We start from the raw sequence: 135,744 nt of genomic DNA, 5'->3' as shown, positions 1-135,744 counted from the left end.
CTTGGGATTAAATGAGATCAAGGGCTTAGCACAGGGCTTAGGCGCATGGTAAGCACCCCATAAACGTTAGTTATTATCATGAATGTCTCTTTATCTTCAGGGACTTTTAGGGAGGGGGCTTCCAAGCCCTCTGCGCCCACCGCCATCCTTCCAGATGGTTATATCTTAGTGGGCCTTTCTCTACTTTGTCTGTCCTTGTCCTTCACAGACCTCACCCTTTGCCTAGTAGATGCCCTTCCTCTCTTACCCCCATGGAGGCAAAAAGAGCAGATGGGTCATTTGGCCACCGATTTCCCAAATCGGTCAACTAGAGAAGGAACACAATGCCCCGCCCCCCAGGTAGCTGGAGTCAAGGCCACTTGACCTTCCATCGAAGCCCTCAGCGGCCTCTGCCCCATCCAGCCCTGCTGCCCCCAGACTGGGGTGGGGGTGGGGGGCCGCGGCGAGGTACGCAGGCCTGTACGTGGCTCTCCCCAGCCCCTCAGCAAGCTGCTTTTCGGGGACTGAAACACCAGTCCAAGCTGCCTTAGGCCCAAGCTTGCCATGACAGCAGGAGCTGCCTGAGAAGAGACGCTGAGATAATGAAGGATCCTTCAGACCCGTCAGCGTGGGCCAGACAGAAACCAGGTGCGAGGCAGTGAGCCTTCATCTCTTGTAAACAACCTTCCATCGCCCACTGCAGCCGCCTGAGCCCGAGACGGGGATTAGAGAGCACAGCTTCTGCAGGCCTGGGGCCTCTCAGCTGGACAGCAAGTTAAAGGGCTCACAAGATAACTCGCTGCTGGGAAAGATGCTTGAGGAAACACAGCCATTCGTCAACAGGGGGTTTGCTTGACCTGGCAGGAGAGAATCTGATATCTAAACAGTTCCCCGCATCCCCAAAGCTCTGAAAGGTCTCCAGCTAAATATTTGATATCACACCGGATAACAGCCCAAGGCTCTTCCCACTAGTGCGAGAAGGCTCGACTTGAGAGAGGCCGCGCCAGCCCTGAATTTGGCTGAAATCAGGCAGGTCTCAAGGTGGACGCGTCCCAACTAGGATGGTTTTGATGTCCTTTAACCCGGGCCGGTCCAATCAGGGGACAAAGGGCGGTCTCCTGTGAATCCGCGAAGAGACATGGAACCTGGAATCTCTTCCAAAGACAGTCGTCCCCTTCCCGCCCCGGACCACTTGCTTCCCCACGTCTTTGGTAGAAGGTTCCGCTTGCAGGAACTGAAAAGCTAACCGTGACCCCTGTGCTCAGCTTCATCCACCTGAGATTACAAAGCAAAGTTAAGCGCTTGAACCCCCTACGGGAGGTGAGGACAGACAGGCCTGGCCAAATGAAAGAGTGCTTCTGTTTCCAAGTCCTATGTCTCCAGCATCGGGGCTAAGACAGTCTCCAGTCCATGTTCAGAGTTTCTCATCAGGGGAGGAGAATGAAAGCGCATTTCAAATAGTACTGCCTCCAAGAGGGTGCTCCACTGATGATGGTGTGACTCTTGATCTCAGGGTCGTGAGTTCGAGCCCCACGTTGGGTGTAGAGTTTACTTAAAAACAAAATCTTAAAAAGACACAAAAAAGGTGGGGCACCTGGGTGGCTCAGTTGGTTAAGCATCTGATTCTTTTTTTTTTTTTTTTCAACGTTTATTTATTTTTGGGACAGAGAGAGACAGAGCATGAACGGGGGAGGGGCAGAGAGAGAGGGAGACACAGAATCGGAAACAGGCTCCAGGCTCTGAGCCATCAGCCCAGAGCCTGACGCGGGGCTCAAACTCACGGACCGCGAGATCGTGACCTGGCTGAAGTCGGACGCTTAACCGACTACGCCACCCAGGCGTCCCATAGCATCTGATTCTTTCTTTTTTTTTTTTTAATTTTTTTTGTTCAACGTTTATTTATTTTTGGGACAGAGAGAGACAGAGCATGAACGGGCGAGGGGCAGAGAGAGAGGGAGACACAGAAACGGAAACAGGCTCCAGGCTCTGAGCCATCAGCCCAGAGCCCGACGCGGGGCTCGAACTCATGGACCGCGAGATCGTGACCTGGCTGAAGTCGGACGCTTAACCGACTGCGCCCCCCAGGCGCCCCCCATAGCATCTGATTCTTGATGTGGGTTCAGGTCATGATCTCGTGGTCCTGGCATCAAGCCCCGAAACAGGCTCCACACTGAGCATGGAACCTGCTTGGGATCTCCCTCTCTCCCTCTCTCTCTGCCCCTCCCCTGCTTGCACTCACTCTCTCAAAATAAATAAATAAACATAAAAAAAAAGAATCGGGGCACCTGCGTGGCTGAGTCGGTTGAGTGTCTGACTTCGGCTCAGGTGATATCTCGGGGTTCATGAGTTTGAGCCCCGCATCGGGCTCTCTGCTGTCACCGCAGAGCCGGCTTCGGATCCCCCGTCCCCCTCTCCCTCTGCCCCTCCCCCACCGGCGCGCGTGCTCTCTCTCAAAAATGAACATTAAAAAAAAAAAAAGAATGAAAGATACGGCTCTCAGGCTGGACAGATACAAGTTCAAACCTCAGGTGTGATATTTACTGAAGGTGTGGTCTTGGGCAAGTTCTGTGACCTCGCTAAGCTTCAGTTTCCTCATCTGCAAGATAGGGATAGTAGCACAGTCACAGGGTGGTTGTGAGGTTAAATGGTGAGACATGGAAAGAAAGCACTGACCAGAGTACCTCATACAATAAATACTAGATAAATGGCAGTCATTATCAGCAATGAGATCTCAGGCAATCAAGAAGACTTGGAGAGGGGCGCCTGGGTGGCGCAGTCGGTTGAGCGTCCGACTTCAGCCAGGTCATGATCTCGCGGTCCGTGAGTTCGAGCCCCGCGTCGGGCTCTGGGCTGATGGCTTGGAGCCTGGAGCCTGTTTCCAATTCTGTGTCTCCCTCTCTCTCTGCCCCTCCCCCGTTCGTGCTCTGTCTCTCTCTGTCCCAAAAATAAATAAAAAACGTTGAAAAAAAAATTTAAAAAAAAAGACTTGGAGATAGGAAAGTGAGATTTATCTAAGAAGTGTTTCAAAGGGGTATGATTTGAGCACACAGCACAGGTTTATTCTTTTTTTTAAACTTTTTGAAATATAATTTATTGTTAAATTAGCTAACATACAGTGTATTTAGTGTGCTCTTGGGTTTGGGGGTAGATTCCCATGGTTCATCGCTTACACACAACACCCAGTGTTCATCCCAACGCCCATCACCCATTTTCCCCCTCACCCCCAGCCCCCCATCTACCCTCAGTTTGTTCTCTGTATTTAAGAGTCTCTTATGGTTTGCCTCCCTCTCTGTTTGTAACTATTTTTTTCCCCTTCCCTTCCCCTATGGTCTTCTGTTAAGTTTCACAAGATCCACATAGGAGCGAAAACATATGACACCTGTCTTTCTCTGACTGACTTATTTCACTTAGCGTAATACCTTCCAGTTCCATCCACGTTGCTGTAAATGGCAAGATTTCATTCTTTCTCATTACCAAGTAGTATTCCATTGTGTATATAAACCACATCTTCTTTATCCATTCGTCAATTGATGGACATTTAGGCTCTTTCCATAATTTGGTTATTGTTGAAAGCGCTGCTATAAACATTGGGGTACATGTGCCCCTCTGCATCAGCACTCCTGTATCCCTTGGGTAAATGCCTAGTAGTGCTATAGTTTTTTTTCAAGTAATTTTATATTATTGTTATCACAATAATATTTTTTTATTTACTTATTATTTTTTAAGTAGGCTTCATAATATTTTTTTATTTACTTATTATTTTTTAAGTAGGCTTCATGCCCAGTATGGAACCCCATGCAGGGCTTGGATTCCCAACGCTGAGCTCTACACCTCAGCTTAAATCAAGAGCTGGATGCTCAATCAACTGAGCCACCCAGGTGCCCCTAAAACCTTTCATTATAGAAAATTTCAAACAGATACATAAATGACAGGATATAATGGACTCTCATATGCCCAACAATACCCTGTTTCGACAACTTGATCGATCAAGGCCAATCTTCTAACGTCCTTATCTCCCTAGGCAGTTATAGTCTCTTTCAAGCTAGCTCTCTGGGCCACAAATCTAGGTTGTTCTTTTATAAGGGAGGGAACAGGGGATTTAGAGCGTGAAGACGTGTCCCACTCTTGATTCGCTGTATGACCTTGGGTGGGTCACTTAATTCATTAAATTCTCGGATTCTTCACCTATACAATAATAATGATAATACTTGCCGTAGGTTCGTCACAGAACTCGTGTGGGAATGAGACGTCTTGAAGGGGCCTTGTAAAAGGAAGTGCTATGCAAACACGGGTTAATGCCTCACCTCTCACTGTGTGTGATACCGTTTATGCTGTCAACAAACATTTACTGAGGCTGTTGTGAAGTGCGAGGCCATGCCGAAGAAAAACCTGTTCTTCGATCTTAGGTTGTGCCCCTGAGCCCAGCTGGTCACACTGCAAATGCCGTCACGAAGTCACTTAGGCCAGACAGAAAGGATTCCCCCGGGTGTCTCAGCCCCCACCTCGGGGAAGCCCCTCAGCGTGTCCTGCTGGACCAAGAGAGTCACTTCTCACACCACACGTCCCGGTTCAATGTCAAGGCCTGGAAAATGTCAAACCGCGTCAAGTCTCCAGGGCTGTATCTCCGTTAAGGTTCAGAGTGAGAATCGCGGAGACAGTGGGACCTCAAAGGTTAAAAACCTCAAAATCACATCTTGAAAAAAGAAGCTGTTGAGGACATAACCCAAATCGCCCTTTCAAAAATTATTTGGAGAAAAGCCTTACTCCCAGAATTTAAAGGTGTGAGGGGAAACTAGGAGTGGATGCCTGACCCAAAGGTTGGCCTGGCCTTAAAGCTATTTGGGCGGCAGCTACAGAAGATGCTATTTCTCTCTTGTTTTTCTTCCCTTCAAAAGAAGAGAATTCAGAATTTCATCTTGGCCCCAGTCCCTGCCTCCTGGTGGCCCATGAAAACAATATTTTCCTGCTCAGCGGGGCAAAACCTCTTATTTCCCGCTGTCCTTTACCCATCTCCTAGCTCCACACTGGACTCCTCGCTGCAGACAGATTTCTCTAGCAAGTGATTCTCCCGCCACTGAGCCCTGGCTGTTCAGCATCCCTAGAGCACGTCAGGGCCAGAGCAGAAATGAAAGGACTGAGGCAGTGTCAGCTGCGCTGGGGCCCAGGTCACTGGTGATCAAATTTTTTAATGAACATGGAGGCCAGGGACTTGAAAGGAAGGTTGGGGTTCACCGAAAGGCGAGCACAATATGCTTCTGGGTTATTAAATCCTGAACGTGCAGACATCAATGTCCTTCCAACACCCATTACTCCCAGGAGTCAGTGCTGCACTGAGCAGCCAGGCCCCCAGATCTCCCGGAAGACTTTGACGTCATGCTGTCAGAGAAGTATGAAAGACATTTGACAACAGGGATAGGCCCCAAGAGTCGGTATCTTGAAGCGATGTCTGCACTCCCATGTTCATTGTGCATTACACACAGTAGTCAAGATATGGACACAACTCAAGTGTTCGTTGACAGGTGTGTGACAAAGATGTGGTTTGTACATACAATGGAATATTACCTAGCCATACAAAAGAGTGAGATCCTGCCATTTGTAATAACATGGGTGGATCTTGGGGGTATTATGTTAAGGGAAATAAGTCAGACAGAGAAAAACAGGCCCTGTGTGATTTCACTCCTATGTAGAATCTAAAAAACCAAACCCAGGGGCGCCTGGGTGGCTCAGTCGGTTAGGCGTCCGACTTCGGCTCAGGTCATGATCTCACGGTCCGTGAGTTCGAGCCCCGCGTCGGGCTCTGGGCTGACGGCTCAGAGCCTGGAGCCTGTTTCCGAATCTGTGTCTCCCTCTCTCTCTGACCCTCCCCCGTTCATGCTCTGTCTCTCCCTGTCTCAAAAATAAATAAACATTAAAAAAAAATTTTTTTTTAAATAAAATAAAAAACCAAACCCAAAACAAACCCAGGAACGGAATCATAGATACAAAGAAGAACAAATTGGTAGTTGCCAGAAGGGATGGGAATGGAGAATGGGTAGAATCGGTGAATGCAATTAAAAGGCACAAACTCCCAGGTCTTAAATAAATAAACCGTGGGGATGAAAAGCATAGGAAATATCGTCGGTGATATTGTAATAGCCTTGTATGGTGACAGATGGTAACCACACTTATCATGGTGAGCATAGAATAACGTATAGAGTTGTCAAATCACTAAGCTATACACCTGGAACTAATAGGACATTGTACGTCAACTGTGCTTTAATTTTAAAAATAGTAAAATAATTTTTAAGTTATATATAGATTGCGATGGTATTAAGCCATAAAAAAGAAAGAAAAGAACTGCCATTTGCAGTTCTGGAAGAACCTGGAGGACATTACGCTAAGTGAAATAAGCCAGATACAGGCAGACAGATGTTGTATGATCTCACTGATATGTGGAGACTAAAAAAGTTGAATTCACGGAACCAGAGGGGAGAGTGGAGGTTGTTAGGCACTGAGAGGTAGGGGGCAGGGGGAGACAGTGCTCATAGGATAGTAACCTTCAGATCTAAGACGAATAAGTTCTGGGCAACTAATGTACAGCATAGTGATTATATATAATTAATAATATTGTATTGTATCCTTGAAATTTGCTAAGAGAGTAGATCCTGAGTGTTCTCACCACACGCGTGCACGCGCATGCACTCACGCACACACGCGCGCGCGCGCACACACACACACACACACAATGTGAGGTAATAGATGTGTTAATTAACTTGACTGTGGTAATAATTTCACAACGTATATGTATATGACATCATCACATTGTACACCCTAGAAAATCACGCTGGGCTACCTAAATTCCTACAATCTTTATTCGTCAATCATACATCAATAAAGCTGGGGCGGGCGGAGAGAATGAGATAATATATGCCTACATTATCTGATGATTATAAAACATTGTACACACGCTTTCTAATCATCATCGCTCTCCTTCTTCTTGGTCGACCTCCTCTGGATCGCTTCAGAATATTCGGCTACATTTAATATTTGTTAGTTCAGTCAGAACCTGTGAACCAAACACAGGAAAACGAGGACTAACAAGATGATCCCTGCCTTAGAATTAGATCTCTGGGGCGACTGGGTGGCTCAGTCAGTGGAACGTCCGACTTCAGCTCAGGTCATGGTCTCACGGCCGGAGAGTTCGAACCCCGCATCGGGCTCTGTGCTGACAGCTCGGAGCCTGGAGCCTGCTTCGGGTTCTGTGTCTCCCTCTATCTCTGCCCCTCCCCTGCTCATGCTCTGTCTCTCTCGTCTCAAAAATAAATAAAAACATTAAAAAAATAAATTTAAAAAAAGAATGAGATCTCTCCCATTAGAATGCATTGCACTAAGGGCTATAGGGGAGGCACATGCATAAGGATGTAGGAGAAAAGCTCCTAACTCAGAGTGGAGGAAGTGACAACAGGGCTGAGTCTTAGAGGAGGCATAGGAGTCACACAGACAAAGGAAACTAGGGGGGCTTTCTAGGCAGGGATGAGACCATGCAAAGCCATGAAGTTTAACTAAGATAAAGGTAAGCTACTTTGAATTTAAAAGTCACTGTTGCATCAAAGGACACAATCAGCAAGAGTGATATCATCATATATCTGAGAAGGATTTAATAACCAGAATATATGAAGATCCCCTACAACTCTACCACAAAAAAATGAACAGCCCTGCTAAAAGTGGACAAAGGACTTGAACAGACATTTCCCCAAAGAAGATGTACAAATGACCAATGAGCACAAGAAAAGTTGCTTAACATCACTAATCATTAGGGAAGTATAAATCAAAACCACAGTGAGAGGGGTGCCTGGTTGGTCAGTTGATTAAGCCACCGACTCTGGATTTTGGCTCAGGCCATGATCTCACAGTTCGTGGGTTCGAGACCCTCGTGGGGCTCCACACTGACAATGCAGAGCCTGGCTGGGATTCTCTCTCTCTCTCTTTCTCTCTCCCCCCTGTCTCTGCCCCTCCCCAGCGCATGTGTGTGCTCTCTCTCAAAATAAATAAATAAACTTAAAAACAAAAACCCACAGCAAGATACTATCTCACACCCATTAGGATGGCTACCAGGAAAATAAAAAAAAAGAAAATAACAAGTGTTAGTGAGGATGCAGAGAAATTGGAAAACTTGTACACTGTTGGTGGGAAGGTAAGATGATGTAGCCACTCTGGAAAATAATATGGCAGTTCCTCAAAAGGTTAAAAAGACAGTTATCATATACTCCAGCAATTCTGCTTCTGGGTATATGCCCAAAAGAATTGAAAGCAGGGTCTCAAAGAGAGATTTGTTCATAGTAGCACTATTCGTAATAGCCTAAAGTTGGAAGCAACTCAGGCGTTCATCAGCAAATTAATGGATCAACAAAATGTGATACATACGTGCAATGGTATATTACCCAGCCTTAAAAAGGGAGGAAATTCTACATTTCCCATGCTGCAATATGGATACATCTTGAGGACATTGTGCTAAGTGACATAAGCCAATCATAAAAAGACAAACCCTGTATGATTCCATTTATAGGAGGTACACAGAGTAGTCAAATCCATAGGGACAGAATGTGGTTGTCAGTGGCTGGGGGGGGGGGGGTAGGAAAGTGATTCTTTAATGGGTATAGAGTTTCAGTTTTCCTTTTTTTTTTTTTTTTAATTTTTTTTCAGCGTTTATTTTTATTTTTGGGACAGAGAGAGACAGAGCATGAACGGGGGAGGCGCAGAGAGAGAGGGAGACACAGAATCGGAAGCAGGCTCCAGGCTCTGAGCCATCAGCCCAGAGCCTGACGCGGGGCTCGAACTCACGGACCGTGAGATCGAGACCTGGCTGAAGTCGGACGCTTAATCGACTGCGCCACCCAGGCGCCCCAGAGTTTCAGTTTGTCAAGATGAAAAGAGTTCTGGAGTTGATTGCATATTACCTGAATGTTCTTGACATTAGTGAGCTGTATGCTGAGAAGCGATTACGATGGTATATTTCATGTGTATTTCACCACAATTTTTTTTGAAAGGTATTTTGGGAAAGTTAGAAAAAGTTGATATGCACTGGATATTATCGCTGATTTTTTTTTAGGTATGATAATGGTACCGTGGTTATGTAGAACGCTGTCTTCATTCTTAGGAGATGCACACTGAAAAACGTAAGATCGAAGTACAACCAGTTCTGAAATGCATGGATGGAAGGACGGATGCATAAATAAAGTTCCACAAAGCCAACCTGGCAAAATGAGCACAAGTGAATTCAGGCGGTAGATGTAGTGTTCCTCGTACTACCCTTTCAGTGTTTTCTTAACATGTGAGTGTTTTCATAATAAAAATTTAGAAAAAGAAATGTTACAATCGCTGTATGGACCCAGCTGGAGAAAATACAACCAAGCCACCATATATGCAAAAATAACTAGATTTTTCCATGTGCGTTAACTCTGGTATGACTGCCAAAAAAAAAAAAAAAATCCAACAAAACAAAAAAATAACCATTAGCTGTATTAATAGAAATGGAATATTTGTGGTGTGACCCTGGACAAGTTATTTACCTTTTGTAAGCCTTGGATTCCATAGGATGCAAAATGAGAATTCTTTTAATACCTTTCCTCTTGGGGTTGTGACAAGAATTAGATGACACAATGTATGTAAAAGGCTTGAAGCAAGAGCCAATATTCAATAAAGTCTCCATAAGGGGCTGGTGGGAGCAGAAGAATGAGGAAAATATTACAATCCTAATTGACTGTGTTGGTGGTGACACCATGAAACACAGTGTTCTCACAGGGTTGTCCTCTGGGTCCTTCCTGGGTGATACAGTCACGTCCTACAAGGAGCAGCTGAAGGATAAGGGGGTTGTTTCACCTGGAATTGGGACTGACTTTCTTCTGGGAGTGGAAAAACAGCACTAGGAGCAAAGGGTAAAAGTTTTAGTAAAACAAATCCCATCTTAAATAAGGAAAAGCAAAGTAGTGGTGAACAGAAAAGTAACTATCTTGGGAAGTTGTCAGCTCCCTGTCGTTGGTAATGGGTGGGTGGTAATCAGGCTGAACAACCGCTCAGTGACAAGGAGATTGGGGGGCACCTGGCTGGCTCAGTGGGCGGAGCATGCAACTCTTCATCTTGGGGTTGTGAGTTCGGGCCCCACGTTGGGTGTAGAGAGTTCTTAAATGAAAGGAAGAAGAAAGAAAGAGAAAGAAAGAAGAAAGAAAGAGAAAGGAAGGAAGGAAGAAGAGAGAGGAGAAGAAAGAAAGAAGAAAGAAAGAAAGAAAGAAAGAAAGAAAGAAAGAAGAAAGAAAGAGAAAGGAAGGAAGGAAGAAGAGAGAGGAGAAGAAAGAAAGAAAGAAAGAAAGAAAGAAAGAAAGAAAGAAAGAAAGAAAGAAGAAAGAAAGAGAAAGGAAGGAAGGAAGAAGAGAGAGGAGAAGAAAGAAAGAAAGAAAGAAAGAAAGAAAGAAAGAAAGAAAGAAAGAAAGAAAGAAAAGCAGATGGGGTCAGTCTTTCTGGTCCCTTCCAAGCCAGAAGGTCTAAGAATGCTTTTAAAATATGGCATCTGGGGGGCGCTTGGGTGGCTCAGTTGGCTGAGCAACTGACTTCACCTCAGGTCATGATCTCACGGTTTGTGAGTTTGAGCCCCGTGTCGGGCTCTGTGCTAACAGCTCAGAGCTCAGAGCCCGGAGCCTGCTTCAGATTCTGTGTCTCCCTCTGTCTCTGCCCCTCCCCCACTCATGCTCTGTCTCTGTCTCAGAAATAAATAAACATTAAAAATAAATAAATAAATAAATAAATAAATAAATAAATAAAATAAAATATAGCATCTGGTGGGCACCTGGGTGGCTCAGTCCATTAAGCGTCCAACTTCAGCTCAGGTCCTGATCTCACAGTCCATGAGTTCAAGCCTTGTGTTGGGCTCTGTGCTGACAGCTCGGAGCCTGGAGCCTGCTTCGGATTCTGTGTCTCCCTCTCACTCTGCCCCTCCCCTGCTCGTTCCCTCTCAAAAATAAATAAATGTTAAAAAATTTTTTAAGTATAAAATAATGCAGAGTGCTTGGTTTCTTCCAAGATCACCTCCAATTAAATGAAATTCTTTGGCCTCCATTGCTTTAGTTAACAAGCAACGCTGATAATGGGGGAGATGAAAGTAAGAGTGGAAAGACTCATGAAGCCATCACGGGACCTTATAAAAAGGAGTGCTAACTGCCTCTCCCCCTCCAGACTCCCACTGCTGTCTAATGATTTTTACTGATTCTCAGCAAAAATTGATATTCCCTTTGGCTAGGGGGCTAAGTGCCTATCCGCAAAGTAAGTGAAATATGGTGTCCTTGGAGCCCCTTAGCTCGTGAAATTACCAAGACCCATTATTTCAGCATGGTTGTCTCCAGGCCGGCTCCAACACATGACAAAAGAACCGGTAAGATGCCTGGTTCCTGCCTTCCCAGAAACTCGTTAATGTGTTTGACACCCCTTACTGGGAAAAGCTCAGGTGGAAAAGATTCTGAAGCCGGACGAGGGCTGGGATCTCTAAATATGTTGAAAATGTTATCTGTCTTTTCTCAAATATGTCTCTCTCATTCAGGTATTTGCTCTGTGATAGCCTTTTACCTTGACAGCCGCTGAGTCTCTGTGGCTTGTATTTCAGAACCGATAAGGAAAGGCAAGATCCCCCCCCATACCGCTCGCTGGGAGCACCTGGTGAGGAGAAGCCATATGTGACTGGGGCTGTGTGGCCTCACAGCCAATGCTGACCCACCTCCCCCTTGTCGTGCGTGCCTCACTCATCTAGAAAGAAGGTAACAGGAGAAAATAAATGGACTGTCTCTGAGGGGCTCACACACGCACTCTCTCTAGTGATCTTCTCATCTGCAGACTTGGCAAATTCTTTACAACGTCCGATCAAGAAGGGTTTTTTTTTTATCTGTTTTGTTTTATTTTGTTTCTGCACCTTCTCGATTTACTGCCCTGCTGCTGGGCTATATGTATGACGAGATGCCCCTATCAGGAGCCCCTTCAGAACTCTTCAAAGTCTGCGTCTATTGAAATAAACAGCGAGCCAGTCTCAGAATGTAGCTTCTTTGGGGCTAAAGCAGCATTTGCCTAAAGCGAGAGAGTAGATGCCAGACCCAAGTGATCTACTGCCCCTAATCTGGCTCTGTGTGCCTCATGTACCTCACCCCTCCTCTTCCTGTCTCACCCCAGCCTCCCCATCATTCCATCGTCAGGACCCCTGACAATAGGTCCCCAGGACCTGGGCTGAGTTATAGGATAGGAAGCTGCTTATGGCCTCCAGGTTTCTGCCTTCCATCTGCTTTGTGCCTGGCTCTCCAGACCAGTGCCAGGAGGCTCACAGGTGGAAGGGGTTGGAGATTTGGACTTTTGATCTGCTTATTCCTCAAAGTCTTCAAAGCCCTGACTATATGTCTGCCATGACCAGGATCTCGAACAAGGCCTGGGGGAGGAGGATGGCGGGGAATGGAGAATGTGGAAGAAAGCTGATTCCAATGAGAGTAGGCACCTGGGCAGTGCTATCGTCTCTAACTCCAGGGCTAAAACCCCTACTTCTTGACTATCTGTGTGTTATGACTCCCATCTCCTGTGAAGTCCTAGCACCCACACACCCATCATAAGAATTTGGCAAGATATGTCCTCAAAAAGACGCTTTCCCAAATTCACGTTAAAAGCCCCTTTTCCATTTTCCCCAGGCTTTCTATAATATACCAGACTTGAGCCTTTCAGCTTCAAGATCGGTCATGTTCAAAGTGCCTGCATCTTTCCAAACTGGGAGATCATTCCAAGGGGAGGATCCCTAAAGCCAGACCTCCCATCGTGGCCAAACTCTGGACCATTAGAGGTTTTCACAGAATCTAGGAGTCAACCGATATTTGATTTGGACTCTATTTGCAGAATTCTCCATCTTTAAAGGTTATACAGAGGGAGAGATTCCCTAGTTGAAGCTGGTGATCTTGGATATTTGGGTAGTCTGCTTGATATCTGTTCCTTAAAAGGAAAAAGGCAATGAATGACCTAAGACCTTGAACAATAGCTAGGGGTACAGTTGGGGCAGGTGGAATAAAAGCCATCATCCTAAATGCATTGCATATGCCAAATATGTGGACCAACATATAGATTCTTTAGGGCCAGGGACAGAAAAAGAAAATCACATGTTGCTTTTCATATATGCAATCTTGGGTACCTTACTTCTCTGAGCCTCGGGCTCCCCTGCTGTGAGGATAAGGATCATACTAACCAGGTTTCTGGGTGGCTCAGATGGTCGGGCGTCCGACTTCAGCTTGGGTCATGATCTCGAGGTTCGTGGGTTCAAGCCCCGCGTCAGGCTCTGTGCTGACAGCTCGGAGCCTGGAGCCTGCTTCAGAGTCCGTGTCTCCCTCTCTCTCTCTGACCCTCCCTCACTTGTACTCTGTCTCTCTCTCTCAAAAATAAATATCAAAAAAAAATTTTTTTAAAGGATTATACTAACCTCTCAGGGATGTGATGAAAACTAAAGGCTAACAGCAAAGTGCTGTCTACACGTCAATAACAACAACAATTGATCACAAGAAAGTAACTGCTGCCCTCAAGAAGGGGGGTCAGGGTGAAGCACTGTGAAAGAAGTAGAGTTACCCGGACAGCGAGTGATAAGGACGTGCAGACCCTGAGCAGCTGGCTTAGCCCAGGTCACCTGCGCTTCCTGCCCTTGACATAATAGAGCCTCTCCTTCCCACCTGTCCATGTGGTTTCTCTACTCTAATGCTCCTTTCCCTTCTCACAAATCACACAGACGCCGCTCAGCAAATGTTTGTTCCCCACAAATGACTGCCATTGTGATAGTACTGTCCTGGAGCTTGGGGATCTGTATGGATTACGGTACAGATGCCTGATGCAGCCCTAGAGGTCAAGTAGATGGACACAATTTGCAAGAGGTAAAGAGTTCCTCTAATTTCTCACCAGCCACCAGCCTGCCCTGTTACCCTCTCCTGCCCAAGCCTTGCTGCCTGCATCAACAGAAATATAGTGGCCAGCCCAAGGGTTAAGATAGTCTCACTCAGGGGCGCCTGGGTGGCGCAGTCGGTTAAGCGTCCGACTTCAGCCAGGTCACGATCTCGCGGTCCGTGAGTTCGAGCCCCGCGTCGGGCTCTGGGCTGATGGCTCAGAGCCTGGAGCCTGTTTCTGATTCTGTGTCTCCCTCTCTCTCTGCCCCTCCCCCGTTCATGCTCTGTCTCTCTCTGTCCCAAAAATAAATAAACGTTGAAAAAAAAAATTAAAAAAAAAAAAAAAAAAAAAAAGATAGTCTCACTCTACTTAGAACTGACACAGTCACACTGTGGATTTTCCGGACAGTTCGTTGTATAGAAACTATTTTTTTTTAATTTTTTTTTTAACATTTATTTATTTTTGAGACAGAGAGAGACAGAGCATGAACGGGGGAGGGTCAGAGAGAGAGGGAGACATAGAATCCGAAACAGGCTCCAGGCTCTGAGCCGTCAGCACAGAGCCTGATGCGGGGCTCGAACTCACGGACTGTGAGATCATGACCTGAGCTGAAGTCGGACGCTCAACCAACTGAGCCACCCAGGCGCTCCTCGTTGTATAGAAACTATTAACTAAGGAAAGAGGAGCAGGATGGGGAAAGTTGTGGAAATGAGGTCTTAGGAGAAACAAATGAAGGAATCAGGAATGTGTATCACTCTGGAGAAGGAAAGACCCAGGGGCACACATGAAAGCTGTCTTCAAATATTTGGAGAGGTAGCAAGTGGCAAAGGAATTCAGAGTCATTCTGTTGGCTCCAGAGGCAGCAAAGAAGTAAGGTGAGACCTAAAGAGTCAAATTCCTATTCCATATACAGAAATATTTCCTAGCATTTAGAGCAGTCGAAATTGGAGGAATCTTCCTTTACAAATAGCAATTTCCCTATTGCTAGAGGCGTGGGAGCCCAGCACGCGGTCGTGAAGACTGGGTGAGGGTGTAAAGTCTATACAGTCTTTTCCATCTCCGCGTTTTTCATTGTCCTTTTGCTTTGATTTGCCCCACCCTCATTCGCTAAGGCCATGTCAGGGGGGTACAAAGCGGAGAATTCCCAGCAATTGTCGACTTCAGCACTGTAATGTCCCGGGAAATTCACTCACCGGAAGGAGAAATAAAAGACTCTTGGGCTATGTTGAGGGGGTGCGTGGGGAAAGAGAGAAGGGAACAGAAGAGAGCGAGGCAATGCAGATTCCTCAGTTCTATGAGCTAGGAAGCAGCTAGATGGTCAACCAAAGGCAACATTGATCTGAAAGCCAGAGTAGTATCTCATTTGGGGGCAGGAACTTCTCTTCACATCTGCCAAAGGCCAGGAGAAAAACACTTCTTCCTGTTGCTAGAAGCAGATTTATAAGTAACTTACTCCTCCTCTGTCTCCATTCCCATAAACAACAAAACTCCTCCATTAAGTTTACAGAGTTGGGGAGTGTGTGTGTGTGTGTGTGTGTGTGTGTGTGTGTGTGTATTGGGAGGAAGCGAGAGTCCTTTCTCTCCAGGCACACTTAGTATGGAAACACCTGCTATTCAGACCTTCGGGGACCTGTGAGCTTTTCTCTCTCCTCTCCCAAACAAGGGCTTCAGACTCCACTGGGAACCACACCCTGTAACTCAGGAAACTGCTCCCAGAGTGAAGTGGGAAGGAGGGACTCTGGGGGTGCCGAGTTACATCCTCTGTGACGGCGGGAAAATTCTTGGCATCTTAAACCTTGCCTCAGTTGAAAGGAGAGGTTGGGAGAGGACTCCCCCAGGCTTCAACTGACCTGAGAGAAGAATTTGAGTTATGCCTCGGCAACTGAGCAAACATTTACACTTGTCACCAAAAATAAATTTGAAAACTAAATTTAAAAGATCGGGGGGGGGGGCGGGGAAGAGAGAGAGAATCAGGGCTTCTCTTGTTTTCCAAAGGAAGAAGCTGACATTCAGTTCAGCTCAGCACCTGGCAAATGCAGAGGACAGAAGAGCAAGAGGTTTGTGTACTGATCAAATTAAATTCAAACCTAGGATCCTGTTTTTCCGCTCCGCCTTGGAGATTTGTGAACAAGAGAGCTGGAGGCAGAGAAGGAAAAAGAGCAAAATTTGCTTTAATTTTTTTCCAGTCTCCCGTATTCCTTTGACTTAGAAAATCATAAAGAGGTAAAAGGAAGACCCGTATCTATTGTATGGGTCTTTTCTTATTCAAACAGAGGGATTTTAAAAAAAAAATTTTTTTTTAACGTTTATTTATTTTTGAGACAGAGAGAGACAGAGCATGAACAGGGGAGGGGCAGAGAGAGAGGGAGACACAGAATCCGAAACAGGCTCCAGGCTCTGAGCTGTCAGCACAGAGCCCGACGCGGGGCTCGAACTCATGGACCGTGAGATCATGACCTGAGCCGAAGTCGGACGCTTAACCGACCGAGCCACCCAGGCGCCCCCAAACAGAGGGATTCTTAAAAACGGGGTTTTCTCTAGTGAAATAGAGGGGGTTTTTCATAAAAGCAGGACTTAGGGACACACAGGTTATTTTTGTTAGATTAATATGACTCACATTTGGTTATCTTGATTTTTTTTTTGATGTGATAAGTTTGATTTTTTTTTTTTCCCAAATAGATTAGGATGTTGAAGAACCCGAAACTGGGGTTGGTAATAGGCACTAACCGGATGCTATTTTTCTTGTATTTTTGTATCCGTGCCTTTGTTCTTCACCATTAAATTCTAGGGATAAACACAAGTTCTTGCTCTTTTCCCTGGTCAAGGCAGGAAGACACAGGCAAAGCCTCCTAAACTGTGGGTCCAAAGACCCAAATGAAAACCAAAGGGGAAGAAAATCAGCTTTGCAGATCTTTGGTATTTGATGAAGATATTGTAGGAGATCAGCCATGTTTGGGACTTTTTGTTTGTTTATCTGTTTTGCTTTGTCTTCATTTTTGCTTTCCCTCTGAGCGCTTAGCCACCCATCACCAAACTTGGTGAGCTGATTAATTTCCCACCGATTTCCTCTTCGTTTCCATTCTGGGAGTTCTGTAGAGATAAACTCCACCCAGGGATTTTTCAGCAAAAGGCCCTCTTCCTTCTCACCTGTATGCCTAGAACGCTTCTGTTTTCCACTCACACTTCTCAGAAGTTTTGCTCTGCACCACTTACAGTCAAAGTAGAAACTCAAAGAGTGGGAGAGAAAGAGGACATTTTCAGGCAGGCATCATTGGCTGTCTCCCCGGGAGCCCGCTTTCTCCAGCTTTTGCAGCCATGTCTGCAAAGCCGTGTACTCGGTTTTTGGTCGAGAACACAAGTAACGATGCTTGTTTAAGCGTGAGGGAGGCCAGCGTATCTGTGGGAATGTGTCAAGGTGTGGATTTCAATAGGTTTTGAAATGTTCCCACTGTAGGTGGGGGAGCCTGTGAGCCTGCAGGCACTTTCAAAGGCATCTTCGCAATTCTCCGTTTCCAACGCACCTAAATTGCTGGATTTGAATTGCTGAATCGAGACCCCATGCCGGATTCAGCACCCCACCCCCACCCATCCTCCGGCAAAGCCGTTGCCTTCCTGCCCGCCTCTGGCTCTTGGTAGCTTCAGCCCCGTGGGTCAGATCTCTCCTGCCAAACCCCAAAGGTGGGGATTGAACACTGAGTTCTGGAAAATGACTGAGTGTAAATGGGAGACACCGTGGAATGACTGGAGGTGGTGGAAGGGGCGCGGGGGGGAAGAAGTTGGGAACCGGAGAACAACGTGGGATAGCTCGTCCACCATCTACCGGCCTGTGTTTGCTTACATAGACTCTGAAGGCTTTTCTCCTGAACAGCATGTTGTCCAGATTTTGCCTCTTCAGACTCCCCGTCCTAAAAAACAACAGCAGCTGGCAGAGGCTGTGGCCTGTTTGAAGTGGGGAATCCGAGAACCCTGGCCAAAGGCATTAAAACCATGCCCAGGACCCGTGGCCCTTGACAAATCTGCAGGTTGCTGCTGAGGCATTCTTTCCCCCAACTTTGTTCCTTCTAAGGGACCCCCGATCTAGAAATCTAGCCCCAGGGTGGAACAGAGGGTGCAGGGGACCGTTCCTTTTCCTAGACGGTTTTCCCTTCCCTTTCCCTTTTCTGTTCCAGGGTGGAACAGAGGGTGCAGGTGCCTGTTTCTGTGATCAGGATCCATGTGTGTACCTCGGTGGTAGGAATGAGCAAAAGGATGTCATCAATAGCCAACAATTTCCAATGGTAGCAACTGACCAGGCTAGGCTGGGTGATCTTCCCGAGAGCGGGGAACTTCCAACAGGCGGCCATCTTTGCCCGAGTTCCATTAAGCATTGAAAGTAATGCTTTCCCTTGTTCCCTTTCAGACCCAACAAGCCCATCATCCCCTGCTCTGTGCCTATTGGTCCCAGAAAGGGAAGATATGCCAAGTATTTTTAGAAAAGATAAAAGGAAACCTTAGTCTATCCATGTCTGAGTGACCCTAGACTCTGTGGGGTTGAGTTGGGAGATGGAGAGGGAAAAGAAAGGCTTATTTGCGCCAGGAGTGACTCACTGGGATCTCCTCACCTGGATCTCTCTGCAGAAGGACAACCGTTCCATCCCTTTTCTACCAACGTTTCTACAAATCTAAACACCCAGGGGCCCCTGGCTGGCTCAGTCCCTAAAGCATACTCTTTTTTTTTTTTTAATTTTTTTTTTCAATGTTTATTTATTTTTGGGACAGAGAGAGACAGAGCATGAACGGGGGAGGGGCAGAGAGAGAGGGAGACACAGAATCGGAAACAGGCTCCAGGCTCTGAGCTGTCAGCCCAGAGCCTGACGCGGGGCTGGAACTCGCGGACCGCGAGATCGTGACCTGGCTGAAGTCGGACGCTTAACCGACTGCGCCACCCAGGCGCCCCAAGCATACTCTTGACCTCAGGGTTGTGAGTTTGAGCCCCATGCTGGGAGTAGAGCTTACTTTAAAAAAAATCCAGCTGGGCCTTCAAATCCCTTACATTTCCAAAGTTGAGTCTTTTCTTGAGTTTGCTTAACTGAAGGAAGCCCAAATAAAACCTCTGCGGGTGAACCCTGGGAACAGACTCACCCTGAAGCTACAGAAATCAACTCTCTCTGTCATTTGCCAGAGAAAGACACCTTTAACGTACAAAGGTGGGAGAAGAAGAAAATGCCTCCCGAGTCCCCTCCCATCCGCAACCTTACTTTAATTACCTTCATGGTAACACGTCGATTATGTTAACAAGCTTGCAATAATCAAACGCCTGAAACTGACATCCTTTGAGAGCACCATTTGGGGGGTACCTGCCTTCTAGACAGGAACATTTTGCTTCACTAGTCACTTTATCAACAAATACAGCATCTACTCTGTGCCAGGCACTAGAAACGGAGCCAGGAACAAAACAGACAAAAACCTCAGCCTTCGTGGACCGTAAAATCTAGAATGTTAGGAGATAAGAGACTGTTCTCATATGTGGCTGCTGGAAACCGTGTGTCGCCTCATTATGTACAAGCGCTTTTAGTGTCTTTGGAAAAAGAGCCCAGACTGTTACGAGTTTCCCGAGTGTCTCTATGATTAAACATAGCCCATGATACTAATCACGTGCAGAGACATGACCCTTTGTAGCCCTGGACCGGCTCCCCAACCCAACGGGTCCATTTTAGGCCAAAAAGACCATCGTTTGCTGAGTCGTCTCTCCTCTGGGAGGCCCCCGGTTGCTTGCCGGTCCAGCAAGAGTGGAGAGACCAGGGCATGACCCCACGACCGGGGCCCTTCCCCTCCCCTCTTCTGGCCTCAGCAATCCCCTGGACAGGCAGCTCCGCCAGGGCTGGGGGTGGGGGGCTGCTAGCCATTTTAGGGCTGAACTCTCCATGAACCAGGAAAGGAAGGGGGGGGGGGACAGCAAAGCAGAGCCAGCAGGAGCAGGCTAGGGAGGCCAGGCTTCTGGGCAAACCTCTCTGGCTGGGTAAATATTGAGCTGCCTCATCTCCAAGGTGGGGGTTGAAATGGAGCTGTCAGACCAGAGTAAACTGAAGGGAGCTTCAGGCCCCAAAGGAGCAGAGAGCACATGCTTTGTGGGGCTCCTTCCCTCCTAGGTTCTCTGGCAGGCAGAAAGGGCTGCAGGACTGAGAGTTGTCTGGACTCAGGCCAGTGATCTTGAGAGCCTGGAGGAAATGGACTGGGGGTAGGAAGAGAAAGAGTGATTTTAATTAGCTCTAACTAGGCCAGTAGACTATATCCAACAGGATGATTCCTCCACCCACCCTCCCACCCTCCGATCCCCCCACTAAGCTTAACATTCTTTCTTACTTATGTCTTCTTCTGTCCTCAGATGAAAGGATGAGTCAAGCTGCAGTGGGATAATCCAATTTACATCAAAGACTGGGAAAGCAGGCCCAGAGAGACTGGGTGACTTCCCTGAGGACGCACAGGAGTCTCTCGATAGAGTAAACTTGCGTCTCCCGGCTTCTTACAAAATTCTTCCTTTCTCTGAAGTATCTGACCCGTTCATTTCCTAATGAAGAGAACAACCGTGGACAAGGGCCAGGAGGCCTTTGAGCTAAAGTCTACAGCTGCTCGAGCCTCTCTATTCTCCCAAGAAGGGACATTAAATAGCTTGCATCTCCAACTCCTGTCCCACCCAGGACTCCCTCTGATTATTGAAAGCATTGAGAAAGCCAGGGAGACAACAAAGCTGAAGCCTCCGGAATATTGCGATTGAGTCGTGCAAAGGAGGTCATTCAAGGAAGTCCTGAGACTCCGGACTGAGTCATCAGACAAAAAAAAAAAAAAAAAAAAAATCTAGTACAACTGCAGAGAGTGCCAATGTCGTGGAGTAGAGTGAAAATGTGCTCCCAGAGTTCTGCAAGAAGGCTATCCTGCCAAGAGCATGACTCATCGTGACACTGGACCAGTATTCTGTGGGGCTACCCTGAATCCTTTTGTTCGTAATCATTTTATTCCCTCACAGCAAGTCCCATGGTCATGGTACCAGGTGGGTCTGTGGGTGCAATGCAGGAGGACCCCGGCTGGAGGACGTCTGCTCCCATGATGCCAAGACCAAGAACAACTCAGCGCAAGAAAGTAAGAGGAAGGTCTTATGCGAATAGAAACATAACACAGAAAATCTCTACTGAATCCACTTCCAGGCAGTGTTCTTTTTTATTATTATTTTACTTGAGAGAGAGAGAAAGAGAGAGCTGGGAGAGGGAGAGAGAGAGAATCTTAAGCTGGCTCCATGCTCAGCGGGGAACCCGACGCGGGGCTCAGTCCCAGGACTGTGAGACCCCAACCTGAGCTGAAATCAAGACTCGAGACGTTTAATGGACTGAACCACCCAGACGCCCCTACCAGGCAGTGTTCTAAGTAGGTCTCATATACCTCCTTTATTCCTCAACAGCCTCCATTTTATAGCTGAAGAAATGGAAGCACAGGGAAATCGAGTGACCAGCAATAGCTTACCCAGCTAATAAGGGGGGAAGGGGGGGACCGCATTGAAAATGAAGTGACACTTTAGAACCCTTGCTCTCCACCAGTGTAAGTTGGGAACTCAAGATGTCTGCCTTCTTGCCCAGCCTCCCATAATGGGAGGGAGAAAGGTGCGGAGGCCCTGAGAACTGTCCCCCTCCATGGGGGAGTGCCCGGAGACCTGAAGGAAATGAGGAGGTCTCAGTCAGACCTGCTTGAGCTGTTCTCAGCTGCTAAGGAGGGAATCCCTTCTATAGACCCATAACTTGCCCTTAGACCCCTAGACGTATCAGGGATCCAACAAGATCCGAGTGTGACAAGTAAGCGTAGGTGTGTGCAGTCCTGAAGGTCCAGATGCGCCCTGGAATAGATTAAGGACCATAGAAGTGGGAGAGGACATGTCCCTTATCATGATGACAATTACTATTAGAGCCCACGTTTATTTATTAGGGACTATTCCAAGTATTTTTCACATATGAACTAATTTAATTTTTTTTTTAACGTTTATTTATTTTCAAGACAGAGACAGAGCATGAACGGGGGAGGGGCAGAGAGAGAGGGAGACACAGAATCAGAAGCAGGCTCCAGGCTCCGAGCCATCAGCCCAGAGCCCGACGCGGGGCTCGAACTCACGGACCGCGAGATCGTGACCTGAGCTGAAGTCGGACGCTTAACCGACTGAGCCACCCAGGCGCCCCACATATGAACTAATTTAATCCTAACATCAACCCTATGCAATAGGTACAATTACAATCCCCATTTTGTAGGCAGGGAAACTGGTCGCAGGGAATTAGACAACTGGCCCAAGGCCACCAGGCTATGACAGGCGAGGTTTGAAGGAGTTGAACCCAGGTATCCCAGACACTTCCCCAAATCCTCAGCCTTCCTTCCAGACTCATCTGGATCCCCACCCACCCCCATCTGAATCATCCCGAGATGCCCCCAGCCTCCCCATCCCAACTCCCCTCCAGCAGCCCAGCGGTTTGGGTGCAAAGGAATGTTCGTAACAAAGAAACTAACTTAAAAGTAAGAACTTCAGGGTTTTTTTAAATCTTTTTCTTGTCTCTCTTGTGCAGGAGATCAAAGGGCCTCACGTTGGGAGAACAAACGCTGCAGAAGAAGGCAAATGAAAGAAGAAAAGTTCACACTTCGGGCTGAGAAACAGATGGTGTGGAGGGAGGCTTGGGTGGAGTGGGAAGGCTCCACCGCCCCCCTCCCCCGACAGTGGGGGAGGGGTGCGGAGATGCTCCTCCGAAGCCTAAACAGACTTGCAACCAGCCCTGAGAAGAATTCTGTCTCCGGTGAGGAATCAAGGGGAAAAAATTCTCTTAACATTTTAATTTTCGGGGCGCCTGGGTGGCTCAGTAAGTTAAGCGTCTGACTTCGGCTCAGGTCATGATCTCACGGTCTGTGAGTTCAAGCCCCGCGTCAGGCTCTGCGCTGACAGCTCAGAGCCTGGAGTCTGCTTCGGATTCTGTGTCTCCCTCTCTCTCTCTGCCCCTCCCCTGCTTGTGCTCCGTGTCTCTCTCTCTCTGTCTCTCTCAAAAATAAAGGAACATAAAAATTTTTTTTTAAGATTTATATTTTCAAAACAGGAGATTTTTCTCGAGTTGGTCGTGGTAAATGGAGGTGTGGGGGTGGAGGGCTTTCCAGTTCTGCAGAAAATGCACTTTCCGATCTCCTGGTGAATATAATTCTCCTCGCCCCCTCGAGGGCTGTGAAAAACCCACCTTTCTGAAAGCCACAGAGGAATCCATGAGTAAAGCAGTTTGGCATCTATTCTGGAAAGTTTAACAGTGAAAGCCATCAACATACTTCAATAGCGGAAAAATGTGTTTCTGTTTGTGTTGCCGTCCTCCTCCTCTGTCAGTTTTGATAGGAAAATGCACAGCGACCTTTTCTTTATCCAACTAACTGCCTTCTGTGTAGACCAGTCTGGAGTCCGAGTGGGATTTAGGGGAGCGCAAAGTGGGAACGATGTTTGCATCTAAGGAGATAGGAGACTCAGGCTCATTGTGGATTATTTTGAGGCGCCCCGCTGTTAACAGAGAATCAATTTGCCCCTCACCCTTCCCCGGGGGAATCTGAGGGTTCCTTCTGCTATGACCAAAATCAAATGGGCCGGCCTTCCCCTTCCCTCCTGTCTCCTCCATCACGCTTCCCTCAGGACCTGTCAGCCCCAGTCTGAGGTCCAGCTCCACCACCCCTGTGGTCCTGCTCTAACCACTGCTCCTTCGCCTTCCCTGCATCCTTGCCCATTTGCTGGCCCCAAGGTTGGAGGGTCCACAAATCCCTTCCACCAGAAGGCTCTACCGGCTTACAGTAAACGGCTCCAAGCAAGGGGAGTTTTGTTTCCACAGACACTTGCTCTGTCCCCTCGGTCAAGGTGACCCCCTTTGGGGAAGCCAACCTTGGTGGCAATTTCAATTTAATGCAGAAAAGCAGTTAATAGATTTTTTTAAGGACAGAGGGCAAGACAGCAGCCTCTGGAAAAGCTAAGCCCACACTTCCCTTCCCCTCCGGCTGGGCTGTGCAACTCTCGATAACGTTGCCGCTACTATAATGGCATCGTTTTCATTAGGAAGCAAATGCTCAGCGTTTCTTACGGACGCTCCTAGTCCTTTTCGCAGCCTCTCTTCCTTTGAGGTCACAATTAAGTGGATGGGGTGGATAAGACAACCCCTTGGTCCCGCGCCCCCACCCCCATGCCCAGCTGTCCGGGCTCCGGGGCCTTTGGACTCCCCGGGTCACCGGAATCAATAAACCGGGCCGAGCCCGCAGGCCGATGTCAGCTCGACGGCACTGCGGGGCGAGTGAGCGATGGCGGTTTGGTGGCCGTCGCGGAGCTTCCTGAGCCCCGGCCCCCCGCCTCCGCCGACCAAAGGTTTGTCAGTGGGACCGGCCAGGAGACAATAGCTGCCCCCGCGGGCTCGCTGTTGGCTTGTTTGGAAAAGCCCAGAGGCGCTTCGAGGTAAAAAGGTCAGCGCGGGATTGGGATTTACCTCGGGGGGGAGGGGGGGGGGGAGGGCCTCTGCTCCCCGCCCCCAGGCCCTCCCACGTCCTCCAACAGGCCCGCTGGGCGCTGGGCGGGCTACCTGCCCTTCTCCCGAGCCCCACCCCTCCCGCCCCGGGTCGTGGCCGCCTCCCCTCTGCCGTCCAGCGGCCCGGAGACCCAGGACGTTCACCTTGAGCCAAGGAAGGGCCCTTCGGAGGCGGGCCGGCTAGGGCCAGAGTCTCCCAGCTACCCTGGCTTCCTTTGTCCCGATGTCCCCATCCCCGTTGGTTGGGGGCTTGCGGGTGGGAACTGCGGGCGTTAGGGGGTAACCCGTGTGCCCTTCTGGAGTTTGTCAGCGACCCATCCTCTTTCTCTGAGCAAGAACTGATTGGGAGGGGGCACCTTACACAGCCTCCCCACCCCCACCTCACTCCTTCAGCAAACTTTCAGTGTGAAGGCCCACTCCATGCCAGGCCTCCCTCTGGGCCGCGGGGAGAGAGCAGGGGGTAGGGAGTAGAGGGCCTTTGCTTTCCCCCACACTGCCTCCTCTTTTTTTTTTTTTTTTTTTTTTTTAAAGCACCTTTTCTGTTCTCTCCAAATAATGTTTCCCCCTTTTCCTGCCTCCCTCCCTCTCAGGACCCTCTCCGGGCGATTTCCTTCCCACTCTCTTTTTCCCACCTCTTTCCTGGCTGCTCCAATGACCCAAGGACTGACCACAGTCAGACCTGGAGGCTGGGGCCCAGTTCTGCTTTGGTCCCACCCAGTAAGTCCTCTTTATCCAGCTGAGGTCTTCCAGCTCAAATCTTTCCAGCCCAACCAGCATTCACCAAATCTTCCCCCATGTCTCCTCAGGGCTCTTGGAGTATGATGCCTCTTCCACCCTGGGGGGGGGGGGGGGGGAGATGGAGGAGCAGACAGAGTCGGGAAGAGGGAAAAACACAGACTTTATTGAAATGAGGTAGCTGGAGGTACAGAGAGAACCCGGCTCGCTTGGGGCTCAGGTTTCCAGAAACTCCCGTGGCACCTCCACTGTTTCTAAGGTTCAGAGAAATGCTTGCTGCTTTTGGGAGCTCTCACTGCACCTGGGCCTCCCTAGGCTGCCCCAGGGGTAGAGGTGGATGGGGAGGAGGGTCCTGGGTTTTCCAGGAGGCAATAAATAGGGGAGGAACTGGTGGGGGCGTGCCTGCGCCTTCCTGGTAGAGGCTTGCTGGGGGCAGGCCTCGAACAACGTTCCAGAAGTCTCCGGAGTACCAAGTTCCAAAACACTTTGGTGGCTTAGAGATGAGGTCGCCGGTGGAAGGAGGCAGGTCTCAGAAAACAACTTCTGGAGGCTGAGTTAGTGCAATACAAATGTGCCAGGAGGGGGTTAATAAGGTTGGGGGGGCAGTTTTTTTGGTCTGTCACAAGGCAGCTGGTGCTGTTGTAAGGTCTGTGGTGACTGGAGTGATTAAGCATCGGTAACAGGCCTGCACCCAAAAACCTCCCTCAGGAGAAACTTCAAGGCCTTCCCTCTGTCCCGGCCTGGAAGGGAGAGTTAGGAACCGAGGGCTCCGGAAGAGTCCTTGAGATTCAAAGGCACTAACTGAACACACGGAAGTTGGAAAGAAGGGAGAATTCAGGAGGGTGTGGCTGGCTCCTACCCCACCCACGTGCTGGTGCCCAGATGAAAGGCGGAAGGAAGCCCTTCCCTCCACAGTTGACACGTTCCGTGTCTCCCATGCCTCTGGTCCTGTAGGGTCCCCAGCCATCAACACCCCGCCCGGACCAGAGAAAAGCGTTTCCCCAGTCTCCCCAAAAGCAGCCGTAAACGAGCGCCCGGCCTTGGTGACGGCTGGCTGGAACGATGAAGTCGAGGCCTGGCTTAGGGAGAGCGCAGGAGAGGGGCTGGACTGAGGCGCTCCAGAGCGGAGGAGCCCCGACGGTCGGAAGGTTTCATTCAGGAGGTGATAGAGCTGGGCGAGGCCTCCGGGGAGGTGCACGTCGACTGGTCGGAGGCGTCTCCAGCCGCCTCCTTGGGGCAACCCGGAGGGGCTGGGGGCACCCGGCCTCCCTCCCGCTCGCGCTTCTTCTGCTTCATGCGCCGGTTCTGGAACCAAATCTTGACCTGCGTCTCGTTGAGCTCTAGGGTGGCGGCGATCTCCACCCTCCGGGCCCGGCTCAGGTACTTGTTGAAATGGAACTCCTTCTCCAGCTCGGTCAGCTGCCGCGTGGTGAAGTTGGTGCGGAGGCCGCCGGGCGCGCCAAGGCCCAGCTCAGACACCTTCGCTAGGGGGGGCGGGGCGGGAGAGACAGGGGGCCACGTCAGTTCTTTCACCTCTTTCTCCTTCCCCTCTCCTCCTCCTGGGCCAGCTCTAGCTAACCCCCCCCCCCACCGCTTCCTTGCAACTTCAGCTCTCAATGTGCCCTTGGATCACCAGACACCCCCAAATTCAGACCAAGCCCCCTTCTACCTCCCCCATCTCCCCCCCCCCCCAACATAAGCAGGTCCTGGGTCTGTGCTGGGCACACAGATCGAGAAGCAGGGGAGTGCGGGGGGAGGGGGGCGGTGTGGAGACTTACTCCTAAACGTAACCGGGCACTCGCTGGGCAGGGAAACCCCAAGTGACCTGAAACTGGGCGGAGTGCTCTTACCTGCCTCTACTGGACTGCTCCACCTGTCCTGCCGTCCCAGGCCTAGGACACCCTCAGTGCAGGAGAAGCAGAGCTGTTTGGGGCCCCGGAGAAGGGGTGGCCACGCCTGTCTCATACCTGTCTTGGGTGGGTTCCTCTTAACCTTCATCCAGTCGAAGGTCCGGGCTGTGGGGGTGCTGGGTTCTGACGGGCAGGGCGATTCCTTGTCCTCGGAGAGGAGATCAGCATAGGCCGATGCAAAGCTCGCCGTCTGCTCGCTCCCAAAAGGGGGCTGCGGGGGAGGGTAGGGCCCCGGGCCCGCTCCACCGGTTCCGTAGCCGTCCGACAAGCCCCCTAGCTGGGCCCCGTAACTCGAAGGATGGTAATAGCCTCCGTCTCCTTCGGGTTGGCCCAGAGGGTAGTACTGAGAGGGCCCGTAGCTGGGGTTGCAGGCGGCCGGGGCGTACCCCGAGGTCGCCGAGCTGGGGAAGGGCAGCCCGAGCGCAGAAGGCGGCTGCTGGGGGGGATAGCCTGAGTTCTGCTGGAGCGCAGGGCTGGGCAGTCCCCCGCCATAGCGGGTCTCCCCTGCGTAGCTGTCAACAGCCGGAGCCGAGCTCGGGGGGAAGGAGGTAGGGGCGCTGTGGGCGCTGTGGGCGCTGTAGGCGCTGGGTCCCCGGTTACAGAGTGGGTACTCTAAGAAGGAGTTCATCCTATTATAGTCCATGCGTGGAGGCCGCAGGAGGGTCGGCCCGTCTGGGGGAGACACCCTCTTGCCCTACAACCTTTCGGCAGTATGTCACAACGCTGAAGCTTGCATCCATGGCCTGGCCCAGCTCGCCCGGGCCAGGGCTCCCCCAGGAAGGGGGTAGGGAGTGGGGGTGGAGGGGCGCATGTGATCTCTCCCAGGCCAATGGGCGCAGCGGGCCAGAGTTTGGCAGCCCCAGCGCCCATCCATCACCCCCCAAACATTAGCATGACAAAGACACTTCAATCACCCGCAGCCCATCCATCTGAGAGCGACGTGGAAGCGTCAAAAACATCTTTCTTCAAAGACTTTTGGAAAGAAGGGACCAGAGGGAGAGGGGGTAAAAGTTAGAGGAATATTCAAGACTTTCCTCCCCTCCCAACCCCCAAGGCCTTCAATAGGCTCCTGGGTTATTAGATTTGGACAAATTCAACCCAGCTGCCCCTCACTCTTTCCACCCCCCCCCCAAAGGACTCTTCCCCCCCCCCTGCCCCAAGGCTGTAGACTGGGAGGTGGGGTATCTAGCCTCCTTACTTTGCCCAGAACTCCCACTCCTGGTCTCTGTCTCCCAATTTATCTTGGGGTGATGAGCTAGGCCAGCGGGGGGGGGGGGGCAGGGGGAGGTATGTTATCTTGGGCCAAATGGATACCTGTGAAGGAAGGGGGTGCAAAACACCCAAGGGCGAGGCAGGGCCTAGAGTCTAGAGGGAGAATTCATTAACCGAGAGGTGGGAAACGCATTTCAGGGAGCAAGACAGGAAGGCAGAAATGTGCAGAGGGGGGCGAGAAACGCCCCATTTCTCCCTCCACGTCTCCGCATAAACGCTCTCTCCTCATTCACACATCCATTCCTCTCCCTCAGCCTCACTTTATATTCTCTCTGTCTCAATCCATCTCTCCATTCGTCCGTCTCTCTCCATATTTATATTCGTTCCCTACCTATCCATCACCTCATCTCTCTAGATGTATTTATCCTCTCTCTAGCCATCCATAGCTGTAGCTGGCTCACTCACTCAGACTCAAATAACTCCTTGTATCTCTCCAGAGAGCCACAATGGGCACAGAGCTAGGTGATGTTTACAGGGGGAAGAGGAGGGAATTTTTATTCTCTCTCTCAAGTGTTCGAAACTAGCGTAGCTCCTGTGTTCCCCCTGGTTCCCTCCTCCCCCTCTCTCCCTCACCACCTTCCATCCCCTGTCCCTGCCCCCCCACCCCCACTCCCCCACCCCACTCCCATCCCCCCACCCCCCCACCTCCCGCCACCGCCTATCCCAAACCTCAAATTCCCCAATTCAATACCAATTGCAGCTTAAAGATTAGTCCAGTTTTCAGGGAACTTTCTAGAATAGGGCGAGGGAATTTGTTCGGAGAATGGGAGAATCAGTGTGGAGGTCCTGAGGTTCAGGAGTGGAGTCTCACCCCTCGCCTGCTCTGTGTCTGTCGGGTTAGGGTTGGGGGAGGGGAGGAGAACAGGAAGTGCCTCCTTCTGTCTCTTCAGACCCAGATGGGCCTGGAAGCGAAGCTCTTAGGTAGACCCCATTGATTCTCCTCCTCCAGACTCGGAGGACAAGAGCTTGGCGCAATCCAACACCCACGCTCATTTGTAACCTGTCAGGGTGTCTGCCTGACCCGAGGCCTGGGGCCGGGGCTAGGGCAAGTCCAGAAGGGCAAGAGTTCAGGGAAGGGATCTCTGTAAACAACTGAATTCAGGAGAGGAAAGGAAGCAAGCAGGTGAGACAGGTCCAGAGAGGACCCTCAAAACTTCTCAGGTTTCCCCACGCCTTAAAGGGCAGGGTGAGTACTCATCCTTTGCAAAGAACCCCAAAGCTGGCTCTCTCTCCCAGCCTCTGTGTCCATATTTCTGTTTCCCATTTCCCCTCACTTTGCCTGTGCCTTTTGGTCCCTTCTCCCGCTTTCTATCTTTATCACCAGAATCACACTACCTTTCTCTTCTCTTGATAACCCTTCAGCACTGCATCGCTTAGCCCCCAACTATGAAAGAGCTCACGGGCCCCTTGTCCTTTTCCCTCTTTACATGTACTCTGCTTGGGACCCTGCTTCAGACCAGAACAAGTTGGGGGAAGGGGGACCAGCTGGTAACTTCTTTAAGGGAGATACAATGGGGGAGGGGGAGAGAATGTTCACTGCCAAAGGGGTGAGGGCAGACAAAGGAGAGTTGAGATGGGGGCAGGGGTGGCCTGCAGGGGGGTTGAAAAGAAAAGGAGTGTGGAGGTGAGAACAAGCCTATTTTTTTTTCTGTTTTCTCTTCTTGGGTTTACAGATGTCCCTAATGGTTCCCTCTCACTTTAAGATATTCTCCACCGAGACCTTTGCAGAAGACGGGTAGATAGAGGGTTAGGATTTCTCATCTAACCCCAAATCTGATTGAGGCCTGTGTCTGACCTGGCTGCCCAGCCTCTGAGAGTTGTCACTTCACTCTCTACCTTTCTCCCTCTACCCAGAGAGAACCCGCTCATCTCGTCCCTTGCTTTTCCAATTAAGGGAACAATTTGAGGTCTAGGGGAAGCAGTGAATTCCAAGCCAGTTTAATAAAACAGCAGAAATCTGTCTGGGAGTTGGGGAAACGCAGCCTCCCTGTAACAGCCCAAGTGACCAATAGTCTATCACTAATGACAAGATGAAAAGGGTTGGGGAAAAAGTGTCTCAAGTGAAACCGTCGATTGCAGAGATGGTTTTGGCCTTAGCTCTCCAAATTCAGTATAATCTCTAATTCATCCCTGAGTCTTGCTCCCTTCGCTTGTGTAGCAGAGAGATTAAAACTTCCTCAAATTCCTGCTGGCTCTCCCAGCCCCAGCAGAAATGACTGGGGGGAGAAAAGTAACTTGGCTCCCTATGTGTTCCCAAGTCCCTTCCTCCTCCAAAGAAACCGCACCAGACTCTGGCCTGAGGAGAAGGTCTATGAAGCCTGAATTCTTTGCTAAATTCACAGCTGATTATAAAACAAAACAAAACAAAACAAACAAACAGAAATAATCCATAGCTGGAAAAAAACCTATGGGTGTAGGATTTTCTGATTGACCAAACTCAATTCACCAGAGAAGTTCTGGGTAGACCCAACACGAAAGTGAAATAAAGCGGATTGATTTCCTCTTTTATATACTGTGTGTCTAAATAGTGGAGCAAGGGGAACATAGGCATGTTTAGAGCTGAAATTATCTTTGAGAGGTGCCCCTCCTTTTCACACCCAGGATGCAGGCAGGGGGGCCATTCTAATCAGAATGGGGGGAATGTGTTAGAAGTTTACACCTGATTCTGGCCTGTGTGTGTGTGTGTGTGTGTGTGTGTAGGAAGCTGCCTTTGCCGGGGGTTAGCAGAAGCTATCTGTACAGTTTCTTCATAAGGTCCCCAAGTGTCTCTCTGCCTGCTCTCCCCAGCCCAGTTCTTGAAGGCCAAGACCAAGATCAAAGGTTGGAACTTAAGAATTAAAAGGGTTGTCATAGGGGCGCCTGGGTGGTGCAGTCGGTTAAGCGTCCGACTTCAGCCAGGTCACGATCTCGCGGTCCGTGAGTTCGAGCCCCGCGTCAGGCTCTGGGCTGATGGCTCAGAGCCTGGAGCCTATTTCTGATTCTGTGTCTCCCTCTCTCTCTGCCCCTTCCCCGTTCATACTCTGTCTCTCTCTGTCCCAAAAATAAATAAATGTTGAAAAAAAAAATTTAAAAGGGTTGTCATTTTTTTTCTCTATAAGAGATGGCTGTTTGAAGAGAGATTGGAGTCTGAATTCACTGGTGTTTCTTTTAATACAAGCTGATTAAATTGTTACAAATCTGGTTGAGAATCATAGACTGTGGGCAGTACATATCATAAGGGGAAGACTACTAGTTTGGGGGCTGGAATACTTGGGTTCAAGTCCTTGCTTGGCCATTTCTTAGCATTATGACTCCGGACAGATTTCTTGGTCTCTCTGAGTCTCAGCCTCAGAGAAGAAGAATGGGTTTAATTCTACTGACTTCACTGCCTCCTTGGTGGGATTAAAGCAAACAAGAAAATATAAACAATAGAGAACTCTATAAATGTTGATATTAACATTACATTCACATTCTAAAATACTATGAGACAGTTTTCTGCTTTTTACTATAACTGGCATATTAAAATCTGGACAGATGTGATAGGAAAATACCATGTGTGCTATATTTTCATGTAACGGATCACCATATATTATACATATGTATTCTATCATATGCAAATTTCATCAAGAATTGAGAAGTTTGGCTCTGTTTAGGCACAGGATTCTCTTTTAAACTGCAGAGTTCTTTGGAAACTAAAGCCTAATATTATATAATCTACAAAGAACCCAAAGGATTAAAATTGTAGCAGGAAGGTGAAGTTCGATATTAGCAAGAATTTCCTGATCTTCCAAATATTTGGAAAAAGTTTTCTAAGGAAACTAAGGAAACCTAAGGAAAAGGTTTTCTAAGTTATCTCTCCTTCCTTGAGGAATGTAGCTTAGAAACTGCCTTTCTGGGTGGAGTAGGGGTTGAGCCTAACTTCTGTATTCTAGATAGATTTCATCTGGAATGAAAGGTAAATCAGAGAGTTGGAATCTTCCTAAAAGGAAAGATTAGAGTGACACGAAGAATTGAAATAATTTTCTCCTTAATTGGGTTTCTCCAAGTGCATTAGTTGCGGCCAAAATACCCACTTCGGAAACTTTATAGAACAATGACCAAGATGAATTTGTACCTGGATGACTGTCCAGACTGTGATTTTTTTCTGTAGTGTTTGGGAATTAGAGAAGGTTTGAGGAGGGCTTTTTTACTTTTGACTCTGTTCTCAGGAGGAAGCGGATTTTTAGATGTCCTTCAGGCACTAAATATCTGCTTCCCAGCTGAGTGTGAAGAGGGGGGTGGGGGTGGGGACAGGAGGGCAGAACTAAGCCTGAGAGGTCAAGGAAGGATTTGGGCCACACCAACCACAGGAGGTGGAGGGGCTCCCATGGGGCCAAAGGCCGCTTTCTGCAAACTGAGGACATGTATTTGACTAGAAAAAATACATCTTCAGGAAGATGTACAGCACGGCCACAGAATGCTTGTCAGAAACTTAGGGGAAAGGTGGGCAGGTGAATTCAGCAGGGCTATTTAAGGAGACCCAGAACTTGTACCTGTGCTCTGATGCCCCAGCACTGAGACAAAACCTGTCTAAAAGGGACTTTTAAGATCTAGTACACCGTGTCAAAGAAGAAGTTTGGTGGCTTTTTTTGTGTAAGATGTCCTACTGTTTTTGAAACAAGAGGAAACATAACCAAATGTTGGGGAAGGTGACAAGGGACGAAAGTCAGAGGAAATCTTGGTTAGGACATTTTGGAATGCCCATATTTATTGAAAACTTGACACATAACACTATACCCAATTCATGCTTGCTGAAAAGGTTTCTTTCTCAACTAGTTTAAGTAATGACTGCCAGGGGGGTGCCTGGGTGGCTCAGTGGGTGACTGGGTGGGGGACTCTTGATATCGGCTCGGTCGTGATCTCACAGGGCTGGGATGAAGCCCCACGTCCGGGCTCAGTGCTGAGCACGGGTCTTGCTTGGGATTCTCTCTTTCCCTCTGTACCCCTCCCCTCCTTGTGGGGAGGCGCGCACACACACACACATTCTCTCTCTCTCTCTCTCTCTCTCTCTCTCTCTCTCTCTCTCAAAATAAATAAACATTTAAATAATAATAATGATTGGGGCATGATGGTTGGTATTAAGTCACAAATTCAAAATTTGTTAAAAGGGTCCTACCAGATACTTGGGAGGCGGGTTGTTGTCAAACATCAAAAGTCACCACCTCCATTTGAAAGCACGTGACACCAGCCATCATAAGTACTTAATACGTTGTTCGCGAAGACTAACAAGTATTACTTTGGTCGATATTGATGCAGAGGATATTAGAACGCATCTAGCTCTTCCACTTATTGTACAGATGGAGAAACTGAGGTCTGGAAAGTGGAAGAGACTTGGCCAGGCATAAGTTAAATTTTTTTGTCAATGACTCAGGGTTATCATGATTGCAAATAATTCCTCAGTCTAATGGTCGTTCACTTTCACCATAATATTGAGTCATTCGTCTTAAGAAATGACTCACCGAGAGCAGGGCAGACTGATCCGCAGTTTTGGGGACTGCACTGAAACCTTCCCACTCCAACCACAGCCAATTTAGAACTAGTCTGTGCTCCAGACCACTCACAATGGTCCTGCCCCAAGAGGAGCCCTGCCCCAATCAGAATGGGATAAGTGAGTGTGGCCGGCTGGTATTACCTTCTAGCTTACCATCACTGGTGGTGGGGCAGAAGGGGGGGTGGGGGGGTCCGGGGAGAGGGTCTACTGCTTTATCTGGGAATCCTTACCCCTTCTCCTTCCTTCTCCAAAGCCAGCTGGGCAATCTCAGGCTAAATAGGATGGCCGCAGAGATGAAATAAGGAAAAGGAGCTGATCTGGGACACAGGGGTCCCGAGTACCAATCCTTTAGGAATCCCAAATTGCCAGACATTCCTTTGATTTTGAAATTGGGTGGGGAGATTGAAAACAGGAGTCACTTCCTTCTGGAAATGCATTGTCTCTTTGTGCTGCTGGAGGGGCATCAGAGACGGTGAATTTTGTGAATATGGAAAAATAGAGACAGAAAGTGTCCTGGGCTGCCTGTGAAGAGTTCCACCTTCTCTCTAATAATCAACCAGGGGAAATGCTGGCAGTGCTCCTGATTCCCTGGATTCATTGCTTCCCACTCTCAGGATACACAAAGTACCTAGATCTAAACAGGTAGATCCAGCCTTTGGCTGGACTCCCCTGGCCCTCCACTCACTTTGGCAGGGAGGAATCAGGACTGGTGCAGCCTCAGGAAGGAGCTGAGATTCCCTATCCTTTGGTCCACTGCTTTGAGCTGGGGGAGGACTGGGAGGGATCAGCTGGGTAGAGAGGATCAAAAATTCTTAAGCACGGGAGGAAGGCAGGAAGCAAGGTGGCACTATGATCTAATAGTGCTTCTCAAATTTTAATGTGCATATAAATTACTTGGGGATCTGCTAAATTGAGACTTTGCTGCGGCAGACTTGAAGTGGAGCCTAAGGTTCTGCATTCCCAAGTAGCTCACAGGTAGTGCTGATGCTGTGTGTGGGTCCATGGGGCAGCAAGGCTCTAGGAGAACGGAAGCCTCAGAGGCCCCAGAGCGTTACAGACCAAGCCATGATCCCAGGATGTGAATTCTCTCCAGCAGAGCAGATCCTGTATTTTTGGCATTGATGAAGGGTGCCCTCCTTTTGACCACCAAAGAAAGCTGGAAGGTGGGCAATTAGCAAGATCCTTCTGGTATTCTTGATCCTTGTAACAACCTGCTGTCGCTGAAAGAGCATTTTTAATTAGACCAAATTATCTAGTTTGGCTGTCCATAGAAATCAAAGCCCCAGCTGAAATGTCTGTTTCGTTTTGTTGGTGTAGAGATGTCTATGTGCTGCGATTTTTAAGATGTTAAGCACTGCCTATGGGCATATTTTATGGAGAAATAAACACACAGCCCAATGAGATGTATAGTGTGGTTTTAATATATTGTATATTCACTTATTTATGGGGAAAATAAATATGCGAGCCAATAAGCTGTGTATTATTACTTTAATATATTGAATTTATTTCATACCTATATATTTTATGAGGGAAAATAAACTAATAAGATACATGATATTATTATAATAACACATCTAATTGTTCTATATTAATTTATTTATGAAAGAAATAAGTGCAACTTAACATGACATAAGATTACTTAATGCAGGAGATGAATTCTATATTAAGACAGTTTAAGGGATTCAATTCCAGCTGAATAAGATGTGTGCACTTCCCACACTGAGGGGCCAGTTAAAAAAATATGCGAGAGCCTGTCTAGTCCTATGTGTCACGACCTGTGTTGGCTCCTGGCTTTTCCTGACAGTTGTTGCCTCCCCGTGCCTGGTACTCCAAGTCCCCGTCCTGCTGGTCCAGGGGAAAGTCTGGGAGGCCCAGGAAATAAACTGCTTTTCGAGAATGGCAGCATCTGCTGGGGAGGTAGCCCTGCGGTGTCTGTTTCTGAGCCAGAGAAATATTAAGTAAACCTAAGAAGGATGGATGGCTTTCCAGGGCCCTTTAAATCTCCGCGTTCCCCGGAACGAACCAGGAGGCAGATGGGGGAGATCGATCCTGGCTTCCCCGCTCGCCGGGTTTGCAAGCAGCCGGGCCGGGTGCGGTGGGGGATAGGAGACAGAGCTGAGATGGCAAATGAAGCTGTCGGTAAGACAGGTAGGCCTGCATCTGGAGGAAGCGGCGGCCGGGCTTTAGATCCCAGAGCCAAGGGTGCACAGTCAGACCCCGCGAGGCCGACCCGGGCCTGCAGACCCGCCGCTCACCCCTGCGCGGCTCACCCCTGCGCCGCCCACGCCGCGCGCACTCCACGTCCCCCGCGCGTCCTCCGCCTCCGCTGGCCTCTTTTTTTTTTTTTTTTTTTTTTTTTTTTTAATAACACAAAAACGAAAAGGAGGCTCCTGGCTCCCTTTCCTCAGGGGGGCCTGGAAGGTCCGGAAAGGAGAAGGCGGGCGCGGGGACAGAGCCCCGAAGCGGCTGTCATGGCGGCCACCGACTCTCCCCGCGCCCTCCCTGCAGCCCGGCCCCAGCGCCATTTTGAGCATCTTCACGGCTGTCCTGTCGCCCTCCAGCTCTCCTCGCTCCTCCTTCCCGCCCCCGGAGGCCTAGCGCCTGCAGAGGCGGCGCGGGCCTCCCCGGGCTGGCGGCCCCGCCGCTCCTCGGACGCCCTCCCGACCCCGAAGCCCTAGAGTGGCTGCGGGCACCGAGGAGCACTGGGGTCCGGGCCTCGCTCCATTTTTCCGCGAGCCTCCTTCCTGGCCCGCTTGGAAACCTGCTTCCCGAGAACACCCCCCATCCCCCACGCCACTCGGCCCACGACCCCTGGCCTCGCGTCCCCAGGCTTCTTGTGTTCCCGAAAAAGCCTTTCCACCCGGCTTGGGGGCACTGAAGCCAGAAGCTTGGGAAACCCTAGGAGCCCTCCCGCTCCGGCTAAACCTCTGCGCCCCCTGCTACGACCCCCGGTCGCGTCCCCGAGGCCTCCTCTCCCTCCACCCGCCCACCTAGATCTCTAAGCAGAGCCCCGGGAACACCGACGCGGGACCCAAGGCCATCTGTTGGAGGGTGTGCAGGTGACAGAATTCCAGCAAACTCCCCACTCCTCTCGAGCTGAGCTGCGGGTCGAGAAGCGGTGGCCAAGTAGGGTCGCTTTTGTACCACCCGGACTTAGCCGACGCGGGGTCGGGCAGCCTCGCGCGGGTCCCGAGGGAATGAGGGCCGGCCTAGGGAGGTGCGGGGCAAGGGGCTGGGGTTCCAACACAAACACTCGTTTTCGTATTATAAAGACATTTATTTAATCTATGAAAATAATGTACAATAAATACTTTCCCCTTTTCCTATTATTAAAGAATTTCAATAAATAATCTACGGGTCTAAAACTTAAAAGAGAGAGAGGAAAACAAGTTCCTCTAGTTCTTTTTTAAGAAAGCCCCCCCCCCCAAGAGTTTAATTATTCCTGAGATTTCGTTGGAAGGAGTCTACCGAACGGAATTTGTCTGTGTGTTTTAAAAAGACGCCCGAGTGCCCAATATTTTAGAGAGGAACGGAAGGAAATGGATTAAACACGAATTCAGTAATACCTGAATTTTAGCAAAACACAGAAAGAAGTCTAAGCGACTTGGGGGAGGGGGGGTCCTCGGGTTTTCCAGCAGACGGGACGAGGGGACAGGGGTCGAAGCGGCCGGGAGGAGGAAACAGGTTAGGGGAACTGCAGGTCGATGGCACAGAGGGTGCTGGTGAAGAAATCCAGCTCTTCCTCGGAAAAGGGAACCGGGCTGTCGAGCGAGCCCTGCAGGCTGGGGGACAGGCCTCCGGACAGCTGGACACAGGAGTCGGCCGCGAAGAAGTTGAGATCGGGCAGGAAAGGCGAATCCTGCCGCTCGGGAAAGGCGTCTTCGGGCAACGGCTCGGGCTCCAGCCTGGCGGCCGCGCGCAAACTACCCCCCACGTGAGCGGTCAAAGGCTGGGGGCCCTGGGCGCCCGGGAGGGCCGGCGCGACCTCGGGCGGGTGACAGCAGGCTTCCCGCGCCGGCCGGGAGGCGGAGGGGCGGCCAGGGCTGGCCGCGGGCTCGTCGGCTGGCTCGCCGGCGTCCTCCAGGGCGCCTGGGCAGGCCGGCTCCCCGTCGGGCGGCTCGCGGTGCTGCGTCTGCCGCTTGTGCTTCATGCGCCGGTTCTGGAACCACACCTTGACTTGCCTCTCGGTGAGGTCCAGCAAGGCCGCGATCTCCACGCGGCGCGGCCGGCACAAGTACTTGTTAAAGTGGAATTCCTTCTCCAACTCCAGCAGTTGCGTGTTGGTGTAAGCAGTGCGCAGCCTGCGCGCCCCGCTGCCGGCGGCCTCCGGCAGTCCCGGACCATCTGCAGGGAAAGAGGGCTGGGTGTCAAAAGCGGGCGGTGTCCCCTGCTCAACCTCATTCAGCTTAGGTGAAGACCACCCCAGCCGCCAAAAACAGTATCAGCAGCAACCCCCCCCCCCTTCCCGCCTACCGAAGCGGCGCGCTCTCACGGCTTTTTCCGTCCCCCTCTCGCCGGCAGACCCTGCCCGGGTCAGGGCACAGCATTCAGAGAGCCGCCCACGGACCACGCAGGGGGTAGGCAGCGGCTGCCTTTTGCCCCCAGAACCTCAGAGCCTCCATCCCGAATCATTGGCGTGGAGCCCTCAATTCGGCATCTTCGAGCTTAACCCAGAGAGAGGAGGTTCATTAAGAAAGATTATTCCTCACCTCCTGTCCTCCCCGGCTTTCAAATTCCCCTCTTTGAGAGCGGGGAGAAATGGGACTGAATCTTTTCCTGCGCCCAGGTTCAATCCCCAACACCGCTTTGATTCCTCCGTACAGATAAAGGTGAAAAGCTAAATCAAATCCTTTTTCTAACAGAGAAAAGGCTCTTCCCCAACCAGACTCCAAAATCTGCTATAGTGTTGAAAGAAAGAGAGAAAGAAAGAAAGAAAGAGAAAAAACCAGGCCTGAACCCCAGCAGTGTATTTTTCTTGTTCATCCCTGGACTAGACGGGGCAAGGATCCCCAGCAGGCTCGACACCCTTTTTACCTCCCCCATCGCTCTTTCTCCCCCTCTTCTAGCTGCCCCTCACCCCACCCCTACCCCGCTAACCGACCTGCTGGCGATCCGACCCCGGAGGCCGAAACGGAGGAGGCGGCTGGAGGAGACGAGGCGGATTGGCTGGGTTTCTTGGCGGATTTCTTCTCTTTCATCCAGGGGAACTCGGGGACCAAGGGGGCGGCGGGGAGCGGCGGCGGCGGCGGCAGAGCGGGCCCATCTTCGCCTCGCTTTTGGCTCCTGGGTCTCTGAAGGGTGGAGGCGCCGGGCTGGAGGCTGGGGAAGGTTTGCTCGAAAGGAGGAGGAGGAGGAATTAATGTCGACTCCTTGATTGATGAAGTTTGAAATGTCTCCAAGACAGCGGGGAAGGAAGTCAGACACTCGGCGAGCGATGGCTGGCTGTTTATAAACCCAATCTCCCTCTCAAATTCAAAATTCATGGCTTTCAATGGTGGGGGAGGGGGCCTGCTGGGGGGGGCGTCAGGAGGGAGGATCGGAAGGGACCCCCCCTCCTGCCCCCCCCAGGTTTATGTGATGGAGCGATTTTGGGAGGGGGAGATTTCGCTCTTTCTCTCTCTCTGTTTTTGTTGTTGTTGTTTTTTTTTTATTTTTATTTTGGGCCTTTATAATTGTATATTGCTGATAAATACAAGCGTATGGGGACTCTCTCTATTAAACCCAGGACTCCGGCGAAATTGCAGGGAATTCATGGTCACGGGACTGGCCTCGGCCAATCGCTTGTCTGGGCCTGGTGGAAAACAGAGAGCATTATTTGCTTTAATTGATTCAAAAACTCTAGAGAACCACGACCTGGACACCGTGAGCCCCCAGTCCTACACTCCCTCTCCCCAGTGCTTCCCTTTCTCCAGAAAAGCTAGAGGAACCTTTCTCTCACCCCCTTCAGAAGATGGGAGGCTCCAAAAGGTGGAAAACAAGAGAATCTAAGGGAGAAGTCTTCCTCTCTTCCAAATATTTTTAATAGAATACATTAGTGCTTTCTTTATAATGCCAGCCGTATTATCTTCCCCACTCTCCCCCCCCCATTAAAAAAAAAAAAAAAAGAAAGAAAGAAAGCTGAGTAAGGATCTCAGAGTGAAAGAAAAAGATAGTAGAAAGAGACTTCCATCCTTTGGGAAAGGTCAGTGTTAAGGTGCAATAAGGAAGAGGAGAGATTTACAATCATCAGCACCTCCATCCCCATCCCACCCCCCCAAAAGCAACAGATAAATCTTAGAAAATCGACAGACACTCCCAGGCTGACACAGAGGAGTGAGATAGATGGTGAGGGGCTCTTTGGGGCCTCTGGCAGCCAAAGCTGTGTGGTCTCAGTTCCCTTCTCTGCCCAGTGTTTGCAGCACTTGTCCACCTGCCTTCCTCACCTGGAGCCATCTCTCTGCTTTTCAGGACCCCACAACAGCCAGGGTGTCAGGTGCCTATGCTCTCCCTCAAGCCTCAAGCCTGTATCTGTATCTATATCCAGGGACATGAACAAGAACCAAGGTAGTAGGAGATTTAACTTAGAGCACTCTCAAACCTCAGGCCAATGTTTGGGGGGAGGAATCCCCACCCAGGACAAAGAGAATCCCCCTTCCTATTTTTGCCAGTGTGCTAGTTTTAATCATCATCATCATCCCTGGCAAGAAAGAATTCTCTGAGCACGGAGAGGGTGGCAACAATGACTACTGAGATTATATTCCATTTAGGGGGGAAGGGGAGGATTTTTTTTTAATTTTATTTCGAGGGGATCAAGACAGTCTGAACTTTAGAGAGTATTGTAATGTACTGGAGAGAGGGGACACAAGACTCGCCCCCCCCCCCCACCCCGGAGCAATTGGTGGGAAACTAGATCTCAAAGCAGAAAATGAAAAGTCGATCTGGGGGAAGATTTTTAAATAAGTGGGTCAGAGGGACCGAGAGGAGATGAGGCGATCAATCTTAGCCCCCTGACAGCTCCCTCCGATGGCATCAAAGAATTTGGCTCTTTGGGAAAGCCGAGGGAACAGCCGAAATTCCACATCCCTTTAAAAGGCCTGGGGGTGGGGGTGATAGCAAAAGAGAAAGGTGATTCTGGGAGAGCAGGGGAACAGATGGGCAATGGGGACAGAGGGAAGGACGCTGAGTTGGGTGGAAAGTTTGTGTGGCGAACTCCCACGGCTCTGGCCTCCCCTCCCCCTCCTCCTCTGGGCTGCCCAGCAAGGAGGAGAAGGCTGGTTAGCAGAGAAATGGCAACTCAGCCGGGAGCTGGAACTAGAAACTTTCTGTCAATGTAACAGCCGCGTGGGTGGCGGTGAGTATTCATCCGCGTGGGTGGCGGTGAGTATTTAAAAAGGACCGAGAAGGCCAGAGGAGAGCCAGGAGAGAGAAAGGGGATTTGTAGGTGGGGGCTGCAGGGACGGGAGGTGGACCGCTGCGGAGGGCTCAGAACAGAAGGAGCTGCTCTGAACTGGGCAAACTGGCCAGAGACCGTTGTGTCCAACTCCACTCCAAAGAAGGCACTTTTCGCCATTTGGGGGGGGGGGGGTGCGGATGGGGCGGGGGAGGGGAGGTGGGCACAGAAGAATCCGAAGAGTAGTTGTCTGGAAGTTGTGCAGGGAGGCCTGAAAGAGGGTGCTCCCTCCATTCACCCCCTTGAGAAGCCCTGGAAGTTTTTCCGCAGCCTCTCCAGCTGGCTGAAGGGTAGAGCGCTTCTCTCCGCATCAGCTCAGGCCGAGACTGTCCCTGCAGGAAATACGGCTCTCTTTAACCCTGCTGACAGATTTTATGGCCAGATTAGAGAACAGCAGAAAAGTTGGGTGTTAAAAGGGGCCAAGAGAGCCCTCCTTCCCAGAGACACCGCTTCCCCGCCTCCTGTTATGCTGTGAATCTTACAGCACAGATATTTTCCCCCACGACTTTGGCGGCTTAGCTAGAGCCTGGAAGCCCGCAGAAAGAAGGGCGGAGGACACCAAAGCCAAGTGGGCCCTTATTTTTCGTTTGCAATTCCAGCTTCAGGCCAGAGCTCTGTTTTTCAAACTCAAGCTCAATTCCTTCTCTTGGCCTGCCTCTCTCGTGCTAGATAAATAATCAATCCACTCCACCCCCAGAGCCAAACATGGCGCTCCATCTAGTTACATCATTCAGAAAATGTTATTCAGGGAAGAGGAAGAGAGAAAGACAGAAAGAAAGAAAAACCCTTGAGCGTTATTTGATCCCAATCAAACTTTGCACGCTCTTATGCCTTTAAATTATAGCCTGACCCGATGCTAAATTGCTTGCTGCTTGGATGAGCCGAGTCCAGTTAAAACCCTACTTGGTGAGGGGGGGAGGGGTAGAATTCAGGTTGCTTTTTTATTGTTATTTATTGTTGCATAAAGACTGTAATTACTAACCTTGGACTGCCAGGATGCAACATAAAAATGAAAATCAGCCCTCGCTTTAAGGCTGAGGGCCTGGAACGATTCTCACTGACACTGCCCCCCCCCACCCCACTACCACCAAATATATGCTCCTAATTAAGCAATGCGGGCGCATCGCTTACAATTAGAATTATGCATCTCTTCAGCAAGCAGCCATCGCTTCTCTTTCAACGAATTAGCTCCATATTTCAGCCGCCCTGTCTCTTCGCTCTTATCGGCTCCAGCGACGCGGCGGTGACATTTCATCTTTGACAGACCCTCTCTATCCTCGCGCCGATGTGATAAAACTTTTATGGAACCACGACTAAGAAATGAAGTTTTCCCAAGGATCGTGGAAACGGAGCTGCACATTTGCCTGGGGACCATTTTATTTACGCTTGGATCCCACCGCCTCGCCCTCCCTCCTCCCTCTCCCCTTTCCTTGGCAGGGAAAATCTAAAGCGCCTCCTCTCCCTCCGCCCCGAGTTTTATTTAGTGATTTAATTTCACTTTAGTTTTAAGGTTTGACCTGAGAAGTCTAGGCCTCAGATTTTTTTTTTTTTTAATCATTTTCCTTTGTTTTCATTTTAGACCCAATGGTGGTTGGGCTTCGGGTCACGTGACGACTTCTTTGTAGCTCCGGAAGAGAACTGTGAAGTTTAGGTTCCTTGGAAGAGCAGTAAGCGGCCAGATGTTGTTGTTGTTGTTGTTGTTGTTGTTGTTGTTGTTGTTGTTGAAGGTGTGGCCAGGAAGTTGTGGCCAAAGGCACGAGAGGACAAAAGGTCAATGAGAAAAACGGAGAGGCCAAGATAGGGTCTTCGACGTCCTTCTTTCCTTGGGGGAAGTTTGGCAGTCAGCAGCCTCCCCCTGCTATGTAAATCGGACCACCAGGACAAGATAAAATTGATAACAGAAAGTTTATTCAAGAATTGTTTGACAGACAACCCTTTTAAGTGAGGAAAAAAGTAACTACGGAAGAACAAAGAAAGTTTCGAGAGGGAATTAACTCTAACTCTACGAATTCAGGACTATACAATGACAATAGGAGCTGAGTTCATGCCTTTTAGAACTAATTACAATTGCTCATAAGTACGCGTTTAACATAAATCTACAGCTCTTTTCTAGAGTACAATAATAACTAAAATAGCTGGTTTTACATGACAGGAAACACAACGTCCTTTATAACAAGTAAATACTAAAAAAGTACAATTTGTCATTTTCTTCCCTCATATAAATACATAATGTAGGGGGGGGATAAATAATACAAAAAAGAAAATATTTTAACAGGCTATAACCAATAAATATATATGAAAATGTTCACTAGAACACACACTTTTTGAGCGATGCCGGACTCCTGCAGACCCAAGCATCTCTCACAGTTGTTTTTATATCCATTAAAATGTAAACTCTAAGTGCAACAAAAGTGTCCTGACAGGGGGTTGAGCGAGGCGCACAGGCCCAGCTGCAGCCCCTGCCTGGGACAGACAGTTTGTTAAAATATACCCTGTTTTCACGTTAAGTCAAGAGAGCAACAGAAGAAAAGAAAAGTGTAGAACCTCGTGTCGCCCGATTGCTTTCTGTGGAGAGAGGGGGATGGTCCTGGAGCTGAGATGGGAGACAGCAGAATGGGCAAAGCTTCAGTCCTGACACCTTGCCTGCTCTGACCTCCCAGCGTTCCATAAAAGAAAAAAATATATATATTTATAATATAGACAGCTCTGACTTTCAGGATCTCTCGCCATCCCTGAGCCCTCTGAAAACTGTAATAGAGGGGGGTGGGGTGTAGACATGAATGTCCTAAAGCAGAAACTATGGGGCTAAAAATGGAGGGAGCGCCCCCAGAAACCTCACATGGGTGGGAGGAAACTTGAGGCTTCAGGAAAGTGGGAGGGGAGCGTGCTTTGGGCCCTTGGTTTTGAAATGGGCTCTCTTTTTTTGTTTGTTTTTTAAAGGAGAACTGCAAGGAAAAAAAAAATCAAGATTTGGAGGAATTACTCACAGAGATGGAAGGTAAGTTAGTTGGTTGGTTGGTGATGGCCTAGCCATCTTGTCTGCTTTTTAAAATGTGCTTCTCTGCCTTGTTTCCCTATCTCCTAACTGGGTATTGCTGGAGGCCTAGGGTTGAGGGGATCATCTCCACAGTCGGCTGTGGATTTCTCTCCAGTGGGTTGGCAGGCGGACCGAACAAGGACTGGAGGACCTTACAAAGCAACTTCTCAGGCCAGGGGGAGGGGAAGGGGCTCCAGCCCCGGTCTTCCCAGCAGCAAGTGTGGCTCTCGCCTCCTTGCCTCCCTATTTCAGACCTCCAGGCTGCCCCCTCAGAGCGCACGGCCTGCGCCCCTCGTAGCTCTCACCCACCCCAAGACCTCGCCCCTCCGCCGCCCCGGCCCCCCCGGCCCCTCTCCGATCACAGGTGTGTTAATTTGGGCGCTTCTTGGATTCTACCCTGAGGAGGAGGCGCATGGTGAGAGGAGAGGTCTGTGTAGGTAGGGTGGGGATCGCAGGGTCCGTGGTGCTGGTTGGGGGCCATAGGGGGCGCCCCATTGTAGTCCAGGTTCCCCGAGGGGTGGTGGGAAAGGTGGTTGAGGCCGTAGAGGGAGGGGCCGGCAGGGGGCGGCAGCGGATCCGCGTAGCCGCCCCCGCCCACGTACACGGGGCTGCCCTGCATGGTGGGCGTCCCATAGGCGCCCCCGTTGGCTTGGAGGACGTGGGGCTCGTAATCGGCCGCCGGAGTCGGGGGGTACTTCTGCGGGGCGCCGCAGCCTTTGAGAGGGGGCTGGTAGTTGGAGGGCAGCGCGTAGGCATTCTGGTGGGCTTTGCCGAAGGCGGGCGGGGACGGGCTCTCGTAGCTGGGGGTCATGGAGTGTAAGGCGTTCATGAAGCCGGCCGTGGACTGCATGGGTTGCGGGGGGCTGCCGGCAGGGGAGGGGCCCCCGGACGACGAAGCCAGGCCCTTGGCCTTCTGGTCCTTCTTGTACTTCATGCGCCGGTTCTGGAACCAGATCTTGATCTGCCGCTCGCTGAGGTTCAGCAGGTTGGCCATCTCCACGCGGCGCGGCCGGCACAGGTAGCGGTTGAAGTGGAACTCCTTCTCCAGCTCCACCAGCTGCGCGCTCGTGTACGCCGTCCGCGCGCGCTTGGACGCCGCCGACCCCGGGGGGCTCTTGTCCCCTCCCCCGCCGCCGCCGCCGCCGCCGCCCCCGCCGCCACCACTGCCGCCGCCTCCGCCGCCGCCGCAGCCCTCCGCTGGATCCGAGGGGGAGGGGTGGGAAGGGGACAAAATGAAATAAAAGATAATTACTGAACACGCCGAAATTGAATGCATGGTTTCTTAATAAATCCAGGCCTGGACTCGGAGCCCCCGCCGCCCTCCCCTTCTCGTCCCCGCCTCCTCCTCACCACCCCCCCAACGCCCGTCGCATTAGCGGACACTCTATAATAGTGGCATTTATTAAGAGACCTGTTCTCCTCTTGCTGCCCCAGCTTATGAAAATTTGATCATGTCACGCAGACAGAGCCGCATGGCCATTTATTTAGAGCTGGGTTTCCGCGCGCGCGCTTTCTTCCCCCATCACCAACTCCAGGTTCTGGGAAGACACCCCCCCCCCCACACACACACACAAACTTCCTGCCGGGGTCCTGTGGACTAGGTGGGCGGCCGAGGAGAACCCCTGGGGGAATCTGAACATTCGGGGGCAGGGCTCGGAAGTGTGGCTCGAAGAGGCTGCCTTGCCTGGAGGCCGGGACCCCGGGCGGCCCGAGCGATTGTGATTAATACCCACAGTAATCATACTTAATAATAATCAATCGTTGACGACTCTGCGCCTACTGGCAGCGTCTCGTGGCTCTGCGGCCTTGCAAAGGGCTGAGTCCGAGCGCCTGGCCTTCTGCAGCTCAGGTGAAGGGTGGCTGGAGGGAGAGGGTGTTGGCGGGGTCAGGGGTCATCAGGTGGTGGGGGCTACGGGAAAAGCGCCGCTGCAGGGCCGCCACCTGATATTGTTCCCCGGCCGCCGCCTGGGCGCCTAGGGGCTGGGTGCTAGAATAACAGTGACATTCCTGGCCTGGACAAAAGCTGACGACGAGGAAGGCAGAGAGCTGGTACCTGTGCCGGGGGAGCTGTTTTTCAGCTTGGACGTTTGCCTCGACTCTTTCATCCAGGGGAATATCTGTTTGGTGAGGGTGGAGTTGGAGCCAGGAACGCACTTGGGGGTGCCGGTTTTGCTGGGCCCGCCCCCATCATTGCTGTTGCTAGTGGTACTGGTAGGTGCGGCGCTGGGCGGGGGTGAGCCGGGCGGGGCGGGCAGGGGCTCGGGGGCCAGGCCGGGCCTCATGCAGCTGCCGTTGAGCTCCTTGCTCTTGGCATGCGGGGCGGCGTTGCCCAGGGACTGCAAGGAGCACGCCGAGCGCTGGTAGTCGCCCTCCAGGTGCGTGGCGGCCTGAAAGGGGGGTTGGGGGGGACCTTCGTAGCCGAAGCCATTGCTGCCAGGGTACGAGGAGTAGCCTCCGAAGAGTGCTGCCGCGGCGTTGTCGTAGTAGGTGGCTTTCTGCATCGCTGGGCGAGGCCCGGGCAGTGGGTGGCAAGTTGCGAGAGCCTGATACCCTCACGACCGGACATTGGCACCCGCGGGGGTCACGTGAGGCGCCGGACCCCCCCCTCCCCTTTCTGCCCCCCTCCTCCCGAGTCCGTTGGGAGCTGCTGACCTGTGGGGTGAGAGAAGAGACACAAGGGGGAGAAGAGGACCGGGGCTCGAATCCATCTTAGGAGCTGAAAAGGGAACTGACATCAATAGGGTTTTTTCTTCTCCCCAACCCCAACATCTTCAAAGCAGATGCTGAGGCCACTTTCCTGACCTGAAATGGATTTTTCTTATTTCAGTGCTTTAATTAAAAAAAAAAAATTTTTTTTTTCCACTTCAAAAATAAGGATTCTACTCCTTCGGGGACTGCCTAGGTATACAATCTTACCACTGGAAGGCCATTGCTTCTTTCTTGCCTGCAGGCTAGTCCCTGACCTCTCCTCCTCCCTCTCCCTATCTCCCCCTACTAACTCTGGGATAAGGTGGCTCAAGGAGGTGGGGGGGGGGGGGACTAGGAGACTCCAAAATAAAAACATCGTCAACAGCCTCCTGTGAGCTGAGAGGCCTCCTGCCTGCTGTCTTTGCCTCCCTCCAGGTCCATCTAGGTCTGTCACCCAAGCGGAGTCTAGCCTGGAGAAAAAAAAACCCCAAGGATCTCCAAAAGAGACAGGAAGGAGAAGCAAGTTGAGCAGGGAACCTTCTCCTGTGAGGGATCCTCTCTTTCCCTACCCACCTCACGAAGAAGACAACAACAGCCTGACCTAGAAACTTCCCGAACATTTTTAACCTCCAGAGCCAGCAGAACGGAGCCTCCTCCCTGGCCCCTGGAGGAACCACCACCACCTCCAGTCTGAATCTTTGCTCAGCCAAGTCTGGGACCCAGCAGCTAGCAGCTAGCGGCCCCCATGGGGCCCCCAAATGGAGCAGGATTGTTTCTATTTCCCTGGCCAGACGGATTGGTGCAGTGACCATTTGGCCCAGGTCTCTCCCCGCTCCATTTTTTTCATCAGACCTAATTTTTTCCCACCCTTTCCTTGACAGTCTGTGTCCTTTGATTTCCCCAAAAGAAGAAAAGAAGAGAGAAAAACTGGGTAACTGCCGGACTTTACTACCAAGAGACGCAAAAGTACTTCCTAACTGAGGACATCTTCTCCCAAAGGAAAAAAAGTCCACAGAGCAACAGAACAATATTATTCTCTGGGTTGGAAACAGAGTACCTTGTTTACTGAAGTTTTCTGAGGCAAAAAAAAAAAAAATAATAATCATTATTTTAATGCAGACGCTTAAAACTGTGCAGAAAAAAAAATAAAGGTTCGTGCTGTCATAGGATTTTGTATATTTCTTCTAAAAGTTCTGACTGCATTTTTTTCCTCCCTGTCTTCCTCAATTTCTCATCATCACATTTCATAAAACCTCCAGAGTGACCCTCTCTTCTGACATGTGAGTGTAGACTACTTAAATCTCATTCAGCCCAGCTGTTCAACCCCAAAGAAAACTAAAAATAGGCAAATAAAATAAAAGGAGTGCAGGTGAAGAAGTCCCTCCCACACATAAATCCCCTTCTTAATGGCACAGATACACATTCAAAAGGGAGCCGGGGAGCCCTGAGTTCCGATTGGTTTCTGGGAAGAATTTGTTTCTGGGAAATACACATGGGTCTGCAAACAGCAGGTCCTTCCAGGGAGGAGAACTGGAGTTCAATTGACCAGGCTGACCCAATCCCTTTATTATTATTACCATTAGCCTCTGATGATTTAACCAAAATTAGCTTCAGAGCAGCCCTGGATGAAGGGGGAATTAATTAACAGGCATCAGTTGAGTTTGTTATTAATAGAGAAGAGAATGAAATAAAAACGTTGGAAGGGGTTGGCTGGCTGGGCCCTGGCTTTATTTAGTCTAAATGATTGTTACAGCAGTAATGATGATGATGATGATGATGATGATGGTGATGATGATAAAGCAATAATCTGACTAGACGCCTGGGGCCGAAATTCCTGTCGTTCCCCCTGCAATAAACCTGCAAACCATCGCAGGACAGAGGCCAGGCGAGTGTGGGAAGCGGAGAAGCCAGAGACGTAACAGGAAAGAATGGAGACTCCGCTGGCGGCGAGAAAGGGCCGGGAGGTTTGTGGACGGAGCTAGCCCCTGGCTGCCGCCTCCGGGCTGTCTCGGCCACTGCTGCCGCGGTGGCTGGTGACTAGCTATGCTGGCCCAAGGAGGCGAAGAGAAAGCGTTCAGGACGCCTCAACGGCTAGCGGCGGCAGGTTCCGAGCACACCGGGCGGAGGGCAGCAAGTTTGGGCGCTGGAGGTAACCGAATTAAAAGGCGCCTTAGCAACTCCGCTCTGGGACTTTGCCAGGCCCGGATCGACCGGAGGGCGCAGAGGCCTGGCTGGTGGGACAGTGAGAAGAGGTGAAGGTGCTGAGGGGATCTGAGATCTGGGGATCCAGGAGAAGAGGGGGTGGGGAGCAGCTCTACCAAGCCAAACATGTCTATTTCCCTTGCCTCCATGTTGGAAAAATCCAGGCTCCATATGGCTTCTCGGGAGAGAGGGAGGGAGGGAGACGGTGGCTCCCGGCTTCCCCCCAGGGTCTCGTTGGAGGAGGGCGGTGAGCCACCCCAAGAACCCCACCTGTCCAGGCACACCCCTGAAAAGAGCCGAGGACAGTAACAATAGCTGGGGAAGCCCGGAGAGAGGGGCTAGGCCACCTTCCAGGACTTAAAAAAAAAAAAAAAAATTAGTGGAAGGAAGAAAAATAAAAGAACAAGAAAGGAAAGGAGAGAAAGCTTAGGCTCTTCTTAGCAGCCGGGGGGAAATTCAGCTCTGGCTCTGGCTGCTGAAAGAAAAAAGAGGAGAAAAGGAGAGAAGCAAGAAGGGAGAGGGAGAGAGGGAGAGAGAGAGAGAGAGAGAGAGGGAGGGAGGGAGGGAGGGGGAGGGAGAGAGAGAGGGAGAGAGAGAGAGAGAGGAGAGGAGAGGAGAGTCGCTGCGTGGAAGGAAGCTTAAAGCTTGTGAACTCTTCTTGAACCGAGATTGGAGTCATATGGGCCATAAATCATTGAGACATACTCTCCGCCATTCACAAACTGATAGCCTATTTCAGTCCAGCTTACCTTAGCCACCGACGAGGGGAGAACAGGCAGACATAATATATATTCACATCGAGCCCCAGCGCGAGCGGCAGGCGAGAAATCTCCCCTCCTTGAAGGCAAAGGAAAAAAAGACCACTGTTTAAAGCTGCGTCGCCCCCCCCCCCAGTAGCCACCCCGGCTGGGGAGCCCGAGGGGCAGAGCGGCCGGTGGAGCCGCGCGGCGTCCGCTTCAATTCACTCGGCTTAGGAGCGGGGGTGCGCAGGAGGGAGGGGGGTGGGGGAGCGGGGGAAAAAAATAGAAGAAGACCGAAAGGTGCTGGAGCGGCTCAGCTCGCTGAGAATCCAGCTCCGGGCTCCGGCTTGGCCAAGCCGCCACAGTGTGGTTGCCCTACAAGACTGGTACGCCCTACTCTCCGTAACAATGGCCTCTGCTTTTGCACAGGGAAAAAAAAAAAAAAAAAACCACACACACACACACACACACTCACACACACACACACACACACACACACACACAAGCTCACACACACCCCCACCACTCCCCCTTTAGTAAGCTTAGATGCCAGATAAGGAGGGAAGGTGGTGGTGGTGATGGGGGCGGGGGAAATTTTTTAAGGCCCCCCCCCCCGGAAAAAAAAAAGTGAGAAAGGAAAGAAGGCAGAGATTTTTGTTTGTTTGTTTGTTTGTTTGTTTAAAGAACAGGTAAATTTTTAAATTGAGATTTTGGCGGGGGAGGAAGAGGAGAGCACGGGCAAGGGAAAGCTGGTGGAGTTCACAGCTCCCCCCCCTCCCGCCCCGCACCCCACTAATAAGCCATTATGCTAACTGAGAAGTAGGTGGGGAGGCCTAAAGGCACCCAAGGTGTCCGGGGGGTGGGGGTGCTGGGTGCCTCTCTGCATTCATTGGCAATGGCAACACCAAGGCTTTTTTTTTTTTTTTTTTAAGTAGTTTCACTCCTCTGGGACTGGTGGCTGGGTCTCCCGCCCTCTCACCCTGGCTTCCCCCCCCAACCACACTCTGAGTCTCCCAGTCTGTCTCTTCTCTTCCCCCACACCCTCCCTACTCCTCTTCTCTCCCTGCAAGTCTCCAGGCCCAGTTTCCAACCGGTAGGGGGGACAGCCAGACGTTTTTTAAAAAACACCCCCCCTTTTTTGAGAACAGACAACAAGCGGTGAGTGATTATTTTAAAAATCCAGACCATCTTGCAGCAGGAGGGGGGTTGAGGAGAGGGTGACAAAAGGGGGACTCTGTTTAGCTCGAGCTCTAGACACGGCTGGCAATAGAGAGGCTGTAAGAACTTAACAGAGAAGTTTCTGTTAAGATTCTCACCTCGGGATAGGCAGAAGGGGCTAAGAGGTGATAAGGACATTTGTACTTCTGAGAAGGTGAGAAGAACTACCAAAATGGCTTCATCTTAAATGCGCTGGCAGAAGAGAAGGGTGGTTATTAGTATTGTTCCGAACAAACCTGTTTGTTTCTCTTAGCTCTGCAAGATTTATGACTCTTGGCACAAATGAGGAAGACTACAAAAGCTAAACTTTTCTTAGGGTGTGTTTGAGAAGGGCAGGAAAAGGCAAGGAGGCCTGTAGGAGGGAGACAAGAGCCAAGAATGTAGGTGTCTGCAGATTTGGGGCGGGGGTGGGGAGAGCCATTCCCGCTGGAGGAAAGAGACAAAAAAGAAGACCAGGACGTTTCCCAAAGCAGGAGTGTTTGCAACTCTGCCTAACTGCTGAGTCGGGACTTAGGGGATGAAATAGAACGCAGAGAGTCTCTCTTTTCTACAAAGGCAGCTTGGAAAACTTGTTCTCTTTAACTTGGAGTAGACAGAGCCAGCCACTACCCTGTGACCTCCTGGTTAGAATGCTTGGCTTTTGCCTTCTCCCATCTGGACGCACCAGAGGAGATGGGACTGGGAGAACAAAGGTGAGAGATGGTTCCAGCTATTGTCCCCCTCCGGGAGAGGGTGGCTGTGTCTGGCAAAGCTCCCCTCACACCCTATTGCTCCCCACTCACAAGCTCTGCTTTGGGCTGAGAAAGGGTCCTATTCTCCCAGGGTCTCCTCCAGCTCCTACCTCTTCCGGGCCTGCTAAGTCAGTTTTCATGGGCTGGAGCAGCCAGTTTTGGGGGGCCTTGCTGAACGGGGTGGGTGGGACCCATGGCCTCCCTGCCCTCCAGCAACAGGAACCACATGCAGAACCTCCCACTGTGATGCCCCAAGGACCCTACTACCACCTGCCTAGAGAGCTGGTGGCTGAAGGAAGGGGGGGGGATGTGCATGAGGATGAAGGGTGGGGGCCATTTTTCTGTTTATCAGTAGTACCAAGAAAAGAAAATGCTCAAGCCAGAGCCGATGTTGTGGCTCAAGCCAGGACCCTCAAAGAGAGCCTAATGGTCTGCCTGTGTACGTGGCTGCACAGAGCCTGTCCTGAGATTTCTAGACCCTGGTCAGGGGCCTACAGTGTTGGTACCTATGTAGCTTTGGGCCTAGTGGGTTGGGGACTCAGCCCAGGGAGGCTTCCAGAGGCTTAAGGGAACCAGCACCTTTGGGTCTTTTCTCTGACTCCCCCAAATTAAAAGTCGAAAATGGACCTCAGACCCTCCAGCTCTCCTAGCTGTTGCTACCACTGGCTAGAGAAGGTCATTGCAAAATTGAGAGAAGAGGAGAGCCTGGTGGCTACGGGGCTGCACAGCTTTGCTTCAAGGAATAAAAGAGAGCCTAGAGGGCACCCAGCCCAAGGCGGGCCTGTGAGACTGGGGCTGCGATGCTTTCCCCAGACAGCAGCGGACCCCTCCCCTCCCAGAGCCTCCTCAACTCATTGTGGTCCCTTCTGGTGACACAAGGAGCTGGAGCACGGTGGGATGGGGGGCGAGAAAGAGGACTGGGGCTGGAGAAAGCTAACCTGGAGAAAACTTTCAGAAGACACGCACCCCCCAAATGCGGTAAGAGATGGAGTGGGGGCTTCTTATTAAACCTGGAGAACAAAGTCCATTTGAAATGCTTGGGAGGCAATTAGATCCCAGTTTGGTTTCTTTCTTGCCTTTTTCCTTCCTTTCTTGGAGATTTCTGGCGGGCCGGTTGCCCCTGATCGGGGCTGGGAGATGGGAGGCTGATGGTAAAGAGGCAGCCTGGCCGGCACCCATTCCACTGGGTGGGCAAAGGCAGGGCAGTGAGGAGCTGGGCCAGGGGACTCGGAGTAGGAGACATCAGAGGGGTGTGAGCGAAGACCGGAGTCTAGAAAAAGACAGGGGAGAGGAGTTTCTCACTCCTGACAACACAGTGGTGATTTAGGGGCAGACCAGAGAGAGGAGTGACCAGTTTCTTCCTGAACCCAAGAAGGGAAACTTAGGCAACTTACCGTGTGCGTGTGTGAGAGAGAAATTGAAAAGGAAAACTCGAGAAAAGATTAGGACAGATTTTATGATAATCTAACAAAGGCAGAAATTAATAATAAAGGTAAATATTAGAAAGAAGAGCCCCCTTCATGGGCATAGTTTCCTCTTCCACTCCCTACAGCACTCCCCTCCTCCATTCCTAATCCCTACTCAATATCAGGGGACAAGGAGCACTTTAAACCTCTTTAAGCCATTCCTGGCGCCCACCCTCCCAGGCCTTAGAGGGATCATGTCTCTTTCTCTCCCCCCTCCCAATAAAACCCATTAAAGAGCAAACGAAAATTCTCCTCTCAATAAGGACAAAATGGCTGGCTCCTTTAAAATCGATTTCTGGTTTCAGCTTTGGGGAGACCAAGGATCTGGCCCCCAGTTCAACCAACCCCCGGCTCACTGAGAAGCGGGGACCTGGGAGCGGGGGTGCGAAGCGATTCGAGATCTGTTTCTTTCTGGTCCTGTCTGGGCTCCGGGTCCCACACTCTTCCAGCTTCACTGCCCCAACTTTGTGGCCGCTGCGGACTCGTGTGAAGTTCACACACACACACACACACACACACACGCACCGGAATGTCCATCTCTTCTTGAATATTAATAAAGATTTCAAAGCTGGCGGTTGTAAAATTAAATTGCTAATGAAGATGGCTCTTGGTTTGTTCATTCCCAACCCCCACCTCTCTAAGATGCCCTTGCGGGAGGAAACAAAGGGGAAACGGGGCAAGAGAAGATTTGGTGCCTCCGCGGAGGCCAGTGTAGACCCGGCTCAGCGGAAGCCGGGATCGAAAGAAGACGGAGTACGGTCAGAGAAGAAAAGGGCAAGCTGTGTTCTCTCTGCCCCGAAAGTGTAGGGGCGCGAGGGGGAAGCAGGAAAAAAAGGGGGGAGGGCAGCCACGTGGGTTCGCAAAGTGTCTCGGTGACCACGGAGGCGCCTGAATGAGCCGATGGAGGTGCCGCGGGGCCGAGGCTGGAGTCCGGGGCAGGCGGGCGCCCTGGGGGCTCAAGAACCCGTTCTGAATCCGGGGTCCCCGCCGCATCTGGAAGCTCAGTCCCGGCCTGGTAACCCCCCACGCGGGCGGGTGTCGAGACAAAGGTGGGCAGCCCGGAAAAGGCAAGAGGGAGAAGGGCGAATCTTGGACAGCTTGGGGAGGAGGTGGGCTGCTGGGGAAGGGAGGGAGAGGCAGGCAAGAGAGGACAGGGGCCCAGCCTGCTGCCAGCGACTACGCAGGTCTCTCCTGACAGATTGGATGTCTCTCTCCCTGTGACCTCTGTTTAGCAGACAATAACTCACCGAATTAATGACCAATCAGCGGAAGGCCTTCCCAATTGCCTCCAAATATAACCCCCCACCCCCCCACCCCCCGAGTCAGAATAGGATAGGGCCAGAGTCTGGACCTGCCAGCCCTTTGAGTCCCCGCCCCCCACCTCTCAAAACAGAGCTGATTTCCAGAACCCCAAAGAGTTCTGCCCATCTCTTCTCACTCCTCCATCAGAACTCATGTACCTGGTCACACTTCCCAAGGCAGTCTGGAAACCTCTGGTCCCCTGCTGGCCTCCCATGTCCCTGACCCTATAAGAAATCTCCCTCTCACAACTATGCAACTTCTGAGAAGCTCTCTCCTCTTTTGAATGTTATCTACTTCCAGTTGGGTAAAGAGATGAAGACAAGAGCAAGAATAGGGCAGGGGGTGGGGCGCCTGGGTGGCTCAGTCGGTTGAGCATCCGACTGAGCGTCTGACTTCAGCTCAGGTCATGATCTCACAGTCCAGTCCTTGAGTTCGAGCCCCGCGTGTCAGGCTCTGTGCTGACAGCTCAGGGCCTGGAGCCTGCTTCAGATTCTGTGTCTCCCTCTCTCTCTGCCCCTCCACTGCTCATGCTCTGTCTCTCTCTGTCTCAAAAATAAATAAAAACATTTAAAAAATTAAAAAAAAAAAAGAATAGGGCAGGAGCTCATCCACCTCATAAGCCTCCTGTCTTGGCTGCCCGGGGAGGAGACCTGATACAGTGCTGTGGCACCCTGTGTGTGTCGTCTCCCAAAAAGAGAGGGCTCAAAGGCCCTGGGGTCAGAGTGAGGCTGGGGGACAGACGGTGGCCTACCATTACAGAATCTAAATTCTGAAACCATAATTCAGTCTTTGGGCTGGAGTAGGAAGAATTTCAAAAGCTGAAATTTGAACAGCTCCAGACTCAGCCCAGTGCCTGTCAAGGAAAATGCCTTGCTCTGTGAGGCGAACCCTCCTCTTCCTTAGCCCCTCACCCCCAAATGCCAATCCCAGTCCAACCCAGCTAGCCAGCCCCTCTCCACTGCCTTCTGTTTCTATTGCTCTCAGCCTGGGCTTCTCTGCTGAGAATAAAGACACCTTCAAGAGGAAGAATGGTCCAGATTCTAATAGATTTCCTAGAGCCAGTCAGAGTAACTATCCACTGCTCTGGGTGAACACAAACTCCCTGTATATTGCAAATAAGCGTGTGCAGTAACTTCTATACCCAGATGCTCTCAGGACCCCAAGCACTAGAGAGTTACCCAAGGTTACACCTAGGGAGAACTCAGACACTGTCCTGTCCTACCCCTGCTACTGTAACAGACAGGGACACTGAGGCTCAGAGCCAGGAAGTGGTTTGTCTAAAAATTTGGCATAGGCGTAGCAGTTGGGAGGCTAGGCTTCTAGGCATTCCAGATTGGCTATGTGCTCTGAAGCAGTGAACTCCCGGGGCCTCAGCGTCCCCTCTATAAAGTTAGAGAACATGTGTGGAGGGGAGGGATTGGGCTTAAATGATCTCTAAGGTCCTTTTTTGGACTGACAGCTTGTGGTTCTCTGTGTGCTAACGTAAAAGCGAATGACCATTATTGCGCAGTAGTAAACTGAGTTCAGACAATAATGGGCACCATCTCTGGCAAAAGCAGAATATTTCTTCTTGGGATTTAAATGGGACACCCCCACTACCCAGCCCCCACCCCACTCCTGGTTGTCCTTGCCCCCACAGAGGCTCATGCACGGTTTTAACTGCTTTTCTGTGTGTGTGTGTGTGTGTGTTGTGCGTGGAGCGGGGGGTGGTTTTCTACCTTCATCACCAAATCAAAAGTGCTATTTTTGGACAGCAACCTGAGCAGTAAATAATTAATTTGTATAATTAGAAGGGGAAGGCTTTGACCTGACAATTTTTAACCAGGAGTCAATGCACCCATTGTACCAGCCTGGCTTTCTCACCCGACCCCCAACTCTGCCCACACACCTACCGGCCTCCCTAACTGCCCCCCCCCCCCCCGCCCCACCAGTTGGAGACCAGCATTCCCAAGATGACCAGCAGGGTTCAGAGTCAGATTCTGCTCCCTCCCCAAGAAAGTTCCATTCTTTGCCTCCTCCCTCACAGAAACAGGCCCTCTGGCAGCACCCCTCACAGCTTGCTTTCCCGACCCCCTAATGCCCCTAACCCCCTAACACGGGTTCCAGGTCCAGGCTCTCTGCTCTTGGGACACATGAAATCCACCTCCCCAGCTCGAGATGCCCCAACAATGCAGCGGAGTTTGCATTTCAAGAAACTCCCATTAATATCAATTTACTTCACTGAAACCTCGGGTTCTTCATCAAGTTGATGATTTATGATAAAATCAATTAAATTACGGCCACTTAGGGCCCAGCCGCTTCCTCTCAGATTTCATTGGTGCGGGGCCCAAGTGTCTGGTGGAAAAATGCAAGTTTAGCTGGAGGCGAGGAAAGATAATTCTGCGGCTGAGAAAATTTAATGCAAAACAATTTCCAGGCAAAGCCAGGCTTCTAGAAAGAAATGCAAGAGCCACCAGTTGGCCTGAGGACATAACTATCTGGGGTCAAAATATTTCTCTCCCCACCCCCAGCATCCTGCATGGCTCCCTTCCTCTGTTCCACTTTGTGCTCACTTGTCCCTTCCCAAGCAGAGACTTCGGGAGAATTGGAGAAGTAATGGTGGAACTCAAGCCTGCCAAGGCCCAGTGTCCAAGCACCGATCTCGGCTACCACCCCAGGCCTTTTTCTTCTCTCCCGCTCCCCTCCCCCCTCTCCACGCAGCCATGCTCACTAATTCCTTAGTCTCCCATAGCAAAGTTAAAGGTTCAAAGGGAAGATCAGGCAGCGTGGGCAGATGGCACAGAGGGGCCAGGGACCAGGCCAAGTGGACTGTGCTGCATGTGGCTGTGGGACGAAAGAAAGCACGGGGCAGGGGGCAGGGGTGGGGGGAGCATGGTGAGAGGACGGGGCAGCAAAGCACAGAAAGAGCTATCACATCACAGAGTACCAGGACCAGAGAACACGGAGCCTCCCTCCCAGCTCCCTGTGTGCCCACTCCCAAGGCGATGCTGTACCCCCACAGACCCCAGCCCAAGCGCACGTGTGCCCCAGTGTGCGGACGCTCTCACACAATACACAAACACACCTCCACGTGTGCACGCTTGCACACTCTCCCTCTGCATCACACAGACCCACCGCATCCTGCGCCTGCAAAGGGACGGTTCCCACCATCTCCCCACATCTGGGAAAATAAATCCCAGCCAGTGAGCCTGGCATCGTCTCCCACTACAAGGAGAGGGGCTCCTCCCGCCTCTGCTCTGTTTGGTTTTTGGTTTCCAGAGCAGTCCCGGAGTAAACATAGCTTCTCTGAAGCCATAAATCACCCCCCTCTCCTACCTTCTCAGTTTAACACCCGGCCTCACCGCAACCCCTTGTAGTTTCAGCTTCAAATAACCCGCCAGGTGCTAAAAGGCTCACCAGGATGGCAGCTGGACTGTGGGAGCAGGGCCCAGCTGTCCCCCCAACTCTAGGAGATGCCCCCACATTTCCTCCACAACCCACAGCTTCCGGCTCCCCTGGAAAACCCTCCCCAGCCTCCAACACTCCCTTCCTAAGCCGGAGAGCCCCCCCCCCCACATCCCCTAACCCGGCTCCCGTCCACACACCCGCGGCGGGGCGGCGAACAGCCCCACATTCCTCCACATTGCCCTGCACACCCGGATCCCTCTGCCCCCTCAGCACCCACCCACCCGCCTCTTTAGGGTGCTCACATCTTTGTCTGCCACGATTCGGATCCAGCCTCTTTCCCGACCCAGGAGAGAGACCTAGGGGCTGGGGTGTCGGCCGCCCCACACGCACACCCTTAGCCGACCTCCCCCCGCCCCACACTCCCCGCGCTGGGCCGCGGGGCTGCGCACCCCCACTTACCTGGGCGGACTCCCGCTAGGGCGCAGGCCGCGGGCGGCCGGGAGCAGCGGACGCGCGGGAGCGGACTGCCAGGCCCGGGTCCCTCGGCCCCGGCTGGGGCGCCCCGGCCGCAGCCGGCCGCATCGCGCTGGTGCAGACCCCGGCGGCCCCCGGAGCGGCCGGCGGCGCGGGGAGAGGCCCGGAAGCGCTCGCCCCCTCCCCGCCCCCGCCCCCGCCCCCGGCTTTGTTCGGCCTTCGGGGCGGCGGGGCGGCGAGGCGCGCGCGGAGGCTGCGCTCTCGGGGCGCGGCCGGGGAGGGGGGCCCCCGGGGCCGGAGGAGCCCGGAGCGCCCCCTCGGCGAGGGCCCGCGTGGGGGCCGCGGGCGGCCGCGCGCGCCTGGCACCGAGCCCGGTCGGGGCCGCGAGAGCCGGCCGAGCTGCCAGGGGAGAGGAGCCGCGAAGTGACAGGGGGCACGGCGAGGCGCGGGGAGCGCCGGGGGCGCCATGGCGGAAGGCGGGCGCACGGGCGGCTCTTCAATGTCACCAGCGAAATGGGTTCCATATGTCCGGCCCAGCGGAGAAGGGAGGGGAAGGCAGAGAGTTCTGGGCAGGACGGGACGGGAGGATGGGGGTGGGGGTGCGCAGTGGGGAGAGAGAGCGGTGGCGAGGGGGTAAAGGGACTGGTGCGAGAGAGAGGCGCGAGAGGCTTTGCATTTTCCAGGTTCCCTGGAGTTTTCTAAAGCTGTTTAGGCTGGTAGGAGCTTGCTTCCCCTTTTTCCTTTTCTTTCCTGAAAGATGGGGGAGGGAGGAGATCAGTGAGGGCAGCGTCCGTCGGTTCAGGCTGGGGGTTCCAGGGAGGAGATGTGGATTGGAGGTGAAAGGGAGAGTTCTTGGGCGGCTGGCAGATCAACTTCTTCTCCGCGTCCCTACAGGGGGAAAGGAGGGACCAAACCCGCCAGGGGGAAGAGAGGCCGAGGAAGGGTTCCAGGGCCCAGGTGTGAGAGCCTGACCCAAATCCACTGCCCGCTACCCCCCCCCCCGCCCCCCGCCGCCGTGGAATTCTGTTTTGGGAGGTTCCAGCCATTAAGTTACTGGCGGGAGCCGTGGAAAAGTGCTAAGGTAGTCTTGGCCATTCCCTGACACTTCAGTTCCTGCCCCAGCTGCCTCAGACCTGATTTAGCACCCCCAAGGGCCTACTCGAGAGGCAGTTGCTTCTGGGACGGCCCCAGCTTTGGGCAGCTGCCTGTAAAGAAAGCACCGAGTCTGGAGGAGCTTCCAGACCCCTGCAGCCCTCCCCTCTCCCTGTGGCTGCCCTCCCCAAAGGGTTGGGCTCTTTCTCCATGTCTCTCTCTCCCTCTCTCTCTCCGCACCCTTTCTAATAACCATCTCTGCGGTCTCTGTCCCTTTCTCACGGCCTCTTTGTCTTCTCATACTCTGCCTCTCTATCTTCAGGGAGTTTGAACTGAGTCCCGGGAAAGACTTAGTAGCTCCAGAAATTCACTTCTGGGCTCGCTTACTAGGCTGCCCCTCTCCTTGGGGGCAACGTGGCCCTTGGCCTGAGGGCCCTTTCATCTGTAGGGGTAACACATCCTTCCATCACAGAGACATTCTCTTTGACAGAGAAGGGGGCAAAGTGAGTGGTTCCCTTCCCAGTTCCCTCCTTGTCACTTACTTAACTCTGTGTGTGTGTGTGTGTGTGTGTGTGTGTGTGTGTGTGTGTACCCATGCAAGTTGTGGAGCTCCTTATCCCAGGACAGCCTCTCTGCCCCTCTGACTGGCCTTTGTCTCTCCCTGTCATCCCCTCCTTGGGCTCTGCCTCAACTTCCCCCCCTCAGAAAGGGATCTTACTGCTGCTTCTCTTTCTGAGGCCCTCTCTTTTCCTTTCATCCTCTCTCTTCTCATCTTTTTATTCAGTTCCTCTGATGGCTAAAACATTGGCAAGCCCAGCTTCTTACAGGCAGGGGGATACACACCATAATTACTAGAGAAAGTGTACACCAGCAGAGTTGGGAAAGAAGATGGAAACAGCCAGCAGCTTTCCGAAAGCCCCTGCCACCAGATACGTTCTACTCCATCCCCTGAACAGCACAAAAGCAAATGGGATGGTGTGTGTGTGTGTGTGCACGCGCGCGCGCACACACACACACAGAACTGATAAGAGGCAGGATGCTTTGTGGCTAAATAAACCAAGGGTGTGTGTGTGTGTGTGTGTGTGTGTGTGTGTGTGTATTTAAACAACAACAACAAAGTCATTGCAAACTTACGGATTTGGGGGTAGGCCTATATGCCTGGGCATCAGGCCTCACATGGAGAGATTCAACAAGGAGCCAGCAACTAAAAGATAACATAATGGTGGAGAGGGATGATCTCCCCGCTTTTGTCTCCTGGGGGAAGACTCTTGAGTGCGAGTTGGGGAATGGGAAGGGGCGGGGGGGGGGATCCCCAGGGCCAGAAGAGACAAAGACCTGAGGGGGGGGCGCTGAGAGAGTGGAGAGGATAAGAGGGGGATCAGACATCCACGTCAAAGGCAAAAGCAGCAGGGGGAAGAGGGGCAGAGAAGGAAGGATGGTTGGTAACCCGGGGTAGAAGCCTGTAGGACTGGCTCCCAGCTCACCTACCACCGCCCCCCCCCCCCCGCCCAAGCTGTGACCTGTCCCAAGGAGCAAATCCTTCAGCCTTCCCCCTTTTTCCCCCCTCCTCCAAAACAGGCTGAATTCAGAAGCTAATAAAACACAATTCTACCCTCTTCCTTCTTCCTCATGTCCCTCCTCCTCTCCAAGGAAGAGGTAATCCTTCTCCCTTCTCAGGGATTCCAAGACTTTGGCCTAAATTCTGGAACACTGATCTGGGGGCGAACTCACCCTCTCCACATTTACACCCGCCTTGCAACTTCCCAGGTGAAGGAGAAAGACATACTCCCCTCTCACACCCAGAGCGAGCATGTATGTGTGGGATTCTCCAACACTGAAAGAGAGAGGGCCTGAAGGGTCAGAGCCTCTGTCCCTCAAGTCTGCCTCCCCCCAGCCCTTCCCTCCTCCCCCACAATCTCCAGTCCTGTCAACAGCTACCCCTGAATCCAGATTCTCCCCAGTTCCTTGTATCCAGACCAGATAACACCCCCACCCATCCCAGCCTAGGGTCTTGATCTCTTTTACCCTAAACCCTTTTCAACCCAGACTCCCACCACGCACCCACAAATCTGTCTATTAACAAGGATGGGGCTCCGTGCCACTTGGAGCAGAGCATGGGAGCGAGTTCCTGGATGCCCCAAGACTGGGGCCTAAGCCGACACTCCACGAGGCTGATGCCATGAATAATTAACACCTGGGCGCGGCGTCACTCTAATTTTTTTGCTCGAAGGTTTACACTAGCAGGCAGAGTTAAATATCACAGATAATCGTGGCTATAAAGTCACTTGGCCAGGCTCCAGCCAGAAAAGGAAAAGCCAGCAGCCCCGATCGGACTTGGCAAAGGTTCTGGCCCTCTGCTCCTCACCCATCACAACTTTGGGGCGCAGTGTAGAACATCCCCAGAAGCTATTTCTGGCTTTGCTCTGGACCCATCAGGCTCTTCCCTAACGGGAAGGGACTGAGCACCCCCCCCCCACATAAAACCCGAGGGGAAAGTTACCAGCTCTCCTCCTCCCAATATGCACCCCATTTGCTCCCTCTTTGGATGGGGGCTTAGGGAGGGGAACACACCCCGTGTTCTGGAACACTCACCAACTTTCTGGGACCACCTGATTCCCGGAACATTTCTTTTCTAGAAAAACTTGGAGAACTTCTCTTTGCGTTAGCCCCAAACACACATAGTCCCTCACTGCTGAGGAAACTTTCTTTGTTTCAGGAGGTCGAAGGAAGGCTACTGGGGTGTGAATTCATTTCCTTGTTTTGTTAGCCAGGAGGGTAAGCAGCCAAGGCTTTCAGCTTCTCTCCCTGCCCTTCACCCTCCGACCCCCACCCCAGCTCCCCCAATGTGGGTAGCTCCTTCTTCACCCTCGACACCGTGCCACACACATCAACCCTATAGATGACGCTTCAGTACCATAACTGAATCCTTCTAGCCCCTTCCAATTGCAGAGGGCTTCAATTTGCTCCCCATCGATTACAAAAACCTTTGCCTTCAACTCTAGTAATTTCTTCCTCCACCTGCACTTCTCTTGCCCCCAGGCTCCTTCTGCCTTCAGAGTTGGGTCCTTTACCCTGGGCTGCAGACAGAGCAGCCAAACTCCTGGAGGGGAACCACTGAAAAATGAGGCTCTGTCTGCTGCTTCAGGAATGCTGGCTCTATCAGGCTTGCAAATATAATTTTTATATTAGGTCGTGGTCTTTGACTGGGTTTATATGCCAATGAGGCATTTCTGGTTTACCAAATTTATACAAATCTTGCCTTAATTGATAATCACAGATGCTGTAATTTAAGACCTCCAGCTATAGAGCTTTCATATTAACTGCTGATATATTACTGTAAATCGTCTGAAATAACCAACTCCTGGGAGCAGAGCAGAGAGGGAGGAGTAGCTCCGAGAGCCAGTCTCTCCCGGCCGCAGAAATGGCCCAGCTTCCACATCATTTTCCGTGAGAAATGATTTATCGAAGACATGGCCATAAACAACACAACTCGCTCACAAACACACACAGACGCGCGCGCGCACACACACGCGCTCACACACACACACACACACACACACACACACAATGGCTGGCATACCGGCCGAGAAGCTGACATCCATATTGCTATAAATCAAGAAAAAGGTTGGAGGAGAGAGAGAGGGAGAGAGAGAGAGAGAGAGAGACAGAGAGAGAGAAGAGGAATATTCCTAAATTCTCTATGCAATGCCTCAATGGGTATAAACACACAGAGCACCGTGTGAAGAGAAATGGCAGGAAATGAAGATGGCTATTTGTCACATTTTACGACAATAACATTAATAACAAACAATAAATTTACATGGACATATAAGACGCGGTAGGTAGTGAGAAATCCCTTCTACTTACAATACCCCAGCCCGCGGTGTGGCTCCGGCTGCGGGGCTGTTTTATTGCTGCCTCCCTCTCTTTTTCTCTCTCTCTCCCTCTCTCTCCCCCTCTCTCTCTTTTTTTTTCTCGGGGTACAGGCTTGTTTTTCAAAGGACAGTTGAATTGCACGTCAGAAACAGGGAGACCGAGCCTGCGATTTTCCTGACGAATACATATCTATTCTGCAACCTCGGCATTAATTATTTAATGAATCACGTGACCAGGAGGGGGAAGGGGGTCTTTCGATTTCAGACTCAAAGGACCACTATGACCTTCCCCTTCAGGAGGAGAAATTTTCCTGCAAAATAGGTTCCCCCCAACCCACCAATGGAAGAGTAGCAAGTTCTTGTCTCCCACATTCACATCTATACCTACTCTACCTACGGCTCCCTAACCTCCCCCCAACCCCCGCCCAGACACACACTTACCTACAGCCCACCTCTCTTCTCTCCCTTCTCCTCCTGCTTCTGCTTAGTTCGTGGAGGTGCAGAAATAGTCTGCAGGGGCGTCTGGGGGGTGGGGGTGGGGTGGGCGCAGAGCCCTGCTCCAAGCCTCTGGATTTCTCAGCTTCCAGCTCGTCTCTCTGCGTCCTTTAAGATTAGGATTCCCCCCAACTCCATTCTCTCCCTCACTCCTAGGATATTTATTTTAGTGGGACCCACTCCCCCTCTCCTAAAAAAGCAACAACATTTCTAAAGGGACCAGCTTCAAAAGAAGCACTCCCCACAAGTCCGCGGTACATAGGCATGAAGAATGGGGCTTCTGGCTTTAATGCTCTTTCTGATCTTTTGTGGTACATTTTGAAGGGGCAGAGAGGGGACAGGATGAAGAGACGACTCTGGAACTCCCAGAGCTGAGAATACCCGCAAGGGGGACTTCCCCCCCACCCTTGTGTTACTACCACCACGAGGAATCAAATTCTACTGACCAACTGAGAATATGTTCTAGACACAAAGACTCAGACTAGGGTTTCTACACAAAAGAAGTGGGCACTCAGGCTCTGTCTACCTATGTCACACACCATCTCGGTGACCCCCTCCATCCCTGACACACCAGGGAAGAGGGCTTAAGATTTGAACTAGAGGGGAAGGAAAGGGAAGAAAGACGAGGCTTTGAAGTCAGTCTGGCAGCCCCAGGGTCCCTATTCCCCAGGTGTCAGTACCCTGAGCTCCCAATCAGCAGACAATGGAGACCGATCAATGGGCAAAGAGGAGGGGGGTCGCATATTAAAGGGTTAAACACAGGGATGATAGGGGAAATCCATTCCCTAGGCCTGGAGAGGGAAGCGGACACACAGTCCTTCATCTCGGATGTAAACAAAACAAAAACAAAAACGAAAACCCAAATCCCCCAAAGCTTCACTTACAGCTTGGCCCCAGAATGGGCAGACCAGTAGCAACCAGAATCGGAGTCCTGGGCCATCGCGTGGGGTGGGGGCGCAAAGGGGAGCAGAAAAGACATTCCTGCAGGAGCCCCTGTCCGCACATTCCCAGGCTTATCTTCGGCAGCAACTGGGGCAGCCTGGCCTCCGCCGCGCCGGCTGGAGCAGACACGAGAGAGAATCAATGCGGCTTAGGGTAGGGGAGCAGGGGCCGCGGGGCCGCCACTGGTTTGTTTGGAGAGGTCTGACCCAAAAACAACTCAAGGGGGAAGAGGCTGAGGACCCAGATGCCTTCACCACCCGCAAAGAAACAGCCACCCTGCACTCGCACTCGGCGGCCCCCGTAAATTCCAGCTGTGGCGGCAGCTTGGCCCCGGCCGCCTCCTCGGAATCCCGCTCCCGACGACGCACGGGTGGGGCGCCGGCGGGGCCCAGACTCTGTAGGGGGGTGGTCGGCTTTGATTGTCCCGATACAAAACACAGACTGGGATTGAATTCAGCCGGCTCCCGATGTGGGCCCTGCGCCCGGTTCCAGCCAGGGCAACTCCTTGCAAGGTCCTGGCCACAAATGCATTAAAAACGGTCCCCTATAGGAAAACAGTCCACTAAAGTCTGAAAGAAAAAAAGGAGAGAGAGAGAAGGAGCGAGCGAGCGAGAGAGAAATTGGAAGCAATATGCAGGAGCAGGGAAAGACAGCAATCTCTGAAACCTGAGAAATTGTCTTTAAGGGCAAGGAAAAGAAACCGCAAAATGACACGAAGACACGCTGGGCAGGTTCTGCTAAAATGCCCACACTCTTTTCGGATCCTGGGAATGTCCGTGTTCAAATAAACAAGCGCCTGAGCGCGCGCTGAGCGCTTTCTTGCTGCCGATAAAGCGAACGTTCATTCTGCGAGAGAGGCAAGATTGATTTACGAATCTGAACGCGCCGGTTTTATGGCTGATCACAAATCCGTCAGCGCTCAGCTCACGCTGGGAAACTTCCCAACTCCGTTTTCCAAGCAGACTCCCCTCCCCAGCCGGCCACTCTTCCCAGGGAGACCCACCACGGGCGCTGGGGTGGCCTCCCGGGGCTCTGGCAGGACTGAGGAGCCCCTCTGCCCCAGTAAGTGCAAGGAGGAGGGTGAATCCGGAGGGCCCAGGGGCCTGGAGGGAAGAGAGGCCAAAGATGAGGATGGGGTGGCCACCAGAATTGTAGAAGGTGAAGGTGAGTCTGTCTAGCTGGGGAGACTGCCCAGCCCCTGAAAAGACTGGGGTCTGGCAGTGAGGGAAAAGGGAAATCTGGAAGCTCTGGCCTATGGGGCTGAAACCCTTGAATGAACCCCAACTTTCCCTTCCATTGTTTCCCCCCTCCTTCCCTTTGATGGACCCCTCACTCTGCAGAGAGCAGCTTTGTAAAGTCCCAGGTGACTAGATCTTTGCCACCTGGGACTATAAGAAGGCCCACAATTGGTTATCTGCCCTTATGAGTAATGGGTGCACGTCTCCCATGAACCTCAAACATTTCCAATCCAGGAGCAGCCCAGCTCACCTTTCTACCCACTTCCTCTCCTGCCCCAGGCCTCCAGCCCCTGCATTTATCATGCCACTCAGGGACAAAGGAGATGATACCAACCAACGCCAGTTAGTTCTTGCCTGAGACTGAGTCCCCAAGTGACAGGAGACGATTGAGACGATTTACAAAATACAAACCAACATCCCACACACATCCCAGCAAGGTTCTGTGTCTCCTGGTTTTAAGTGAAGGAACATTTCCTCTCTTCCCAGCTGGAGTCTCAGTCTGTCCGTGTCTCTCACTCACCCTCTCTCTCTCTGTGTGTCTCTTTGTCTCTATCTCCTCTTTAAAAAAAAAATTGGTTGCTGGTATGGATTTTCAGACACATCAAGTAGAAAACAGAATTGGAAAGGCTCCATGTTAGCAAATTCTCCACGCATCTCTTAAAATTCAAAGTTGCTAAAACTCTGGTTGATGTGGTAGAACTGTCCTTGGAAATGGTCAGGACAGCCTGTACTGACCCTTCTCCCATCTCTCCTGCTCCCCTGGTGGGAAGGTATCCATGGGCTGTGTGAGAAGCTGGGGTGAGACTGGGGATTAGGGGAAGGGGGCACAAGTGATTGCAGGAATAGTCTCCTAAACAAAGGAACTTCAGAAAAATGGGTTAAGAAGCTGTGAATTTGGATATCAGACCTCGAGAGACAGTAACCTCCAAGGGACTGTTAGTGGGGGAGCCTTCCCTCTCTTTAGAACCCAGGGGTTTGTCCCTTAAGCCCTCTGAAGCCCTGTGGACCTGTCATATCGTCTCCCTTTGTCTCTCTTCCCTCTGCTCCCTCCAAGCGAAACAGGAAACAAGAGATGAACTGGACATGGGGGGGGGGGGGGCCTGGTTAGAACCCGGCCTAGGGAAGGAGTCCTACACAGAGATCCAGATCAGCACCCTACTCCCTTCCCCCAACTGCACCCCAGGGCTAAAATTTTCACTCTTTTTCTCCCCAGGGGACAGTAATAGAAAAACAATCCAGAAATTCCCAGTTAGCAAAGAAGGGGTTGGGGGCTAGAGGGAGATGATGAAGGTGGGGCCAGGACAACAGCTCAAAGTACCCCTCCCTGCAGAGGTAGGACTTTCCCTCCTGGGCAGGAGGCAGGAGCCAGCCCACTGTCCAGTCTCAGAGAGGTCAAGGGGCTTCTGAGGTCATTTTGTGGTTCTAATACTGAGCTAATCGCCTAGAAAACGTGGCCTTTCCATGAACTCTCTCTCCTGCCAGCCTCCTGCCTCCAAACCCTTAGTGAGCCCCAGGGTAAAAGAGCCAGCACATTCGGGCACAGCTCACTGGCTACCTCACCCTCAGAAGCAGGGCCCCAGAAGGGGGAACAGAGACCCCAAAACAAGAGAGCAAAAGGAAACCAAATTGAACACTGAGCCTCCAGGAAGAAGAGGGGGGCAGAGTTGAAAAGGAAGATTCCGGCATCAACGAACGTCGCCTGTAAACGGAACAGTTTCCTGCTCCAGAGTTGCAAATATTTGTCTAGAATCCCAAGCTAGACACAAAAAGAAGGAAAGGAAAAACAACAACAACAAACCAACATCTACCTAGACCCTGCTCCAAGCCTGGGGCATTCCATCCAAGAACTGCATTCCATTTTTTCCAGGAGGCGGCAGTGACAACATCTCACCGGTAAACAGACATATGGGACGCAAGCCACCAGTGTAGACAAGCGAAGTCACAGAACACACGGGCCACATGTGCACATCACCACACACGCACACATGCACACACGCTGCCCCCCCCCCAGGCCTGCCTGCATTTTCCGAAACCCGAAAAAGCACTTCTGAGAGCTGCCTCACAAACCACCCTCTCTGGGGTTTTTCAGGGGTCCTGACACCTCAGTCCCAAGCAGTTCAAACACTCTCCAGGTGTGAGGCCCCTCTCTCTCCCTCTGACCCGAGCATCAGTCATCATAAAAGGCAGCAAATCTGACCAAGCATCCACCATAAAAAAAAAAAAAAAACGCGAAGAAAGTTGAAAAAGGAAAAGAAGGAGGCGAGAGACTTTCTTCTTTCCTTTGTAAAAAGAGCTCATAAAATGATCAAAAAAAAAAAAAAAGGCAGCCCAGGCAGGGGCTTTGCTGTTACCTTTGCGCCTCTCGCCTCCTCTGGCCTGAATTCTGCGGATCCCATTCATGACGAAGGGCTTCTTCCAAACTGAGAGAAAAAAGTTTTCAACTTTATGGTTCCAAATTTTTCCCCCTCGCAGATCCGGGAGAGCCAGCTAACACTTTTTTCCCCCAACAGCCGGTCTGCGGAGATTTGCTGTTGAATAATAACAAAGGAGAGAGGATACGTATTTAAAGAAAAGAAGTGATTAATGGTTTTCTGTATAATTCTCACATTTTTCTTAGCTCTTGTCTACACAGAATGGCTGTGAACTTTAAGCTCCATAGAAATCTTTTTTTTATTCTATTCATACCTTCCAAGGAGCAGCTTTGATTTGGTTCTATAGAGACATTCCTGGGGGGGCATATGCTTTTTAAGGACTATTTTCCCCCTCCACTAAGGGCGGTATCCCTTTGGCAGTTAAACATCACACCGCGATTCGACCAAAACAAAGCTCGCCTCCAGGTCCTGTCAATTTTTTTTTTTTTTAAATGAGACCTCCAGGAGCATTTCAACGGGCAGTTCCAGCGCCCTTTCCCGTGCTGTGGACACCGGCCCTGTGTGTCCCAGGCCCTACCCAGCCTCAAACTCCCGGGCGCTGCAAACCGGAGGAATACAAAAGAAATAACAGTAAAAAACGTGCTGGTGGAATCAGCTATGTTTATTTTCTGGAGGGAGATGGGACTGAAAAACGACTTTTAATTGCATATGCTCTCTCGAGCCCCAAGTTTTTTGGAGGCGGGTGGCTGTATCCTGGGCCACCACAAGACCAGAGACCCTGAGGCTGGAGCCCTCGGACCTTAAGCACATCTCTTGGGTGCTGCCCCAAAACGGCCCAAGCCCGACAGAGCTTGTGAGGGTCATCGGCACCCCCACCCCCTTCCCCCACTCCATTCTAGGGGTGACTGGGACCTCAGAGACAGAAAGCTATTTGGTCCCCGGTCGTACTTTCGATACTTTCTATGAGAAAGAAAATGAAAATTAATACAGGAGCAGGGCTTCACAAAAGAGGCCATTTGTCTTCTTGATTATCTATTTGCTTGTCAGAGTTTGAGCTATGGCACCGGCTAGCTCCTTTGTAATATAAAAATACTCTGAAAACCTGCAAACACCCAGAAACATCTGTGCAAAAAATTAGACTCATTAAAGCTTTAAACACCTCAGAGGAAAACGATACCTTCTTAGGCGGGAGGAAAGAGGCCGGCCTCGCAGAAATCCTCCCTCCGAACCTTAATAAGCAAAGAGCCGTCTGTCTAGAAAGAGACAGCTTAACCGCATTTTATTTGCTTATGACAAATAAATCACGATATGAAAGGCTTTGCCATACTTAAGCCTCTCGTGTCCTACAATGAAACATTTTCCCCCCATTAGGGATTGGAGTCGGCCCTCCCAGTACTTTCAATCCATTTTTGGACTGGAGGGAAAAAATTAAAAGCCCCAAACAAAACACACCCACCCCAAAAGGAAAACAAACCAGCTACCACAATTTGGAGTCCTCTGAGATAGAAATTCTCCTTGGACCCTTTGAAAAAAAATCCTCAACCACATACAATGTGAGGCCGAATGGACTGAGATGCTTAAAATATACGCTGGGTGGCATTCGTCTGTATCTTTACATCAAGGTTTCAACAAAAACACGCCGTGCTGGTCACAAGAAACCAAACATTTATTTCTATTGTCACTCTGTACAGGACACAAAATTTTCACGCCAACGAAGGGTTCTAGACTCAGGCAGCCCCAGAACTAGGAAGGGACCTGGTTTGGAATGTCAGAGAGAGAACAGGAGACAGGACGCGCATGACATAAAATAATAATAATAATAATAATAATAATAATTAATAATAATAATCAATGCAAAACAATGATAAACTATGGGAGAGGTCTCTGCAATATGTCTCCCAGACTGGGAGGCCCCACCACATTTTCTGTGCTAGTCTCACATTCATTTGCAGCGGAGGAGAGAAGGCCTGGCTGCACAACTCAATTGGCCAGAGGGTTGTGCCCAGCTTCCAGAACTCAGCTGGCCCCTCACTCTGCCAGGAATGGCTTGACCTTCCAGAAGAAGGCCCTCTCGGGTCTCCGGGTCTCTTTTCTGTTGGACTCAATTTCCCTGCCTGGTCCTGCGGTGCCAAGGCCACCCCCCACCTCCACGTATCCCCTTCCTGCTGCTGCCCCCCACCCCACCCCTTGGTGGAAGGGGGTGAGCAGTCAGTGTGCCCATGGAGGGGCACCGAGGGGGAGGAGGGTGTGTGTGTGTGTGTGTGTATGTGTGTGTGTGTGTGTGCGCGCGTGTGCGCGCGTGTTACCGTGGCCAAAACACTGCGCTATCTGGCAGTCACAGGGTGCTTTCGCTGGGTGTCAGGAATGGGGGACAAAGAAAGAAAATCCAGGCTGTCTTCCAGCAGCGGCAGCAGCAGAGGCGGCGGCGTCGGAGCCGGGCCTCATTTGTTAGCCGGGTGTCGAGGTAATGGTCGCCACCGAGGCCCGTCCTCTCCGCGGCAGAGTAAACAAGACAGATGGGCCTGGGCCTGGCGTGATTAAAGATGAAACGTGGATCCATCTTCGCCAAAGCTGAAAACGAGGAGTGCAGCCTCCTATTTCTCTTTCTGTCTTTTTCTTTCTTCCTTCTTCTTCTTTTTCTTCTTTTTTTTTTTTTTAAGGAAGAAACCAAGAGACTTGAACCTTGCTTCTGGGGGGCCTCGCCTGGCTCCCTATTGTCATTTCTATAAATAAAGCTTCCCCTCCCCCTCCTCTGCGTTTATTCGTGTAATAGATAAAGTAGGGGGAGGGCAGGTAGGCTTTTGCGGACCCAGGCCCCAGGGTCCCCTCCCGCATCTCCCCCTGCCGCTCCCCCCCCCCCCCCGCCCAGCGCTCACAACCCACCCCCGCCCCGAGGTTCGCGGCTCCCGCGCGGGGGGCACTAGAGCGCGGGGGGGCCTCCGTTGGGCCGGCCAGGGGGCCCTCCGGCTGCGCCTGCGGTGCCACCCGAGCGGATCTTGGTGTTGGGCAACTTGTGGTCTTTTTTCCACTTCATGCGCCGGTTCTGGAACCAGATCTTGATCTGGCGCTCGGAGAGACAGAGCGCGTGGGCGATCTCCACCCTCCGGCGCCGCGTCAGGTAGCGGTTGTAGTGAAATTCCTTCTCCAGTTCCAAGACCTGCTGGCGAGTGTAGGCTGTCCGAGAGCGCTTGGGCTCCCCGCCGGCGTAATTGGGGTTTACTGGACACACACAGAGAGAGGGAGAAAGAGAAAGTTTTATTGCCCCGAAAGGGAGGAGGGAGAGAGCCCTTTCTTCCAGCTAACACAGCGTCTCCCTCCCTCCCTCCCTCCCTCTCCCGCCACCTCTCCTTCCTTGGAGGGGGGGGAGGGGGGGACGAAAAGGGAAGAAAGCGGCCCCCAGGAAGAGAAAGAGACCTCAAAGTTCTGGAGGGTTATGTTGTCTCCACGTTGTTGTTTGGGTGTCTGGAGAGGGGGGTGGGGGCAGAGAGGAATCTCCACAAGGTTTTAACCGCTCCTCTCTGCCCCCTTGGCCTGGGGCCCCGGGATGGGAGAATGAGGGGTGAAAGAGGGAGGGGGGCTTCCCTAAACCTTTCTTCTGTTAGTTCCCACCCTCTGTGCTCAGATTCCAAGCAGCGCCTGCCCCCAGTAAAAACTTTTGCCCACTTCTCGAGCCCAGGAGCCAGACTAGAGGAAAGAAAGGAAAAAATAAATACTGGGAGTTGACTCAACTCTCCGCTCAAATACAGATTACCCCCTCCTCCTTCTCCTCCCCCACCTCTCCCACCCCTCCCCAACTTCCAACTTCACTGAGACTGCATCTCCCTGGCGAAAAAGTCGCTGGTGAGAATGGCAAAGAGGATGGGGAACCGACTTCAAAGGCGCGGGGCCCACCAGGCCATAAAAATTTATGGGGGATGTAATTATGTGGCTCTGAAAACAGGCGACCGTAAATCTCCGGCAATGGCGAGTTTATAGCGGGGACAATTGGCTTCCCCCAGCTCCCCCCCCCCATGCCTCCGAGGTCCCTTTGGTGTAAAGCACCGGGGGTGGGAGGGGGAAGGGGTGCCCACGCACTCACCCGTGCTCACGTGAACTTTGCGCATCCAGGGGTAGACGACGGGCTCTTTGCACGCGGAGTGGGACGGGCTGGGGTGCAGGGGGTTCTGGGCGCAGGGAGGCGGCGGGGGGCTGCTGCTGACCGCCTCGCAGCGCTGGCCGGGCTCCGGGAGGAGGGCCCCGGAGGGCGGCGGCGCAGGAGCCCGAGGGGACAGCCCGGGCGGCGGCGGGGGCGGCGGGGGCGGCGGCGGAGGCGGCGGGGGCCCGGGGTCCCGGCAGGCCGCGTAGCGCTGCACGGTGCACGCCGCGCGCCGCCCGAAGCCCGCCTCCGGCTGGAAGCCGCTCTCTCGCCTCTGGCCGCCGGCGTAGTACCCCGGCGAGTGCTCGCTGGGTAGGTAATCGCTCTGTGAATATTCCTCGCACGGAGGGAACTTGGGGTCGACATAGTTTGAGTTGATCAAAAAAGAACTCATAGCCATTAATTTCTGGGAATTGCCCACAAAATATACTAAAATTTATTCCGACCCCTGACTCGTTTTCCTGTTTCCGAAAGCCCTCCTACTTACTGTCAAGTGAACAAAGTTAGGGGCCCACGTGATCCCCGGAGCCAATGGCCGCCCCGCCTGCGATTCCCGGATAAGGAAATCTGCTCACCCGGACCCTACTCCAGCCAAAGAGGTTTATTTCCCCTTCTTCTCTTTCCCCCTCCCCACCCACCCAACACCAGGATTTACATAGGGCTCCTGCGGGGCGACCGCCTCCTCGCCAGGCTCTCTCCGGGATCAGAGAGAGAGAGACAGAGAAGGAGAGAGAGAGGGAGAGGAACAGGGCAGGTTGCCGCTGGAGGGCCTGTTGGGGCGCTGGGCAGAGAACAATCCCGGATCCCCTCGGAAGTTGGGGCTCCCGGTGCAGCCCCTCCTGTCCTGCCTCGCCTCCACCCCGCATTCTCTGCCTTCCATAGGCCCCCATCCCCTCCTCAGGACGGCGAGGAGCCCAGGAGTCTGTGTGGGGAGTTAAGTGAGAGACAGCCTGGGGGCTCTGCCTGGAGAAGGGAACCCACATTGGGGGCGAGAGGCACTGAGCATGGGGCTTTTCTCTGCAGTCGCCTGGGGAGGGGTAGGGAGTGAGAGAGGAGGCGTCGGGAGCAAGCAGGCGGGTGCACGGAGGGACTTGTCAGAGATGAATGGAACCGCGGGCGGATCGATAGGAAATTCATGCACTAATTCGGGGAGACCTCGCCTTCCAAATCGCATTTAGCTGCGCTATTAGTTTGGTTGTGTCAGTCAGTCCTTCCGTTCCCTTCTCCTATCCACTCCTCCCCGTGCCCAACGCGGCCCAAGCGGGGAGAAATGACTTGGTTCCTCACACTGAACACGAGCGCTGGAGTAAAAATCTTGCAACTTTGGAGAGCACACTGAATAGCAATTTGCTAATTCCAAAACCACCGGAGCAATGCTAATCACGGTGTGCAGACTTTCTAATTGCCGCTAATGCAGCCGCCTCTGCAGTGCAGAGAAATCTCACATCCTTATGATGCTGGGGGTAGGAGCCCTGGGGGTGACCCACACACAGAATAACACCCCTTCGTAACTGCATATTTCCAGGCCCTCTTGTTCTGATCCCAAACGAAAAGGAGACCTCAACATCCGTTTGAAAAGCGATTTTCTGTGCCTTCGCCCACTGACGACGATAGTCGTTCCCCGCCCCCCCCCCCGGATTTTCAGTAAAGCCTCCCTGATCCCGGAGTAGAGAATTAGTGGGCTTGAGGGAGAGAATAAAATTAAAACACCACCAGCAATATTAACCTATTAAGAGAAGCGAAAAGGGACCAAGCCTTCCAGGGGCAGGCGTGGGAGAATTCAGGTAGATGATTCCTCTGTCTCTAACCAGTAAGGGAGGAAAAGAAAGAAGAAAGAAAAAGGAAGGAGTCTTCGTGTGGTCAGTCACCGGATGGTCCTCATTTGGGAAAAAAAATTTTTTTTTCTTCGGGAAAAAAATGAGCGGAGTGTTTATGTCAACTACATATTCCCCTAGATACGAATTTGTGACCACAAAATTCCTTACACAAATTCGGATCTACAGGGTATATACAGAAGACAGACAGATCTTCTTGGCCCAGAAATTTTCCAGTTCTCCCACTTTGCGCGCCTTCTTCTCGTTTGGGGTGTGATTTCAGTGCTTTGATTTTATTTCGTTTTGTTCTACTTTTGAGCTCTGGGAGCAGGAAAAGGCACTGCGGGTCCATTTTGGGGATTACAAGGTTTTCAACTCTCTTTCTCTTCTATCAGAGAGAAATTGAAACCGCCGGTTCCGCAAAGGGACGCGAACCTCGCGGCCGCGGCCGCGGCGCAACCCTGGGCGGCGCATGAATTATGAGATGTAAACATTAGCTAAGCACAAAAGGAGGAAGGGTCATCCTGAGGCTGCAGCATAGTCAGAATCAGGCCCTTCTGGGTGCCCTCGCGCCCCTCCCCTCCCCCCAGGACTTTTATTTTTTTTTTTTTAAGAAAAACAAAACCCCAATCGGTTCCTCCATGCCCCTCGAAGCCTTTAGTTTGCCATCAAACGAATATCTAGATATTTTCCAAGGCGCCTCTCAGCAAAGGGAGGAGGGAGAGGCGGCTGGGTGTGAAGGAGGTGTCATAAAAGTCCTTTTGGAAAAATTCAATGGTAAAAAGAGAGAGAAACAGCTGTAAAGAAAAATGCTGGGAGACCAAACAGATGGGGCCCCGGATATTTAATGACGGGCAATTCCATTTACAACCTGAGAAAAAGATCAAAGGCGTTTCATTTCCGAATGAAGGGCAATGAGGAACCATAAAAGATGCAGCCAGATGATATTCTGGCCCCTCCCAAACTCCCATACCTCCTGGGGCCAGAAAAGGGGGATAATCCCTGAAGTGTGCAAGGAACCCCGCTTCTCCCACCTCCCTAGCCCCAGGCAGACTCTCTCTGTCTAAATTTGCTCATTCTGCCACCTGCTAGGGTCGCTGGCAGTGCGACCAAAATGGGGATCTGGGAAACCTGGGGGAACCTGGGGTTTCTGAATGAACTTCCTGAAGGTCCCAGTAACTGCTGAATATACTAAACTGGGAGACTGGGGACTGGGCTGGAGGGAGCTGGGTCCTAGACTGAATGCTGAGGGCCAGCACAGGGTTAGGGGAATTGGCACAGAGAAAGCCTCCGCCTTGCCCAGACTCCCTACCCATCTCCCTGAGAAATACTTGCATCCCTGGTGAGCAAGTCAGAATCATATCAATTTCATTAACAAATACAGCGATAACACACACACACACAAACAACCCTCTAACCATCACATTCCAGAAGTCTCTGCCCATCCACAATTCTGGGACCCTTGCAGGTGGGTAAGAGGAGTGCTCCCACTTGCCAGAAACTATGTCCAGAGACCCTCTGATTTTCTATCCTAAATCCAGATTGCCAATTTTGGCCTCCGGGCCCGATTTCTAACAACAACACTCTCCCAGCCCAGCCAGGCTGACTTGCATATATTTGAAAAATCACACACACACACACACACACACACACACACACACACACCCCACACCACACCACACCACACTTATATTTTAATGATCTTTGCCAAGAGAGGGTCCAATAGACCCCCCCACATGGGCACCTAGAGAGACTACTAGAGTCTGGCCCTGGGCCCACAGACAAAATGCCTGGGTAGGACCCCCACCAGCCCCGCGACCTCAAGCAGGGATCTTTCCAAGTCTTATCAAAGGCCAGTTAGTCAGGGGTTCCACGACCCATTCCAACTGGCCAGGCCCCTCCCCCACCCCATACCTCCTGTCCTTCTCAACTCGCTCGCTCTCTGAAACCCGTCCAACTCAGTCGGCTTTTCCGAATTTGGGGAGGGCCGCTAGGCCGGCCACCGGGCCTCTCTGTTGCTCTGCACTTCACAAAGGATGCAGCCCAGGTGCTCGGAGCACCCCAAGAGAGAGGTATGGGAGACAGAGACACTGCGGGGCTGGGTATGGCTGATCTTAGGGACAGAGCGCAGAGATTTTCTCTTCTGCGCGCTGGGAGCCGCCACCTGCCCATCCCACGGAGGCGCCGCACCCCCCCCCCCAGCCGAGTGCAGCCGCGATGGGTGGAGGACAAGGTTTATCAGCCACTCCCTAGACGGATTTCACCAAAACCGGGGGCTGCCTCTCCCTTCCACCCTCAAAAGAATGCTAACAGGCGTAGTCATAATAAAAATAAGAAAAAGCAAAAGGCTTTGCGCGCGCATCCCGAGCCACCTCCCCTGTACTCCCCGCTCGCTCGCTGGCTCGCCGGCCGCCTTCCCCCCCGGGCAGCCACAGGTTGCTAGAGTGACCTCTCACTGCTCAGCCCCCTTCGCTGTCCCGGGCGTGCCCAGCCCGCACGGAATCCGTCTACCTTTTGTCGCCCGGGAGAGGGCACAGAGCGAGGGAGAGAAACCGAAGGGTCGAGGAGGCGAGCCCCCAGCCGGCCCGCGCACCGGAGGCCGCACCGAGGAGTGGAAGGCCCAGAGAGGGAGCGGGCAAGAGTACTCACCGGCCCTCCCGGCCCGCAGACCCGCCCTCGGGCCCGCTCGGCCACAGACGAGCTCGCTCTTGTCCACTATTGTGTGTCCGGAAAACCGAACCGCGGCTGCGGGCACAGCAGCTCCGGGCCTCCTTGGAGGCCGGAACAAGACTTTTTTTTTTTTTTTTTTTTTTGATGTGTTTTTGTTTTTGAGGCGCAAGTTTTCGTATTAATCTCATACTTTGTCAGTCTTTGTTAAACAGCTAGGCGCGTCACGAGGCTCTCGAACATTTTAATAATTTTTAGACGCTGTGACCTACGGTTCACCCCTCTCCGGGCCTCCCCCACGAGCAGGCAGTTACTATAATACGCTGGCGCAGTTCGCTCGGTCATATTGAATTTTGCGCAGGTCATTACTTGGGAGAAAAATGACGGAGTAGGAATTTGATTCAGCTCATCCTCCCCAGCTCTACTTTTTTTTTTTTTTTTTTTTGCCAGAACCTTCTCTTCCCTTCACCCAACCCCCACCCCCAAAAAAGTCCCATTCCGATAGGGCTCAGCCTGCCCCACCTTCACCTTGATATTCCATCACTCCTGTATTTTTGCCAGTTCTGGTTCCCAGGGAAAAGTGGGAGAGGGTAGGATGATTCCACAGGGACTCCTTTTGGGGCCTATGAGGGAGGATGGCTCCTGGAGAAGCGGCCTTCGGGATCTGGGTCCCTGAGAGCAGGCCTGAGCCGGAGCCCCCTTCCCTCCTGCCTTCACTATTAAATGGCTGCATTGGTAGGGCCTGTATGCCCACCCCCTTGCATACTCTATCTGCTTTATTCCATTCCCCAGTGCCAGAGATATCCCCCTTTCTGCCCAAACTTTGGAGGCTCCAGGGCCCCAGGAATGAGTCCTCCACCTCGTGGGGGTGAGAATTGGTCCATAGGCCAGCACATTTGGGAAAGACAGAGAACCCTGAGAGAGGAGCTGGACTGTGCTGGTCAAAGCTTGGGACTTGGCTTTCAGAGGCCTTAATTTCCCTTTAAAAACAAAACAATACTCCACTCCCCCCCCCCCCGTTTTTTGTTTAAAACCACTTCTCATCTATACAGTAACTCTTTTTACCTACCCCCATCACCACCACAAGGAGGTACTGGAATAAAGCAAGGAGGCATTAAAAATACTCAGAGACTCTCTTTGATTTGTCTCTCAAGGATTAGAATTGGTGGATTGTCAACAACACATTTTCCCCTTTCTCCAGCCTCCAACGGCCCAGCAGAGGTAGGTCAGGTGACTCCCCTTCCACCCAGTTTAAGTCTAGGGCGAGTGTCTGCAGGGAGATACACCCCCCTAGCCCAGGGAGATGGGAGACAACATCCCCAAACACCTGGTTTGGCCAGAATGGCTGAGGACCCTCTTTTCCCCTTCCCGAGGCCTCTCCAGCCCAGGCCCTTTGGCTCCTCCAGGCTAGTCCACAGAACCATAAATTTGCTAGCATTCTGTCCTGGAAAGGAGGAAGAAGACACAGAGGAGGAACAGGAGTTCCTGTTCCGGCTATGACCTCTACCCCTTCTGGACTTCAGGAATTCCTTCCTGGCCTGACTCCTCAGAGAAACGTGTCCCAAGGCTGAGTAGAAATGGGGACCCACACCCAACTGGTTAGGCAAAAACTGGGGCAAATTGATGTAAAATCTGCCATTAAGTTGTTGTCTCTTCCGGCCATATTTCAAAAGGCATCTTTATGAAAACTCTCAGGACAAACACCCACAGCGCACCTCCTATACCCAATGCTTAGAACAGAAGATGAAGACATTTCATAACACAACAAACAGTCATTTAAAGACCAAAAATAGGCATATGCCCTGGTGTTATAATTACAGAGTCCCTGTAAACACGTTACTTATGAGCGCAGCCTAATGCATGGATTGGAGGTTCATTTCAGGTCGCTTGTTTCAACTCCAGTTAAAAAGATCTCTGTGAGGCCATTCAGTATTTTTCCTTCTCATTTCCCCTCCCTCCTCCACATAGGAAGAGAGGGATTCTGGATGCACACACAAGTGGAGGTTTGGGAGAGTGCGAGGATTAGCAAGCCAGCCTTCTTTCAATATCCACCTTCTTAAACCCAAGCAATTTGGAAAGAGGAATGGGAATTCAGAAACCCTCCAGTCCTAGCCCATAGGAGTCATGGACTCCAGCTGACTGGACCCAGCCTGGGGGCTAGGAAACCCTGAAAAACAGGCCTGCCTGGGGGCAAAGGGGGGAGTTGGGGGAGTCAGCTGTTTGGCCCCTTTAGGGGAAGCAGGGTGGGGCTGATGTTGGTGAGAATCAGGCCTTCACCTTGGAAGCCTTCTTTGGCCCCATCAAATGTCCTGCAAGGACGTGTGGGTAATTGGATTTTTTTTTTTTAATGTGTGCGGCTGGGTAGGTTTTAATTAAATTTTATATGGTGACTCAAAGGTTATCTTTGGGAGAGAAAATTGCGCAGAGGATTCCATGCCCCCAGCGCTCTTTTGTGCGGCTCCCCCACCCCACCAGCTCCGGGGTTTGGAGAAGGGTTTCTCCTCTACTCCAGTGTCTCCCTTCCCAGGTGTCAGTCTCTCCACCCCACTTCTGCTCCCCCACTCCCCAAGCACACGTCTCCCATACCTCCAGCACCCCTTGCTCCCTGGCTTCTCTCTCCACTCACACAGCCTCCTCCCCTTGCCCAGCCCGCCCCCGCCGCTAGACGCCGCCGCCCGCTCACGCACGCTGTAAACTTTTGACCCTCCAACTTTGCGACCCCTCTGGCAATAACACTGGCCTCACGGCCCAGGATCTCATTCTGCTGTGCCGGCTGCAGAAATCCAAGCGCAAAAACGCTTTTCGTGCCCCTCCCCCGCTCACCACCGTCCCCAACCTCCACTAAGGGCCTTAGCACTGGGGAAGAGGAGTCTTGATTATTAAATAGCTCCTTCGGAAAAAAAACAAAAACAAAAACAAAAACGCCACCCCACTTCCCGCATTTCCACCGGTCTCTCCTGTGGAGTGCCTGGAAAGGCTTTGGATGACCCATCCTCTCCATTCTTGTCCCCGAGTGGGGCCGCGGGTGCTGGGCGTGGGGACACACAGGGTGCGCGGTAAGACGCGTCGGCTGACCTGGAGGAGGGAGTTTCTGGGGTGAAGAGTGGAGAGAGCTTGGAGCAAGGGTTCCTTGAGAGCGGAGGGAGCCACAGTCCCCAAAGGGCTGGAAAGAGAGCTCAGTGTCCAGGCCGTGCGAGACCCAGCGGGGCCCGGGGCCACCTTGCACGGCCGCTCGCTGGCGCCTCAGAGGCCCCAGCCTGGCTGTGAACTTGGTCTAAGGCGGACTCTACTGGCAGCTCGGGGACGTTACAGCCTCTGCTTCTCGGCCAGCGCAGCGGCCATACGGGCGACCTGCGCTCTTTCGGTTTCCCTTGTGCCCAAGCATCCCCTCTCAGGACCCCACCTCTCACAGGGACAGGTTTCCTTCCTCCTTCTCTAGGGGCCCGTTGGGAGTCAGAAAACAGAAGAGAGCAAATTAGAGAGGCACAAACACAGAGAATGGAACAAGCCTGCAGAATTTCCAAAATAGAGAGATTATCCTGCATCCCGCCTTCAAGCTCCAAGGGGAGATGTTCTCACATGCTGGCACTTTCCCTCTACTTTTCCTCCAGATGCTGCCTTCCGAGCTGAATCCTTCCCTTCCCACCTGGCCCGGGGGTCATCTTGACCAGGCAAGCCGGACTGGGGCCTGCGAGATCCCTTTCCTCCCTGGGCACATTCATCCCTACCCCACAGGGCTCCGAGGTCAGGGATCGCTATAATCAAAGACAGCGTCAAGGCTCAGAGGCCGAAACCAGGGCCACAGCTATGTGGGCTCAGCCCGTAACCACGCGGACTGCAAGGCCAGAACCCGGCCGGGCAGCCTGGGAGCCTCTTCCCCGGGGAAGAGAAGCTAGAAGAAGCTGCAGCGAGTGCATCTTCCTCTTCAAGTGGAAATGTGGGGAGAGAAGAGACAGGACAGAAGACGCCTGAGACAGGGAAACGGAGAAAAAAAAAGGTGGAGAAGAGATTAAAACTTGGAAAGGTGGTGACATGCCAGGTGCGACCGGTCCCAAATCGCTCCCAAGTCCAGTCCTCTCCCGTCTCCTAAATCCCCCACATCCTCTGGGAGCCCGAAATCTGGGTCTCAGTAAATTCACCAAAAGGAAGAACGAAAAATCCGAAAATCAGCCTAAACCTGTCGGCAGGCGCGTCCCCGGCCCAAGCCGCCGCGGAGGTGGCGGCAGCGCGGCCCGCGGCGCGTAATGTATGCGGCAGCGGCTCCAGCGGCTCGGAGCCCCAAGCAGGCCGGCGCTTCGGCCCCGTCTGCTGACCTCTGCGTGATCCCGGACTCTATGAATTATTGATGAGATATGAGCGTTGATTTCCCCTTTCAGGATGCAAACTCCATTATATTGTTAAAATGGCGATTTAATCGTTGAGAATAGCTTTGGTGTGGGTTTTTTCCCCCAACTCATTTGCGCCTCCTTCCTTTTCATTTAACTGTCTTAATTAAATCCTTTAACAGATTTTAATCACTTTTTGGAGGGAGGGGGAAGACGAAGGGGAAGGCCATCACCACCACCACCACCACCACCACCAAACACTAAAAACAAAACAAGCCCCCAAACCATAAAAAAGCTTCTACCTGGAGGAAGTTGGAAGGAAGGTGGGGAGGAGGCGTGAAGCCCTCTAGAAAGGTCGTGCTGCGAATATCCACCAAAGGATCCATCCCTTGGAGGGCTGGGGCAGCCTACCTCTGACAAGGAAGAGTCAGGCCTGAGGGGTGTTTAATTCCACCCCTGAGAATATTTGTGTGTGGATTCTGACTGTGGGGAGGAAGGCACGCTTGCCCCTGCTGAGAAGTGCGGGGACATCAAGCTTGGGGAAGGCCACAGGATTCTGGTGGAGAAGGCCTCTCCAATCTGGGCCCTGGGGGCACTTAGGGAGAAATGTCCATTTTCCTTAAGGGGCCCCTATTTCTCCCCTCCTCCTCCTCCCCAAGCAGCTCAGTTTCCAGGCCGGTGTCTGGGTTAATTAATATGGATGTGTAACAGCGCTGCAGCAATCGATAAATCCTGCTGTGGGCAGATCCCAGCCTCGAAATCTGATTACTTCTAGAAACTCCAAAAATGGAGAGAGTGACCCTAAAGCATGGGAGGGGTTCTCCCTAGCTCTGTCCTCCTTGGTCGATCCAGTTGGTCCCCAAGCTGAAAAGCCCATGCAGGGAGAGCCTTCTCCTCACTGCCCTGGAAGGGGTTGAGTTTGGGAGAGCGGTCTGTTTTCCCTCTTGCTCCAAATCCTTGGCTTCTGCCCCAGCATTCAGACCCCAGGGATAAAGGAACCGGGCCGGGGAAAGGAGCTTCTATTTGGATCTTGCCCCCACACCCTGTCCCCACCCCCCCCCCCCCAGGGAATACATTCTCACAGCCAGGGAAGGGTTAAGTGTCCTGCTGCAGTTATGGAGAGGAAGCCGCCGATGAAATATGGGCGCTAAGAACTCCAGGGCCGGCTGGCTTTCCTGTTTACACTTCTTTATACTTCCTCCCGCCCCGTGGCGCAGAGAAACAAACCAAAACAAAACAAAATAACCAAATAAAACAAAACCAAAAAAATCAAAATCAAATTGTCTGCAGAGTGCTGGTCAGGCTGGCCTTGGGGGGGGAAAGGGCAACTGCGGCCTCAATCCCTGGCTGCCTCCTCCGCCCTGCCGGGGGTTGAGGGTGCTGGGCAGTTGGAAGGATGGGCGTAAGGATCTGGCCAGAGGGTACCAGCCTGTAGCTCACAAGGTTGAGGCCTGGGCTCAGCCGGGGAGGGGAAGCAAGTGGGTGAGAAGGGAGAGAAGAGTCCTCCAGACTGGGGAACAGCTTTCCCAAAGAACATCTTGGAGGGAAGGGCGGGGCGGGGGCGGAGGGGGGGGGATGAGAGGGGGGGCTATAGCAAAGGAGAAGAAGCTCCTTGCACCAGAAACCCCTTCCCACCTCTCACCCCCTCCCCCAACACATCCTTGTTGGGTTTTAAGGGAGACCATTGCCCAGACAACCTAAAGTAGAGAAGAGGAAAACCCAGCCGGAGGGTCTTCAGGAGCTGCTTAGAGGAGGAGACCAGACCCTTCAAGGGTTTTGGCCTCCGGGGAGGAAGTGGGCACCCCCGCCTCGGGCTTCTTTTTGCCATTCCGGAAAATCTGTCTAGATATGCCCAGCAGATGTCCCTGGGACACCAGCCCCACACGTTTCTTTATCAGAGTTTGCAGAGCTGACATGGAAGGGGGCAAAAAAAAAAAATCTTCAAGGCAGGCCTGGTGGTCTGGGGTTTCTGAGAGAAGGAGGCGGCGTTGGAGGGAGGCCAGGGCACATGGCAATGGGGTTTCCCAGGAGGCCCCAGGTCAGATTCTGCCCCTGCTGCACTCTTCCTCTGCACCTTACTCAACTCATTTGCCTTGTCCAGAGTGGGAGCGTGGGGAAGCTATGCCTCCAAAATATATTGGTATCTTAAAGGATGCTGAGGATCCTTTGGGAACTGACCGGAGTCTCCTTTCCAAGGGATACCAATGCCTCATCATTCTTGGGGAGATTCATCTTCAAATCAGGGTGAGGACACCAAGCTCTCTGTCCTCCTTGCTCTCAAACCTGTGAAGGCTCTCCTAAGTCAGGCCTGGGCAGGGACTGGAGAGCTCAGGGAACAGAGAGTGGCTGCAGGGAAGAGAGGAGAGAGGCAGAGGGCAGGCATCCTTTAATGGGAAATGAAGGGAATCTTGTGGCCCTCTCCTTGTCCCAAAGATCAGAAGCCCCTTAAGGCGCCACATGTCCAATTTGAGGAACTATCCACAGGAGTTGATAAGCTGGCAGGCCGGCAAAAACAGGAGTAACAGGGTGGCAGACCCCGTCGATCTTAAAAGGGGGGGAGGACGGTGGTCAGTTTGGTGGAGAGGAGGCCTCTGGTTTTTAGAAGAGGGTGACTTACTCTTAGAAAATAACAGGCCCCCTGGGGGTCAAATGATGAAATCCCTCTGGTTTGTGGTGCCACAAAACAAAGGGGCTTTTAAGGGTCTGGTGGAGAGAAAAGAAGAGGGCGAGAGAGGAGAGGAAAGAGAGAACCTCTGATTTTTCTCTCCCAGCTCCTGCGTCCCTTCTCCCCCCCCCCCCTCCGGACAGTTGGGGTCTGTGTTCTGGAGCAAGTTTTATTTATGGAGGGACTGCCAGGGATCTGCTTCAACATCTAACTCCTCCAGGCAAGGGAAGAAGCACTCCTTTTCCCCCCCCTCCCACTCCTGGCCAGGAATTAGGTTTGGAATTTGAGGGGATTGTGCCCCTCTGACCCTACTTAGAGCCAAGCAGAAGGGTCGGCTTGGAATTAACAAGCTGAAGCTGGGTGCAGAAGTGCCGCGCTCCCCATCCTGAGTAACCCCCTCCAACAGGCCTTGGAGAAAAGGCAGGGACCCCCTTTCATAGGGTTCAAAAATCTGAAAGCCAAAGAGAGCCCCAGTGCAAGGCAGCCCCCAGCAGCTGCGCTAGCCTTCCGGGTGCTTTTTCTCAGCTCAGATGTATCCAGATAAAAGTGCCCAGCCGCGCGCGCCCCCACACACCCCTGACAAATGAATGTCATAAAGTTTCTTTCCTGGGGGTGGGGAGATGTCTGTCTGAAGATATCCAGCAGTGAAGTGGCCCCCCCACAAGGGGCCCTTGCTTCAGTAATACACACCCTTCCCTCTTGCCCCCTAAATTTCCAAGGGCACCGAAGGAGCCCCCACGAGCCCCTTTCCCCACAAAGAGCCAGACACTCCTGCGAATACAAACCAGGCACCCCAACCGCTGAGGCCTTATGGAACCCAGTGCCCCCACTTCAGACACCCAGCCTGTCAGGACTCGGTGCAAAACGCAGACTAAATTTCCCCCACCTTATCATCTCACAGCCCTGCGGCCGGCCGGAGGCAAGATTTCCTTCCCCAGTTCCAAGCCCCAAAATTGCGAGGGGAGAAAGCGAAAGCTGGAAGCCACTTACCGCGGGAGCGCCGGGGCCTGGGCTGCCGCCACCGCCTTCTGGGCTGGGAGAGCGCTCACCTACCTCTGCCCCCTTCCCCACCACAGCGAGCAGTTAAAGTGTCACTTAACATTCTGGAGAATGTGAAATATACCGCGCGGTGTCAACTCCCCAAAACCATAAAACTAACTTTATGGACCTCACGTGACTTTCTCGAGCCAGTGAGGGGTATCTGTCTGACTTCTCGGCGATTTTTACGATCTAACTTCGAGATAAAACCCCTATCCATTTGACATCTAAATGTCATAGCGACTTTTGGGATAGTTTGCTATGGACAAAGGGGGACAAAGTCAAGGGGTGAGGGGGAAGGAGGGCCCAGTAGAGCCTCTACGACCCTTGGCTGCCTCCTCACCAGTTCCCCCTCCCCCCCCAAGTCCTGTAAGAAGTTGGGCCAAGCTGGAAGGGATTGACCGGGTAAGTGTCCAGACTTGACTCTTGTACTCAGGGTGGAGGCGGACTTGGATGGAGGAAGACTGGGCCCTAACCCTGGGCCACTCGGGCTGGCAGGGGAACAGGGGTCTTTCAGGAGGGACCCCAACTCCTAATCAAGAAGGAAGGTCAGCTGGGCCCCTGGAGAGAGGGAGCCCTTGATAAGTATAGAGAAGACTGAGGTTGAGAGAAAACCTTTGAAATTGAGCTGATTTTGTTTTTTTTTGTTTTTTGTTTTTGTTTTTGTTTTTGTTTTTTTTTTTTTTTTTGGTCTTAGTGGGTGGCAGAGCTGAATTGGGATTTGGGCCAGGAGCCAGGGGATCTGAGCAGGCCTGTACCACTCCCAAAAGGCCAGGAGCCTCCTAACAGGACTTAGGCCTAAACTGCTTTCCCTGAAGAGGTTTCTAGAGGCTTTTCTGGCTGGCTGGTGGAAGGCCAGGGTAGAGTCCAGCTCGGCCTTTCCCTTACTCCAGCCCCGTGTGGGATTTCTGGGCCTCCCAGTCCCCCAGACGGGGGAAAGCCTATCCCTTGGCCCAAGTACCGCTGACCAAGCCAGGGATGTAGGTGGCTAAGAGAGGCTGCTTGCTGGCAAGCACCCTGCTTTCCCTTCCCTACACCCCAGATCTGTCAAGAATGGTCTAGGGTGTGCCCAGTGATGGGAGAGGCAGGCCCCCAGAGAAAAGACAAGTGGGAGGGCAGTGGAGTAGGGGAAACATTTATTTGACTTCAAGGAAAGCTACAAACAAATACCAAAAGCGAATCACTGAGACAGGCCCGGCAAAGGCAAAGACAGATTTCACACGTAGCACAGCATCCACTCACTCACTACAAATGGTCTTAGAAGCGAACTGGGGGTGGGGGGGTGGGGAGGGGATGGGTCTGACCCAGACTATCCCCATATTTACAAGGTTTGGGCCCTCTACTCCAGACCCATGGACTCACAGAGAAATACACAAGACATTTTACACTGAGGATTATTTTTGTTTCCCTACACTCCCAGGCCAGGCCTTGTGGGGCCTACCCAGGCGGCAGGAACCTTACTCTCAAGGTTTACCTTCCCTCTTCTCCATATCACCCTCTTTGGCCCTCCCTGCCCCCTTCCCACCCCAGGACCAAGCCACTGGGAGACTTGGGCCTGGGGAGTGGGGAGGGAGGAGGAGGAGGGTGGAAAGAGACAGTCATGGACTCCATCGCGGAGGCCAGCTCAGCTGGGCCAGGGCGCTGCCGCACTACCCCACCTCAACTGCTGCCCCTTAGAGAAGTTTCAAGCTGAAACTCAAAATTACAGCGATCATCCTTTTATAAATAAGTTAGAAGAACACAGATGGGGAGGGGAAAGTTCACATTAAACATGCGAGTTTCTTTCTTTCCTGGGGGAAGGAGTGCAACCACAGACACGAACATTCAGAAATACTGGCGGATTTGGGGTGAGTGGAGGGGCGTGGGGAGCATGGAGGGAAAATAATAATAATTATTATTATTAACAATAATAACAAGATTAACCAGTCCGGGAGAGAGGGAGCCACAGGAAGACCTAAGACCGAACGAAAAATCGTAACACAAGGCCGGGGCGAGGCAGGCTCGTGGGAACCGGTCCCCAGCGGGCAGTGGCAGCGCAGGGAGGCTTGGAGGGGCCAGGGCTGGGGGCGGCAAGGGCTCTTGGGCCACCCAGGGCTCCTCCCGGCGGGCTCAGGGCTGGAAGGCGCTGCCGGCTGTAGCCAGGCTCATACTTTTCAGTTTGTTGTCTTTCTTCCACTTCATGCGCCGGTTCTGGAACCAGATCTTGATCTGGCGCTCGGACAGGCAGAGCGCGTGGGCGATCTCGATGCGCCGCCGCCGCGTCAGGTAGCGGTTGAAGTGGAACTCCTTCTCCAGCTCTAGGGTCTGGTAGCGGGTGTACGCGGTCCGGGCCCTTTTCCCGTCCGGCCCGGTCATATCTGGAGCAGACAGAGTAGAGCCGCGAGGCAATGTTATTCCGGTTAAGGGAGGGGGGCACTGGATGGGAGAGGGGCGTGGAGCAGGACCCAGGCGTCCCTGGCACCCAGCTCACCGCAGCTCCAATCCTCCCCACTCCAGACGCCCGCATCCGAGCTCGCTTCTGCACCCCCTTCTCCTGCAGCCCCCACTTCTGCCGGCAGTGAATGCGCCCGGCTTTGTCTCTTGCTCCCTCCCTGTGCCTCACCCTTCGCTGGGCTCAGGCGGCCGCTCGCCCCGGGAGGGAGGAGAGCGGCTGCACTTTTGCCCTGGAGAGCTCCTTTTACTGCTCGCCCCTCCTTTGCTAGCAGCAGCCTCAAAATTTCGGGGCTAAGCACGACCCTTCCCCACGTTACATAAACCCCATCCTTCATCCTATAGCTAGTACAGCTGGGCGAATAAAACCTTAGCCGAATCTGGAGACAAATGATTAAAAATACTCCTCCCCAGCTAAAGACCTAGACCTTCTTTGGCTCTATCCCCCGAGCTGTGAGGACCCTCTTAGAGACTTCTCGCCCCCGGAAAAAAAAAAATAAATCTATATTTGAGGAAAAGCCAAGCTCTCCTCGCCTCCCCCCCCCCCCAACCTCCCCAAACGCAGAGAAGGAAAGCCGGGGGAAGACAAAAAAGGGAGCGAAAGCGACAATTACCATGGCTGATGTGAAGCTTCCTCATCCAGGGGAATATCTGCGGAGTCTGCCCCTCGGGCGCGGCTGTGGAGGTGGCCATGGGCTCTGGCTGTGCCCGAGCTAGGCTCGGGCTGCTTAGCTGGCTCGCCGCTTCCTCAGGCTCCGAGGATGCGCTGGCCTCGTCTATTTCGGTGAAATTGGCGCTGGAGCTGGCCGGGGTCGCCTGGTCGGAGGGGGACGAAGCAGAGGGCTTGGCGCTGTGGCTGTCGCCGTTGGTGCAGGGCAGGGACTCGGGCGAGGACAGGGAGCAGCTCGACGCCGCCTGCCTGAAGCGGGGCTCCTGGGCGGGCGCGGGGAAGGCGCGCGAGCTCTCGCCCACCGCCCCAAAGTGGCTGGAGGAGGCCGAGGAGCGGTTGACGCTGAGGTCCATCCCATTGTAATTGTAGCCGTAAGAGCCGGTGTGCATGGCAGCGGGATCCCTGTAAGAGCCGCTCAGAGAGCTGCCACTGCCATAATTTAGCAACTGATAGTCCGGGCCATTTGGATAACGCCCCGAGAAGGAGTTTACAAAGTACGAGCTCATTTGGGTGATTTTGGAGGGCTTGATTTGTGGATCGTGGTCGTTATAACCCTGTGCTTCACGATTTATGATGTATTAATGAATTATAGCGATGCACTGTACTTCGTTTTGCTATGTATGCGGCCAAATATGGGGGGGGGGGTTGGAAGGGGGATGGGGGGGCGTTAGAGAATCACGTGCTTTTGTTGACCAGTCGTAAATTCTCGCTGATGACCTCAAGAGGTAATTCATGCTCTATGGTTACAAATAATGACGATCCGAGAATCGTTAGGGCCGATTCAATGCGAGCCTCCGAGAGAGGGGGAAAAAAGGAGAAGGGGGAGAAACCGGGAGAAGGTTGGCGGCGGCCTCTGAGCAGAGCGCGCCACCTCCCGGCGATCGGCGGGAGCGCGGGCCGCAGACTGCCATGGCGGCGACCGCTGCCTCCCTGCTGGCTCCCTGCAAACGCCGGGCGAGAAAAGAAACCTGGGCCAGGCTCACCCGCAGAGTTGAGTCTTTTAGAGGAGGGACCCAGTTGAGCCTTTACCCACTTTCTTGAAAGTGGTGTTAGACTACTGGTGTCCTTCTCCTTGTCATTATTATTATTATTATTATTATATTTTCACTCTGGATGAAATGATCAAAAACTGAGTCGCTTTTCCCTTATGTGGGCTTTGCAAGTCTCCGAGTTGGGGAAGGAAATGGTGGGGGGGAGGGTTGGAAGATGTGTGAAAAACAATTATTGCAATGCGTTTCCCCCTGAGTTCAGCCCGGCCTGCTTCCTGCCTGGACTGCTGTGGCCCATGCATAGCGTCCAGGCGGAGCTGGCAGGGCTGGGCCGAGGGTTCCACGGAGAAGCTTTCACTTCTGTGCCCTTTAGAAGTTTGGGATCCTCCTCCTGACTTCCTCTTCATCCTTAGCCCAGGCCCGGAAAATGGCAAAGCAGGACAGGGACCCCAGAGGAGGAACAGGGCTGGGGCTAAGCGGCCTAGTTTAGGGGAAAACGGCAGCAGAGTAGGTGCCTGGGGTTTGGGGTTCTGAGAGTCTGGGATGAAGGCAAGACCCTTGCACCAGATGCCCGCTATTGCATTGGGAGGCCCCACTGAAGGCCCCTTGCTGGCATCTGGGTAGTTTCAGAATGTGCTCCGCGGCCCACATCTTCCCTGGAAAGGGGTTCCGAGGACCAGCGGCGCCTTGCTGAGCACGCTGGGCGGCCAAAGACCGCCGCAGCTGGGCTCCTTCTGCCGGATGGCTATTTTCTTTAAAAATAAAAAAGCGAGAGAGAGGGAGGAGGAAGAAAGGAAAACAGTGTCTGCAGATTGCTGCCTGGGTGAGGGTGGGGGTGGGGAGAGAATGGGTCGTTTTTTTGGTTGAGGGCATGAGACCAAAATGCCCCATCACCTGGCCTCCTGCCCTCAAGTGTCCAAGGAGCAGGGGAAAGTCGTGCCCTCCACCCCGCGCCCGCCGGCGCCTTCAAATTCCCCTACTTGTCGATGAGCTCCTGCTTGAGGCAGGAAGGGGCGCCTGGAGCCTTCAGCTGCGCGCGGAGAGATACCCGGTGGCCCCGATTTTAGTCTCCAGAGGCACGGGCCGGGAGCCGAGGGCCAAGGCCGGAGGAGATCAGGCCATGTGGACAGGCCAAAGGCTACCGGCTTCGCGATCGTGAGGACAGCAAGGCGCTGCTGAGGCGCCAGACCCTCCTGGCTGTCTCTGCAGGGGCTCCGGGCTCGGGGCCTCGGTCGTCCCTCGTGCCACGGACAAACGAGGAAAACCTAGAGAATGAGAGGGAAACGGCCCTTCTCCGTCCCCCAAGTGTGCACCAGGAGAGGCTGTTTGGAGCCTCAGCACTGGCGAGGCGCGGCGCGGGAGCCTGGGCGGGACCGCTCCAGCCTTTATCTCAACTGTAACTTCTGAGTCGTGTCGGGCCCGCTGGGGCCGACCAGGGCTCCAGCCTTTGCTGCGGAGTTTCCGGCACTGGGACGATGGGGTGGCCTTGGGGGTGGGGGAGTGGCAGGGGAGGAGCAGAGGTGACCGAGCGGCGAGTTTTAACGTCTTTATTATTATTATCATCATCATTATTAATAATATTAATATTATTACCGAAGTATTTCACGTCCAGAGCTAAGACAAGACTACAAACACAACACATAGAAAATTAATAAAATAGAACTTTGTTTTCTTCTGAGGCTCCTCTTCTTACTTCTAGGTAGTATGTGCTCCTTCCAGTGGCTTTAGGGAGGGGGTGGGAGAGAGGTCTGGGGTCAGGGAGTCTTCGAGGCCCCCCGCTGAGGGGACTGCGAATCTACCATTGAACCGTGCACCGGGGACATGGACGAAATGAGACGCGACACGGACAAGAGCGTTTTGCTCTGCTTCCAGGAAACATCAAGTGAGTCCGGTCCTCAGTTCTCGCAGGGGAGCCTGATGGGGCTGAAGCGGGTCCCGCAGGGATGGAGGGGGCGCTCAGGGTGCTGGGTGGGCTCAGGCGGCAGGGCCTCCCAGCACCCAATGAGAGCTCTGCGGGCGGGGGCGTCCAGAGAGCGCTGGGCCCCCCCGCACGTGTCGTGCGCTAGAGAGCTGGTCCCCCGGGTCCCCCGCCCGCAGAGCCTTCTCGGGGCTCTCCGAGGCCCTCGGCTCCCCACAGGCCGCTCCCTTCGCGTACCCCTCCCTTTCCAACGCCTTCACTCCGCTGCTTTTTCTTCCTCCTCCTCGGCACTGAGCTGAGACGCGCTGAGCAGTTTGCTCTCCTTTTTCCACTTCATGCGCCGGTTCTGGAACCAGATCTTGATCTGCCGCTCGGTCAGGCACAGGGCGTGCGCGATCTCGATGCGCCGCCGCCGCGTCAGGTAGCGATTGTAGTGAAACTCTTTCTCCAGCTCCAGCGTCTGGTAGCGCGTGTAGGTCTGGCGGCCGCGTCGGCCGCTGGGCCCAAAGGAGGAACCTGTTACGCAGAGAGAAGATGCTGAGGCCTGGGGTCGGCGGGGCCAGAACCCCCTCCCCCACTCGACCCTCAGACATGGACTCTAGCCTGTCCCGGGATGCCCTCCGCTCTCCGAGAGTTCCCTGCTCCCCCCGCCCCCCTCTTTCACTCCTCCAGCGCCCCCTCCAGATTCCCTCCGGGCCTCCCAGGCCTGTGCCTCTGGTCTAGACTCCAGGTGGGGGATGGGAGGAGGGCTTAAAATCCCACCTGAGCCGAGGGGGAGGGGCTGGGGAAGGACTGGCCAGGTGTGTCTCTTCCTAGCCTCATCTTTTCTTTCCATCTATCCGGCTCCCCCACCACCCTGTGATAGATTCCAGCCCTTAATCCGTAATGACGTGGATCGATCCATAGTCGGCATTAACGGCTCCTCACTTTCGTGTCCCGCTAATGGACATCAATTTGGGACTTCAGGCCGACAAATAATCCAACCTGAGACCCAGGCGCCTGCTTCTCCCTCTCTCCCCCTCCGCCTGCCTGCGCCTGCTCCCTCTCCCTTTCTTCGCCTTATTCGCCCTCCCTCCTCTGACTACCACCCCTTTCCTGGTGCCTCCTCCTTCCCCAGCCCCGGACCCCCAGGGAAACACAGTCCGGGACAGACTCAACTCTCCCTCGCCAGCGTCACGCCGCCCCCCTTCCTATGACGCACTCCGTTTTTAATGGAACCGTCTTCGGGTGGGGGACCCGACCAGGGCTGGGGGCACGAGGGAAAGCCACGCCAGTGGCTGCGGCCCCTGCCCCCTCCCCTGCCCCGGAATCCGGCTCCGGCGTGGCGCTCCGGGAGAGCCCACTCGCTCCCCCTGGCTCCCAGTGCAGCTGGGACTTTGCAAACTTTGTAACTCCTGAGGGCCAGAGGACAGAGCGGGAGACCCGGGGCAGGCGCCCAGTCCTCCCTTAGCTCCTAACTGAGATGCCCACCCAGCACCCCGGGGGGGGGGCGGGAAGGAGGTGGGGGCGCTACTTCTGTCCCCGGGGGTGGGGGCCCGCGGGGGTCGGGGCGGCCGCGGGAGGGCTCACTCACTGTTGCACGAATTCATCCGCTGCATCCACGGGTAGACCGGGGTGGAGCACTTCTGCTCCTCCGCCTCGCCGAACACGCTCTTGTCCTGCGCACAGTCTGACTTCCGCGGCTCAGGGTGGAACCGGGGCGGCTCTTCGGCGCCCGAGAGCGCGCAGGCCGACTCCTTCTCGCGGTAGAAGGCCGGCGCCGGCCCGTAGTCGCAGGGCGCCGCTCGGCCGTAGCCGCCGCCAGCGGGCGGGTAATAGGAGGAAGCGGCAAAGCCCTTGTCCTGGCCGGGCCCGGGCCCGTAGGGCGCGGGGTAGTGCCTCAGCGGGTCCGCATAGCCCGACGAGTAGAGCGGTAGCTGGCCCAGGAAGGACTCCTGCCCGCTAGCCAGAGTGACGGGGAAGGTGGAGTTCACGAAATAGGAACTCATTGGGAGGGGAGGCGCGCTCGGCCGCTGCTGCTCCGCCGGGTTTATGATTTGTTGTGTTTTATAGTCCGAGCGCCGCGCCTATTAGTAGTATATCTGAGATTGGGTTTTAGCTGAGGGGGGATGGCGAGGTGCCAGTGAGGGCCAGAAGGAAATACAACCATCTGATCCAACACTGACCAATGGCAGAGGCAGGAATTGTCAAATAGCACCCAGGAGGAGCGCAGCCCGCGCGAGGGACCCGCGCACAAACCTATCAACCTTTTTTTTTTTCCCTCCTTCTTCTCCTTCTCCTCTCTCTCTCTCTCTCTCTCTCCCCGACAACACAACGCGTCCTGTTCCACCTACGTAGGATCTGCGAAAGAGGCGTCTGTGCCTTGGAGGGAGGAGGGAGCATTTGGATTGAGACCACCCCATCCCCCAGTGATTAAATAAATATATCCCTCCCCTCCCCACGCAGGATAGGAAAAAGTTAATTGTGTTTTCAGAAAAGTTAACCCCTGCGTGGCTTGAGCCCCGTTCCCTCAAGGGAAGGGTGGGTAAATGTCCCCCGAATGAATCTCCGCGTGGTGAGGAGAGAACTAAAGGAAAAGGTTTGTTTCTAGGGTTTTGTGTAGGTAGAGAAGAAGAGTTCACTGTTTAGCATCGCTTTCAGAAAGAGAGGCGAAGAAGAGGAAGCACTCTCCTTCCCAGGTGAAAACTGTTTTTCCTGCTTCTCAGGTCTACTCTGTCTCCTCCAAGCCTGGGTTTATTATTCTCGCTTCTTCACAATTCTTATGGTCTGAAGGGCAGGCCAGAGCCCAGAGGACCCAGAAGTCTGGGAAATAGGAGGGTCTGAGCCCAAGGTTCTCCCTCCGGCTCTGTGGCTAGGTTAAGCTAAGCGAGGCTAGGAGCTTCTTGGAAGGCTACGGCGGCTGCCCAAGACGTCCTGCCTGGTTCCAGCATCTGCTGCTTGCTCTTGGAATGGGAAGGGGCACTGGGGAAAGGGAATAGCCTTCTCTTCACTTGTGGGAGAAGGAGAGGAAGAGGAAGGGACATCCCCCAGCCTAGGTTCCCCTGATCCCTACCCTGCCTGCAACCCTCACTCCACCCCCACCCCCTACCCCCCAAATCATTAGAATATCCTGGGCTACAGATTCCTAAGAATCAAAGATATCTCAGTACATCTGGGTACAGGGAAGAAATTGTTCCCCCTCCAATTCTGGGTCCTCAAAACTGCCTAATATTTGAGGCAATCAGAGACAGCCAGGAAAAGAGGGGACCTTGCTCCTTTTCCAGGTCTCTCCAGAAGCTGGCAGGTCTCTTTAAAATGAATTTTTTTCCCAAGACTCGGTTTGGGCTTAGTTTTATAAGGAGGGAGAGGTGTTCAGGTCCTCCTGGGGACTCAGCAGGCAGCTTACAACTATCAGCCCGAATCCCCTCTCCAGAGGCTCACCACCCTTCTGTCAGACTCAGTGTCTCTCCAGTCCCTCCCACATCTCATATTTGTATCACCAGCTTTGCTGCTGCACAGGCTTGAGTGTGAGAAAGAGTGCTCATCTCTGTTCCTCTCTCTCTCTCTCTCTCTCTCTCTCTCTCTCTCTCTCTCTCCCTCTCTCTCTCTCTCTCATCTAAGGAAAATGAGCCTTGAAGCCAGGCTGGAAGACTGAACCACAATATGTTTTCAACATTCTAACTATGCACATGGAAGCCAGGCACTAAAGGTCGATAATGTTCAGACCTGAGTTCAGGAATGAGTCAGGATGTGTGACAAAATCTGATGATGAAGGGGCCAGCTGACTGTCTGCTATCTCATACTTTGGGTTCCTTTTTGTGGGCCAGGTTTGCCCACTAAAGATGACACAAGATACTAGGGAAAGTGGTTGGGATACTAGGGAAAGGGCTGAGCTTGGTGACCAAAAGTGGGAAATTGGTTGGTTGCACAGTGGCCTACAAGGATCCCGGAACTCGGGAACACTTCTAGGCTATACCTTCATGGCCACATAGTGATCCCTGGATGTCCCACCAATCACTTCCTAGCCCAACTTGGGGGGGGGGGAGGGGGTTATCAAAATTCAAGAAAATAAACTCAAGTCTTCTAATGATGAAGAATCCTAAGTGCCCCAATCTAGCTGTGATTGGGCCAACTCCTAGAGAGGAATAGGGAACATTTGGGCTGGGGGAGCAAGGTCAGGAAGGTGCCTGTATGCACCTCCCTCCTCCTTGCCACTGAGGCTAGGCCTTGGGCCATATCTGCCCTGCCTCCTCCCTGGTCACAGTGTCCCCTTCCTAGAAATGCACAATGTGGGCTTTGCTGTGGAGTCGGGACTAAGTAGGATGCTGTAAGACAGGGAGACTTCCCTGATACAGAAGCATGAAAATAATCTCCTTATCCTTAGAGCCACAGCCCCAAATTAACCTCACCTCTGCAGGTTGCCTGTCACGAGATGGAGCCCGAACCAGGGCCTGGGCGCCTGGAGTCCGGCATGAAAAGAAATAGCGCCTCATCGCTCTTATCTAAACCCAGAGGTATTTATGAGCGTTTATTCGTCTGATCCGTTTGTTTGGGAGAAAGAGCAGACAGGGCCCGGCCAGAGGCCGCCTGGTCTCTGGAGCCAGATCTCTACGAATCTGTCTGTGGTTCGGTCCACTGCCGTCTGTCTGTCTCCAAGGGGGAATATGTAAATACCCAGCAGGCACAGCCGTCTGCCAGTCTGGGGTGTCTCTCCCAGCCTCATTGAGGAAGTGTGTATATAGAGAGATGGATATAAATGTGTACCAAGTCTTGAGTACGCAACAGAAGGATTGTACAGAAACCCCACAGGCAGAATTTATAATTGTAATATTCTATGCTGTAGATCCGAGCTCCTCTGGATGCGCACGCATTTTCATTTCCCAGGGAAATGTCCGAGTTGTGCTCAGCAACTGAGTAAAATTCTCCTGCACCGGTAACCTCAGGGAGGGGTTTTTGCCTGTATGTGTACGGAGGAGAGGAGGATTGAGACACTGTCCAAGTTTCCCATTTCCTCACAGCTACAAAGCTCCCCCCACCTCCGGCTCATTGGGCTGTGGACATCTTCCCCCAGCCCACTCCCAATTCTGGCTGGGATGGAGCGAATGAAAATAACTCGACTCAATTCTTCCCCTAGACTCTGTGATTCTCTGAATTTGGGAAACATAAATGTTCCCAGAGGGAGTTCCCAACCTAGGGGAGCTGTTTACTAGGGATATTGCCTTAAAATTAGCCCGCCCAAAGCGCCGGTACAAAGACCTCATTTCCATTATGCAAATGAACGGCACCGTCTCTGATCTTGGGGGGTGGGATGGGCGGTGACGCTCAGCTCACTCTCCCTGTTCCCGGCACCCAGGTCCATGGGCACCCCAGGAGCCCCAAAGTGTTTCAACCCCCTGTACCAGCCACCTTCCCTCCCTACCTGTCCTTCGGATTGCCCACGAGAAAGAGGGGCCCGAGACTTTCCGGGCAGGCTCCCTCGGGGCCTCCGCACTGGGCCGGGCCTTCTGGCCTCGGAAAGTCACTCTTTCTGCCCAAATGCTGAAAGGGCAGCTCTCCTGTGGTCCAGACTCTGGAGGCGCCACAGCCGCTGGGTTTGCCCCCCAGCACCGCCGGCCCCCCTCCACCTCGGCAGTTCTGGCCCAGACCCTAGTAACACCTCGGCCTGCCTGGCACCGCAGGCAATTTCCTGGAGCCCCCGCCCAGGAACTGGGGCCACAGCACCTTGAAAGGAGCGGCCAGAGCTTCCTCCTGCGGCTTGAAAGCCCGAGCTAATCAGTAACCCGTGAGACAGGGGCCAATATTCAAACTCGGCAGCGGAGGCCCCGTACCCCTGCCCTCGCCACCCCCTTCTGGGAGAGCAGTCGGGTTAAGCGGGTGTGAGGGGTCCTGCAAGAACAGAAATCACCATGGTCTGGTTCCTTAATGATTGATCCCTGCTCCCACTCCCGATTTTTACCCAAAGCATATTTGTGTCCATTTTGCTTGAAACGGTCGAGAATGGGGGAGGGGACCCACACTCACTTGCAGACACCAACAGTTTCCAGAAAATTCGGCTCAATTCCTTCACCACGGACTCACCGGCCAACCCGGAGAACACAGACCCGGTCTGTCTTTAGACAGCCGAGTGGAACTGCGGGACCGGCGCCTCCCCTGCTGGCCCCCTCCTTTGGCCGAAAAGAAAACCAAATAAACCTTGAACAGCCTTGGCCTCGCATCTCCCGAGCGGCCCGGATGGTCCCCTCTGTAGCCTTGGAGGGGTAGGAGGGTGAGGACTCTCGACTCTGATCCCCCAACCCTTTGGTTCAGGGCCCCCTGCCCGCGGGATGCAGTATTAGTCCTTTTTAAATATGTCCTAGAAAAAGCCGCCTTCCCAGCCAGCCGCTGGGTTTGGAGCTGGAATGGGGCGGGCCAGGAGGAAGGGACACTTGTTTTCTAATCCACACGCGGAATGGCGGGTACCAAGATCCAGCGGAAAGCGACAATCTGGGCCCGAAGTCCCCGCAACCCGCCGAACCTGAGCAGCAGGGGCTCCGGGCGTCGCGCACGGTTCAGGCAGTGAGTGTCGCCCGGCTTGCGGCGCCGAAGCCGCATGTCTCCGAACGGACGGTAGATGGCAGCAAACCGCATAATTTGGGTCAGAGCAAACTGTCTAAGGGATGATTTATAACCACACCAAGACTACAGGAGAAAAAGACCTTCAGTCTGGATGGGTTTGGGGAATTTTTCCTTTGAGAATAGGCCCCGAGTACCGTGGGTGCTGGCCGAGAACTTCTCTCGATGTGCAGCCGAGGGTCCCCGCAGGTACCCAGTCCGGGCCTGCTTCTAGGCATCTACCTGTGCCTCCAGGGACCCCCTTCCCGCGCCACAAGTGGCCTGCATCCCTCTCTTCCCAGCTCAGGATCCAGAATGCCAATATCCCCCTACCGACCCCCATCCCCCGCGATCCCTGGGCCACCAGAGGCCCCAGGCCGAACGCTCTGCATTTGGTCTTTAAAAAGAGGAAAGCAATCACCTATTCGTGCAAACCAAACTAAATCATAGTCTCTCCTGCCCTCCACGCCCCAAACCGCTTATCTCTCCACTGGCAGCTTCCCCGGAAGCCCTCCCACTCACTCTGTTTTTAGGTTCTCACCAGCTTTCCCCTTCTTCCACCCCACCAGCTACTTTAGGAATTTCGGTCTCCCTCCCAACGATCCTTCTCCCCCCTCCTCCCCACCCCCAGGAGGCCTGGCTGGAGAATGAAATCAGGCGCCGGAGGGACAGGACTAGCTGTCTGAGCTCAGCGCCAGGCAGCTCTCCAGTCCGGACACCATCAGGTTCCCTAACTGGGTTTTCTTTTTGATTTGCTGCTGCTGCTGCTTCTTCTTCTCTCTCTGTCCCTCCCTGTTTTGTTTTTGTTTTTGTGTACAAGCCTCAAACACAACAACACACTCCACAGCTTCTTCACAATCACCGCGGTTGGATCCGGGGAAAGTTTGAGGTGCTCCCACCTGAGACACGCACATGGCAATTTCCTCCACCGAAATCCACACACCCATAAAACACAAGTAATAGAATCAATATTGCACAGACACCAACACGCTGTGACCTACCGCGTTAAAAACCACAAAACTGTCTCCCTGCAGAGCGACGCTCCCTCCTGCGGGAGTGGCGACAGACCTGGGCATTCTCAGGCTGGCTTCCTGGGGGGAGGGGGTCTCCCTCGATGTTGGTGCCTCCACCCACAGCCCTTGAATTTCAAAAATGTCTCCGTAAGGGAGATAATGAGCATTTCTCTGTGAATTGTTCTTTCTGTGTCCCTCTAGCCGCCGCCTCCTCGCCCTCGCGGGCCTCTGCGGACATTCCAGGCCCTCCAGAGACCAGAACGTCCCTCGGCACCACCTCCCCTTGTGCCAATGCCGCCGGGAAACCGCCGATACCCATGCCGGGCAAGAGAACTGCGCGGGGGGCAACTGGGGGAGGCCGGAACGGGGGGGGGGGGGGCGGGTGGTGGGAGGGGGAGGGGGCGCGCACCCACAGAGGCCATAGCGACAGGCTTCTAGGGCGCCCTGGAGCCCAGACGCCCCCATCGTCTCCTTTGCAGCCCCCTCGTTTGAGCCTCCCTTCCCGGCTTAAAAAGGCGACTTAGAGCTCGCCTCCGTGGTCCCTTTTCGGTTCCTCCTCCCGTCTTCCCTGCCTTGGCTCCCCCTCCAGGAAGCAGCCACCCCTCTCTCTCCGGCCACCGAATTTCCTGGGAAGCCTCTCCCTGAAGTGCCCAGAGGTGGGGTTCAGCCCCCTTCTTGGAGAGAGAGGGGGGGAGACGGAGACAAACCCAAGCCCCACCCCCTACAAAATCGATGCAAAAGAATAAGAAGAGAATTGTAGAATCTCCCTTACCTTTGTAGACCTTGGGATTTCTCTCCTCCGATTGATAGGGGTGAGGAGGAAGGAGGGGGGAAAAGCGTTCTGTTTCTTCTTCATCTTCCAGATAATATTGTCCCAACCTGAGAGCCGTCGCTTCCCCTTCTCTGACTTGGGAGAGAGGGTGTTTCGCTTTTCTGACATTTGCATAGAAAATGGAGTAAGTTCTGGCTTTGAAAAATGGTATCAGGCTGCAGTCCTGGGCAGATTGTCCATTTACCCTCCATGATGACTAAAATCCCAGATCAGCAAGCAAATCAACTTAGAAATTAAAATTATTTTTGGTTCTCTCTTTTGTGTAATTCCCACCCCTCCTTCCCTCTCTCTCTCTCTCTCTTCTTCTTTCCTCTCCCTCTCTCTTCCTCTCTCTCTTTTTCTTTATCGAGTGATACTGAAGTATAAAAATATCAAGAGGCTGGAGCCCTGAAGGACGACAGTGCTCCGACCTAGGTGTGGTGTCCAAAAGAATGCTGCATTATAACCACCAGGGAAATGATAAAAAGTTCATGTTCACGATCGCCCGGCCACATGACCGGCGCCGGCCAATCGCTGGATTCAACCACTCATAAACTTCTATCACAAAGTTGTAAATTTTCATAAAACAACAAGGAATTTATTGCATTTCTTCATGGCTGCTCCACCAGCAACCCTTTTCTCAGTCGCCATCTTCTTTTCTTCTCCTTCTCGCTATTTGGGGAAACCCCAGTATGAGAAGGGGTGAGATTTGGGGTGCAGGGAATCAGGCAGAGGAGCCACAAGGGTCCATCTGGGAAGGGGATTCTTTCCAGAACCTCCCTATTCTCACAGGAGCTCTGCCCCCTCTTCTAGTAAGAATTCACCCCAAATCCTCCACACGGGGGCCATTCTAAGATAGTTTTGGGGTGAGTCGGGAGCAGCGGCAGGGATCCAGAATTGCCACTTGCATCAGGGCAAAATGAAAGCTTCAGTGCCCCCTCTCCCCTTCTGGATGCCCCCCCTCATTCCCAGCCCTCTAGATGGCAAGACCCCCACCTGTGAGGCTTGTGGCATTGCGGGTGTGGGGGCCCTAGATCCCCCAGGGCCTAGTTTTTGCCCGGGGAAGAAAGGTAGTCCTGATAGAGGCCAAGGCAGACAGTCTAGCAGCCAGATTCTCGCCTCTGCACCCCAGAAATTAGAAGACGATGAAGCCGGATCCCTGCCTCTCGCGCCCAAATGCCCGCACACCCAGGTTCCCAATGACAGCTCTGTGTGCTCTCAGGGGGTTCTGCGGTCATTAATGGGGGAAACTGCAGGTCCAGGGGACTTTTGCTTACAAATTCAAATTAAACAGATCCTCCTAAAATGTGCTTCCCTTCCAAACTGGTTCCCCCCCCCCACCTCTGTCCCCATACCTGTTCTTTACATTTAAAGGATCCAAGGCTTATAATCGAATAAATTCTAAACCTCAGCTCCACAGGTCTAGATGCCTAGGCGCCGTCTTCCAGGTTTACGTTCCTCAATCAAGGGGTGTTTTGGAGGAAAACAAACAAACAAACAAACAAACACCACCAACAACCAACAAAATCCACCCCGTGTTTCCCAGGTCCCCTGAAATACTCCTGTATTTTGAATTGAGCTACCAGCGCCCAGATGCAGGAAACGAAATTACATCCCCCCACACATGTTTTTTTTCTCTTTTTTCTCTTTCTCTCTACTCCGGAGAAGATTCCAGGTTGCCGGCCGCGCGGACCGCGGGTAGCAAGGCGCGGAGGAAGCCGGCGGAGCTGCGGCGGGAGGCGCGGCCGGCTCGGAGCGGCCCGGCCGGCTCGGAGCGGCCCGGCTGCGGCCACACTAGCCGGGTAAACCTGCCCCGCTCAGGTTCGCGTTCTCAGGGCTCATTCTCCACCATTTTAAAGAATTATTCGGATCGCTGTGTTAATTTAGATGAGAGAAATTAAAATGCACGAAAGCAAAAGAAGTGGAAATAAAAGAACCGAACAGGTCTTGCAGAAAATGTGTGCCTAGTGAGCGGGAAGCCCGGAGCGCCCTGGCTTTGGAGGCCGCCTTGGGCCGGCCGTGCGTCTCTGGTCGCCGTCCCGGCTTCTGCTCAACGCCGCCCAGGAAGCGGGAGGGGATCTGGGGGGGGTCACCTTCCCTTTCCTTCCACTCTTCCTTCCTATGGGGCCTAACACTTTGGATTTCAGCTCTGCGTTTGGGGCCCAGCCTGGTCTGAAGGCCTGGACGAGGAAGAGTTCCCGTAACTGTGGGCGTTTTGTTTTGCGAACGTGTGCGACTGGGCGTGCGGGCTCGTGGATGTGCTTCCTTGGGGGGCGAATGTGAATCCGTGTTTATAAGCCAGGGTGTGAATGTACGTTGGTATGCATAAATGTTTCTGTGAGTGAGTGTGAATGTGTGTTTACTCGTGAGTGTGTGTGAACGTGAATGCGTCCGTTCCCCGGGTCGAGTTGGGATGTGTGGATGCCTGTATGTTTATTTATGAACGTACGAGTAGGGGTGTTTATTGGCGACTGTGTGTGGCGATGTATATATTTCTGTATGTGTGATGTCAGCCTGTGAATGTGTGTCATCCGTGCATTTGTGTATGTCAGAGTGTGTAAGGGGGATGTGTGTGTGATATCAGGGTTCGCTGGCTAGTAGCCCCCAGAGCAAGGAGGAGGAAAGAGAGCCGACCCCAAGCACAGAAAGAAACGACTAACAGCAGAAGTTGAAGCCAAGAGGCTCTGGGATGCATAAGCCTGACCCTCTCTGTCCCCCACCCCTGGTTCTAGGGAAACACAGAAAATAAGGCATCTGTTCATTTTTAAATTGTGTTTTATTTCTCCATCCTTCAGGTACACATACAACGTAAAGAGGATCACGGGGGCTCATGGGAACAAGGAGCATCGGGCAGGCCAGGTGCACAGAGGGGACACTTGAGCTAGTCGGTGGGTCCATGGGGCTCCCTAAGGCCCCTTCAGTGCCGCTACTGGGAAGTCAGGGGGGCTCAGGAGGACGGAAACCACACACTGTAAGTCCAGACCCACAGACCACAAAGACAGCGTCAAAGAAAGGCGTTTACAAAACAGCAAGATTTTACAAAGACCTTACAATAGCGACATAGAAAAGGGGCGGCAAATCCCAGAAAGCTACAGAACAGGTAGATGATGTCCTCATATCGTACAAAACAAACCCGACGGACGTTTCTATAGGTAGTATTTTTTTTTTTCAGTGTTAAGAAACCAAAATTTCACCTTCTCTCCTTAAAAACTTTTCAACTGCTTTCCACTATTTAAATAGTTTTCCCCCTCCCGATTTAATTTGAGTTTCCTGGATCAGTTCTCAGAGCTGGGCTTCACCTCTCTCCCTGTCTCAGCTCTCTTCCTCTGCCCTTTCTCCGGCTCTCACTCTTCCTCGTCCTCCTCCACCTCGGCCTTGTCCTGGCCTGTGGCCCCAGCACCCGCCGTCTTGTTCTCCTTTTTCCATTTCATGCGCCGGTTCTGGAACCAGATCTTGATCTGTCTTTCGGTGAGGCAGAGCGCGTGCGCGATCTCGATGCGCCTCCGGCGGGTCAGGTAGCGATTGTAGTGAAACTCCTTCTCCAGTTCCAGGGTCTGGTAGCGGGTGTAGGTCTGGCGCCCTCGCTTTCGGTCAGTCCCTGCACATAATATTTAAAGGAGAATAATCAGTGCATGTAGGAGAAGCCACGAGAAGTGGTTGGGAGAGCCCATTTCTCCACTAAGCCAGATTCTTATTTTCCATACCCCCAGCGTGTGCAGGCTTTTCCACAGGCCTCCTGAGGCAAACATCCCCACTTTCCACCCAGAAAGTCCTCCAGCCTCAGGCTTCTGGATGAAAGATTTAGCCTGCTGGCTCTTGTGGGACGAGGGAAGGTTAATCCTCCCATCACCCCTGGGACCAAGGACCCCAAGCCTCCCTTTTTGGATAGTGACTCTGATGTCTTTAGGGCAATGGGGCAATGGAAACCATAGAAGTGACCCTGGAGTGGGGCTCTAGGCCTGACCTGAGTGCTTTTCCCAAAAAGAAAAGGAAACAAAGGAGCCTTATAGACCCAGTCTCTCTCTTTCTCTCTCTCTCTCTCTTACACACACACACACACACACACACACACACACACACAGCCTGTTTGGGTATGAGGTGGAGGTGAGAATTTGCAGATTTCCTTGGAGCTCAGAGTTGGCCTGAGAGCAGTTGCCCTCTGATGACCATTTTCCAGTGAGTGGCTGAGGTTCAGACAGGGCCAGGCTGTCCTGCCTGCCCACCTGCCCAGACGACCCAGTTCTCCAAATCAATGTTTGGGCCTCCAGGAAGGAAGGCACAGGGGAGACAGCAGCCTGGTTTGGGGGGCGGGACGTGGAGTATCAGGGTGGTGGGGGCTGAAGGCCAGAGGAGAGCTTTCCAGGTTGGGCCAAAACCCCGAGGAGGCTTGGGGGAGGCTGCACTGGGGGCGGTGCCGATGCCAGCCCTCCTGGGAAGTAGATGTGGGAGGAGGGACTAGGGGCCCTAATTTCAAGTCAGATAAAAGCCAACGTGAAATGTTTACGAGCAGAAAAATTTGGGCTTTGATAAATCAACTGGAAAGGCAGTTGAAGTATGGAGCAGATAACGGGGACAGTGACCGCCAATATGGATGGTGTAGGAGCTGGGCTGCTTCTGGCTGGATTAGGAGCCTCTGACCACAAGTCTTGGGCCTTCTGAACCTTGGGGTTGGGCCCTGAGACCAGGAAAGCATTAAGAAAGATGTCTGGTTCGGGCTAGTCAGGAGACTCTACTCTCTGGGGGCTCCTGCAGTAGCCTCTTCAGTGGCCTGCACTCTCTAGCTTCTGATTTAGCTCTATGGAGACCCTCTCCTAAGAGGACATTCACCCTTCTGGAATGATACCTGCAAACTTGCTGGCCACTTCTCCAGAGGCACTTAGGAACCCTAGGAGGGGGCACCTGAGGAAGCCAGCTGTACTCCTGTGAGGCTGCTCACCCTTTCTCTAGCTCTGCTTCCCCCTTCCCAAGTTCACTGGGGGGTCAGGAGCCTCGTCTCTCTTGGTCTCAGCCCCCCTGTCTCCACCTGCCTCTCTGGCTCTGTGTCCCTGGCTGGATCTTCATCTCTTCTCATACCCCCTCCTCCCGCCAAGCCTCTAGAGCCCACCTCTAATTGTCCAGAAGGGAATAATGGGGGAGCGGGGTTGGCTGGGAAGGAAGGGGGAGGGGAGAATTGCTGAGCGCTGCGGCCCCCTCCCCCAGACCTCCAAGCTGGGGCTGGGGGACACACCCAGAGCTGAGATCCCCGGCGGGGGAAGGGAGAAGGGAGGGGGGAGACCCTAATGGCTATTCTCTGCAAACCCCAGCCTTCCTCCACAAGACAAACGGCCTCGTCTCCAGCCCGTGCCGGCGCGGCTGATAAATATTTAAAGCTAAAAGGCCGGGAGGAAAGGTGGGGGGCGGGCGGGGGCTCGGAGCGCCACGGCGTCGGCGGAGAGAGATCCGCCAGGGGAGCAGAACGAGCCTGAGAGCACCGATCAAAAAATGGGGGTGGGGGCGGCGCGCCGGGCTGCGGCCGAGGGGCTGCCGCGTGCCCCCCACGGCCGACCTCCTACCGGAGCATTCTGGACGCGGAAAGGGGCACTCGGCCAGGAAGGGGGCGCCTTCCGGGGAATGTGCCCAGGCCACTGCGGCTCGGGATGGCTCGGTGCGCGGCGTTACCTGAGCTTCGCATCCAGGGGTAGATCCGGAAGTTACTCTCGGCCGCCAAGTCCGAGTCCCTCTGCTCCTTGGCGCCCGCCGCCTTGGCGGAGTCGCCGGGACACACCCCGGAGAGGTTCTGCTCAAAGGGCGCGCAGTGCATGTTGAAGGAACTCGGCTCGAGCCCGTAGCCGGCCGCGTAGACGCCGGCTGCACTCTGGCCCGCCATGCCCCCCCCGCCGGGGTACAAGCCCTGCATCGAGGCGGCGAAGGAAGCGCCCGAACCCGCTCCATAGCCCGGGCGCTGGGGGTTGGAAGCAAACGCGCAAGAAGTTTGTTCAGGGAAGGCTCCGGTAGCGAAAACCGAACTTGCGGCTGGATATTTAGAAAATAAAGCATTCGCATAATACAATGAACTCATAATTTGGCCGGATGATTTGTAGGCAGGGACGTTTTAGTGTCGGTTTTACGAGATTCCTTGATATATTACAGAATTAGAGTCCAGATTTACACCAAAAAGGACCCCCTTTTTCCTCTCCGGACCACGTGACCCCGCCCACGTGACGTGCCCTCCGCCAATGGCCGGGCGGCCTCCCCACGGCTCCCGGTAATGTGGAAAAAATTGTGTGGCGTTGGATTTATAAAATATGATCAATAATGAATGGGAAAGCCAAGCTCTGTGGATTGGGGCTGGGGGCTCAAGGGCCGCTGCCGACCCCCTTGGGCTGGAGGCAGCTTGCAGGCGAGATTTGGGGAGGAAGGGATTGAGTAGAAGGGAAAATAAATAACCTCGGAGCGATCCGTGTTGTCACCCCCCCCCCCATACACCCACCTCCCCAGCCGGTTACCCAGCGAGAAACAAATGCAGGGACTGCCCGCAACTGGGTGGGTGGGTGGGGGCAGGGCAGGTCTTTATTAATCTGGGCCAATTCAGCCTGGCTGGGCCTTTGGGGGAACTTGGTCCTGTTCTCCCGAGGTGAGGAGCGGAGGTGAGCCTGGCTTCCTGGCTCTCTCTGGGTGCCCCCGGACATACGGGCAGGGATGGAGTGAGGCTTCGTGGGTGCTCCTACAGGCGCGGGATCCAGCCCACAGGCGTTGGATACTGCGGTTTCTGTTGGCTTAAAAAAAAAAAAAAAAAAAAAAAAAAAAAAGGTTTGAAAATAAAAAAGGAAGGGGGTGGGGTGGGTGGGAAGAGAAAGGAAGGGAGGAGGGCGGCCTGGGTATGCTGCTCTCCTGGTTCCGGGAGGCGGATGCCTCAGTCGAGCGTGGCTGCCGGAGAAGCAGAGGCAGCGAAGGAAGGAAGGCGGCGAGCCACGACCTCGGAGCTGGGCGAAGGTGGCCAACTCTTGGAGAGGGAGAGGTGGGGAAGAGCATCTCCCCTCTCCTCCTCCTCCCCCCCCCCCCAAACCCAGTGGGAGGGAGGGAATAAATATATAAGCTTGTTCAACGGCCCTGCGCTCCACTTTTACCAGCCACCCCCCCCCCCCCCATGCACACACTGGAGACAGGAGAGGGCCCACAGAAACAAAAGGGGAGGTGGCGAGGGATAGAGCCACCAACCGGGCGCATCTCTCCAGCTTGGCCTGGGCGCCTGGGTCTCGGGCAGACAGCCTCAGAACACGAAGGGAGGGGGTTTCTCTGGGCTCCCCTCCCCCGTTCCTCTCTCCTCCAATCAGGCGCAGCCGCCTCCCTCACCCCCTGCGCCCCTGGGCCAAGGGACTCGCACCACCTGCCTCCAGCCCCCGCCCCCTCCTCTGGGCTGCCTGGCCTGGAGGGCGCAGGAGCCCGGTGACCGGCTCCCCCCCCAGCTCTGCAAGGCGCCGGGGGCAAATGAGGAGCGCGGGCCGGGCCAGTCTCGGGTTCTCGCTTGTAAACTTTATTGTAACTCTTCCGCCCTTTTCAGGCGCAGACAACAGAACAAAGTATAGAGGAACAACAAAATATATAATTAGCCCTCCCACCCCCCAATAAAGCAATTCACGGATACAGGATACATTCTCTTCACAGTAAACCTAAGAACACTTTTAACAATTGCCCACAGCGCGCATGCTAACTAAAGTAACCTCTTTTGAGAAACACTTAAGACGAAATTGCCAAACCAAAGGGGGCGGGGGTGTTGGGAGGAAAAGAGAGAAGCAAGAGAGAAAGCCAGCGAGCTAGGGAGGGCAGCGGGGAGAGAGGGGTTGGGAGGGGGAAATGAGGACGAGAGAGAGAGAGAGAGAGAGAGAGAGAGAGAGAGAGAAGAGAAGAGAGAAGGGGAGGGAGACAGAAAGAATTACGGCGTGAATAGGCAGTTTCATGTTGTTGGGAGAACTTAGCAGAAATCGGTACCTCGGTCATTACAAAGAAGCACGTTCAAAGGAAAAAAGACCATTGCACAAGGAGGCTTTTTACACGGGGCGGGGGCGTGGGGGGCTCAGCCAGGCCGCAGCCGCTCACCCTCGCAGGGCGAGGGAGTCCTTGCTTAAAATCCTTTTCTTTCCCCTCCCCCGGCCCCCAAGAGAAGGGAAGGAGATCCACGGTAGCTCACACACAGAAGCTATTACGAGATACTACCACTAGCGGGGACTGGCGCGGCGGGGGACGCTGCGGCGGGAGGCCAGGCTCCCGGCCCCGCTCGCGGGGCCAGAGCTCTCTCGGGCGGGGGCGGGCGACGGCGGCGTGGTCGGGGGACCCGCGGACGGAGGGCAGCCGCGGCCCTGGCAGTCCCAGCTGGAGCCTACTTCTTGTCGCCCTTCTGCGCGTCGCCCTCGTCCGCCGCCTCCGGGGCCCGCTCCAGCTTCTGTTTCTCCAGCTCCTCCTGCTCGCATTTGCTGCTGGGGAACTTGTCTTTGTTGTTCTCTTTTTTCCACTTCATCCTCCGGTTCTGGAACCAGATTTTGACCTGTCTCTCTGTCAGTCCCAGCGCATGCGATACCTCGATCCGCCGCTTGCGAGTCAGATAGGGATTAAATAGGAACTCCTTCTCCAGCTCCAGGGTCTGGTAGCGGCTGTAGGTCTGTCGGCCTCGCCTGCGTCCGGCGGCTGCTGGGAATGGGGGAAAGGGCGAGACAGGGGGGAGGGGAGGTTGGGGGAGGGGGCAGAGATGGAGAAGGTTGGAAGATTCGTGAACCAGCCTAGGAGACCAGTATAATAAGGGCAAGGGACCTTCTACCCCGCTCAGGGGCGGGGGCGCTGGGAGGCCGCGGTCAGAGGAGCGAGGGGAGGGGGGGGGAGGGGGGTCAGACACCACTGCATCTAAGGGAGCCAGAAAGGGGGAGCCCCCTCCCCTGGTAAGGAGCACCAGAGTTGGGTAGGGGTGGTTCAAATCTATTAAAAGTGCCATAAACTTTAGAAGGAAGGATGTGAAGGGGGGGGGGGGGGGGAGGAGGATATAAGAATTTAAAAAGCCAGGATGGGGAGGAATGGACCCACCTTGAAAAGCCCCCAGAGCCTCTGCCCCAGAAGAAAAGTTTCTTCAGGGTAATTAAACTATAAAGCAATTGAGAAGTGCAAAAGTTGAGCGCCCCCACTCCCACCACCCTCTCTCCACTACCCCCATAAAACACTAAAAGGGGAAAAAAAGGATGAGAAGAAGAAAAGTAAGGCAGGGTGAGGGGTTTATGGATTCAGGAAATGTCGCTTAGCGACCCCCTTTCAAGGGAAACAAAAAAGAAAGGAAGGAAGCAAGGGAGGGAGGAAGGAAGGAAGGGAGGGAGGGAGAGAGGGAGGGAGGAAAGGAGGGAGGAAGGAAAGGAGGAAGGAAAGAAGGAAGGAAAGAAGGAAGGGAGGAAGGGAGGAGGAAAGAAACGGGAGGCGATCGGAACGCAGCAGGCACGTCTTCCAGGAGCTTCAGGAAATGCTCCCGGCCTTCCCGGCCCCCTGCCCGGGCGTCGGGCCCTCCGGTCTCCCTTCCGCCCCGGCCGTCCCCGCCGCGAGCTCACCTTGCGGGCGCATCCAGGGGAAGAGCTGTGTGGGCGACGGGCTCTGCTCTGAACCCTCGGCCTCCTCGCCCAGGCCGCTGGCGGCGGCGAGCTTGCAGTCGGCGTACTGCACCAGGTCTGGATCCTGCGCACCGAACAGGCTCTGTCGCTGCAGCGGGTCGTAGCCGTAGAAGTTGCCCGGGTCCCCGTGGCACGCCACGGCGCACGGGTTCTGCTGGTAGGGAGCGGTGGACAGCGACGACGGCCCGTGGTAGAACTCCTGGATTTGCGACGGGTGCTGGAAGCTGCCCCCGCTGCTGGGACCGTACACCACGGTGGGTCGGCCGCCCAGGTCCTGGGCGAAGCCGCAGTCATAATAATTGGGGCGCAGGGACTCCCCGGTTTTGTATTTGGAGAACAGTGAGTTGACGAAATAAGAGCTCATTTTATTGAATTTTGAGGCGGCGGCGGCGGCGGCGGCTGTAGTTGGGGGCTGTTGGGGAGGGGGTGGGGAGGGGGAAAGGGAGGGAGAGAGAGAGAAAAAAAACGCGGATTCGCCGGCTCCTAGTCACCCTCGCCAGGAAAGGAGAGGGAAAGGGAGGAGGGGGAAAAAAGAAAAGAAAGAAAAGGCGAAGAAGATCTCGAAGCCGCCGCACTTTTTGTGATTTCCAGGAATAGAAAAGGGCAGCGAAGCCTCCAAAAGTCTAAGCTTGCATGGCAGCCGCGGCTCGCTCGCCCTCCCCCCACCCCCCACCCCCCAAACAAAAATATACCGCCACTTAAAGAGGTCCTCGCTTTACATTTCGAAGAAGGGATGCCAGTTCATAAACAGTTTTCGGTGATTTACTTCCCTGCAAATGAGTTGTTTCATATTTTGCACTGTCTTTTCATGATCATTTGCATCCATTAGAGACCCCGCATCCTATTGGCTTCTCCGTACTCCTCCCGGACAGAACGCAGAGCGAGGGTGCGAGCGAGAGAGAGCGAGCGCGAGAGAGAGCTAGAGCGAGAGAGCGCCAGGGAGTGAGGAGGGCGCGGAAAAAAAAAAAAAAAAAAAGGAGGGGAAAAAAAAAAACACCCAGGGAGAGCGAGGGGGAGAGGGGGAGAGAGGGGGAGAGGGAGAGGGGGTGAGAGAGAGAATGAATACGGATTAAATCTGTTTAACTACCTACATTAATGAGATATCTCTCGCCTCACAACAAATCAAATACCTTCGCAGACCACCCCCAAAGACTGATGTGGGGGAGTCACGGAAAAAAACACGCACACACACATACACAGCGCGCCAGGCGGAGGCACGCTGTTAATTTCGCGATTTTAACGAGGCAGTTGGAGTCTTTTTAAATGTCAGGGTCGCTTCGGAAAAATGTAAAAGAACACGGTTTAATTGCGCCGAGTTTTAAAAGGTCCTATAAATGTAATTGGTATTTTAATACAAGTTATCAAATCATACAGCTTCCTCTCCTAAACATATTTTCAAACAAACGAGGTAGTCATATTTAAGGCTTTAATGATCAATTTCCTTATTATTGATAAAGGTTTAACTATCGTGTGGAGGGAATTGGCTGGGTAACCGGCCCCCAAAAAACGGCTGTAAACTCTTTAACAAACTATAAAACGCAATAAAGCCGGAGTCTGTTGTTGTTTATGCCGCAGCGCATAAAAGCTGTTAGCATTTTACGAGTTCTTTCCTCTACAGCTATAAAACTGCAGCTTCGATCGCCCCACCGCCCGACTGCAGCGCGGTGGGGGTGACGAAGCCGAAATGAGAACGATTATGGGGTTTTTTTTTTCGGCGCAAACGGTGACTTTTCCGAGATTTTCGCCTCCTTCAGCTGTGGCCAGCACCTGCCCCCATCCCCTTTCTGGAGCCCCCCCCCCTCCCCACACCACCTCCTCTCTGCCCCATCCAGGCCACTCACCAACTTTCCCTCATTAAACAAACAAGCAAGGATTTTCTTTAGAGCAGGGGTCCCGGAAGACATGAGAAGGGACCAGGAGGGGGGAAAGAAACTTTCTGGTTAATGGGCACTGGTGAAGCAGAAAGCAAAATTCGCCCTGCAAAGGCCAGTTCTGCAGTTCTGCACAACCCTCTTGACCTGGAGAGCAGTGCTGGGATGGGGAGGGGGGCACTGACTCTAGTCCGTGCCTTGGGGGACCATCTTTGTGTGATGGGAGAGGGGCCTGGTGTTACTAGCAGGATGACACCAGGTTGGGCTGTCCCACTCCTGCACCCAGGCCTTGGGACCTTAACTAACCAAGCTCAGTTGGCTCCTAGCCTTCCCAGGCACCTTCTGCAGCACCCTAGGGTGAGCGGGCATCACCACGCCCATCAGCACATCAAAGGGAGGGAAGGGCCGTGGTGGCCGCTGCTGGGCGCCCACCAAGGCCCACGTGCTTGGTCTTGATGTCCCGTTCCTGTGCTGTCCTCTCCTCTGCTCTAGGTAGGGGCTGCAAGACTGTATGTGTGGGGCAGGGGCACCTTGCGGCTTTCAGCATCCTTTGAGCCATGGTCACTGCCTAAACCGACCTTGGGATAGAGGGGATTTGGATGCAGCAAGGCCACAGAGCTCCCCATTTTCTCTCCTTTCCCCTTGGGGAGCCTGTAGTAGTTAAACCCAACTCTCTCCACAGACCTGAGGACCTGGGGCTCCAGAGGCACAGCATACAGGGCCGAGCTGAGTGGGTGCCACTCTCTCCTGCCTTAGCCTTTCCCAGCCTACTGGCCTGCTGGGGATGGTGGCCTGGTTTTAGAAGGCCCCAGTCCCAGGGTCCCAACCAACGGCCTCCTGAATCAGCTCACTGGCCAAGGAAAGGAAAGGAAGAAGGGAGGGAGAGACAGACAGAAAGAAAAATTCTAACAACAAAGGTTAGAGGCTTTACAAACACAGTCGAGCCATTGTTTATTCACCAGAGTGCTTTGCTTTGGGAAGGGTGCTTTTGGGGGATCCCATTTACCCTAACCTTTGCAAAAATGAAACCATCAGCTTTTGCCAAGGGGAAACTACCAGTAGGGCCCCTTGGTCCTTTAAAAGTGAATCAGGAGAATGGGAGAGGGGCTGAAAGGGAGAGAGAGAAAGGAGAAAAGGAGGGGAGAGAACCAGGGTCTTGGATTTTCAGTGCAAGGCTGAGGGGGGCGGTGAGGCAGCAGAAGGCAGAGTTAAGTTGTTGCCGAAGAGAACATTTTTATCAAGTGCGGGGGATTTTATGGTCATGATTTGAGGACTCACCGGTGAGGTAGAAATTCAATGACTTGTTCTAAATCATCCCTACACCGTGCCAGAAATTCCTGATGGAAGGAAAATGTTTCTATTATAAGAAAAAACAAGAAAGAGCGAGGAGATAATTTATAAACACCCAACGGAGCGCAGATTTATTAGAGAAACTCAAGTTGAGAAACTCCGCTGGTCTCTCTGCACCCGGTCTTGGGGGAAGAGAAGAGAGACCGCGGCGAGGCTAATTTTAAGGAAGGGGGGGGGGTGTCTATTTCTCAGCCAGGTTTGTCCGGATTGGGGGACACGCATCAGGCTGGGCCAGGAAGAAATGGGAGATTTGGAATCAGAAGGGTTATGGACAGACAGCTCGTGGGTCTCAGAAGGAAAATTACCCCCAGTCCAAGCCTCCAGCTGCTAAATTTCGGAAGGACCCTTGTCCCCGAGGTTTGCCAGGAGCAGGGCCGCACGGATCCGGAGCGCTCACCTGGAAGCCACGGACCGACCTCGGAGAACCGAGCTCCTGCTTCACGCCGCCGTGCCCGCCCCCACATCCAGCCGGAAAACGCACACTTTTTGGGCGGCCCAACTTGGGGCGCGCAGAGCAGCCGAGAAAATATACGAGACCTCCCGCGCCTCGCCGTTCTGGGGAGCCCCTGCCCCGCGCCTGGATCCCCCGGCGAGCGCCCAGCCCCGGACGCGCACAAAGGCTCTGAAGCCTCCGTCCGTCCGTGCTGAGCCGCCCCGCCGGCTTTGGGCACCGACGAATCCCCACCAACGCCAAGGATCCATTTCTCCCCCACATTGCAACCCCCAAACCCTGGGCTGGCTCACCCGGTTCCCTCTCCTGCTGATCCCGTCTGGGGGCAGCTTCCTCTTCATCCGACCCTCTTCTACCCGCTCGCCCCTTTCACCTGACCTGCTCACCCGCATCCGGCTAGACATTCCTCTAGCTCCCCTCCCAGAAAATCTCATTTTTCCCAACCAGTTCTCCCCTTTTATTTTGCCCATTTCCCTATTATTATTATTATTATTATTATTATTATTATCGTTACTACTGCTACTGCCCGTTTTCAGGCATTGGTTCCCCTACCGACCACAGAAACTGGGTGAGAAGCGCTGAGACCTCCTCCTGGGGGAAATTCAGAAAATTGACCATTTGAGGGGAAGGGCGGGGGAGGGGGGGGGGAGAAACACACTATATCTGAAATCTATAAAATGGGGGAAACGGCCATAATGAACCCTATATTTTTATTACGCGCAAATTATTCATGACTTTTGGTAGCGCTCAGTTCATAGATTGAGGGCCGACCAAGGTGCGCGGTGCCGCCGCCAGAGTCCGCAGCCGCCGCCGCACCGGGGATTTTCGCGTGGAGCAAGGGTGCCATCTAGCGGCCGTCCTGAGAAAAGGCGCCGCCGCCACCGGCTCGGCCAGTTTCTCCCGAGATGCAGCCGCCTGCAGCCGCCGAGGCGACCTGCGGGAGAAACTTTCATTATTAGCAGAAAAGGGGGAGGGAAACGAGAGCAGGCGAGAGACAAGGCATCGGAAATCAGGAAATGGCTCATGAAATTGTGCAGATAAGCTAAAAAAAAAAAAAAAAACAAGGAGAGGGGGTAGGGAGGAAAAAAAAATGAAACCATCAGCTTTTTTCTTCTCATACTTACCCCCGACCCCCCCCCCACCTCAAGCCCCTAATTTCTAGCGGAGACCGCCAATCGGTGCGTCGTTTATGGCCCGTAAAAGGGGGAGCCGAGTACTTTTCAAACCCAACACGATTGTTTCAAATTCTGAGGAAGAAACAATTGGGCTTTTTGTGGGGGGGGAGAGGAGGCCCGGGAGGGTGGGTTGGGGCTGTAAAAGGATCAAGAGGCTGCCCGCGCCCAGACGTCTGGCCCCGCCGGACTGTGTGTGTGTGTGTGTGTGTGTGTGTGTGCGCGCGCGCGCGCGCGCGCGTGTGCGCAGGGGGCTTCTCATTTATGACGCCCGATCCTGGAGGGGGTGTAGGGAACAAAGACAAGAGTCTGAATTGTGACAACAAAGTGTTCTTCCCTCCCCTGTCCCTCTTCTCCCCCTCTTTGCCCCCCTCCCCCGGGCCTCCCCCCTAAACCCCAAGCCTCCGGGAGGGTGAGGGTGGGGGCTCCGGAGCCAGGCCCACCCATTCGGCCGCCAGCCCCCCGGAGCCCAGGCCCAGCTGCGGCTCCCTGCGCTCCGGAAAGTTTCCCCTCACTGTTTGCTTTGCTGCTGTTTAGTTTCTTAACCTTCAGAAATTTATACGCTATAAACTTTTATAGCGGTCATATTCTTTTATTGCTGCGCACACGGCATTGAATTCCTCTCCCGGCCGCTCTCTGTCTCGCACTCTCGCGGTCTCCCGCTCCGAATCTCTCGCTCTCTTTTATGACAACAGATTTCCCCATCTCCGGCTTCCCGGCCTCCGCATCTTCGCCTTTGTTTGTCTTTAAAGAAGCCACCCCCGGGCTCGGGACCCTGACGCCGGCGGCGGCTTCCCCGGGAGGCCTCGCCCCCCAACCCCGCAGCTCCGCGTTCCGCTCCCGCCGCGCCTTCGCCTTCCCTCCCGGCGGATGCTCGCCCGCTCGCGGCTCCGGGGAGCCCAGGATGCGGAGGGAGCCTAGTCTACACAAGCTCTAAAGCCAGATTCATTTCATAACCCGAATGGAACCCTCCTTGGAGGATGCGGGTCCGGGGCCCTGCCAGACCCGGGAGCTTCGCTTTTCCCCCTGCTTTTTGCTCTCTGTCCGACTAGTTCGTGCTTTCGTTCGCTGGAGAGGGGTTGGCCTGGCCTCTTCACTTCCAGGCGCCTCTCACTCGGGCCACGCTTTGTCCCCGCCGCTACCCCCAACCCGCAGGGTCTCCGCGGGCTGCCGCGCCGCTGGGGTGGGCCCGGCGGGAGGCTCCGGGGGCGAGCGGCCGCTTCCCCACCGCCCGGCGAGCAGAAGCCGAATCCCAACGCCTGGCTGGAGACAGGCAGGGCTGCGCGGGACAGCGGCCTTCAGAAGAGGTCCTGGCGGGGACCCCGCAGTCTGTTAGGGACGGAGAGGTGCCTCTGGAGACCGAATTTAGTTCTGGGGTCCGACTGGGGAGGGAGGTTTGGTTTTCTCCTGAGACATTTCTGTTGCATCCGGCCACCTCTACCAAACTCCACCCGCGTGATACCAAGGCTGCAGCCCTGTGGCTCGAATTGGAGCCTCACACTCCTGGTGGGGGCCAGAACCCTAAGGGGCTCACTCCTTCTGAGCGCAAGAGAGGACTGTCTGGCCTTCCTAAGGCCTCCGTCTACACCCAGTCGCCCCACTGCAGGGAATGGCTGCAGGAAGCTGGTGCCTTCCTCACTCGCATGATATTTTGAAGTGGCCAAAGCAAGGTGATGCTCTCAGCCAGCTGAGAGAGGAACTATTTCCAGGAGTGGCGGGGCTCTGGAGTTGGTGGGGAGGCCTCCTGTGCAACTTGGGGGGGGGGGAGATCTCATTGCTCCCTGCAGACCCAGACCCCTCTCCAAATCACTAATCTTTTCCTTCCGTCCCCCTCTGGTCTCCCGGCTCTCCTGTGGGAAGGCTCTTGCTCCCTTTAAGCAGAGGTCTTGGGACCTGGGGTCCAGACCAGTTCTCAGCCCCACCAGGAAGCCCTGCCCTGCAGGGTCTAAAGGAGGCACCTCTTGGGTTCAGGAGTCTCTCTGTTTTCCAAGCTGCCCTCTTGGAACAAGGACCTCTACCTCTGGCCAGGTGAGGAGAGCCAACACAGAATAAGACACAAGGAGAGATTTATTTTCTAGAGTGATATATATTTTTTGTTCTTTTTCTTGTTTTTTTTTTCTTCCAAAACAAACAATCAGAGCTCTAGGCCCCTCACCCTCCCACTCCCACCCACGCCCCCCTCCCATATAAGCGACAACTGAAAACAGGCGAGACAATCACCCCCAAAGAAATCACGAAACACAGCACAATTTCACGACAGCCACCGACAAAGCAAAGAAGTTCTACTGGAGTGTCCCCTTGCAGGGTCGGGAGAAGCAGGAGCAAGAACAGTTCATGGAATTGAAGGGGGACTGGACAGTTCCGGGGAGCGGGGGGGGGGGGGGGGGGGTGAGGGGAAGCAGGGAAGCACAGAGTTAGCTTCCGGCCTGCTGCTTAGGTGCGATTTCGCCTCTTTCCTTTGCACGCGGGACCGCGTTCCCCAGAAGCGCGCGCCCGGCAGGCAGGCAGGCAGCTGCGCAGGCCACCATCCAGGCCCGAGTCGCGGGAGGCAAAGCCCGGCGCTGGGGCAGGTCTCATTCTGCACTGGGGCGGGCAGCCGCGAGCCCCGAGGCTCCTCTGCATGGGTCGAGACGTGGGCAGGATGGGGAGGCATGCGCCAGGCTCCGCGCGCCCGCCGGAGCCTCTGCTCCCCCCTGTCCACAAGTGATCCCCGGAAGGGCGCTCTCGGGGAATCGATTCACAATAAATTCTCCATAGGACTCTCCTGACCTGGCTTTCCTGCCTATAGTAGGGTTGAGCTAGCAGGGGATGGAGGGTGGAGGGGCTTTTCTACAAGGGGCGGCTTGATTCGCTGGTGCAAGGTGGATTTGGCCGAACAGAGTTGATTTCAGAGCTGGGGAGGATGTGCAAGAAGGCAGGGCCTGTGTAGAGCAAGAGAAGCTAGTCTGTGTCAAGCGGGGCACAGATGAACAGACAGACGACATTGTCAAGGCTTACGACCCACGATTTGACCTCCTTTTGTTGGAAGGAGAGGAAAACAACATGCGGAATTAAACATTTCCTGCAACAAAACGTGTGTGTGTGAAACACCTTCATAAATCCCAAGATGCCTCCATAAGACCACTGCTGTCTTTCCTCGCCCCTTCTAGCTTTGCAGCTTGGGGGCTGAGTTTACCCCATTTGCCCTTGGGTCCAAATGGGGTATAGTTGGGGATTCCATAGAGACGGTGACGTGATGCCGAGCCCTTTGGGCTACAACGCCTCATTCAGGAGTGCGGCTCTAGACATCTTCTGGATGTGGATTTGTGTCAGGGGTAGAATCTGGGCTTGCTGGTGGTCTGAGGGCTGTTCTGCCAGATTTGGGGTGCGATGGTCTGCATTTGGGGTGTCACTTCATTTGAGTGTTGGCTGTGAGCTTTCCCCATTATCACTGTGGGCTCCAGGCTTTAAGTGTGTGGGCTTCCGTTGGGCTGTATGCAGCTGGAGTGTCCCTGGGTGACTCAGGATAGGGACAGGGCGGGGGGGGGGGGGGAGGTGCTGCGTGGAGACAGGTAGGCTGGAAGTGAGGGGCTGGGGCTTCCCAGAAAAATTAAGGGGATTGCTAGGGGCTCGACTAGGGGCTCTCTTTCCTTGCGGCCCATCACTTTGTTAGAAACCAACTACATGTCTAGCTTCTAAATCAACAAAACTTCCTTCTGAGGCTCAGGGAGAAGAGAAGGACAGGTAAGGGCAAAGGAAAGATGCTTGAGATGCAGAGAAGGACTTTGAAGAGAAAGACCCCCTTCCCCGTTCACTTGAATACATCCCAGACAGCGCTGGCCCTGCAGCCATCACTTATAAATAAGCGTGAGATGGGGAAGGGGCAGGGAGGGCCGGGCGGGGGTGGGGGATCTTCACTCTTTGCCCTGTTCCTTATTCATTTTCTTCATTTTCATCCGCCGGTTCTGAAACCAGATTTTGACTTGTCTCTCACTCAGATTGAGGAGTCTGGCCACTTCGTGCCTACGGTCCCTGGTGAGGTACATATTGAACAGAAACTCCTTCTCTAGCTCCAGCGTCTGGTATTTGGTGTAGGGACAGCGCTTTTTCCGGGAAGAGCGAGCGTGCAGCCAGTTGGCGGAGGGGTTGGCTGAAAGAGAAGCAGCGATAGAATCAAAGAAAGGAAGGGGGGCTGAAGGGCCCCCCCCGTGCTCTCCTTCCAAGAGGATGTCCCCCTGGTCTCCACTCCCCCATCTTGCATTGCGGAGGGGGGCGCTGGGCCTTCCAGTTCCCAGAAGGGGTCCCAGAGATGGGCCAGGAGTTGCTGTCGACATCGCCCGCCAGGTGACAGTTACTGGGACAGAGTGGGGCCGAACAGGCTTGTCAGCGCTTCCAAAGCTCTGCCTGTCTCAGGTTCTCGCTCAGTCTCTTTCTCCACTTGGGTCGCCACTGGTTGGGACTCAGGTCAAAGCCCAGCGTGGCTAAAGCCCCTCCCCCCTCCCCACCGGCACCACCGGGACTAACCCGAGGTAGCTGACCTGGAGGGTCCTGGCCCTAGGTCCAGGAGGTAAGAGGAGGGTTGGGCCCAGGGGGAGCCGGCTTCTGTTCAGCCACGCCAGAGAGACCTCCTGGCCCCTCCAAGTCCCGTCAGGGACACCCTGCCTTCATCACAAGTTTGCATCTCTTGGCCACATGGCAGCAGGCCTGTGTGTCTGTAGATACCTTGTCGGGCCCCCCCCCCCACCGCCACACACACACCCCGCAAACATGGGTCTGCACTTAGAGACGCAAACATCTAGCATACTCCAATTCACATGCAACCCAATTGCAACCATTTATCAACTCCAGCCTGTGGACAAGGGAGCGCCAGGGGCTCACAGATAACTTATGGTTGCAATAGTCTCTCCTTTTCCGCTCCTGCTCAGCTCGCAGTTTGGTTAAAGCAAGTTCAGGGAGATTGGGAAGCGAGACTGCTCCGGTCCCAGGGTGGGGGGCCGTGGATGATGTGGGGGTGACAGAAGGCCCTTCACAGCACACCTAACTCCAACTGGCTCCGTGTAGTGAGGACGAGCAGAGAAAGGGGTAATTGAATGGAAGAAGGGGAGGCGGGGGGGGGGGGTGGGGGGGAGAGGAAACAAAAATATACACGGGCTTGTCTTCCTTTCCCTGTCTCTCTCCCTACCCTGGAACTCAGAAAAGTTGCCAAACAAAGCAGAGCCAATTAAAAATAACAGCCACCCTTTGCTAGATTCTCCTCCCTAAACGAAAAGCACTGAATGTATTTTTTTAAAAAATACTCTGGCTCATCCTACACTAAGTACCGTGTCTTACCAATTTGCAGTGCTATGTCTTTAATGTGATTGCCTGGGATGGGACCTACAGACGCATTAAATATGAAAGAGGGGGAAAAAAAACTGTTAATAATTGATCCCAGCCCAACCGCCGCCTTGCAGTAATGGGTTTTCCAGGCAGAGTTTGGGGGCTTGGTGTGGGGGGGTCTGTTTGGGTGTGAGTCGGGAGGTTTGGGGAAGAGCCCGTGTTACCCAAACGGTAGTTCTTGTTATTAACCCTGGCAGGCTGGAGGTGGTAGGACCTGGCAGGGACCTCAGGGGAGCGGGGGCAGCTCTCTACCCTCCAGCAGACAAGGGCGCCCCAAAGGGCCCGCGGGACACCACCACGTTGACAGGAAATCTGGCAGGGCAAGCAGAGACCAAAAAAATCTGACCCTCGCTCCCCCAAAAGAGTGAGGGGTGAGGACTTGTTCCGGTCAGCCTGAGGCTTATTGTTCGGAGCTAAGAACCCCCAACCAATTTGCTTCTTCTCAACCTTAAAAACGAAAACGGTGAGACTCCCCCTACCCCACATCCAGCCAGCAGCACCTCCTGGAAATTAGCCAGACTTGGGCTCCTGGCGGGGGTGCTTCTGGAGCAGTGGGAAAGATGAGGAGTAACTACCATCGGAGGGTAAAGTTTTCCGCCTTGCCGCAAGCCTCTCTTCCCCCCACCCTTCCTCTCCCCAGGGTCCCTTCGGGATCTCTCCTTCTCCACTCTGGCGGTCGGCCCCCGAAGTTCAGAAGCGATCCCCGGACTCCCCGAGAGGCGGACGGCTCCGGCTGGGGCTATAGGGAGCCCCGCGGAGCGCAGCGGGGGCTGCAGAAAAGGAAGCTGCAAGCCGGGGCGAGGATGCCAAGGAGGGGAGGGGGCGGCCGGAGGGAAGGCTCCCGGGGAGGGGCCGGCGCATCCGGGGAGGGGGCTCAGTCACCGGGTCCAGGGCTTCCCCGCCCCTCCCGGCGCCGGCTGCGGACCCTGAGCGGCTACTGCGCGAGACCTGCTAGGAACAATCCTCCGCCAAGCTGTTGCATCGCAAATAAAATCCTAATGAGCCCCCTCCCACTTCCCCTTGGCCGGCTTTTACGGTCTGCGCGTGGCGCGGGGAGCTCTGCCAGCCGCGCGGCCCCGGGCAGCCCCGTGCGCTCCCGCCCTCGCCGGCGCGGGCTCTCGGCCTCGCCGGCTGCCGCCCGGGCCCCGGCCCCGCCGGCCCCTCTCCCGGCCGGCCGCCGACAGCCTCCTCCCGGGCTTTGAGCCCGAGCCCCGGGGGAGTGGGGGAAGGGAGGCCGGGAGGGCGGCGAGGTGGTGCCTGCGCCCCAGTCCCCTCCAAGGACGTGGCAGCGGTGGGGGCGGCGCTCCGCCAGCGGCCTCAGTCTCCCCTTCGGGGGGCACCCGGCTAGCTTTGCCTGCTTCCTTCCTTCCTTCCTTCCTCCCTCTTCCCTCCTCCCCCGCTCGCTCTCTCCGGCCACCGCCGCGGTCTCCCCTCCACATTGTCCGCAGTTTATTGCCTCTCCCCTCCCCTCCCCCCACCTCGCCTGGCCTTCGGCCTGGTATTTCCTCACTTTTTATAACTTACTTTGATCCGGCCTCTCTTTGTCCTCGCTTCCTTCGCAAATTTTATTGTCCCCGTAGCCGGGTCTTTGATTAGACAGGACGGCCTCCCTGCCCGCCGAAGTTTCCAAACTGTACTCGGGCGTGCCCTGTTTGAGCAGCTCCCCAGGCGCGCCCAGCAGCGGCTCCGCCTTCACCGCCGCCTGGCCCTGCCCCGGAGCAGCTTCGCCGCGCGGCGCCGGCTCCAGCCAGGTGCGGAGGTACCTGCTCTCGGCCGGCGGGACGCCCTGGGGCTGCAGGTAGGGGTGGTAGACGGACGGCAGGCTTCCGGACGCGTGCGGGCTCAGCGGCGCCCAGGAGGCGCCGAACACCGGCGCTTTGGGCTGGAAGCTGCACGAGGGGAACTCCAGGTGCTCCGCGTGGCCCGGCTGCCGGGGGCTCGCGTACTGGCCGGAAGGAAACTTGGCTGGAGGAGCGTCCTCACTCTCGTGACTTATGATCGAGTCGACATAATAGCTGCTAAGCGTCCCAGAAATGGACATTCTCAGACATTATCCGGGCGCTCGCAGGGGGAAGGGAAGCGCTCGCGCGGCGGCGCCCAAGCAGGGAGAGGTGGCACCCAGACCGGTGTGAGGGCTTTCGGACGCGACCCCCCCAGCCCCCCACCCTCCCACCCCCACCCCCTGCTCAACTTCTCAGCCAACAAAGTACAGTGGAGCAGCCCGGCTCAGCGCTCCTTGCAAAATGATTGGTCAAAGTTTTTCCGACTGCCTGATAAAGCGTCAGCTCCAACATAAATCAATCGGGCGAGGGGGCTGCGCTCTCGCTGTCATCCGTCCGCACCGCATTCCATATCGAGGATGGATTGTTTTATGCTGATGCAATGTGCTATCACGTCAGGGCTCCGGCGGCCACGTAACCTCAGCCCGAGCTGCCGGCCGCCCTCCCTCCCCCCCCCTCCCCTCCTTTTGCAGGAAGGGGGGTTGTTCTCGACATGGGGCGGCGGGGGCGGAGGAGAGGCGGAGGGAAAGCAGCGGGCTGCCTCGGGAGGGATTCAGGCTGTGGAGCCCTCTCCCCAGGCGGGTCCGGGAGGAAGAGAGGGAGAGCTGGGCAGAGGGAGGGAGAGAACCCCAGCCCGGGGAGCAGACCGAGAGGCCCACAGCATAATTAAAGAGGGGGTGGGGACAGGACCCCCAAACGCCACTCCACCCCGCAGGCCTCGTTTCCTCTCCTCCGTCCCCTTGACACAAGATGTTTATTAAACAACACAGTGCGGCAGCAATCCACTGGAGATGAAGTAAAGGGGATGGGAGAGAAGTTGGGGGGTTTTATAGGGCATTATCTGCTTTGGAGGGCTCTCTGTGACTATGTTGGGAGGTTTACAGGCCTGGGAGCTTCTCCTGACCCCTCGGTAGCTGACAGAGGAGAGCGGGGTGAGTGTCCAATGACCTGGTCCTAAAATTTAGCTATCCTAAAATCAGAACCTACATGAGGTTAGAGGTATTCACCGGGCCCTGAAAAGTTGAGCCTCAGAAAGAGTTTAATACAACTAGCCAAAGGTCCTTGAAATTCCTGGGGCCTCTCTCTGGCCCCGGTCAGAGGGAAGTAGGGGGTGGGGGGGGGGCATAGCCATTACTCTTTTCCTCCCCCTGATAACTGCCGGGGGGCCCTTAAAATTGCCCCGTTGCGGGAGCCGAATGTGAGAAAGGGTTAAGGGAAATTCCCTAAGGTGTCAGCAGAGCAGAGGTGTGGGAAGGGGTCCCGCAGTTATCTCCCCTTACACCCAGTGAAGAAGGGGCCCAGTTTTCGACTCTTCCGGATGGCTCTTCTCACCCGGCATCGCCTTCCTGATAGATTTCCAAATACCGGTATTGGGCACCAGTGTAGACCGAGGGCCTGCAGGTCAGTCTCCCGGCCACCCGCCGCCTCCCCTCCTGTGAACTCTCTGGCTGGAGCTTTCAGAGAGCCGGTTTTATTGGTCTCTGCTACGCGGCCCTGCGCGGATTCTCCCCTGGGGCCACCGGCTGGCTTCCTGGCTCATCTCCCGGCCGCAGCTCCTCCAGCTTCTGCCCTGGGTACAGTGGCTTCTTGTGGTGTAGAGGCACAGGGAGACGCAACCCCTGGACAGACCGGGCTCTCCTGCGGTTGGGGCTGGGAGCAGGCTGGGGTGGGTTTTCTCAGCATTGCCGGGCCCTGGGCCCTTAAACGATCGGCTGTCCCCAGCCCTGTCCTTTTACCGAAAGCGGGGCCATCCTAATTTGGGGTTTTATCTTTTTGGCCATGTACCCCTCTGCCTGCAGAAAGCTGCAGATCACCTCCGCGCACACACAGACACGCTCCCGCCCGCTTTTCTTTCCAAATGAAGCCATCTCGTGTCATTACGTGTGAAATACGAGGGCGAAGCGCCATATTTCTTCACATTATGGCGATTTCAAAATGATTTTTTAAAGATCAATGCCAGCGCCCAGCCGGCCCCCTCCTTCCCCACCCCAGCTCTCCGAGGGCGACAGCCCGGCAGATCCGGAACCAAACAGCGTGAAGATCTGCTTTTTCCATGGGACCCAAGTGGGGAAACAAAAATCCGATGCAAATTCTTCTAAGTAGCGGTTGGACGCTTGGGAAAGTCAAGGGAGCTCCCCGGACTCAACAGCGAGAAAGCTGGGCACAGAGCGAATGAATCACAGTTAAGGCAAAGCACCTGTTCTCGATTTGCCAGACGTATGGAGTCTGCTGTTGGCTTTACCTGTAATAAATATATTCTTCAAAAAAAAAAAAAAAAAGCGCCTCTCCTGCCATAAATAATGGTGTTATGAAGCATGGAGGGCTGAGTATATGACTTTCTGTAGTATATAAATTAGGGCCCAAAAGGCCATGTGGAGTGTGGGCAGGGCCTTTTTTATTTATAGAAAAGTCACAGTGCTGGGCTGCTCTGAGGACCCAGGCCCGTGCAAGTGCTGGGCTCTGACTGCAGCCCTCTGGTTCCCATCCCTGGCCCAGACTCTGTTGCTGCCTTTCTTTGCAATAAGAGAGAAGTCAAGAGGGACGCTTCCTTTAGGGAGGAAGTTAGAGGCAGCACATTTGAGCTCCTGACTTGTGCCCTACAAGGGTGGGGAGGCCCAGCAGACAGGGTTTAGGTTTCTGACTTGCTCGTCTCCCCTTGTGGCTGGCTCCTAGGTGCTGGGTAAGGAGGAGACCCAGGCCTCTTTTTCTGAGACCAGAGCTTAGCCTTTGCTCCTAACACCAGAGTGTGGGAACAGTTTCAAAATGATAGGTTTTGAGGTCTCAGTCTTCTCAGGAGAGAGGGCTCTGGAGGGAAGAGAACGAACCAGCACCCCAACCCTGGGTCTTGCACCCCAGCTCATCTCCCAGGTGGGGAAGCAAATGCACCAAGCGATAGTCCCACCCCAGCCAGCCTTTCTAGCAAATGCTGCTGTCCCAAACTGGAGCTCAACTCCAGTTCAGGCAGAGGGCTAAAGGGTCAGTGGGGAGGGAGCCCCCTGTTTGGGTGCTCTGAGGGTCTATGGACGCCCTCAAAACCTTGTTTCCTCTCCCAAACAATGGTACCCACCGTGAGGGAAGGAGGCAAACAGGTCTGCCGGCCGTCCCTGGAGCCCAGCTTCTAAAGATGCTTAGTAGAGAGGTTGCTTGAGTGGGGGTCACTTTGTCCGGAGACAGCAAACTGCTCCCCACGCCACTCCTAATCCTAAAGAGAAAGAAGGAAAACCTTGCCTGCCCCCCGCCCCCCAGTCTCTGGCCATTCCCAGCACAGGAGCTGCCGCCTGAGCACAGCTAGGGCCAGTAGCTGGTGGCTCGGAGAAGGACAGGCAGGGAAAAGCTGCAGCCCTTGGCCACACTGGGGCCCAGAGCAGCCAAGAGCGAGGCAGAAGTGGGGAGAGCAGAGGCCGACCCTGGCCAGGACCAGACGGTGAGTGCCTGTGCTTGGGGTGGGGGGGGGCGGCTTTGGGAAAGATCCTTGTCAATAAGAAGAGAGAGGGAAAAAATCTAGACAGAGGGAAGGAAAAGCAAGAGAGGAGGAAAAAAGAAAAAGAAAAACGATAAATGGGAAAAGGGGGAAAAGTTTGTTTTTAATAGATAAGCTAAGCTGAAACTTAGGCATTTTGTATTTGAATAGATGTGGATATCCTGTATGTAGATTTCAAATCGATATTTATTTATGGGGACCCAGTGTGCAAATGTGCTGTACTCTAGGTTGTGTATAGAATATGTAATAAATAAATACACCCTACTATAATAGCGGATGTGCTTGGGTGTTCACACAGAAGACCCAATGGTGCATATGTGGAGGCATGTATAACCCCTGCGAATGATGTGAGTTCACGATTCTGTTCATAGAGGAAGATCTGTTACCCAAAAGCTCGTGCATACATTTTTATAACTATCACACACCTACGGAAAGGGCAAAAACTTGAGTATTTGTGTACTTGAATTTTGGCTATAAAACATCAGTTGATCAGGAAGCCTTGCTTGAAAATCTCCTGTTGACTTGATATTCAGGCAAAATATATACCGTATCCTCAAACAAACGCATGTGGCTTACATCTGAATCCTTTGATAACTTTCTTCCAAAATATTTCCGTGGAAGGTAAAGGAAATGCCTCAGACTGGCCCAGGGGAGGTCATGAAATTTTGTGACTTTTTTTTTTTTTTTTTTTTTTTGGTCCGACCATGACCTCCTTTACTGTGTATCTCACCCCAAACTGCAGGAACGATGTACATCGTGTGATGTTTCTTTCATGCTAGTGATGGACACAACGATGTAGGCACCATTACCTGCACACAAGCGTGTCCCTCACAAGTGTGAATCTGACCAGTGGGCAGAGATGAGCTGAACGTGAAAGCCCTCAGGTAACTGTGGGGGTCACACAAAAGCACTGCTATCTACAACGAAATTACAAAGGTCCCCAAGCCTATGTCTCCAACCACCCAGAGATATTTCTTCTGACCCAGAACCAGAGTCCAGACCCACTCTGGGAAAGAAAGAGGGGTGGGGATGTTTGCTCCAAGGGGGAAGAAATCAAGGTCCCCAGAACCTTCAGCCTTTATACAAAACCACCTCTAAACCGGGATCACATCGAATCCACACACATGGGTTCAAACCTCAATGCTGCCACACCCTCCAAGTGGGGATTTTAATTGCAAAGTAACGAAATCTCCTGCCAAATCTCCCTCCCAGGATGTCAGAGGTGAAAGGAAGGACGGAGAGGTCACTGGCCCAAGCAGACCCCAGGAATCTTATTCCCAAGTCTCAGCCATCGGGGATATGGAAGGCTGACTCTTTGGGAGGGGGCATCCAGGAGGCCAAACGGGGTTGGGGGCAGGCGGGGCGAAAAGGAGCCGAGCAGGTAGAAGGTTATTACGGAATTGCTTCCATAAAACCTGAGGCTGTTGTAAAACCCTCTGCTTTCCAAAGACTTGATTTCCTCTTTTCTCTCTAACATCCCCCTTTTTTTCTTTTTACAGCACTGTTCCTGGGAGGGGGTGGCCAAGAGACGCCGGGATGGAAGACAGTCAGGCTCCAGGCTCCGGGTGGCTGGGCAGGTTTGTGAGAGGCCCAGAGAGAAGTAAGGTAAGGCAGAAAGACACCCTAGACCACCTTCACCCAGGCTGGAGGACAAGAAAATGTCAAGGAGTTGTGCTGTTGGCCTTTGCTCACCAGGGGGGTGGATTGAAGGCTGCATTTCTCCCAGGGCCAGAGGTGGGTCTCCCAAGGGCCCTTCCACTCCTAGCAGATGCCCCTTGTTCACAGACTGCCCCCCCCTCCATGTCAGCTTGGCGCCAGAGCCCCATCCGGTCGGGCCTCTTTCCCGGCCCCTTTCCACATTCCCTTGCCTCAAGCAGGGGGAAAAAGTTTGGGAACAAAAGTTAGCTTATGCTTTGGACCGTCCCCTCCTTCCGCCAGTACTTCTAGCTATTCCTCTCCTGGGCCGGGAGCCAGCAGCCTAGAATGGGTTGGGGTCAAAGAGGGTATCATGGCTTTGCCCCTGAGCCCCCCCCCCCCCCCCCCCCGCATCATCTCCTGTCAGACCACCAGTCTGGAGTGAACTGCCCAACAGCCTGGGCTCCCCATTTAGCCTGCACATCAGGCCCCTCTCCCAGGGGGTGACCTTTAGGACCGAGGTAAACCTGTAGCCCAGCACAAGGGTCTATGGGGAAGCCTTGGCCACTCTGTGGAACAGGAGCTGAGGGATTGGAAAACGTAGGACTTTTTCTGCCCCACCTCTGCCCCACTAGGGGGCCCTAGGAAGGACCCTGGAGGCGTACAGGCTGAGGCTACAAGGGATCCTGACATTTCCCCTTTAGAATGGGACATACTGAGCCCTCTTCAAGGACCTGACGTTTCCTGTTGGAGTCCTGTCCCCCCCCACCCCACCCCCACCAAGGGTTGCAAAGATCTCAAGGATCCCCTGTATCTCTTGAAACCAAGCATTTGCCAAGTTGGAGAGGCTTTCCTTGAAAAGTCTAAACGTAGACAGGAGCCCAAGATCCTAAGGCAGAAAGCCTGAAGCCCCAACCAGCATTCTTTGGCTCTGCAGAATAGCCCAGCAAGGTGCCTCTGGAGAGTAGAATGTTCTCCATTCCCGCTTTCCCTCCCAACACCCACTTAAAAAATACGGAAGTAGGAAAGACACCCTAGGGCTTCCCACCTCTTTTCTCTGGGGAACATCTTCGCTGTTTCTGGGTGAAGGATCTCGAACCTCTTCACCATTTGGCAAGAGTGATACACTGGTCCTTATGCTGCCTCCCTGCCCAGCACCCACCCCCCACCCCCCACGCACACTCCTCCAGCTAAGCGAGGAGCAGTAGCTGCCGTGAGTCGGGTGGTTTAATGTCGTTGTGTTCAGAAATCCAGGCCCAACAACATGAAACTACCTAATTCACTCAGCAGCTCCAGGTCAAGGGCTCACTGAGGGGGCAGGCCCCCGTAGCCATCTTATGGGCCAAAAAAAAAAAAAAAAAAACCGGTTGGCCAACTCACTTCATTTTCCTTCACCACTTTCCCAACAGAACCCAGTTGCTAGTAAACAACCCATCCAAAGAACTGGAGGCAGGACTCCAGGCACAACCATTCAGGAGCCGGTGCCACCAGCTCAGAGATTCCGGGAACTTTTGTTCTCTTCCAGGAGCCCCGGTGGAGGAGGATGGGGACCCTAGGCCCAGCCCCAGACCTGGACAAGGCCTCACGGCTACACCTGCCTGGTCACCACCTCTCAGCCTCCGTCTCTGCAGCTGGAGGTCTCCACAGATAAGATTTCTCAACTTCAAACTGTCATCAAGGTGCATCTCCACTCCCCGTCGTGGGGCTAGTGCCTATATTCCAGGGTCACCCGGGGTAGTTCGGAGAGGCCAAATCTTCAAGCCCTACACCACCCCCCTGCTTTGAGACTGGAGTAGAGACCGGAGAGTGGAGAGGGAGAAAGTGACTGCTGGAGACATAGGTGGAAAGGCAGAGTGTGAGAAAATACCGGGAAGACTAGGGATGACAGGCAGGCAAAAGCGGGTTGGCCTGGACAGTCGCTGCGGAGGCGCCCTGCCGGAAACGTCCGGGGTAGGGGTGGGGGGACCTGGTTCCGCAGAGGCTGAGCCGTCCCAGGTAAGAGGATCCGCTCCGAATTCACAAATGAAACCTGGAGGCTCAGCTTGGGACGCAGAGAGCAAGGCTGCTTCTTGCTCCCTGACCTTCAGCTTGGGCCCTTCGCTCTCCGCCCCCACCGATCTCCCCTGCGGCCACCTCTACCCCTCCAGACGCCCGCGTCGTCGCAGGTGTTCAGGCACACAGCCCACAGCGGGCCGAGGCGGCGGACTCACCTGGGCGGCGGCGGCAGCGGCGGCGGGAGCGGCCGTCGGAAGGCGCGGCGCCAGCGGCCTGTCCCCCCGTCCGGCCCGGCTCCCTCCCGCCCTGGCGCCGGCGGCGAGGGTCCGCGTGGCCACGTGTCCGGCGGGGAAGTCCGAGGGAGCGGAGGAGTCTGCCCGGCCGCCCGCTCCCCCTCCCGGGTATAAATCTTGGGGACCGGAAATACAATAAAACTTCACCGTGTTGATGAACTTCAAATGGTTTACATCCCCTCCTGTCCTGAAAAGAAAGACGGCCGGGGGGGCGGGTTAAAAGGAAGGGGAAACAAATTTACGAGCCGCAGAAGCAGCCGCCTCGGCCCCTTTCTTTCGTCCGAGCAGACTGTGTCCGCGTGGAGAGAGGCAGCCTCGGCCCCCGGGACTTTGCGTCGGCTGTCCCCGCCTCCAGGGACTCTTCTCTCGCAGGAGTCGCCCGTGCGGCGGCTGGCAACTCACCGGGCCGCACGCACAGGCCCGGGCTCGGCGGACCCGGCCCTTCGCCCAAGCGGAGTTAGGCGCCCCGTCCTTCCTCGCTAAAGCCTGGCTCTGCCGGCCACGCCCTGTGGCCTCGTTCTTTGCGTCTTTCCGCTGAAAGCGGGTTTTTTTTTGTTTTGTTTTTGTTGTTTTCTTTTTGCGCCTCTAGCTGCCAAACCTTTGCCCTGTCCCACCCGTTTATTGCCAGGTACTTGCTTGAAGGGGAGAGAGGGTCAGGAGGCCTGAAGGGGCTGAGCGGGGCAGGCGCTCCCAGAGGAGAAACCGAGATGCTGGTCTTGGCCAGAGTGGAGGTGACGGCCAGCGCTGAGTGGTGTCCAAATTGGCCTCTGCCGAGGCCTCTGCCACCGTCTCCTGTCTGGTTCCTTCAAAGCCTCCGACAACAGCCACTACCTGAACCTCCACTGCCCTCTCCATCGCTCTTTTCGGCTCCGGGACCTTTTGCTTTTGTTTTGTTCTGACCAAACTTTGTGGAATCCGGATTTGGAAAATCGCTATTAGGCCGTAGTGAATCAAAACCAAAACCAAGGAAAGGGTCTTTTCGCTGTGAGCTCCAGATAATTGGGAGCGAAGTTGTTGATTTCCTGTTCACTTTGTCTGCTGGAGGGGCCTGGTTAGGTGCACTTCTGGGCGGGAGAGCAAAGGAATTCGATCATGTCTCACAGTTATTCACCAAGAGATAAGAAGGATCTAGGTCTAAGAGGCGCTGGAGGGCTTAGATGAGCTCAGGCGCAGTCAGGGCTCGGGTGCAGAACTGAGGCTCAGCCAGCAGACCCAGGCTGGGGCTTGGGGCACTGGCGGCCCCTTCCTCCCACAGACACACACAGGTGCGCCCTGTGTGACCCGCCGGCTCCACGCCCACCCCCCACTTCCAAGGAAAGGCCCCAAAACATTACTGGGGACTTCTTTTTTTAAGTGATTTAAAAAAAAAAATGGGGACATCTGGTTGGCTCAGTCTGTACAGCAGGTGACTCTCGATCTCAGGATTCTGAGTTCAAGCCCCACATTGGGTGTAGAGATTATTTTAAAAAGAAAGAAGGAGGGAAGGAAGAAGGAAAGAAAGGAAGGAGGAAAGAAAGAAAGAAAGAAAGAAAGAAAGAAAGAAAGAAAGAAAGAAAGAAAAGAAAGGAAAGAAAGAAAAGGAAGAAAGAAAAAGAAAGAAAGAAAGAAAGAAAGAAAGAAAGAAAGAAAGAGAAAGAAAGAAAGAAAGAAAGAAAGAAAGAAAGAAAAGAAAGGAAAGAAAGAAAAGGAAGAAAGAAAAGAAAGAAAATTCAAAATAAAGTTATAAACAAATGGAAGGGGCAGGGAAAATACTAGGGTCTACAGTTCGCAATTTTTTTGAAAGGCTAACTCTGAGGCGGGCAGTCCTACTCTGCCCCAGCCAGTGGGGGATGGGAGCCGCCGTGCCCTCTGGCTCCTTCCCTGCACCAAGGAGGAGGAAGGCGGGGCTCTCATTAACAGCTGGAGGACAGGAAGTAGCTTGTTTCCGTGCCCATATTCATATTCCAGGATATGCATGAGGAGGCCCCTCCGGCGGCTCCCTCCTTATTACATGCCCGAACTCCCCCATTTTGCTCTTTATCATGCTATATTTTTAATAAAAATACTGTGATGGCAGCTCCTGGCAGTCACCCCTGCTATGAGGATTTGCCTCCGGGAGCTGTTAGCGAAGGGCGGAGGGCAGGACTGAGGGGCCCGCAGTTTCCACACCATTCGAGACGGTTATCACCCGCCCCCTTGCCCCCTCCCCCAGAAGCCTGCAGTGGGGGCAGGTCACTGTGCTGGCTTCCTGCTCATTGCTGACCTGGGTCTCGGGATTCCCTGGGCCGAGGAGAGGGGATGGGACGGTTTTAGTCTTAGACGATGGGAAATCTGGAGAGGCCACGGCTGCGGAACAGATGTATCTGTGCACACACAAGTTTCGCACATACTTTTCAAGGGCTTTGTAGCTGCCCCCCCCAACTGGTACCCAGAACCCAGGCCATGGATCCCAGTTTAAAACATAAAATTCTCTGCATGGGACTGGACTGACACCTCAAATACATTCCCATAAATGCCAGCCAACTAGCCTTTTCCTTCCGAGATTGCTGGCCCCAAAGGAGCCAACTTTCAACGCCCAACACAGATACCCACCAACAGGGGAGCTGCTGCCCACAGGCACCCTTCTCATACACTGGTTGAGCTCATAATGGTCACTCCGGGAGTAAAGGCCATTGGGGCGGGGCTTCTTTTCACCCTCAAGTGTCCAAATCCTCTCCCCAAAGCACGTCGATCTCCAAGTTATTCAGAAAATTGAAAATGTAGATGATCAAGCTGCAGGGTTTAGGGGTAACTTTTCCCTACTCTTGTCCCTTCTTGAAGATACAGCAGAGTTCTAGCATAACTGGAGGGGACTGCACATGGGATGTTGAGAGGAGGCAGTGTAGACACAGATGCAGAACCCAGGATCCTCAAAGAAACCGAAATTGAGACCCCCTTCCATTTAGTTAGAGTTGCAAGGAGAATAAATATTCCTGGGCCTTCTTCCTCCGTCTCCCTTCCTAGGTAGGGTTCAATATGTTGGCGGGGTGGGTTTCAGAGCAGGCAGAGGTGCCGGAAGCACCATCCCTGAGACCTAGGCTCGATGTTTTGCCCCCAATTTTTTTTGCCCCGGGCTGGGGGAGCGGCTCCGCGGTGGCGGGCGGGTGAGGCTGAGGCCGCCGCCGACCTCTAGGCGGCGCCCTGGCGTTGAGTCCTCACGCAGCTCTGTGTCCCGCGTTGGTGAAGGGGCCGGTTCCTGCAGACGCACTGAGCTTGGCCTGTAGCCGGCCGCCGGCGCGTCGCCTTTGGCGCCCTCTGCCAAGCAAGAGAAACACGATGAAACGAGTGAGGGCTGGGAAAGGAATCGGCAGCTAATGGTGGCTTCATCCGCTCCCCACCCCCTACCCTCCTTCCCGACTCTAGGGAGCCTTCCACAGCCCAGTCTCCTTTGATCTCCCCAGAAGCCTGCTCAAGGGCAGCGCCCCCTCCCCGCAACTTGCAAAGGAAGACACTGAGGCCCGAAGAAATTAAGTCATTAGCCCAAGATCAGAGCAGCTATAAAATGGTGAGGCAGGCCTGGAGGACAAGTCCTTTACTCCAAGTGAAATGCTCTTACCCCAAAATAGGACGACCCCAGCAAAAAATGTCTGTCTTGTGAGCAAAATTCATTTCAGGAAAGGCAGCCTTTGGGGGGGGGGTTGGAATTAAGATTTGGGGGAGCACGTAAGGGAAGTGGAAGCGGATATAGGAGAGTCTCAGCTAAGATTGGGAGACAAGACGAGTGCAGCCCCCTCCCTTCCAAGACATGGTCAGTTCAAAGCTTACAACCTCCCCAGATGTGTGTCATCGAGGGCAAGTGCCCGAGGCCTTCAAACACCCAGGTGAAAACGACCCACAGGACGGGGGGGGGGGGGGGGGGGGACACTGTGAAGTTTGAATACCTTGTAAAAGAGGCCCTGATGACAAGAGAAGGTGTTGGACACAGGACTGCCCCATAAACCCAAAAGAGAAAGGCCTTTAGGGCAGGCAGTCAGGTCACTTTCCTTGGCTCAAATGGCCTGTCGGATTCCAGGAAAAGGAAACCTTGCTCGGGACACAGTCCCTTTGAGTCTAAGCTCAGAGACACCCCCCCCCCAGAACCCGAGAAGCACGGGGTAGGAGAAACGGGGGTCCCTCTTCCCCTCCTGCCAAGGTAGAGACGCCATTTTACACTGCGGGGGGCCCACTTGGAGACATCTCTCCCAAGTTCCTTGTAGGACAGAGATCCCAGAGAATCCCCTGGGGGAAAGGCAGGGAAGCAGAGGGGCGAGGGGGGGCTGCGGGGCTGGGGCAGCAAAGGGCACGCGCCCACCGTGCGGCAGACTAGGCCCCCCCACCCCGCCCGGGTCTGCAGCCCCGCGAGACGCACCTTCCCTGCATGGCAGGGGCTCCCGTGGACGCCTAATTACCGAGAGCACATCTGGAGCAGCTGCGCCCTAGCTGGCCTCGGGCACATTATTCTGCTCCAAACCCTATTTTCATTCCCGAGGCTGAATCATAAAAGACTCTAGAGGCAGGATAAATTCGGGTGTGTGTGTGTCAGCATTCTTACGTGCGTGTGTGTGCGCGCGCGCCCGCCCGCGTGCGCGCGCGCGAGTATGTGAACGTCCGGGAAGCGTCTGTGCGTCTCGCTGTGATTTTGCCCAATCGATTCGCAAAAGTTAGGGGGAGAAATGGTGCAACATCAGGCGAATTCAACTGCGAACATACTGTCGGCCTCATTATCCGCCCATTTCCAGGGAAAGCATTTGGGGCTGGGAATTAGCCAGTTAATTGCATCACTTCTTTTGTTCACTTTAGGGCAGGAGAAACTATCTGCTTTCTATTAAAACATTCCATATTTCAAAAACTTTAAGATCTTCTCATTGTCAATTTTCTTTATTTCCATCCCCATTACACCACTTGAACATTCAGATATGCCAGTATCGCATCAACATTATCACACACACACACACACACACACACACACACACACACACTTACACAGGGTTTATGCTGGGAAAAGTCACCCAGTTTCTGCATCTGCAAAATCTGGATGTCTTAACTCTTAGGGTTGTTGTACGGATTAATTACTGTACAAAGTGTCTAGGATTTAGCACAACGCTTGGTGAACAGAGAGTATTTAGTAAATAATAACTATTAATAACAAGGAAGGGGAGGGGGAAAAGAGGTGGAGGAGGAGGAGGGAAGGGGGGAGGGAGGAGGAAGCCTGCTTTGTTCTCAGAGAACCAGTCTAAGTTGGAGGGTATGTTCTCAGCCTGTATATGTATAATGTATTCTTTTGACTTAAAGCAATGTCCATAAAAGCGAGGCCCCTTGAACCCCTTGGCCTGTAACTACCTCTTCAATAAGGAACAGAGAATTGGGGCAATTATCTGGCTCATTTCAGGTTCAAACTCCCTTTAGCCTGAAGTATCTGGATCTGGTGGGGGAAAGGTCTGGGGAGTGGTGGCATATTCTCATTCAGCTTCTCAATAAGCCTTTTCCCTTTGCTGGAGTTGTTGAACAAGATCCCTGCCTCAGAGAATGGGTGGAAAAGAAATAGGGGGCCCAGAAAGATGGAATTAAAGCAGAACATCTGAGAAATACTTCAGAAAAACCACGGCTTGCTCATTTCCTGGGCATTTCCTACTCATTTCCTTGGAGTTTCTCCATGTTGTTAGCCTCAGAGACTCCCTAAACAAATCACAGAAATTTGCCTGGTGGGAACCTTCATTTCACATTCCACGGATATCTCCTGAGTGCCTACTGTGTGCCCAGCGCTGGGCTAAGCTCTGGGGCTCCAGCGGGAGCTGCACTCCACCAGTTAGCAGTGCTGAGTTGCAGGCAGTGAGAGGTCTCTGCTCCCAGAAACTAGTCCAGGGATCTAGGGAGGGTAAGACCCTGCTGGGCAGGAACTTCTGGCCAATGACTGCATTGCCTTTTCAGGGCCAAAGTTCTGGTGCAGGGGCGGAGCCAGATGGTCTGAGGGCACCCCCCCTCCCATTGTCTGTGGGAAAGAGGCCAACTCCACGGTGGGGATGGCCTTGTGGGGGGAGGGGTGGGGCACAGGGAATTGAGAAGGGGTGAAGAGATGGCTAGAGGCTCCTGACCCTCAGTTGGAAGTTCCTGAGAACACCAATTAGCTTTTTTTTTTTAATTAGTAAAGTAGGAAACAAATGGGCATATATTTCTTCTGCTCTGATTAAAAGCATTTAGGTCAGGTGTTCCCAGCCTGAATTATTCAGTTTAAGTTGTCCCAAGCAGAAAATTGTTTATTTTTTTCTTTTTATTTTCAGGCAGGGGTCTGAATACTATTAGCCGGCCATTGGCTTCTGTGTGACAGCCCAGAACGGTGGGGGCTGCTAGGTGATGGTTGTGTCAGCCCAGAGAGAGGCAACTGGCAATGGGTTGAGGTCTTTCCTTCCCCAGGTCACATTTACTTGAAATGTGTAGGCAATTGAGGATGAGCCAGGAGGGTAGGGCAGTGTGTGAGTGTGTGTAGGGTGTAATAAGCCAGACAATTTCCTGTTCCCTTAATTTGTCTGAACACAGTGCTGAAACAAGGAAGTTGGTTCACTTCTCAGACCCCAAGGAAACCTCACTTTTTTTCAGGGAGATCAATTCACAGGAGTGGGGAGAAATGCCAGGAAGGTTTTACTGGGCCGTGGACGACAAAGAGTCTAAAGAAGCCAAAACTTGGGGTGAAACTCGGGGGTCCCCCAGGCTCGTCAGGAGCTACCTGATAATGTGTGGCTCCTACCAACAAGATAACAAAAATATTTGGGAGCAAATCCTTCCCTTTTCCACCCAGAATTCATTATCTCCGGACTCTAACCTTGGCCAAGCCCTCAGGCCCACGGAGAACTGGGGTCTCCGAAGAAACTGAATAAGCAGATCAATAAGGGACACAAAAGAACATTGCGCTGCCCGATCTCCATTTGTT

At 53.5% G+C, this 135,744-nt stretch overlaps 10 protein-coding genes and 3 long non-coding RNA genes across 18 annotated transcripts; 4 read left to right on the top strand and 9 right to left on the bottom strand.

Moving 5' to 3' along the window:
- Nucleotides 1-25,318: 25,318 nt before the first annotated feature.
- HOXB1 (homeobox B1) lies at nt 25,319-28,220 on the bottom strand. The gene is made up of 2 exons (XM_003996749.5): nt 27,140-28,220; nt 25,319-26,656 (listed from the first exon to the last, which is right to left on the bottom strand). Exons 1-2 carry the CDS (start codon nt 27,723-27,725, stop codon nt 26,328-26,330), a joined length of 915 nt encoding a protein of 304 aa, XP_003996798.1. The 5' UTR covers nt 27,726-28,220; the 3' UTR covers nt 25,319-26,327.
- An 8,899-nt stretch (nt 28,221-37,119) lies between these two features.
- On the bottom strand, nt 37,120-39,467 carry HOXB2 (homeobox B2). Its single transcript, XM_023244422.2, has 2 exons — nt 38,965-39,467; nt 37,120-38,207 (listed from the first exon to the last, which is right to left on the bottom strand). Exons 1-2 carry the CDS (start codon nt 39,344-39,346, stop codon nt 37,549-37,551), a joined length of 1,041 nt encoding a protein of 346 aa, XP_023100190.1. The 5' UTR covers nt 39,347-39,467; the 3' UTR covers nt 37,120-37,548.
- Nucleotides 39,468-40,077: 610 nt separating this feature from the next.
- Nucleotides 40,078-44,282, top strand: LOC102902218. The gene is made up of 3 exons (XR_002149160.3): nt 40,078-41,193; nt 42,872-42,959; nt 44,233-44,282. It is a non-coding gene; the product is annotated as an uncharacterized LOC102902218 (long non-coding RNA).
- HOXB3 (homeobox B3) lies at nt 43,179-99,660 on the bottom strand. 4 transcript variants are annotated; one of them, XM_011289180.4, is made up of 5 exons: nt 99,558-99,660; nt 68,531-68,707; nt 49,969-50,056; nt 46,383-46,981; nt 43,179-45,526 (listed from the first exon to the last, which is right to left on the bottom strand). In XM_011289180.4, exons 4-5 carry the CDS (start codon nt 46,828-46,830, stop codon nt 44,688-44,690), a joined length of 1,287 nt encoding a protein of 428 aa, XP_011287482.3. In that variant the 5' UTR covers nt 46,831-46,981; nt 49,969-50,056; nt 68,531-68,707; nt 99,558-99,660; the 3' UTR covers nt 43,179-44,687. The 4 variants fall into 4 exon arrangements, with proteins under 4 accessions (XP_011287482.3, XP_019673309.3, XP_023100188.2 ...); XM_019817750.3 differs by lacking the exons at nt 68,531-68,707; nt 99,558-99,660 and adding an exon at nt 63,497-68,375; XM_023244420.2 differs by lacking the exons at nt 68,531-68,707; nt 99,558-99,660 and adding an exon at nt 58,523-58,687.
- Nucleotides 51,164-53,977, top strand: LOC109494344. Its single transcript, XR_006589284.1, has 2 exons — nt 51,164-52,886; nt 53,680-53,977. It is a non-coding gene; the product is annotated as an uncharacterized LOC109494344 (long non-coding RNA).
- Nucleotides 71,423-73,305, bottom strand: HOXB4 (homeobox B4). Its single transcript, XM_023244423.2, has 2 exons — nt 72,630-73,305; nt 71,423-71,770 (listed from the first exon to the last, which is right to left on the bottom strand). The coding sequence occupies exons 1-2, from the start codon at nt 73,084-73,086 to the stop codon at nt 71,472-71,474; spliced, it is 756 nt and encodes a 251-aa protein (XP_023100191.2). The 5' UTR covers nt 73,087-73,305; the 3' UTR covers nt 71,423-71,471.
- LOC123381831 (neural Wiskott-Aldrich syndrome protein-like) lies at nt 85,366-99,810 on the top strand. The gene is made up of 3 exons (XM_045044100.1): nt 85,366-85,600; nt 98,987-99,109; nt 99,649-99,810. Exons 1-3 carry the CDS (start codon nt 85,457-85,459, stop codon nt 99,808-99,810), a joined length of 429 nt encoding a protein of 142 aa, XP_044900035.1. The 5' UTR covers nt 85,366-85,456.
- On the bottom strand, nt 86,315-90,689 carry HOXB5 (homeobox B5). Its single transcript, XM_003996746.5, has 2 exons — nt 88,240-90,689; nt 86,315-87,552 (listed from the first exon to the last, which is right to left on the bottom strand). Exons 1-2 carry the CDS (start codon nt 88,799-88,801, stop codon nt 87,305-87,307), a joined length of 810 nt encoding a protein of 269 aa, XP_003996795.1. The 5' UTR covers nt 88,802-90,689; the 3' UTR covers nt 86,315-87,304.
- HOXB6 (homeobox B6) lies at nt 90,818-94,259 on the bottom strand. The gene is made up of 2 exons (XM_006940250.4): nt 92,776-94,259; nt 90,818-91,718 (listed from the first exon to the last, which is right to left on the bottom strand). Exons 1-2 carry the CDS (start codon nt 93,188-93,190, stop codon nt 91,459-91,461), a joined length of 675 nt encoding a protein of 224 aa, XP_006940312.1. The 5' UTR covers nt 93,191-94,259; the 3' UTR covers nt 90,818-91,458.
- A 2,543-nt stretch (nt 99,811-102,353) lies between the features above and the next one.
- On the bottom strand, nt 102,354-105,783 carry HOXB7 (homeobox B7). Its single transcript, XM_003996745.5, has 2 exons — nt 105,255-105,783; nt 102,354-103,194 (listed from the first exon to the last, which is right to left on the bottom strand). Exons 1-2 carry the CDS (start codon nt 105,652-105,654, stop codon nt 102,941-102,943), a joined length of 654 nt encoding a protein of 217 aa, XP_003996794.1. The 5' UTR covers nt 105,655-105,783; the 3' UTR covers nt 102,354-102,940.
- Nucleotides 105,784-107,088: 1,305 nt separating this feature from the next.
- Nucleotides 107,089-112,856, bottom strand: HOXB8 (homeobox B8). Of its 3 annotated transcripts, XM_045044098.1 has the most exons (4): nt 112,366-112,856; nt 109,909-110,135; nt 109,157-109,628; nt 107,089-108,260 (listed from the first exon to the last, which is right to left on the bottom strand). In XM_045044098.1, the coding sequence occupies exons 3-4, from the start codon at nt 109,578-109,580 to the stop codon at nt 107,953-107,955; spliced, it is 732 nt and encodes a 243-aa protein (XP_044900033.1). In that variant the 5' UTR covers nt 109,581-109,628; nt 109,909-110,135; nt 112,366-112,856; the 3' UTR covers nt 107,089-107,952. The 3 variants fall into 3 exon arrangements, with proteins under 3 accessions (XP_044900033.1, XP_011287485.3, XP_044900034.1); XM_011289183.4 differs by lacking the exons at nt 109,909-110,135; nt 112,366-112,856 and having other exon boundaries at nt 109,157-109,876; XM_045044099.1 differs by lacking the exons at nt 109,909-110,135; nt 112,366-112,856 and having other exon boundaries at nt 107,089-108,257; nt 109,157-109,876.
- A 4,050-nt stretch (nt 112,857-116,906) lies between these two features.
- HOXB9 (homeobox B9) lies at nt 116,907-121,555 on the bottom strand. Its single transcript, XM_003996744.6, has 2 exons — nt 120,943-121,555; nt 116,907-118,189 (listed from the first exon to the last, which is right to left on the bottom strand). The coding sequence occupies exons 1-2, from the start codon at nt 121,457-121,459 to the stop codon at nt 117,954-117,956; spliced, it is 753 nt and encodes a 250-aa protein (XP_003996793.3). The 5' UTR covers nt 121,460-121,555; the 3' UTR covers nt 116,907-117,953.
- Nucleotides 121,556-125,259: 3,704 nt separating this feature from the next.
- On the top strand, nt 125,260-129,264 carry LOC109494343. Its single transcript, XR_002149156.3, has 3 exons — nt 125,260-125,783; nt 126,399-126,504; nt 128,060-129,264. It is a non-coding gene; the product is annotated as an uncharacterized LOC109494343 (long non-coding RNA).
- The last annotated feature ends 6,480 nt before the right edge of the window (nt 129,265-135,744 follow it).

This window comes from Felis catus, chromosome E1 (genome assembly GCF_018350175.1).
Source record: "Felis catus isolate Fca126 chromosome E1, F.catus_Fca126_mat1.0, whole genome shotgun sequence".
Classification (NCBI taxonomy): Eukaryota; Metazoa; Chordata; class Mammalia; order Carnivora; family Felidae; genus Felis; species Felis catus.
The sequence above is the reverse complement of the archived record's forward strand: the minus strand, read 5'-3'. Positions and strand labels throughout refer to the sequence as shown.

What these genes read in the sequence shown, in the direction of transcription:
- HOXB1 (XM_003996749.5), bottom strand. Translation starts at nt 27,725, where the DNA reads ATGGACTATAATAGGATGAACTCCTTCTTAGAGTACCCACTCTGTAAC. An exon ending in GAGGAACCCACCCAAGACAG is followed by an intron (nt 26,657 to 27,139) that starts GTATGAGACAGG and finishes CGCCCCCCCTAG; the next exon opens with CGAAGGTGTCTGAGCTGGGC.
- HOXB2 (XM_023244422.2), bottom strand. Translation starts at nt 39,346, where the DNA reads ATGAATTTTGAATTTGAGAGGGAGATTGGGTTTATAAACAGCCAGCCA. An exon ending in CGGGGTCGGATCGCCAGCAG is followed by an intron (nt 38,208 to 38,964) that starts GTCGGTTAGCGG and finishes CTTTCCCTGCAG; the next exon opens with ATGGTCCGGGACTGCCGGAG.
- HOXB3 (XM_011289180.4), bottom strand. Translation starts at nt 46,830, where the DNA reads ATGCAGAAAGCCACCTACTACGACAACGCCGCGGCAGCACTCTTCGGA. An exon ending in AAACAGCTCCCCCGGCACAG is followed by an intron (nt 45,527 to 46,382) that starts GTACCAGCTCTC and finishes CCTCGGATCCAG; the next exon opens with CGGAGGGCTGCGGCGGCGGC.
- HOXB4 (XM_023244423.2), bottom strand. Translation starts at nt 73,086, where the DNA reads ATGGCTATGAGTTCTTTTTTGATCAACTCAAACTATGTCGACCCCAAG. An exon ending in CAAAGTTCACGTGAGCACGG is followed by an intron (nt 71,771 to 72,629) that starts GTGAGTGCGTGG and finishes GTGTGTGTCCAG; the next exon opens with TAAACCCCAATTACGCCGGC.
- LOC123381831 (XM_045044100.1), top strand. Translation starts at nt 85,457, where the DNA reads ATGGACAAAGGGGGACAAAGTCAAGGGGTGAGGGGGAAGGAGGGCCCA. An exon ending in AGCTGGAAGGGATTGACCGG is followed by an intron (nt 85,601 to 98,986) that starts GTAAGTGTCCAG and finishes GTGTCCCTCTAG; the next exon opens with CCGCCGCCTCCTCGCCCTCG. An exon ending in ACCGCCGATACCCATGCCGG is followed by an intron (nt 99,110 to 99,648) that starts GCAAGAGAACTG and finishes TTCATCTTCCAG; the next exon opens with ATAATATTGTCCCAACCTGA.
- HOXB5 (XM_003996746.5), bottom strand. Translation starts at nt 88,801, where the DNA reads ATGAGCTCGTACTTTGTAAACTCCTTCTCGGGGCGTTATCCAAATGGC. An exon ending in GAAGCTTCACATCAGCCATG is followed by an intron (nt 87,553 to 88,239) that starts GTAATTGTCGCT and finishes TGTCTGCTCCAG; the next exon opens with ATATGACCGGGCCGGACGGG.
- HOXB6 (XM_006940250.4), bottom strand. Translation starts at nt 93,190, where the DNA reads ATGAGTTCCTATTTCGTGAACTCCACCTTCCCCGTCACTCTGGCTAGC. An exon ending in GCGGATGAATTCGTGCAACA is followed by an intron (nt 91,719 to 92,775) that starts GTGAGTGAGCCC and finishes TCTGCGTAACAG; the next exon opens with GTTCCTCCTTTGGGCCCAGC.
- HOXB7 (XM_003996745.5), bottom strand. Translation starts at nt 105,654, where the DNA reads ATGAGTTCATTGTATTATGCGAATGCTTTATTTTCTAAATATCCAGCC. An exon ending in CCCCTGGATGCGAAGCTCAG is followed by an intron (nt 103,195 to 105,254) that starts GTAACGCCGCGC and finishes TATTATGTGCAG; the next exon opens with GGACTGACCGAAAGCGAGGG.
- HOXB8 (XM_045044098.1), bottom strand. Translation starts at nt 109,580, where the DNA reads ATGAGCTCTTATTTCGTCAACTCACTGTTCTCCAAATACAAAACCGGG. An exon ending in CCCCTGGATGCGCCCGCAAG is followed by an intron (nt 108,261 to 109,156) that starts GTGAGCTCGCGG and finishes CCCCATTCCCAG; the next exon opens with CAGCCGCCGGACGCAGGCGA.
- HOXB9 (XM_003996744.6), bottom strand. Translation starts at nt 121,459, where the DNA reads ATGTCCATTTCTGGGACGCTTAGCAGCTATTATGTCGACTCGATCATA. An exon ending in CAAAGAGAGGCCGGATCAAA is followed by an intron (nt 118,190 to 120,942) that starts GTAAGTTATAAA and finishes CTTCTCTTTCAG; the next exon opens with CCAACCCCTCCGCCAACTGG.